The sequence below is a fragment of the Eubalaena glacialis genome, chromosome 3, assembly GCF_028564815.1.
Source record: "Eubalaena glacialis isolate mEubGla1 chromosome 3, mEubGla1.1.hap2.+ XY, whole genome shotgun sequence".
Lineage (NCBI taxonomy): Eukaryota > Metazoa > Chordata > Mammalia > Artiodactyla > Balaenidae > Eubalaena > Eubalaena glacialis.
Genome location: NC_083718.1, coordinates 408,432 through 533,447, shown reverse-complemented (window position 1 = coordinate 533,447; position 125,016 = coordinate 408,432). Strand labels below are relative to the sequence as shown.

Genomic DNA, 125,016 nt, shown 5'->3' with positions numbered 1-125,016 from the left:
ACTCCTTTTCCAGAGAGTAAAAGATGGAGAAACTGCTAGCAAGAAAGCCAGCACACTGTGGGAACTAGTTCAGGCTTCTGTTTTCTTCAAGGGTACAGCCCTAGCATGTTTTGAGTGCTTAAGTTGTGGGAACACGGTCCTCAAGTGAGAATATTTCTAGTCGTTTGGACATCTGACTCAGTACGCTACAGCCCAGACTGATTCTGAGTTTCTTAAGTCCATTGTTGGAGGGGTGTGTCTGGATGAGGTGAGTCAATCAGCCAGGTTCCACACATTGCCCTGCCTTTTTGTTTGGACTCCAGGGATGACTCTGGGTGTTTACAGCTACTGAAGGGTTTCAGTAAGGGAAAACGGGGATGCGCTGTGGAACTCTAGATCAAGTACGTAGAATATAGGTCAAATCTCTAAACCAGCTAGGCAGAGTGCATTGCATTTTTGTGCCACGAGAGTATGGCAGAAATGAGAATGCGCCTCTTAATTACTAATGTAATCACAGCAGGGCCCCAGCTGCTGCTTTGAAATTCATCGTGAATTTGCACCCAGGCCTACCTCATGCCTCCCAAGGGCTGGTTCCTGCCCCTGACCAGTGATAACACAGATACTAAGGAAGGCACTTTCTGGGGGAGATGGGAATCCTCTGTGAGCCGCTTTTACATCAAGGACTTCTCCCAAACATAGGGCTGTGCTGAACCTTTCTTAGATTGCAAGACAATAGATGTTCTATAGCTAGAGATTAGTCTCTTCCCTAATTGTTTACTTATTGACAGAAAGAGGGTAGAGTCAGACTCTTAGCTTTTATTCTTGGCCTTTCTTTAATCAAAACTTATCAGTGTTTCTATCATCACTTACTTTTCTCCTATATTGCCTAGAACACCGCAGGTCCTCAACAAGTATTTAGGAAGTGAATGAACCATAGCATGCAGTTAGAGAAGGTAATATTCACCTGCTGCTAGTTAGCAGTTTTGGTAAAGGTAAGGGATAGTGAAATCAGGATTTTTAAATGATCTGAGGCTTTAGAACCTGGGGTTTAAGTCAGAATGATCTGGATTCAGATACTGCAATCCTGTCTGTCATCTTGTGAAAAAGTCTTGGTCTTTTGGGGCCTTAATTTCTTCATCTGTGGAATGGGATAATACCACCTACTTAACAGGGTTAAAAATAAAGACATAAAAGAACATGAAAAGTACAAAGAAGATGCTCAAGACATCAAAGAAGATGTCTCGCTCAGACTGTTTCCCTGGTCCTGTCTACTGGAAGATGAGGAAGCACATACACATGGGGTCTCACCAATTGCTGTGGGTCTCATATTTCCTCAAGTACAACATGGATGGAGTTGGACCAGATGTGGTTCGTTTCCTTCCAGTTCTTTCTATACTAGTGGTTGCAAACTCAGATGCCTCCAGGGGCCAGGCAGGTGACCACACCGCTGGGTAGGGCCGAGGATGAACCTGAGAGTGCAGCCTTCTGTAAAGACACAGCCGCTATTGGGCCGAGGTTGATTGTTTCCGAACAGGTCACGTTTGTGAATGTTTGCGGCCTGCAGGTCAGCAGTTTGAGACTTCTGCTATCAGCTCCCTAACTACTTTTTTAAACTTAAAAATGTTTTGCAGTAAACAGATAGACTTATTATATATGCAAGAAAAAGTGATCACAGTATGAAGAACACCCAGGTATGCAACTCCAATTTAATAAATATCAGCTTTACTTTAGAAATACCCAGTATGTTACCCTGTCCTTTCCCCTTCAGAGGTAACCATTTTTCTGAATTAACATTTCCTTTTTTAAAGTATTTACCATGTTTATACCCTTAAGCTATCATTAACTTTGCACATTTCTGAACAGTACATCAGTGCAATCACACCAGACGTATTACTCCAAGTAGCCCCACTCCCTCCTCCGAATCTTGAGATTCAACCATGTTGCCATCACTGTAACTAGCTCTCACTGCTAAATAGTGTTTCATCATAAGAATAAACCAAGATTTATTTTTCCACTCAAAGTTCTGGACAGTTGGCTTGTCTGCAGTATGTTGCTACTATGCAAAGCTACAATGAATCTGTTAGTACAAGCTAAGTTTTTCAAGGGTAATGTTTTTCAAAATGTGAGTTGTGACCCATTGATGAGTTATGAAACAACTTAGTGGGTCAGAACCAGCATTTTTAAAAAAATTTATTTTTGGCTGCGTCGTTGTGCGTGGGCTTTCTCTAGTTGCGGCGAGCAGGGGCCACTCTTCGCTGCGGTGCACAGGCTTCTCACTGCGGTGGCCTCTCGTTGCAGAGCACGGGCTCTAGGTGCGTGGGCTTCAGTAGTTGTGGCTCTCAGGCCCAGTAGTTGTGGCTCGCGGGCTCTAGAGCGCAGGCTCAGTAATTGCGGCACACGGGCTTAGTTGCTCTGCGGCATGTGGGATCTTCCCGGACCAGGGCTCGAACCCGTGTCCCCTGCATTGGCAGGCGGATTCTCAACCACTGTGCCACCAGGGAAACCCCAGAACCAGCATTTTTTAAATGAAGTAACCTAGGATAGATATCAGATGCATCTCACATTGTATTGTTTCATGTAATGTTTGAATGTTGTAACATGTATACTCCACCATGTCCAAAGTGGTCCTACTATGTACGGTTCCACCAGCAGCATCTGGTCTGCTCCACATCCATATCAACACTCAGTCTTAGAACTTTTAATTTGTGCCAATCTGGTAGGAGTGAAATGGTTTATCAGTTTGGTTTTAATTTACATTTCCCTGATTACCACCGGAGGTAGAGACTTGTTGGCCTAGTTGGATTATTTTTTGAAAGGATCACTTATTCTCCTAGTTGTACAGACTTGACCCTTAAAGTGAACCCAACTCTGTAACTCAAGAAGATTCCCATCTGGGGACTTCCCTGGTGGTCCAGTGGGTAAGACTCCGCGCTCTAAATGCAAGGGGCCTGGGTTCAATCCCTGGTCAGGGAACTAGATCCCGCATACATGCCGCAACTAAGAGTCCACATGCTGCAACTAAGAAGTCTGCATGCTGCAACGAAGATCCCTCGTGCTGCAACTAAGACCTGGCGTAGCCAGAAATTAAATTAAAAAAAAAAAAAAGACTCCCATCCAATGCCTACACTAGCTCAGAAGTGACTACTGCAGGCCTTTTGCATCCAATGAACAGAACTCGTTGTCAGGCTGAGGACCATTTGCAAAGGCACAAAAAGGCATGGAATAACCTCTTGACGAGACCACCTTAATCAGGGCAGTTTTAAAAGAACTGAAGTCTAAAGTATTAATATTATGTAGTAGGCCTTTGATGTTCACAAGGCAGATATCTTCTAATTACTGAACACTACTACAGCATACTAACTTCTCCAGGAAATGTCTGGGCTAAGTAGAGACACGTAAAGCGGTCTGGAGGAGCAGATGCTAGGAATTCAGTTAGGCTCATTCGCTGGCCCGCACATACCAGCCTGTCAATACCTATGATTCAGATTTGTGCCTCAGCAGAATCTGAAATGATTTTACTGGTTTTAATCCTTTGGACTTATGTGCAAATAGCTGAGACCACACATGTTAAATCTTTGAATGCCAAGTGTCTTCTGTACTCTTTTATTATCATCATAGTCTTTGCATCAAGATACATAGCAATGATAGCAGGTTTCTTTTTAAAGCTTAGTATTAAATATTAAATATCTTTCCCCACTTTAATTTTACATTACTCTGCCAAGAAAACATTAAAACTCAAGTTATTTGAAGCCTGGACACACTTCCATGATTAGCCGGCTGTGTAAAAGTTGGTGGCTTTGCTCTTCCTGCTGTGTGAGCAGGTCCAGGCCCTAGAAAGATGGACGAGGTTATAACTGTTTTTCAAAAGTGTGCTACAAAAACGGATGGCCTGTTATAAGCCAGGTTACAAAGTCAAGACGGGGGTGAGGGAGGGACAGTTTCTTCCAGAAACAGAATTTCTGAAAAGTCCCAGTCCATCATTTTTCCCCAGAATGGTTGGAGGAGGGGTAAAATCTCAACATGAGCTTCAAAGCCCCGTCTCTGTGAGGGGACAGTAGTTGCCCTACCGAGGGGGGCGCGGCCACGTCTGCCCATCCCCACTGCTCTCAGCGAGGGAATGGAGAGTTTATTGCCCAGTGAGTGTGAAGTGGGCTGAAGCTCGGTTGGTACTGAATTCTCTAAGAGGTTTCTTCTAGAAACAAGACAACTCAGACTCTTCCTCTCACTTCAGCAAAGAAGTTATTTTAAAAGCACTTGGGAAGTTCCTGCTGTGCCCTTGTGGGGCGGCTCAGAGGAGGGAGTCGTCAGTACAGCCTCCTTCCAGGCCGTATCGGAACTCCTGAAGGTTGGAGACCCCGTAGAAGTGGACGAAGGCGGCTGCCACCACCAGGACGTGGAAGATCTGATGAGACTGGAACTGCAGGGACACAAGAGAGGGGCCTCAGGGTGACGGCAGGGAAGGCTGGAGGAAGTGGAGAAGGCACTCGCCTCTCCTCGTTCCTCCCTAAAATTTTTTACATCATAAAAGTGATAAATTTGTTGGAGAAAAAAAATTTTTAAGCCCTGTCAGGGATATACCAAAATGTTACTATTGGTCACTCCCCTCCCCGCCATTCTCCCACCTACACGCATGGACATGCATGTAGGAACTCGTGTGCACCCCCAGACACTACCTGACCCATGTCTCTCACAGCCTCTGACTCCGAGCTCTACCTGTGGGCCCGTCTCACCACCACAGGCCCCGCTGAAGCATCGTTTCTTACCCATATGTCGAATTTTCCAGGGAAGAAGCGCTCAGGAATCCGCGCGGCATAAAGGCCGGCTCCGGTGATGTACATCACAGCCATGAGGAAGAACCAGCCCATCTGGCCCACCGTGGTGGCCTTGACAAAGCCCTCCGCGATTGTAAAGTGCATGGTGGGCACGACGCCGCTCAAGCCAAGCCCCAGGAACACCCCTGAACAAAGCAGACCCAGAGCGTCAGGCATGGAAACAGTGCTGCTTGGAAGGCACTGCTGTCTCACTCTGATGAGCTCTTTCTGGTGAACAGTACATGTTCAGGAAACTTAGCGCAAGATGGAGAACACTCAGCAGATATTTCTTTAACATTCAGAATGGGAAGAAGGCTGTGTAGATGCTGATATAGCTATTCCCTCCTAAGGAGCGCCAAGAACGAACGTCTCACATTCTTTATTATCCGTGAAGCAGCCTAGGCGACCATGTAGGTCAGAACCTCCTGATGGCTGCCTTGGGTACAGAACCGACATGGTGAGGCCTCAGGTGGTTTGCCAGCCAGGGAGGAGCAAGACAGGTTTCCCATTAAGATCAGGACCCTGACCTCCTGAGGAGACAGACAGACCCAGATTAGAAGTCGTCAGTGGCCTCTGGACACAAAGTAAGTAAAGGGACGGACAGAACGGGTGGGTGCCGGCTCAACACCACCGCCCTACACGCAACCGCAGGGCAGGGACCGCCTCTCCATTTCTGCAGACGGCCTTGGTAAAGCATCAGTCTGGCACATGGTTGGCACTTGATGAGTACTTAATTCTTTTAAATGAAGGTTAAAACACAGCAGATGTTAAGTCTAAAGGGACCGAAGACTAGTGCTAATTGATGTGTTGCTGCGAGTAATAAAGCTCGAGTCTGGATGAGACAACAGGAAGATGTTTATGCTCACAGCTATCGCGTTACTTGGTAACAGTGTTTATGCCCAAGGTATTTTTATTTACCAAGCCAAGCCTTCCATTCCCTTAGTAAAATAACTTTGGGTGGTTTAATTTTAGCCCCTTGGTTTGAGCTCAGGACTGAGCTCAGTGACCCTGAGGTCACTAAAATGACTGCTTTGTACATTTTTTAACTTCCTCAAACCAAATATAAGAGCAGTCATTTCTACACTTGTAGCTCATTGACCAGGTTGGTAATTATCTGTCCCATTAACATTTTACTGAAATAGTATGAAACTTGGGGGAGAACTGAGCTTTGAAAATGCACGCTGTTTTGAAAGTTCTAAACACAGATCAGGGTCTGGATGGCGGCCCAGGGTTGACCACCTTGGCCTCAAGGTCCAAATACCTATGAGGTATTGTGCTCTGTCTTCTGACCCACCTGCTCTTGTCTGCCGGTGCTTAGGAGTGGCAAACCGGTCCCACTGTGCCACAATGATGGCAGAGATGCCCAGGACACAGACGATGGAGAGGTAGATGAGCCGCGGCTGTGGGGAGCAGTAGAAGGAGTAATAGAGCCAGGGGACAAAGCTCCCCATAATCAGCAGGGCAATCCCTGAGTAATCCAGTCTAAAAAGAGCCACAAAATGAACCGGGTCAATGGGAGAAGTGAAGACCTCGTAGGGCTTGTTAAACTGGTTCTTCCTGTTCTCCAGCTGCTCTCAGATGTGACCACCCCCCGCCCCTCACTTCCCACACGATCTATCCTAGATCCTGAATCAAAATCCCATGAGGTCAAGCACTTCTGTTTCGCAGTGGCAACGTCTGAACTGCATCCCTTTCCCCTGGTTGTGAGCAGCTACATCCCCCTCATGGATACTTAAATTCAGGAATTCCATCACAATCCAGCCAGCCCCAGCTTCCACGCAGGAAGGGCTCTGAGTATTCCCCAGTTCTGACAGGTTGAGTTCTAAAAACAAAACCCTTCAATTGGGAGTATTTAAGGTGTACTGTTCTGTTTCAGTCGACTTTTTAAAGATAAAAATGTATTTTTGTTACTGGTGTTACTGAGAAAAACAAAATAACTCACCATCACCTCCAAAACCAACAACAACAACAAAAACAAGCAAACAAACAGAACTCCAGGCTCAGAACTGGGGAATAAGGAGAGCCTTAGAGGATGGACATCTGGGGCTTCCAGCAATATGCGGGCAGCAAAGATAAGCTTTACTGAACTGGTGGGTCGGAGCACCAGCATGACGGAGCACAGAAACTTTGCCACGTCCTGAACGGCTGGGGCCACCAGGAAGGTAGGACAGGACTGGGTACTCAGTCCTAGAGAGCAGCCCACTGGTACCCCAAGTCTCACAAAGGGCAGCACTGCACAGGGAGAAATATACCCACAACTGGACTCCACCTGTCGAGGAGGCTGCAGTGAAACCTTTCATGAAGGATTTAAGAGAAAAGCTTCCTGATCTTTTTATACCCGCAAAACAGAAAGCCCTTCCTCTGGCACATCAGGGAATCTTTAGGAGTTGCTGGAGTTTCCAGGACCTGCCAGCACCTGGATCACAAGGTGTGACCACAGTGCATGGTCGTTCCCTACTGATGTTCTTCTCACTCACTTGGAAAAGGTCCGAGAGACCTTCTCTGAGTGACAATAGACGGTGTGGAAGAGCCAGGAGAAGCTGAGGCAGAGCACCGCGCCCAGGAAGAACATCCCGAACACCACCTTCTCCTGAAGGGGGGCCATGAAGTACATGTTTGGTCTGAGCATGGTCAGGATTCCCAGAAAGAGAAACAGCACAAAACCTACAGGACGGAGAGAAAAGAAGCCTGAGGAAAAAGGGAACGTGTGATGATTTAAACCAGCACTAAAGCCACAGGTTGAGCTGTGGGCACCGCGGTTGACAACTTCCGGAGAAAATGGCACCAGTCACACAAACCCAGACAGAAAGAGCATCCTCTGAAATGCTGGCGTTTTGTTTCTACCACGGGGATTATGAAGTGGGAGGAGCTGCCTGCACCGGGGACGGTTCTGACCACAGAGGACGTCGCCTCCTCCCGCTTCTAGGCTCCCCCGCCCCCGTCTTACAGACCAGCGATGAAGGGCCCAGCAAGCTCACTGGTAGTTTAAAGGCACGACGCCAGCTGTCAAACTGTCACAACACGTTGTTTTTCTTTCCCATGGACAAAGGCTATACAAGTCCTGGGCATTTAAGGAGACAAAAGTCTGATTTTCCACGCAGACCACTCACCAAGCAGGTGGGTCCAGATGTTGCCGGTCTCCGTGTGGATGCGGAAGATGCTCCTGAAGCAGGCCCGGAAGGAGGGCATGGGCGGCCTGTGGCCGTGCAGCAGGTAGTCGTTGTCCTTCAGCCAGTCGGGGAGCACGTCGTATGGGATGACCCTCCAGCGCCCCTCCCAGACCTGGAACCACACACTCTCTCAGCGGGGCCCGGAGGACGCGAGCCTCCCCAAGGACAAGGGGTGAAGGAGGGCATCAGCCCGGCTCCAGAGTGGCCCGGGGAACGGCGGGGCCAGCCTGGGGCCAGAGAGGCCAAGACACAGCACGAGCGAGGCTACCCCAGGACCAACGACTCGTTAATGGCTTTGTTCTTGCGTCATGATAGTTCACCTGGACATGCTTAGGTAAGCAGATAAGTGTTTCTCAGTCTTTAAAGAGAATACGGCAGGACCTCCTTTCAGCTACTTGAGTTTTAAAATTCAGTAGATGTAGTGAATGAAAACAAGGAAATAGAAATTATATATACGGTTTTAAAAATATACATTTACCCCTCTGCCCCTCTGCCCCCGGAGACTCTGGTGGCCGCCTGGCCATCCTTTCCCCCCTTTAGATGCTAAGTTCTCACTGGGTTGAGCCTATGACTTTTCAGAGCAGGGCTTCTTAACCTGGGACGTATGGACAATGGACAGTGTTGGAAATTTGGATGGAAAAAAAATTTTTATTTTCAATCACTTCTAACTAAATTTAACATTTCCCTCAGTTGTAAGTGTGAGCAAGTCTAGTATTAGAATTTGTGACTCTGTCACCAATAGAAATCACAGATATTTTCATACACTAGTTTTGCAGATATCAAAATATTGTTTCTACTCATTACCACTTAGAAATTATAAATTCTAATAAAATACATTATAGCTTGTCATGCATATTCAACGTATCAATAAAGGTGCCCGTGTTACTATATCACATTCTAATATTCTGATGACTGCCAAAGGGACTGATAGCAAAAATAGTTAAGAACTCCTGTTTTAGAATATATTTTGAGCAACGCCAACACAGTAGGCAGTAAAAATTTAGCCAGATTCCCCTTGATTTACTTCACCGTAAAGAAAACCAAGCCCACGCACAGGAGTGAAAGCTCTTCCCCCCAGTGCATGCCCGCCAGGTGGGGGGAGCCCAGGTGAGCCTGCCCGCCCCCTTCCAGGACAGGACCTTATACACAAACTCCTCCATCTTCTCCATGGCATGGTGGGCTTGCAGGGGCAGTGTCAGCACCCGCACCTCCTCCTCCTCTTCCTGAGGCACTGGGCATGCCTGCTCTTCTTCGGCCTGCAGGAACGAAGGAAACACACACCCACCCCAGGAGTTCCCTAGTCCAGAGTGAGCGATCCAGAGAAACCCCAACTCACTGCCCTCTGCCCAGCCTCTCTCCCACACACAGGCCTTGTGGCCTTTTCTCCTACAGCATGACAGTGCACGAGTTTACAACTCTGTAAATGCTGGAGCGAAAGCCCAACGCAGCACACGGGGGACAGACGGATGGACACTGGCACCCGAGGCACACGGGACTAGCGCACCAGGCCTACATGCTCTGTAAGTCCGAACAGCCCACCCTTATCGCTAAGACAGCGGTTCTTAACTTGCCCCAATTTCCCGAATATTTCTCTCTCCCAGATCACTGAATTCTCAAAAGAATGCAAAAGACAGAGTTTCAGAGATTCCCCTAACAATTGAAATCTGTTCAGTTCTCTGTTCACTGGCTCTGGGGATGCCACCGCGACTGAAACTCTGCATCCACAGCAGCTCCCAGGAGAAGCAGGGCCTCAGAAGTGTTCCGCGAAAGAAGCTGCAGGCCCTCCTGTGCTGTACGGAGGCCTGACACACAGTGTGCAGTCCGACAGCCCTCGCCTCCCAGGGACAGAAGCTCCGAGCCATGGAGGCGGACGGCAGCTCCTCCTCCCGGCTGTTCTTTCTCCTGTGATGCTTCCTCTTAGATTTCGTGACACACACTGATATAGACCCCCTCTCCCCCCATTCTCTCTCTCCCCCTCCGTAACGGAGTCCTTGGTTTCACTCAGGGTGGCAATGCTACTGCAATTTTGCTCAGGCAAAATGAAAAGACCACATCGATGTGCATGAAGTATTGCCAGGTGCTTTCAGGAAGGGTGGGCCCTTCTCCCCCACCTCCACCCCCGCCCCTCGGCGACACATTAAGAATGAGATGGAAGAGCAGGACAGGTGCTGCCCGAGTGCAGCGTCCACACCAGCCTGGAGCGGCTACTTCCAGAATTCTTCTGCGTGAGAGACTTCTACCTTGTCAAAGCTACAGGTTTGTTTTTTTTTTAACATCTTTATTGGAGTATAACTGCTTTACACTGTTGTGTTAGTTGCTGCTGTATAACAAAGTGAATCAGCTATACGTATACATATATCCCCATATCCCCTCCCTCTTGCGTCTCCCTCCCACGCTCCCTATCCCACCCCTCTAGGTGGTCACAAAGCACCGAGCTGATCTCCCTGTGCTATGCGGCTGCTTCCCACTAGCTATCTATTTTACATTTGGTAGTGTATATATGTCCATGCCACTCTCTCACTTTGTCCCAGCTTACCCTTCCCCCTCCCTGTGTCCTCAAGTCCATTCTCTACGTCTGCGTCTTTATTCCTGTCCTAACCCTAGGTTCTTCAGAACCATTTTTTTTAGGTTCCATATATATGTGTTAGCATATGGTATTTGTTTTTCTCTTTCTGGCTTACTTCACTCGCTACAGGGGTTTTTGTTTGTTCATTATATGAAGCCCAGCCTAATCTTGCCTGACTGCTTCCTTCCTTCAACCACAGACAGGCGCTGACCACTTGCAGGATTTCAGGTCTTGTGCTAAGCACTGGGGTATAAGCAACCGCTTACACTGGGGAAAACAGATAAAAAGAGTTACACTACAGGTGATGAGGACTGGGGTAGAGAGAGTCCCTTGGGGAGACAGTCGAGACCTTAAGAAACGGAGACCGATAGGCCTAAGGGGAGACAACTTACTTTGGTTGGGCTGGCGACGCCCCGCTTGCCCTGCTCCTCTAGCAGGGGGCCCAGCTCAGCCAGCTCCACTGTGTCAGCCTCCCTGTTCCCGGCAGGAGCCCCATTGCCCTGGGCCACCACAGGTCCTTTGTGAGAAGACATCTGGCTGGTACCTCAATGCTCTGCGGCTTCAGCTTGGGGAAAGGGTGGGGTCTCTCGGCCCCAGGGGGCAGAGAGTTCCCTGTGATGGAAGACACTGAAAGCAAACACAAACACGAAGGGTGTCGACAATTTATTCCTCTTACATCTCATTTCTACGAGTCAATACACAGGGACTAAGACACAGCCCCTCAACTAACAGCCTCTCCAGTCCTAGAGGCCAGTTAAGCGCTTTTGTTCTCCTCTTAACTATCAGCCTTTACTTGGAACCTCACTAATCTTAAAGATAAGGCTGAAAACCTAGTTGCTTGCCTTCAAAGGATTTGTCTTTTGCACCAAACCGTCACCACAGAAAAGCAGCTACCCACCCGCAAGTCCCTCCCACACTTACGGAGCCGAGTTTAGCCCCCCATTCCCAGAGCTAGTCTGCCCTGGAAAGTCCTGGCTCTGAGACTGAGGAGCCAAACGAGGAAGCCGACACCTGGCTGTAATTACTACGAGGCCACCCAGGCTTAGACGTGAACTAACTGCCGACTGAACTCAGTGGGCTTTACCTACAAATGCTCTGACACGTGTGCCTTGCACACAAAAGGAACTTGGCTGTGGGCTAGGTGCCCAGTGGTTAATTTCTCTGCCAGGTCTACTACTTCTATTATAGGATCACAGCCTGGGTTCAACACCTGGACAGCAAGCTTTCCTCGCAATAACTTGCCTGGACGTGGGAGGCTGAAGGCAGGAGGCAGCCCAGCCTTGCCCTCTGCCACCAAACAACCGGCTCAGCAAGCTGTCCCAGCAACCATGGCTCATGACCTACGCCCCACTCAAACGAGCTTTTCAGAGACCTGAGACAGGCACACAGATCCTGTAAGGAAGTAGTCTTTAATCAGGCCCCAGGGAGATGAAGGCAATATGGAAAGGAGGGGAAAAGTGCCCCAAGATTTCCACCCCCGCAACAAAGGCGTTTACTGCTTGCAGCAAGAGGAGCCAGAATATTCACATTTTCTTGCACTGGTCACCTGAGCCCCGATAACCACAGGGCAATGCAAAGAGGGCCAGGCGACACCTGCACACAGAGCGAGCTGCATGACGGGAGGAAACGGAAGCTCGGGGAACCCACACCTTGCCTATGGGCAGTCAACACAGCCCTGCTCCCGAGCAAGGCACCGTGTCCATCCCCCGTGGCTGTTCACCAGACATCCATCTTTGGCATCTTGTACCAGTTCTTTGTTTACCCAACGGTGATCTCAATTCTTTCTCAGGGATTATCATGGGATATATGCAGTCAGGTGAGGGCAATCCTCAAGTTTCAAAACAGTCATGCTACGCTCAACACACAAGCACAGCTGAAAGCTACTGGCAGAGCTGGTTCAAGAGAACAGACTCCCATAACTCAGTGCACGCAGACCTGTCCACGGTGTCAACACACAGGCAGTTCCTCTTCCTCCAAATGTGCAAGACTCTGACAAGAGAGATGCCAGCCCACAGTCATAGCCAACAACTGAGCCCAAGGAGAACAGGAAATTGGAGGCCTCTGAAACCTCAAGAGATAGGCAACCCACGTAGGCAGAAACATTGGGAAATCTTTCTCAATAAGCTGACCACAAAACATATTTCCTCAAAGTGAAGTACTACTGAATAAACAGCTTAAATAAGAAATAATTTATACTGGGGTGAAAACATAAATAGCTTTGGGCGTCTTGGAGAAGTCTGAAAAGGGGAACATACTCAGCTATTCTAGAATACTGCTGCCAGTATTTGAGGGGTGGCCACTAGGGCTTAAGACAGATATATAGATATAGATATTCTCAGGTTCTGGGATACAACACTACATAGATCACAAATTTATACATATCCCTGATTTTGGTCAGAACACGTATTTCAAAATGAATGAATGAATGAATGAATGAGGCAGCATTCCAGCAAGAAGCATATGACCTATTAGCTTCTGTTGCTAGCTAAGGGTTTATGGACTTGTGCTTGTAGGGCTTTCTCCTGTCCCTCTCCCCAGAGTAAGCTAACACATTCACTGAATACTTAACAAATGTATTTAGTGCCAGCACCCTAAGGCACTTTAAGGTACTGTGCAAAATACAAAGTTGAACAAGTTAAGTCATTGTCTTGAAAGAGCCTGTAATCAGACGGCATAAGGTAATCTGTGATATGTACAAAACCAGTGATACAATTGCACTGCTCCAGGAGGACAGTGGACGGAGAACCCCTAAACTAGGATGGCCACACACTTAGTTCAGTTACTTTGAGTGCTGTCATGTCACCATAGTGAGCAAAGTCCACTGTTCAGCTGGGTCTTCTAAACTGTAGCAACACAGGGACAGGAAAGGGAGAGAGAGGGGTCGGAGGTCTGGCAAGAAAGAAAAGCCAATAATGCTAGGACCTGAAAATATAATTTGACAGCGTGGACCACTCACAAACAGCTGGGAATTACTGCAAGCAAGCGTTTCAGTTTCTACTATATAACACCAGCCTCAGCCCCTAAAGTGTTAAGACTGACTCTGGGAGCCCTCAGGAGAGCCGAATGTACTTCAGCTTTCTACTAGCTTTCCTATCCTTACCTATTTTAGAGGAAACACATTTTCCCTCAAACTCGCCACACTCAATATAGCAATTATAATTGGGCCAGACTCCACTGAGTGCATTTTTGATGGGATTTCTTCAATTCAAGCTGATAAGTCTTTACCACTAAGCTTTCCAACTGGACAAACCTGTGACATTAGAGAATAAAGCTGTGGAGGCAGGGAGGTGTTTGTGCTTCTATAAATAAGATTATCTGGTGCCAAACCAGGGAAAGGACTGATTCTTAATTGCCAGCATTTGCTGGTGAGTTTATTTCCCTCACACTTTTGGAGACATTTATTTTGTGAACCAGTTCCCAAGTTTTCCAGGCTATAGCACACTCCTTCCCTGGAGTCAAAGGCACAAAACTTCTTCTAGGAGTTTTTAATCTGGGGTCCCTGGGCCCTCAGAGGTTCCATGGGTAAGCTGCATCTTACGCCTACATGACTCTCATTGTTCTAAAGCAAGACTAGCCTAGCAGTAAAGACAACACAGCCATCTTCTCCTCTACCTGCTCTCTTTCTTAGGGAAGGTGGTTTCACAGCACTGCTGGGGGGAAATGAGTCAAGGCAAAGGCTTATGTTTGAAAACTATCAAATTGCAGTAAGGGAGCCTCAGCTTTCCTATTTGATCACAGTGTCACTGACTTAGAGTCTGCAGTGAAAAATCACAATGTAACTTTCTTTGTAGCTCTTCTCCAGATAAAGCTATCCCAACAGAAGGGGTCTGTTTTTTTTGATCCCAGAGACAGGTAAGCTTTTCAAATGCCATGACAAAAAGAAAAAAAGTAAAGTATACAGGAATATGAAGGTGTTTCGTACCAGTCCTTGTTTTTAATACCTGGCTTTTAAAAAGTAAATTACACATATATGGCCACTATAGTTACACATTATAGTGATAACTTTATATTGTGAAAGCCCCGATGAAACAAAAGCAAACTAGCTGCATGTCTAAAAGCCAATCACTTGGAACCAGTTTGCCTAGTGGGCACTTTCAAGGATCTCTTCAATCCAAGATAGCTAAAACTTTATAAACATTAATCACGTCCCCAACATTTCTGAGCAGGTAAAGGGAATCAACTTTGAGTACAGTGAGAGGAACAAAGTCCAGTGGGTGCCATGAGGGACAAATGGGCATTAAGAACAAAATGTAACAACTCTGATGAGTACCAGCACCAGAAAATACCCCACCAGTATTAATAAAGCTTCTGGATTTAAAGATGACTGTTTAGTTCACCAGCATGATCACAAGTAGATGGGACAGGAGACTGTAGCAAGAGCGTTAAAGACTTTCCGTTTGGCTTTATAGTAAAGGAGTCAAGGAAATTTCTTAGGGAAATAGAGAACAAACTACTGGGCCGAGAACGAAGTGCAAATGTCTTTTATCCATCTGCGAATACCACTGATTATACACAACACGCGTGGCACTGTGGCTACAGAGAAGGCAAAGAGACCAGTGAGTGGCTTTGCATGGCTGCTGGCCTCTATTTTAAGAGGAGGCAATAACTTCTGTTTTCTACTAAAACCACTACAAGGCTAAATGCCATAAAGTGCTGGAGGAATTCAGAAGAAAAGCTCAATTTTAGTTGGAATAATCAGGAAAGGTACGGTGGAAGATTTTTAAAAAGGATCTTGATAGGTAAAGATGCGATCAAGGCATTCCAGAAGGGTAGTGCTATGAACCTAGGCAGGCTTGAAAGAACAAAGCCCCCAAGGCAGTGAATAATCCACCTTCCATAAGGAAGTCTTGGAAAGGTAAAACGAGGCCAGACTTAAGAAACTGGAGACAGCCTAAAAGCCTACCTATGGTGGTGCACTTTATCCATTAGCAATGGGGAGCCTACTGGGTTAAGGCTGCGCCCTTGTCTGAGTTTCCCTCCTACTTGCAGGCAAAGTGTTTGCTTAAAATTTCTGTTTACCCCCTGGGGATCATGTAATTTCTTGGCCACTGAGCATTGAATGCTTTCAGATTCTACTCAGAAATTAGGTATAGTTTTGTGGAGGTCTACCCTAAGACGGTTGCTCACAGGGAACACAGCAGTTTTTAAGACTGATCCCCCAAGTATCAACCACTATAAGGTAACACGGAAGTTACTCCTGGGATAAAGAAGTTTAGTGGCTGCAAGCTGGGAACTACCACCCTGACGCTGCAACCTGTTTGACACCAGCCCGCCTAAGTTCCTAGCACTAAGTTCCTGTATGGACGCTACAAAACCTAAGGAACAGCAGTTGCTCCATCACCGGTGACACAACCCCTATTAAGAGAGAAAAGCAGGAGACAGGTCCCACGATCACTTCATTTCAGAAAAGAACCAGCCATTATAGCGTTCGCTTGATTTAAGTCAGTGGCCTATATAGTCCCTGCTGTGTTTTCTAGCCTTTCTTCTACATACTGGGGGGAAAACTATGGTTAATCCAGCTAAGTACTTTGTAGGCCTCCTGTTGCTCCTCTGACACCTGAAACTATGTAAATGAAATTCGCCTTGTCAGTTTCCCTTTCGCCAATGTAGCACCAGAAACCGAGGAGAAACATACCTATTTTCTTAAAACTCGAAGGCTTGACCAAAAATCTCAAATATAGGATGGCATCAATGAGAGATTTCTGAGGGAATGAAATTTCGTTTTTCCCCAACGTACTTTAGATTTTACTCACATTGCAGCTTTTGGGACTACCTTAAACAAAGGCAAATTGTCCACCAACGTTCCCTTCTCCCCCATCAAGGTGGGCGCACTGTCACGGTCTAGGAACCTTGGAGCTCCTCAGGCCACCAAAGGCGGGTACTCCCCGCCGAAAGGCGGTTCCGCGACCCAGGCCTGCAGCCCCTCCGCGCTGGCCTCGCGCGGCGTTGGGAACAGGCTCAGCTCCGGCCTGGCGGGCCCGAGTCGGAGCCCGAATCCGGACGTCTCACCCCGACGACTGGGAGGCACGGCAGCCACCACGGCTGTTGACAGTGGGGGACGCGGCGCGCAAGGGAGGGGCCACGAACGTGGACACCCGACGCGGAGTGGCCGGAGGCGCGGCCGGCTTCGGGCTGGGGTCTCGGGGCCCTCGAAGCCCTCGGGACGCCCGGGCGGGCCGGTTCCACGGCTGCCGCCTCAGGCCCGCGCCGAGGCTCCCAGGGGGCCTCGCGCTCCGGCCTACCCCTGCCCTCCCACCCGCTCGCCGCGGAGCCCTGGGAAACTTACGGCGGGCGGCGGGCTCTGCTCGGGGCCGCTGACCCCGCGCTACATCCCGCGGCGTTAGAGACGGCCTGTGGCCGAGCGGCCGGAATCTTCTGCGCCCTCCCCGCGCCGGAAGGGGCGCGCACCCGCACGGCGTCACTTCCGCGGGAGCGTCACGTCCTCACGGGCGCTCCGCCCCCTTGGCCCCAGCAAGGCCCAATCACAGGCTGGCTTCTCAGCCCTGCCCCGAGCGCGCCCCTCCCCTCCATCTGGCCCCGCCCCCTCCAGCCCGACAATCTTTCCTCAGTCCCAATCACAGGCCCGCTCCCTCGGCCCCGCCTCCCCCTCGCGGGGCCCCGCCCCTCCTGACGGCCCCCGCCCCCTCCGCGGCTCGGCGGCGCCTCAAGTCCCAATCGCAGGTCCTCTCCCCTCGGCCCCGCCTCCTGCGCGCGGGCCCCGCCCCCTCGCTCTGCTCCAATCGTAAACTCCCCCCTCGCAAGGCCTCGCGGGGGCCACGCCCCCAAGCTGTAAACTAGGGCGAGTGACGGAGAAGGAATTTCAGGGAATTAGACCGAACCCTGCGAAGGAATGCCGAATTTCCTACCCTGCATCTTGTCCTCTAGGCTGGGCACTTCTTAATCCCTCTTTTTCAACCTCATGGCCCCTCCCTCCCTTCCGTAAATATTTACTGAGCGCCCGTCGCGTGCGAGGCACGAAGCAGGCAGGCTCCTGGTTAGAAACAGCGCGGCGGCGCTGACTCGTCTTCCTCGGGGACTCCCTGCTCCGCCCCGGGGTCCCGCTGCGGCCAGAGGGGGACCGCAGGGTGCTGCGGCCCTCGCTTGGGCGACTGACACTTCTCACTTCTCCAAAGGCTGGTACGTGACCAGTGTATTCTAGATGCAGAGAGAAGGTACTTTAGTATGATCCTGTATGGATGCTTCAGGGCAGTGGGATTAATTCTGGTGCTGGTTAAAAGCGTAGCAGGCTCTGGAGTCACATAGACCCAGGCTTCTGTCCCTGGCCAGGCTCTCACTTTGAGCGCGTTACCGAACGCTCCACATCATAAGTACCTCGTCTGAAAAACAGGAATAAAATAGTGCTGTTTCACGGGCTCTTTGTCAGGATTGAGATAATTTATGCAGGCTTTTAGTTTGATGCTTGGCTAATCGTAAATGCTTCACAAACTTTAGCTATTATGTGCTGCCCGCTGTATAAAACCCTCAGAAACGTGTGCTGTCTACAGGACTGAGTTTGTTTCTCAGCATGGCGTTACAAGGCTCTCACCTGCTCCCAGGCCTCATCTTCCTCCACTTTCCCTCTGGCATTTGGGCCTCAGTGAACTTGCCTGGTTCTCCAAATATGAACTTCTCTTCTGCTCCTCAGGCTTTTGCACACGCTGATCCTTCTGTTGGATTGCCCATGCCCCCATTCTCTGCCAAAGGATCCAAGCAACTTACAATTCTCAGTTCTAGGTTTGGCTTTGGATCGAGACAATCCTAGCTTCACATTCAGGCTCTGCCAGCCACTGACCAGCTGTATGACCTTCTGCATATCCTTAATCTCAGACTCACAGGATTATAATAAGGATTCAATTACACAATGATCATTTAGCACAGCACCTGCTACGAGGCTGTTAACTAAAAAACTTTTTTTCTTCTCTTCCTCCTTCTCAGAATCTTTTCCAAACCCTTCCCATCTGCACCTTGTATCTCTTCTATAGTATTAACCACACTGTGTTGTAATTATTTATCGCTGTCTTACTCTAGACGATGAGTTTTTTGGGGTCTAAGAACAGTCTTGATCATGGTTGAATCCTCAGGACCTAGCACAGTGCTTGGCACGTGGCAGGTCCTTAATGTTTGTATATTGAGTGGATAAGGCAGGAACCCGTGCGAGACAAGGAATGAGCTTCTGTGTGGGAAATTCTCTTTGCTGGGCTGCTTCACTGTGTGAGCCCAACAACCCTAGGCAAGATTTTCCTTTTTGGAGGTGAGGTGGCCGAGTGTGTCTCACAGAGCCCAGTACACACACATACCAGCTGATCAAGACATGTCTGATGGAATTCCAGTAACACAATTTAGTGATGGTCTTACCCTAGGGAGCGTCCACAAGCCTTTCTTCCAGGGGCCCCAGGGGAAGCAGTATACAGTTCCATGCAGAAAAACAATGCCGACCTTCCTCCTGACCTGATGCATTGTTCTGTTCCAGTGTGACTAACAGAAGATCTGAAGAGGTGGCCCTGGTGTGACGCTGGGAGGGAGTGGACTGGGCCAGGCTGTTGGGGCAGGAGAAGGGCGGTCAGGACAGATGTACCTGGGGGCCAACTCTGTCCAGGCACCAACCAGTCTGGCCAGGGCTGGTGATGTCAGGTTACTTTTTAAAGGACAAGGCTTCTCTTCCAAATAGAAAGACAATACTTTGACTTATTTGCCAGGTACCTTGAAGGATAAATGCAGTGAAGAAAGGGCCAAGGGAAGGAAGGAGGGAAGGAGTGGCCAAACCAAGGACCACTGTGAGGGGTACCTGGGCTCCAAAAGCTTCCCTCTCACTTGTATTCTCCTTCCTCCACCTTAAAAGTTCTCCAGGGAGAAGTTGAGCTTCTGGCTCTGCTGAGACAGTTGCTAAGATGAGTGTGGAGTTTGGTGGCAGCTCACATTTCAGCACAGGGTACAACCGCTCAAAGGTTCTTTGGAAGACCCGGGGGAAATTCTGTGCTGGGAAACCCTTCCTCCCAAGATTCTCAGGCATGAAAAGCCTTGGAAACAAGGACCCCAGACACAACCACCTCTTCGGTAGAACACAAGGGCCTTAGCCCCATTTATTTGCATAAGCCAAAGGTTTCTGCCACAGTAACAGTCTTAGATCATGGGGAGCCCTTTCCCTCCAGCCTCGGCAGGGGCAGAGGGAGACAGACACACGAACACGTATTTCAGATTCCCTTCTCTGAGGCCTGAAGAAACCATCTCCTCCTCTCCTGTTGCCTCTAAAAGATTAGCTTTCTAAGTCTGCACCCCCCACCGCACACACAGTCTGCTATGGGTTAAGCACCAAATATTAAATCAAACCCATTAAACAGGTTGTTCTTTAACCACAGACACAAAGAAGGGTGTGATGCCATCAAGGAACCGGCCAGTCTTGGAACAAGTGTATATGCTCCCTGCTTTCTGACCTGTGGAAGAGTCTGCTCCTTGAGCCTGATCTGGATGTTTCATCACAGGGAGACTGGGGAGCCTTCCAGGGAGTGACTCGGCTTTGGACCTCTTCCATGGCTATAAGGATGTTGTTCCCGCAGGGACCATCCAGATTCCAGCTCCGGAGAAAGACAAAAAGGCTGACACTGTTGGGAAGGGCATCTAGGGCTTATAGCATTTGAGGGCTGACTCGGGGCAAATGGCGGCAGCGGGACCAGGGAAGTGAGGGGATGCTCAGTAGGTAAATCGCATCTTTTGCGAGTAGCCCAGTTTGTCCAAGTTGGGGTGGCAGGCCAGCTGCACCATCGGGGGTGGCCCACAGAGCAGCAGCAGCATATCCTCCCCTGGGGCGGGCAGGTGCTCCTGGATCATGTCGGCAGACACAAAGCCCTTGCTGTAGGCCCAATCTGCACGGGGAGAGGAGAGAATGACACTCCAGATCCATGCTGGCAGTGGGGTGCAGTGCGGGGCCGGGGTGGGGTGGTCGTAGTCCAGAAAGGCTCCTGAGAGGGTACAGAGTTGTAGCGGCAGCTGGACGGGTCTCCTCAGCCTGCTTCAGCGGCACGGCCAGCCCTGCCACCCACCCGGTAAACAGGAACCGCGGGAAAGAGTCCAGGAGACCACTGTGTCCGTGAGCTCAGAGTTTGGCAGTGTCGGGCAGGGTCGGTTTCGCTGAAACCAGAACCCACCAACGGGCGAGGCCCTGATTTGGGGATGTCCAGAAATGGGGAGGGTACCTTCTGGGGGGTGATCCAGAGTGAACCAGAGCTTAAAGTGGTTGGGATGTCGGGCCTGCAGCTCCTCCAAGTCCTCCCGTAAGATTATGTCCTTTTCAGTCTGAAATGAAGAGGAGAAGCAAAGTCTTGAGGAACCTTCTCAGGTTCCTAAACATAACAACATAAAAAGTTCTCTGCTATAACAACTTTCCAACCAGGAAAGAAAAAGAAAACTGAAGTTCTAGGGAATAAGCAAGGGTTTTAGGGAGTTAGGATGAGGGGAGGGAGAGGGGAACAGCCTTTATTTACACAATATGAAGGAATAAAGACAGAATATTTAACAAAGGAGACTCAAGGAGCAAGTTTCTATACTCAGGACTAGATTCCTTAAATGTTTTCTTTTTTTCTTTCCTTGTGGGCCAGGGAGGGAATTTGGCTCAGTGCTCTGTCCTCCTTATTGTGGAAGAGGACCCTCTACCCGCAGGGAGGCCTTGGGCAGAGGCTGAGCCAGACACTGGGCTAGTTTTGCCCGTTGGTACCACACCTCTCCCCACACAGTAACTCTGAAGTCCCAGGACTGAGAAAAGCAACGCAACCTGGTTGGCAAAAAGCAGAAAGCACTGGGTTGGATCTTCTGGGTCTTTCAGGATAGCCTGGATCAGCTGCAGCATTGCGGTGATTCCTGCACACAGATGCCCCACGGTGAGATGCGGTGGCCACCCTCCCCATCCCTGCTCCTTAGCTGCCCAACCCTTTCATCTAATTCTACTTACTCACCCCTTCACTCTGTTTTCCTTTGTGTCCTAATTCTCTACGCTCCCCCTGTGTCTTCACAGCACCTACATTTCTGGACAGATAGGCCCTTTACCCCAAACTCACTAAAATTCATATCTGGTAGGTGAATTGTGGTCATGTGCTCAAAATTCACATAAGTTCATATTGCTGAAATCCTTCTAAGGAACCAATCCAAGACTCTCTGGAAGTCCCTTGGAGGCTAAGGCTCCAGTATCACAGATGACTGCAAGTACCTACTGATTCAATGCTGAGATGCCTGGAGCCCTGAACATGCAGGTTAAGTGCACGTGCTTTGGAACTGAGCAGAGCTGCACACTAACCCTGCCTCTAGCCATGTGGAAACGATTCAACCTCTCTGAACCTCCGTGTTCCCATCCGTAAAATGGGAAGGCTTGTACCTATGTCATAGACACGTATAAAGAGTCTAGCACAGTGTTTAGCATAGGGAAATGTCCAGTGTTAATTTTCTATCTTCTCAACTGTCCTATTCTTAGCTGCTTCTCTGTTCTCACCTAAAATTTATTAGATTCATTCCATGTGAGGTCTTGGGAGAGCCCACATGATTTGTCTCTCTCATTCTGTCAGTTAAAATAGATTTTTGGGGGTTTCTACCTGATTATGATTTTGTTTTGCAGCAACTGGGGAGCCCTAGGCATTGCTGGGAATCCCCTGATTAAGTTTGGCCATGATTACCAAACCTTCTGAGGGTCACCTGGAAGCTGCCACGGCAACAGTCACAATGGTGGGAGGGAGCAGGGGACAAGCACCTGTGCCGCCGGCAATCATTCCCAGTTTCCTGGCCACTCTCGGTTCTGGTGGAGACTTTTTGTTGGGCTGAATGCTAAACATCCCTGAGAAGTCCAGTGGAGAGAGGGGTGAAAGAACAGTCAATTCAGGGAACTAAGAAAACAAATGCAGAATCGGAAATATGCCCCAGGCCAGTTCTGCAGCTGCTGTGGAATCTGATCCTGGAGCTTGGGTGTTGAGCCAGCCCTGACAACAAGACACTTGAGGGACAATGGGGCCAGGACTGTCTGTCCCACATTATGAGCTACAAGTCAGTTTAGGAACACACAGTATGAGTCATAAGCTGACTCCCACAGAGGGTCACTCCCTGCTCAGGGCGACAGGCATGAGGCCAGGTGTGAATCTATTTTCCCAAGTGGCACAGAGCAGCTCCCAGGCTTGCTAATGCACCCAGCTGTTCCCACTGGAAGGGCTGAACGCATCTCTGGCTCTCTGCACAGCTCGGCCTGAGGGGCGACTCTTTGAGGGAGAGAAAGAGAGGCCCGCGTTTGCATTAGTCATCTCCAGGGCTGTCACGGTGGGTGAATTCATGTGGATGGAGAACTGATCCCTGTGTCAAGAGGGGCTGAGGAACACACCTTTCAATAACGTCAGGGCTGTGTTTACAGGAGGGGTAGCTGGCCCTTACCCGCGTGAGCGCACACACATGGACACACAGAACCACACTGTATGGAGAGGACACCGGGCACCGGAGACGTGGGAGCTAGGCCATTACCTTTCCCAGCGTAAGTGAGCAACCCACTTGGCCCCCGAAACTCCACCACGTCCCCAGTCTTCAGGCTATCCAGGTACTGAGACATCTTTCCCCCCTCAGGAAATCTGGGGTGCACACCCTTCAGGTAGACCTGGTAAGACAGAATGGAAAGTACTTTGTTTGGAATGTCCCTGGTTTCTGAGACCCCTGTTGGCTGAACCTGCCTGAAGCAGGGCAGGGGTGACACACATGCTCTCTTCCCATTCCACATACTTTCTTCCTGTCCACAAAGGACACGCATCTCCTCCTATCAAACACATCTTGGAAGTTTCTACAGATCCCAGAGGGAGGAGGATAAGGGGCTCCTGGGGCTCCTTCCTACCTTCTTACCTTGATGACAAGATCCACATAGCCTTGGTCCTCATCGCTGGTGATGGGAGTGTACGGCCTGATGACCAGGCTGCCATCGATCCGGGCAGAGAGGTAGACATGTTTGCCTGGGGACCACGTGCAGAGCTACATAAGGGCTCCTGTGGAGATGCTGCATTCCTGTTACCTTTCAAAATAATCTGGGAGGTTTGAGAGGACAGAAGCGTCTTGCTCCGTGCTGGGGCCCCAGTGAGCTACCAGGCAGGGAGGATTCACCCCTTTGAGCCCCCAGCTGGATCCCTCATAAACTCCCATCTGCTGAGATTCTTATCAATGACTGCCAGGACCTTAGTAGTGAGTTGAGGGTCTGGGCAATGGGGAAAAGGTTAGTGCTTGCTCAGTGGGCATATGAGCAAATCCTGCAGGAAGGAGGGAGGACTGCTGAGTGTCGAAGATGTCTAGGGGCACAGAAGCCACACCCTAGAGTGGCTGGGGAAAGGGAGGCACTAGACTGAAGCAGCGCGTTTCAGGAGACCCCAGAAGGGGGATCACCCTATTAGAGTACCAGGGAAAGGAGCCCACGCCACAGTTCTTACCCACAGGCAGCCCCAGAACGTGGTGGGGGGTGGGCAGGGCAAAGCGGAACCTCTTGGTGTTGTGGTTCACGGTCTGGAGGATGGATGACAAGCGTCTCACCAGGCAGGTCTGGTGTCGCCAACTCCCCGGGGCATCCCAACCACAGCCGAGCGGAACTCCGGTCCCCTCCGCTACTCCACAACTCACTGTCTTGTCTAGCAGTCGCAGCAGGTACTTCTCATTGGGGTCCAGGAGCGTGATCCGCGGCCGGCGGGACCTCCGCACCAGGTAGGAGCCCAGAGCCAGGCCGAGCAGAGTCAGCAGCCCCACCCCCAGGGAGGCCAGCAGGACTGGGCTCTGCGGGCAGAGGGGGCAGCGTGACCGTCGCGCTGGGGAAGAGCCCAGGGCGTGGGCGGTGGCGACCCCGAACTCCGGCGCAGGAGCAAGCCGAGCTCAGGGGGCAGCCTGGGTGGGGTCCCCAGCCCGAGCGTGCGGTACCGGGACCCCGGCATCCAGGGCGGGTGTAAAGCCCTGCGGGGCGGGGTCGGCGGTGAGAGCCGCTGGTCCGGACCTGAGTGCCGGGAACCAGAAGGGGCGGAGTCCCCTGGTGCGGGATACGGAGCGAGGGTCTCACCGGCTGCAACCCCATCATCAACAGCCGCGTCCTCCACCTCGCAGCCAGCGCCCAGATCCCACAATGCGCCGCGGAGCGGGCAGGAGGCGGGGCCTGACTGGGCGGGGCCAGGTACGGGCGGAGTCACTCCGCGCCCCGCCTCTTTCCTCCGGACTCGGCTCCCAGGTACTCCTACAAGGAGGGGCTGCAGCTCCAGACCCTCCTCCGCAGACTTCTGTCCCTGCTACTTAGACCGCTTAGCCTCGAACAGGGAGAGAGTCCTGTCAAACGTAGAACCACACCAAGCTGGAACTGGAAATCTCCAAGTCTGCAAATTGCTTAGCAGGGAGGAATCTGGCGTTCAGAGAGAGACAGGCTCAAAGTAGAGCAGGAGGGCCTGAAACTGATCATTGTGTAGTCACGTTAGTTCTTCAAAAGGCAGACTTTAAACCAGAGGATTCACAGCCTGGCCAAGTCTCCTCAGGAATGACAGTGGCATCTTCATTTCCTGCTTCCGTGACTGGTTTTGCTCACATGGCCAGGCCCTCATGCCATCAGGCTCATTCAGGAGCTCCTTTTGGGTCCAGATCAAGCTTCTCATCTGGATCTGGGTTCTCCAGCCCCCGGGGCCAAAGACCTGGCTTTGGGGGCAGACTGGACTGAATCAGAACCTGGACGACTTCCTCAACTTCTTTCTGACTCCTGTCTACGGATAGGTAAGTGCTATGAGACATGTAATGTGCTTAGCATGTGGCCTGTCATAGAACAAAACACTCAACAGATATCAGCTGCTACAATGACTCTCTGCAGACAGTGCTGATGCTCGGTTAGAGATTCGAGCTGAGCCCTGCTGGCAGCAGAGGCAGGGGACAGGAGGAGACAGTAACAGATGCTGAGGGCCAGGAGCCACACATCGGCCGAGATGCCCATTCCCTCTCATACCCAGTTCCCAGCCGGGTTGACGTTTGCTCTTGATTTCTCCTGAGGCCTCTCTCCCTAGCCTGTAGATGCCCATCTTCTCCTCACTGTGCGTTCACATGGTCTTCGCTGTGTGTGTCTGAGTTGGCAACCTTTTTCTGTTTGGGTCAGATGGTAAAGATTTTGGTGGCATACGGTCTGTGTAGCAATTATTCTGCTTTGCTGTTGTAGCATGAAAGCAGCCGTAGATAATACGTAAATGAATAAAAGTAACTACGTTCTAATAAAATTTTACTTACGAAAACAGGTAGTAGATCCTCATCCAGGATTGCCAAAATCCCTCAAATAAGCTGATACGCAGCCCCTTACAGACCCACAGAAAAGTACTCGGAGACTGTTCTGGGAGGCCGTCCAGACTCTCCAGTCTGGATTTGGACACAGAGAGACACCCCCAAGTGACCCAAAGGACACTGCTCAGGTGACAAGCACTGACCTCCAGCCTGCCCACCAGAGAAGTCACCTGATTCCTGCCCAGGCCTGCACGGGGCCCCATCCGCCACCATCCAGCCATGTTCCAGGCCAGCTCAGAATGGTCTTCACCAGACTGGACAATGCGTGGTGAAGCTCCAGGCTCAGAAGAGCCCCCTAATTCCAGCCTCCTGAGACAACCACCCTTCTCAGTCATGTATACATCTAAGAAAGATAAAAATTCCCATGTTCCATGCATTTTGTGTTGACCAGTAAAATGAAAGCAAAGTCTTAGGGTGAGGTTTGCATTTAAAAATTCCAATAAGGGCTTTTTCAGCTGACAAAAACCTGTTTTGCATTGGCCTGGTAATTTTTCTTTACCTTGTTATTTTGCTATTGCTCTCAATCAGACGCTATGTATATTTTGTTCAGCTGTTCTAGTTGTCTTCACTAAGAAGTTTCAAATTACCTAGATTGCTATTATAAAAAACTTTTATGTACGACTTGAAAAGATCTTCAAGACACAACCATTAAATGAAAATACTCAGGCTTCAATACAATAGATTCACTACAAAATTTTTAGTTAATGCAAAAAAAACTACACATTTCTATTCCATGTAATTACAAATAAAGAAACTACAGAAGATTCTGTTACTGATGGTTTGTCTGACTATGAACACTATAAAAACTCTCCTGATTAAAACAACTAAATATGTGACTCTGAAGGACATTGATTGTCTCTGTGTCCCATTGATTTTTCTCTTAGGTGACTTTCTGCTCGGCTTCTCCTTTGAGCAAAGTGACTGGAGGGAGAAACTTCCACAGTAGGTAAGACTTGGGTTTTGGCCTCAAATAATGTGGAGGTGACTGTTAGTTTTGCCTCTTTTAGGAATGTATAGAAATGGGATTGTACAGCATGTGGTCTTTCGTATCTAGCTTCTTTTTTGCGTTACGTTTGTGAGATTTATCCGTGTTGTTGTGATAGTAGTTTATTCATTTTCATTGCTGAGCAGTGTTCCGTCGTATGATTAGATCGAATTTATTTACCCGGTCTACTACTGACGTGCGTTTGGGTTGCCTCCAATTTGTGACCGTTACAAATAATGCTCCTGTATACATTGTCGTACATGTCTCCTGGGGCACAGGTACTTGGATGAGTGTTTACCTAGGAATGGGATTACCCCATCGTCAGGTGCACGATATTTGATTCAGTGGATTCTGCAAACAGTTTCCTAAAGTGATTGGGCCGATTTGCACTTCCACCAGTAGTGATGAGAAGTCTTGCTTTTCTACATCAGAAGTTGACAAATATTTTCTGTAAAGGGCCAGACAGTAAATAGTCTACATTTTGTCAACTATACAGCCTCTGTCGCTGCTATTCAACTCTGGCCTTGCAGCATGAAAGTGGTCCTAGACAATGTATAGACAGGTGATCATGGCTGTGCTCCGATACAGCTGTGTTTGCAAAGCAGTCGATGGGCTGTGTTTGGTCCATGGGCCATAGTTTACCAATCCTTGTTCTCTGATACATCCTTTCCAACATGCGGTACTTCAGTCTTTTTAATTTCAGCCATTTTAATTTTTATTTGCAGTTCCCTGAGGAGAAATGAGATGAGCTCCTTTTGAAACACTTCCTCTTTTGCAAAGTTCCTTGTTGAAGTTTTTGGCCCACTGGGTTGCCTGTCTTTTTCTCATTCATCTGTACTAGTTCTTTATACATTTCTGGGTGGACGTTCTTTGTTCCATGTACTACAATACTCCTCCCACTGCGTGGCTTGCCATTTCTTTCTCTTCATGATGTTTCTTCATATGACATTAAATTCGGCCTATATTGAAGATTTCTTTCCTTATATTTTCATTGTTTTTTGTTTCTTCTAGTTTACTAAATTCTTATGATGGATGCTTACCTTTTTAATTTTTAGTCTTGTTTATTTTATAATTTATAGTCTCACTTATTTTCACTTAAGGCTATAAATTTCCTTCAAGAACAGGATTAACTGCATGATCCAACTTTTCCTATTAGTAATTCCATTATGGTTCAGTTCTAAATATTTTCTAACTTCCATTGTGATTTTTCTTTAGCTTATGAATTATTTAGAAATATGTGTGTATGTCAAAAAATATGGGTTTAAAAATCTTTCTTTTTATCATTAATTTAGAAACCAGGTAGGTTAGAAGCTAATTGTATTGTTGTCAGTGAACTTGGGGTGTCACTTCAATTCTTCGGGACTTGTTGAGATGCTGCCCGGTCAATTTTCATGTATGTTCCATGTATGCCTTTAAAAAAATTATAAAGGATGCAATGTTCTATATGTGCCCATTGGGTCAAGCTGGTTGATTGTATTCTAACCTTACTAATTTTGTTTTTTGGCTGGGGAGAGTATTGTAGATCTATCAGTTACTGAGATATGTTAGAATCTCCCACTATGATGGTGAATTTAGCAATTTCTCCTTGGGTGTTTTGTTAATACTAATTTTGTCTCCTTGAGGTAAAGTCTACAGTTAAATACATTGTTTTAGCTCCCTAATCAGGTTCATCTTTCATCAAACAACCCCTAAGATATGTCTTGATCGTCTTTATCTCTGGTGATGCTTCTTTTTTTTTTCCCCTTAATGTCTGTCTTGTCGGATATCATTTATTTTAGTTGTATTAGCCAGGTATATCTTTTTTCCATGCTGTTTCTTCCAGCTTTTCTGTTATTAGGTTTCAGGTAAACCTCTTATAAATAGGAAAAGCTGTGTATTTTTTAAATTAAGACAATCTTTTTTAGCTAATGAGTTTGGTTCATTTTCATCTATCAGGTAATATTTATATTTATGAATTTATGCTATTACATCAAGTATCTTCTACTTTTCTTTTTTCTCCTTCTCTTATTGCCTTTTAGGAGACCTGGTTGAGTTTTTCTTTTCTTTCTCATTACTTTTTTTTTTTCTCTCCCTCTCTCTGGTTTTGGCAGTAAACACTATTTCTAGCTTTTGGAGTTATCCTAGAAATTTAACGTGACTATTTTTACCTAATATTTGAAGTTAATACAATAATGATTTTTTTTTCTTCTGGTTCTCACTATGGTGTCTTATTTCCTTGTGTGTTTTGCGATTTTTTTTTTTTTTTTTACTATGAGTTTCTACTCTTTAGAACTTTGTGAGGATTCTTTGAGTCCTAAATTCTTCAAAAGATTTGCATTTGCCTTTTCCAGGCATCTTGGGGGAAATTACCAACTTGAGTGGTGGCCAATTTAAAATATTATCTTGGCTGGAGATTTTTGAGATCACCTCGTAGTGTTGATTCAGGTGACTGCAAATCTACACAAGGGACAGCTTGTGTTTGGGAGTATCAGGGGAGATATTTTCCCCTCTAGTAGATTTTGTTTCTGTTCCGTTTAGTGGTGTGTATTTTTCCCTAGTTCTCTCTGTTGAGTGTGCAGCCCTTGCTGTTGCGGCTTTACGTGGTTGTCTCCCGTATCTTGAAATCCTAGGTTATCCTGACCTTTTCCCGTCCCTTGCACCCCGCTCAGCCCAGTGTCCCAGGCACTTGACTAATTCCCTCAGGGCAAAAGCCAGCTTCAGTCCTTATTTACCTATCTGGAGTCTTATTTTTGTTTAATTTTTTGGTCTCTGAGAATTTCTCATATTGTTTTCATTCCAGTGATACACATAACAATGGCTTTTAAGCATTATGTGTAGCATATTTAGTTGTTTTAATCAGGAGAGTTTTTATAGGGTTCATAGTCAGACAAACCACCAGTAACAGAATCTTCTGTAGTTTCTTTATTTGTAATTACATGGAATAGAAATGTGTAGATTTTTTTTGCATTAATTAATAATTTTGTAGTGAATCTACTGTATTGAAGCCTGAGTATTTTCATTTAATGGTTGTGTCTTGAAGATCTTTTCAAGTCGTACATAAAAGTTTTTTTATAATAGCAATCTAGGTAATTTGAAACTTCTTAGTGAAGACAACTAGAACAGCTGAACAAAATATACATAGCGTCTGATTGAGAGCAATAGCAAAATAACAAGGTAAAGAAGAATTACCAGGCCAATGCAAAACAGGTTTTTGTCAGCTGAAAAAGCCCTTATTGGAATTTTAAAATGGAAACGTCACCCTAAGACTTTGCTTTCATTTTACTGGTCAACACAAAATGCATGGAACATGGGAATTTTTATCTTTCTTAGATGTATACATGGTATCCCATGATGTTATTCTGTTTCTAATGAAATGGGAGAATAAATATCCTAGTGAGAGACAATTAGTTATATTCAAAGATTTTTTTCATAAGTTTAAATTTAGGAAATATTTCAAAACCAAAAAAAGCTACAAACCTCCTCATTTATGTTGTTGTTGTTTTTTAAAAATATTTATTTATTTATTTATTTGGTTGCACCAGGTCTTAGTTGTGGCAGGCAGGCTCCTTAGTTGCGGCATGCATGTGGGATCTAGTTCCCTGATCAGGGATCGAATCCGGGCCCCCTGCATTGGGAGTGCGGAGTCTTATCCACTATGCCACCAGGGAAGTCCCCTCATTTATGTTTTTATTGGGGTTCCTCAATTTCAATCATCAAATTAGAGAGAATCAGAACCGATATCACATTTAATTTTAATTACTGATTTTTGTGTTATGTCCTTTGTTGATGTCATCCATGTTTGGTTCATCTTATTATTCATATTACCTTTAACAGCACTTAACCTTAAGTTTGCGTCTGAATATTTGCTGAATAGATACACGAAGGAATATGTAATACCAACTCATTTTTTCAGTGGAAATAGAAGGATTTCTGTTCTAAGTTACATACAGTTTCTTCCCTCAAGAAGGTTATAGCTGCTGGTTTAGCTATTCTTAACTTTTTGAGGCAGATATGGAACATTTCAATGCTTTGATGGAAGCAAAGTATCCTCTCCTTAGAAAAATGCACATATGAATTCATACCAAATTTTGCACACAGTTCTAGGGGATTCACAACTACTTGAAATGTCTATTCCTGAATCCCAGCTAAGCAAACTTTCCTCCAGCAAGGTCTTAACCTTGACACATTGGAGGTTTGGGTCTTCCTGTGGTCTAAATGTGTCCCCACAGAATTCATACATTGAAACCCTAACCCCCTAGTTGATGGTATTAGAAGGTGGAGCCTTTGGGAGGTGATTAGGGCTTGAGGGAGGAGCCCTTGTGAGTGGGATTTCTGCCCTCATAAAAACGAGCGAGCCCTCTCACCCCCTTGTGAGGTACACACGTGAGGGCGCAGCAGAAAGACGGCCGTCTATGAACCAGGACGTGAGCTCTCCCCAGACACTGAATCTGCCAGCACCTTGATCTTGGACTCCCAGCCTCCAGAACGGTGTGAAATAAAGTTCTGTTGTTTACAAGCCACCCAGACTGTGGCATTCTGTTATAAGAGCCTGAACAGACTGAGACAGGTGTGTCAATGTGAGGCAAAGGCAGTCCCACCTCCACGATCATGGTGCTGTCAAGACTGTGGCAGTTCCAGATAGGGCGGCAGCTCCTTCCTGCAAAGACCCTAGGATGTTATACTTGTGTGTAGATAAAAATCAAGGCAGTTCACAGTGACTCCTTCCCTCTCACTGGCCCTTGGGAGGTGGAAGTATATTGTCTTGTTTGTGCCCCTCATCAGACTGTGTCCGCTCTCTTAAGCAGCCTACAAAAACCAGAATTAGGGTGACCGTACATCTCGGCTTGCCTGGGACCATCCTGGTTTATATCTGTTGTCTAGTGTCGTTTCGAATAGTGCCTCTTTTTGCTCTCACTCTCAAGAGTGTCCCAGTTAGAACAACAGATTACGTGGTCACCCAACTCAGAGTGATCAGGCCTCCATCAATTTCTAGCTTTATTTCTTGCCAACCACGTAGATTCCATTCCCCAGCCCCGTCCTTCCCGGATTGGCGGTGTGCTGGCTAACTCTCCTCTTCCTCATCCTCCGTGATCCAGACTTTGATCTGCCTGATGAGGAGCCAGGACTCTTGAGGTGCTGGCACCAGCAGCCGTATGCAACTCAGCTCCTCCACGGAACCTTCCTCATAAGACACCATCTGGTCCAAATGTCCTGCCACCATTGGACCTAGCAGCCTGTAGCGAGCACAGCCTTTGAAATCCTCCGAGGGGCCGTAGCCCAGTTCCACTTGCCCTTGCTCCAGCTTGTACTGCCTTTGTTTGCCAGACCCTGTCCGCACCTCTATCCGGACGACTTTCTGCGGCTTCTCCAGGACCGCTGTCAGGTGGTTGCCTTTGACAGGACCGAGGGTGGCGAAGCTCTCCTTGTTCAGAGTGTAGGCGTACTGGGGGACATCGTTCAGCACCGTCACCAGGTCCGTGCGGACACTGGCGGTGACGTCTGGTTCACCAAAGACCTTTCCCTTCTCTGCAGGAAAGCACGTGTTCTCGAGCACAGAATCATTGCCCATGTGGTAGAAGGCTGAGGAACCGAAAGGAACTGGAACGTTCTGGGCCAGGAGAAGACGGAATTCAGAGAGAAGCAAGTGAGTAGGAGTGTCCTTGTGGAAAAGGAGGAAGAAAGAGGTCAAGCGGGGGAGATCGCTGGAGTGGGAAACTTTCCCAGAGAAGCTCAGGCTGGAGAACTCCAGGGTCACCCAAGGCAGCTCTTTCCAGGCTGACAGTGCCCAGTAGACGGTAGAGATAAACCTGGGGACACAGTGAACCCAGTCTTCCAGCATCAGGAAGTTTTCGGAGAGGTTCGCAGCAAAGTGCATGAGGAGGGCGTAGTCCGCCTTCTGCCTGGAGTACGGGGCCTCGCAGGGGGAGGAGTGGCTGGCGATGTTCAGAGCGCCCGGGACAGGGGGGCCGCCGAGCCGGCCACGGACCGCGAGCAGCTGCTGGGCCTCAGTGTGCGCCCGGAAGAGGTCGGAGAGACTGGCGGCCGTCTGGCTGAGCCATTCAGGGTCAGAGTCGGACAGGGAGACCAGCACCACGGTGCACTCCGGCTCGGGTCCCGAGGACGCCTGGAACAGGGGCCGCAGTGTGTTCAGGAGGCGGCTCCCGTGGGGATGCTGCGCTGAGGAGACGCCCACCGCCAGCAGCTCTGGGAGGCGGAGGGGCCGTCCGCACTTCGAGAGCGTGGGGAGGCCCCGGGTCTCTCCCGACACGGCTGCCCCTTACGGTCAATACCCAATACCTGCGACAAGCTCACACGTCCTCTCCCCGGGGCAGTTGACCTCTGGACAGAAGCAGGGACGTGGTTTTATCTCATCACTGCCGTGAAAGGCTGTTGGGGGGTCCTTGTGAAGGACAAGCCTCCCTCTGAGGGGAGAGGCTGCCAGGTACCAAAGGAGAGTCTGCTGCCCTTGACCTCAGAGTTCTCTCAGTGGCCATGGATCAACCAGACCTGGGCTGGAAGCTCTCCAGGGACCCGGGTAGACCTGGAGCCCAGGGGTCCGCACCACCACCCTCCGCCCCCTCTGTCCAGGCTTCCCCGCGCTGCCCCTGTGGGGGTCCTCTCCCAGCCGGTCCCCCTTCCCTGAGGGGCCTGTCCCGCGGGGGCCCTGCCTCAGAGCGCCCTCCCCTTCCACCCACCTTCCTCTCCCTGCTTGGAATATGTACCTCGTCTACCTTCTGCCAGTCTGACCACTGCCTGCCACTTCTCACTCTTTTCCCGGGGAGGGGCTCCAGCCAGGAATTTGTACTTGGCATGTCGGAGCAAAGGGGAGGTTTTCTGAATGTCCTTGAGGGCCTCCAGACGGTTCTTGATTTCGGAGCCGATTTGCTCCTGGTTGAGCTGCCCCAGTATTTTCTTCTTTTCCTCCTGCTTAGAGGAAGATAAGCATCAGCCCTGAGCTTTTTCCTTAGATCCCTGGAGTCAACTGAGGGTCAGGTTCCCCTTTCAGGACAGGCCAGGCAAGCCCCTGGATGCGGTCAACCACTATCCCCCCCTCATCATGGGAACACGCAGGGCTTTCTTAAAGGGGTGCTGGGCCCTGGAGTCAGGGGAGGGGCCCCCAGTTCTGTGCGGAATGCCTGCGGGAAGGTCCCGGGCTTATGTTGAGTGAGGACTTGTCGGCCCGCACCGGGGCCCACATCTCCCTCTGCTCCACGCTCGGGCTGGCAGATGTCATCTGACTCGGTGCAGACTGTGCTGGGCTGTGGGACAGACGCTGAAGGCAGTGCCTGGCCCCGTGCTCAGCTCTAAAGGCCTTTCTTTCGCCCAGTTCTGACCACACACACATTTCTGAACCACCTTCCCACACCTGCCTTACGCTAAGCTCTGGCTGGTCTGAGAAGGCTCCTCTGGTCCCGAGCTTCCATGCCGACTTCATACACAAACACGTGAAGGGGTCACGGTTGCATCTGATGCCAGAAGGCAAGCACAACCTGCATTTACGTTTTGCAGATGAATTCAGCAAGTTAGCGGAAGACTTCCTACAGTGACAGTGTCCCCGAGGACATGTGACCTGTGAATCCTGAGCCTGGGGCTTGAGCCTGGTGCTGCCTTTGAAACCCGGGTCACCCCCCAGTTCACCTGCCTTCCCAGGCTCCCCGTGCCTCCCCACAAACTGCTCCTAATCCAACAGCAATAATGACATATTATAAGCATCCTCTAGCTTTCATAGCTACAAAAATTTCAGAAATTTCAGAGAAGCGTAGGCTCTAGGACCCGCGTGACCTGTGCTGGGCCGGTGTCCTCCACAGGCAGGTGGTGTATTATACATTGGGGAGGAGTTACTTCGCGACCCCGAGTGCCTGTCCCTGTGTGAGGACGGGAGGGATGACGACTCCGGCTCTGGAGAGGGACACCCCCGAGCCCCCCACCCGGCCCCCGCAGGTGTCCTGGCAGCTCTCTGCCCTCCCTTCCTCCTCGCCTTTACTCAAACCTTATACGTATTTCAAGGCTGGTCCAACATTTATCTTTTCTCTGACCCTCTCTTGATTTTTCAAGAGCTTTCTTCTTAGAACTTCCACAGTGATTTTAGAGTGTTTGCATAACTGGAGAAACCTCCCCCCCACTGAAGGATTGGCAAGTGGTCCAAGCTCAGCCTCAGGGACTCACCAACAATAAACTGTACTTAAGATGCTCTTCATTTTTCTCTTGGAGGAAGAAGCTCAGGAGGATCAAGGTCACGGCAGCTGTGATGTATTTCCACAGGCAGTGATGCGTGCTGCCGGGGCCCCGAGCAGCTCTGCAGAGACGTGGCAGGTGTGGTGCTGCATCCTCTGCTCCCACTTCCTTCCCCCCTCCTCCCCGACGCCACTGCCAAACGACTTCCCTAGCCTTTCCCACCGACGTCGACCTCCCGCCCTGCGTGTAGCCCCCTCAGGGAAGACAAAGGCCAGGGAGGTTGGTTCTGTTCGGCCTCCACCTTCCTCACCTCCCGTCTGGGCTTCCAGGTGAGACTGGAGCAGCTTCTGTCACTTACCCACTCTTGGAGCAGAGACCCAGCCAGAAGGATGTGTCACCAAGAAGAGGAAAGCAAGGGTTCGGTATTAATCAACCTCAGACCTTAAACTCAAGCCAGTCTCCACTTGGGTGTTACTGGCCACTAAATTGGGTCTTGTCTGTTGGTTCCCACTTACTTTTGTGTCTGATCCTTCCCGGGATTATGGTTGGCAGATTTTGAGGTTATGAATCAAGTCAGAGAGACAAAGGGAAACTAGTTAGTATGTGTCTCTCTCCCACCCTGGACTGGTCAGAAGGACGGAAACCTAAAAATGGCTGGAAATTCCTAATCATGTGTCTTGACAGGGTTTAGAGTGTTACCTCCGTTGGAGTTTTTTGTCTAAAATGTGGCTTGAGGGTTTATCAGAGAGCAGGGATTTCTATGAAATCAAGGAGAAAAAACTTTAACGCTGCAGGATGGGGGCCCAGAGGGCTCTTCTGAGGTGGCTGAACCTGGGCATCCTCCCAGGAGATCCTGCTTGACAACCATTGTTCACCTTGAATGGGGGCTGCTCAGCACCCCAGCTTCACAGCGAGCACCTGCTTCTGGGTAGAGGGGGATCACGTTTGAAAGCCAGCTTTCCAGGCTTTCATCTCAAACCCAGAAGTTTGGAAATTAACTGTGAGTTTGAATCAAATGGACGAGGTGGGTATTGAACGACCCCTCCCGTTCCTGGAGGGCTCCCAGCCGGCCCCTCCCTCCTGGGCTGAGGTCACGCTTGGCTGCCTGCGGGGTCTCTAAGTCACCACAAATAGGACCTCAAATCTCCAGTTCTCCCTGGGGCCCAGAACTGCCCAGGTGGCCTCTGAAGTTTCCTTGTCTTCTCCTTCTCTGTCCTTTTTCGTTACTGAGAATATATTTTAGCTCTTTCTTCTCTCCCCTCCCCACCCTAACATGCTTGGCTAGGCACTAGGCAAAATGTAGATTTGGGGAGGGAGACGCAAGAGGGAGGAGATATGGGGATATATGTATACGTATAACTGATTCACTTTGTTATACAGCAGAAACTAACACACCACTGTGAAGCAATTATACTCCAATAAAGATGTTAAAAAAAAATGTAGATTTGGCCTTTTACTGAGAAAAGAAGATAATGAGATGACATCGTCTCTTGATGTATCAATATTTAGTTTTGTTTAAGGTGTTCAGAATAATAACTTTACTTACATATATTGCAAAATGATTACCACCATAAGTTAACATTGATCTCCTCATATAGATACCAAAAAAAAAAGGAAAAAAAATTTTCCTTGTGATGAGAAGTTTTTAAAAAAATTTATTTATTTATTTTTATTTATTTGGCTGCGCCGGGTCTTAGTTGTGGCACGCGGGATCTTTCAGTTGCAGCGTGCGGGCTCTGAGTTGCGGCATGCGTGATCTAGGGATCGAACCCAGGCCCCCTGCATTGGGAGCGTGGAGTCTTAGCCACTGGACCACCAGGGAAGTCCCGTGATGAGAATTTTTAAGATTTACTCTCTCAGTAACTTTCAAATATACTGTACAGAGAGTTTACTACAGTCCCCACGCTGTACATCACATCCCCAGGACTTACTTATCTTATAGCTGGAAGTTTGTACCTTTTGATCACCTTCCTCCAATCCGTTCTCCCTCCCCCACCGCCTCTGGTAACCACAAGTCTGATCGCTTCTGTGACTGTTATTTATTTATTTCTAGATTTCACACACGTGTGAGATTGTACAGAATTTGTTTTTCTCTGTCTGACTTATTTCATTTAATATAGTGCCCTCAAGGTCTGTTCTTGTCACAAATGGCAGGATTTCCTTCTTTTTATGGCCAAATAGTATTCCATTGTACGTATGTATGTATGTATGTATGTATGTATCTATCTATTTCTTTATCACATTTTCTTTATCCATAATAGTGTTGTTTTGACAAGGCCATCTACCTAAAAACTGTAGCCTTCTAACAGGGCATAACTTTTTTCTTTTTAAAATTTATTTTATTTATTTATGGCTGTGTTGGGTCTTCGCCTCTGTGCGAGGGCTTTCTCTAGTTGAGGCAAGCGGGGGCCACTCTTCATCGCGGTGCACAGGCCTCTCACTATCGCGGCCTCTCTTGTTGCGGAGCACAGGCTCCAGACGCGCAGGCTCAGCAATTGTGGCTCATGGGTCCAGTTGCTCCGCGGCATGTGGGATCTTCCCAGACCAGGGCTCGAACCCGCGTCCCCTGCATCGGCAGGCAGACTCCCAACCACTGCGCCACCAGGGAAGCCCAGGGCATAACTTTTTGAACTAAAAACTTTTCTCCTCCCCCTCTCTTCCCCACTTTGAATCGTCTTCCAATTTTTGCTCTTTTTTCCCCTCCCTCTTTCTCCTCTGGGAACCAAAAAACAAAAAAGCAAACAAACAAAAACTATTAAAAGTTTTGTATTGAAGTTAGGATGGTTAGAGAAGATCTAAAACATTTTTTTTGAATTAACAGTTATGTGTAACCTTGATGTACAATTTATTATTTTTTCTTTTTATGGTCAGTGATTTTTAAAATCCTGTTTAAGAAATATTGTATACTACAGGGTTGCAAAGATATTCTCTTATGTTTCTTTCTAGAAGCTTTACAATTTTGGTTTCTCCCCCCAGCTTTATTGAGGTACAGCTGACAAATAAAAATTATATATATTTTAAGTGTACAACTTGATATTTTGATGCACATTTACATCGTGAAATAATCACCACCATCTACATAGCATACCCATCGCCTCTCATGGTTACCATTTCCTTCTTTCCTTCCTTCTCTCTCTCTTCTTTTCTCTTCTCTTCTTTTGTTTTCTTTCTTTTGTTATTAATCTTAAGACCCTTAAGATCTACCCTCTTAGCAAATTTCATGTATAAAATACAGCATTGTTAACTATAGTCACATTGCTGCACATTAGATCTCCAAAGCTTATGAATCTTCACATCCTCTGATAAGATCTCCGCACTTCTCCCGTCCCCCGGCCCCTGGCAACCAACATTCTACTCTTTGCCTCTCTGAGGTTCATTATTTTAGATTTTACGTATAAATGAGATCATGCAATGTTTGTCTTTCTGTGTCTGGCTTATTTCACTTAGCATAATGTCCTCCCAGTTCATCCATGTTGTCACAAATGGCAGGATTTCCACCTTTTTAAAGGCTGCACAATACTTCACTGTATATCTTTATACACCACATCATCTTTATCCATTCCTCTGTCAATGGACATTTAGGTTGTTTCCTGCCTTGGCATTGTGAAGAGTGCTGCTATGAACATGGGAGTGCAGATGTATTTTGGATAACCTGATTCCAATTCCTTTGGATATATAAGTACCAAGAAGTGGGATTGCTGGATCAGAAGTTAGTTCTATTTTTAATTTTTTGAGGAACTCCCATAATAGCTGTACTAATTTATGTTCCCACCAACCGTGTACAAGCGTTCACTCTTCCCCACATCCTCACCAACACTTATCTTTAAAAAAAAAAAATTTAGTGAAAGCAATTCTAACAGAAGTGAGGTGATATCTCATTGTGGTTTTGGTTTGAATTTCCCTGATGATTGGTGACGTTGAGTATCTTTTCATGTACCTGTTGGTCACTTGTATGTCTTCTTTTGAGAAATGTCTATAAAGGTCCTTTGTTCATTTTTAATTGGGTTATTTTTTTCTGCTATGGGTTTCAATGAGTCCCTTATATATTTTGGATATTAACCCCTTATCAGATAAATATCTTGCAAATAAACATTTTCTCCTATTCAGTAGGCTGCCTTTTCATTTTGTTGACGGTTTCCTTCACTGTGCAGAATATAGTGTTAGTTTTTACCTTTAGGTCTGCGTTCATCTCAAATTCATATTTGCGTATGGAATGAGGTTGGGGTTGAGGTTCATTTTTTTTGCACTGATATCCAGTTGTTTCAGCACCATTTTTGGAAAACAGCTTCCCTTGCCTTCTGAATTACCTTGGCATCTTGTCAAAATCCAGTAATGTGTAAGCCTGAGGCTATTTTTACTCTATGTAGTTCCACCGATCTATCTATGTGTACTACGCTGTGAATAGTATCACATCGTCTCCCCTCCCCCCAGCTCTGAGGTCATAATGATGGTCTCCTGTGTGTTCTTCTTGAAGTTATGCAGGATGGAGTTTTCAGTATGAACGTGTGTTGCGGTTTCAGTCATGCTAGCTTTCTCATGTGGATGACCACACATCCTGGTGCTGTTTACTCTCCCCAGGCATTTGCAGCACCATCTCTATGATAAATCAGGTTTCTCTACATCCCTATTTCTTGGGGATGGTTTTCTAACCTTGTGCCTAAACCATGCCATTTTGATTAGAATAATTTATTATTTTCTTTTAGTTTTAAAGTCAGCTTTATTGACATATAGCTTACAAACTATTTTTAGCATACAGTTCATTGAATTTTAACAAATGTGTACAGTTATGGAACCACCGTTACCATCCTCAAGATATAGAACAGTCCTGTCCCCCTGGAAAGCTGCTTTGTGGTCCTTTATTGTCAATCTCTGTCCTCCCCTGGCCCCCCCAACCCCCAGTCCCAGAAAACCACTGATAAGGTTTCTATCAGTATAGTTTGCCTTTTCTACAGTTTATTTATGTTTACCTCTTTATGACTTCTGATGAACATTTGAGTTGTTTCAGCTTTTAGCTACAATGAATAAAGCTGCTCTAAAAATTCATGGGCAAGTTTTTGGGTAAGTAAGAGTGGGACGGCTGGTTTGTGTGGTAGGTACAGATTTAATTTTGTAAGAAACGGCCAGGCTGTTTTGCAGACTGGCTGCACCACTTTGCATTCCCACCAGCAAGGCTCATCCACATATTTGGCAACACTTGGTATTTCAGTCCTTCAGTTTTAACCATTCTAGCAGGTGTGTGCTGGTATCTCACTGTGGATTTTTCCCATTTGTAAATTAAGATATAATTTACACATGGTAAAATCACCTTTAGAGTTCTGTAACTTTTTTTTTAATTTTAAAATTTAATTTAATTTATTTTTTTATACAGCAGGTTCTTATTAGTCATCAATTTTATACACATCAGTGTATACATGTCAATCCCAATCTCCCAATTCATCCCACCACCACACCCACCGTCCTGCGGCTTTCCCCCCTTGGTGTCCATACGTTTGTTCTCTACATCTGTGTCTCAATTTCTGCCCTGCAAACCAGTTCATCTGTACCGTTTTTCTAGGTTCCACATATATGCATTAATATACGATATTTGTTTTTCTCTTTCTGACTTACTTCACTCTGTATGACAGTCTCTAGATCTATCCACGTCTCAACAAATGACCCAAATTCGTTCCTTTTTATGGCTGAGTAATATTCCATTGTATGTATGTACCACAACTTCTTCATCCATTCATCTGTCGATGGGCATTTACATTGCTTCCAGGACCTGGCTGTTGTAAATAGTGCTGCAAGGAACATAGGGGTGCATGTGTCTTTTTGAATTATGGTTTTCTCTGGGTATATGCCCAGTAGTGGGATTGCTGGATCATATGGTAATTTTATTTTTAGTTTTTTAAGGAACCTCCATACTGTTCTCCATAGTGGCTGTATCAATTTACATTCCCACCAACAGTGCAACAGGGTTCCCTTTTCTCCACACCCTCTCCAGCATTTGTTGTTTGTAGATTTTCTGATGACGCCCATTCTAACTGGTGTGAGGTGGTACCTCATTGTAGTTTTGATTTGCATTTCTCTAATAATTTGTGATGTTGAGCAGCTTTTCATGTGCTTCTTGGCCATCTGTATGTCTTCTTTGGAGAAATGTCTATTTAGGTCTTCTGCCCATTTTTGGATTGGGTTGTTTGTTTTTTTAATATTGAGCTGCATGAGCTGTTTATATATTTTGGAGATTAATCCTTTGTCCATTGATTCATTTGCAAATATTTTCTCCCATTCTGAGGGTTGTCTTTTCGTCTTGTTTATGGTTTCCTGTGCTGTGCAAAAGCTTTTAAGTTTCATTAGGTCCCATTTGTTTATTTTTGTTTTTATTTCCATTTCTCTAGGAGGTGGGTCAAAAAAGATCTTGCTGTGATTTATGTCAAAGAGTGTTCTTCCTATGTTTTCCTCCAAGAGTTCTATAGTGTCCGGTCTTACATTTAGGTCTCTAATCCATTTTGAGTTTATTTTTATGTATGGTGTTAGGGAGTGTTCTAATTTCATTCTTTTACATGTAGCTGTCCAGTTTTCCCAGCACCACTTTTTGAAGAGACTGTCTTTTCTCCATTGTATGTCCTTGCCTCCTTTGTCATAGATTAGTTGACCATAGGTGCGTGGGTTTATCTCTGGTCTTTGCATCTTGTTCCATTGATCTATGTTTCTGTTTTTGTGCCAGTACCATATTGTCTTGATTAATGTAGCTTTGTAGTATAGTCTGAAGTCAGGGAGTCTGATTCCTCCAGCTCCGTTTTTTTTCCCCATGAGACTGCTTTGGCTATTTGGGGTCTTTTTTGTCTCCATACAAATTTTAAGATTTTTTGTTCTAGTTCTGTAAAAAATGCCATTGGTAATTTGATAGGGATTGCATTGAATCTGTAGATTGCTTTGGGTAGTATAGTCATTTTCACAATATTGATTCTTCCAATCCAAGAACATGGCATATCTCTCCATCTGTTGGTATCATCTTTAATTTCTTTCATGAGTGTCTTATAGTTTTCTGCATACATGTCTTTTGTCTCCCTAGGTAGGTTTATCCCTAGGTATTTTATTCTTTTTGTTGCAATGGTAAATGGGAGTGTTTCCTTAATTTCCCTTTCAGATTTTTCATCATTAGTATATAGGCATGCAAGAGATTTCTGTGCATTAATTTTGTATTCTGCAGCTTTACCAAATTCATTGATTAGCTCTAGTAGTTTTCTGGTGGCATCTTTAGGATTCTCTATGTATAGTATCATGTCATCTGCAAACAGTGACAGTTTTACTTCTTCTTTTCCAATTTGTATTCCTTTTATTTCTTTTTCTCCTCTGATTGCCGAGGCTAGGAGTTCCAAAACTATGTTGAATAATAACAGTGAGAGTGGACATCCTTGTCTTGTTCCTGATCTTAGAGGAAATGCTTTCAGTTTTTCACCCTTGAGAATGATGTTTGCTGTAGGTTTATCATATATGGCCTTTATTATGTTAAGGTAGGTTCCCTCTATGCCCACTTTCTGGAGAGTTTTTATCATAAATCGGTGTTGAATTTTGTCAAAAGCTTTTTCTGCATCTATTGAGATGATCATATGGTTTTTCTTCTTCAGTTTGTTAATATGCTGTATCACGTTGATTGATTTGCATATATTGAAGAATCCTTGCATCCCTGGGATAAATCCCACTCGATCATGGTGTATGATCCTTTTAATGTGTTGTTGGATTCTGTTTGCTAGTATTTTGTTGAGGATTTTTGCATCTATATTCATCAGTGATATTGGTCTGTAATTTTCTTCTTTTGTAGTATCTTTGTCTGGTTTTGGTATCAGGGTGATGGTGGCCTCACAGAATGAGTTTGGGAGTGTTCCTTCCTCTGCAATTTTTTGGAAGAGTTTGAGAAGGATGGGTGTTAGCTCTTCTCTAAATGTTTGACAGAATTCACTTGTGAAGCCATCTGGTCCTGGACTTTTGTTTGTTGGAAGATTTTTAATCACAGTTTCAATTTCATTACTTGTGATTGGTCTGTTCATATTTTCTATTTCTTCCTGGTTCAGTCTTGGAAGGTTATACCTTTCTAAGGATTTGTCCATTTCTTCCAGGTTGTCCATTTTATTGGCATAGAGTTGCTTGTAGTAGTCTCTTAGGATGCTTTGTATTTCAGTGCTGTCTGTTGTAACTTCTTTTTCATTTCTGATTTTATTGATTTGAGTCCTCTCCCTCTTTTTCTTGATGAGTCTGGCTAATGGTTTATCAATTTTGTTTATCTTCTCAAAGAACCAGCTTTTAGCTTTATTGATCTTTGCTATTGTTTTCTTTGTTTCTATTTCATTTATTTCTGCTCTGATCTTTATGATTTCTTTCCTTCTGCTAACTTTGGGTTTTGTTTGTTCTTCTTTCTCTAGTTCCTTTAGGTGTAAAGTTAGATTGTTTATTTGAGATTTTTCTTGTTTCTTGAGGTAGGCTTGTATTGCTGTAAACTCCCCTCTTAGAACTGCTTTTGCTGCATCCCATAGGTTTTGGATCATCGTGTTTTCATTGTCATTTGTCTCTAAGTATTTTTTGATTTCCTCTTTGATTTCTTCAGTGATCTCTTGGTTGTTTAGTAACGTATTGTTTAGCCTCCATGTGTTTGTGTTTTTTAAGTTTTTTTCCCTGTAATTCATTTCTAATCTCATAGCATTGTGGTCAGAAAAGATGCTTGATATGATTTCAATTTTTTAAAATTTACTGAGGCTTGATTTGTGACCCAAGATGTGATCTATCCTGGAGAATATTCCGTGCGCACTTGAGAAGAAAGTGTAATCTGCTGCTTTTGAATGGAATGTCCTATAAATAGCAATTAAGTCCATCTTGTTTAATGTATCATTTAAAGCTTGTGTTTCCTTATTTATTTTCATTTTGGATGACCTGTCCATTGGTGAAAGTGGGGTGTTAAAGTCCCCTACTATGATTGTGTTACTGTTGATTTCCCCTTTTATGGCTGTTAGTATTTGCCTTATGTATTGAGGTGCTCCTATATTGGGTGCATAAATATTTACAATTGTTATATCTTCTTCTTGGATTGATCCCTTGATCATTATGTAGTGTCCTTCCTTGTCTCTTGTAACATTCTTTATTTTAAAGTCTATTTTATCTGATATGAGTATTGCTATTCCAGCTTTCTTTTGATATCCCTTTGCATGGAATATCTTTTTCCATCCCCACACTTTCAATCCATGTGTCCCTAGGTCTGAAGTGGGTCTCTTGTAGACAGCATATATACGGGTCTTGTTTTTGTATCCATTCAGCCTGTCTGTGTCTTTTGGTTGGAGCATTTAATCCATTTACATTCAAGGTGATTATCAATATGTATGTTCCTATTACCATTTTCTTAATTGATTTGGGTTTGTTTTCGTGGGTCTTTTTCTTCTCTTGTGTTTCTTGCCTAGAAAGGTTCCTTTAGCATTTGTTGTAAAGCTGGTTTGGTGGTGCTGAATTCTCTTAGCTTTTGCTTGTCTGTAAAGCTTTTGATATCTCCATCGAATCTGAATGAGATCCTTGCTGGGTAGAGTAATCTTGGTTGTAGGTTCTTCCCTTTCATCACTTTAAATATATTATGCCACTCCCTTCTGGCTTGTAGAGTTTCTGCTGAGACATCAGCTGTTAACTTTATGGGAGTTCCCTTGTATGTTATTTGTCTTTTTTCCCTCTCTGCTTTCAATAATTTTTCTTTGTCTTTAATTTTTGTCAGTTTGATTACTATGTGTCTTGGCATGTTTCTCCTTGGATTTATCCTACCTGGGACTCTCTGCACTCCCTGGACTTGGGTGGCTATTTCCTTTCCCATGTTAGGGAAGTTTTCGACTCTAATCTCTTCAAATATTTTCTTGGGTCCTTTCTCTCTCTCTTCTCCTTCTGGGACCCCTATAATGCGAATGTTGTTGCATTTAATGTTGTCCCAGAGGTCTCTTAGGCTGTCTTCATTTCTTTTCATTCTTTTTTCTTTATTCTGTTCTGCAGCAGTGAATCCCACCATTCTGTCTTCCAGGTCACTTATCTGTTCTTCTGCCTCAGTTATTCTGCTATTGATTCCTTCTAGAGTATTTTTCATTTCAGTTATTGTATTGTTCATCTCTGTTTGTTTGTTCTTTAATTCTTCTAGGTCTTTGTTAAACATTTCTTGCATCTTCTAAATCTTTGCCTCCATTGTTTTTCCGAGGTCTTGCATCATCTTCACTATCATTATTCTGAATTCTTTTTCTGGAAGTTTGCCTATCTCCACTTCATTCAGTTGTTTTTCTGGGGTTTTATCTTGTTCCTTCATCTGGTACATAACCCTCTGCCTTTTCATCTTGTCTATCTTTCTGTGAATGTGGTTTTTGTTCCACAGGCTGCAGGATTGTAGTTCTTCTTGTTTCTGCTGTCTGCCCTCTGGTGGATGAGGCTATCTAAGAGGCTTGTGCAGGTTTCCTGATGGGAGGGACTGGTGGTGGGTAGAGTTGGGTGTTGCTCTGGTGGGCAGGGCTCAGTAAAACTTTAATCCGCTTGACTGCTGATGGGTGGAGCTGGGTTCCCTCCCTGTTGGTTGTTTGGCCTGAGGCAACCCAACAGTGGAGCCTACCTGGGCTCTTTGGTAGGGCTAATGGCAGACTCTGGGAGGGCTCACACGAAGGAGTACTTCCCAGAACTTCTGCTGCCAGTGTTCGTGTCCCCACGGTGAGCCACAGCCACCCCCCGCCTCTGCAGGAGACCCTCCAACACTAGCAGGTAGGTCTGGTTCAGTCTCCCATGGGGTCACTGCTCCTTCCCCTGGGTCCCGATGCGCACACTACTTTGTGTGTGCCCTCCAAGAGTGGAGTCTCTGTTTTCCCCAGTCCTGTCAAAGTCCTGCAGTCAAATCCCACTAGCCTTCAAAGTCTGATTCTCTATGAATTCCTCCTCCCGTTGCCGGACCCCCAGGTTGGGAAGCCTGACGTGGGGCTCAGAACCTTCACTCCAGTGGGTGAACTTCTGTGGTGTAAGTGTTCTCCAGTCTGTGAGTCACCCAACCAGCAGTTATGGGATTTGATTTTACTGTGATTGCGCCCCTCCTACCATCTCACTGTGGCTTCTCCTTTGTCTTTAGATGTGGGGTATCTTTTTTGGTGAGTTCCAGTGTCTTCCTGTCGATGATTGTCCAGCAGCTAGTTGTGATTCTGGTGTTCTCACAAGAGGGAGTGAGAGCACCTCCTTCTACTCCGTCATCTTGTTTCAGGCTCCTCTTTGTCCAGCTGATGGATTTAAAGTCGGGTCATGTGATTTAAAAACCAGTGACAGGGGACTTCCCTGGTGGCACAGTGGTTAAGAATCCGTCTGCCAATGCAGGGGACACGGGTTCAAGCCCTGGTCGGGGAAGATCCCACATGCTGCGGAGCAACTAAGCCTGTGCACCACAAATACTGAAGCCTGCTCTCTAGAGCCCGCGTGCCACAGCTACTGAGCCCGCATGCTTAGAGCCCGTGCTCCTCAACAAGAGAAGCCACCGCAATGAGAAGCCCGTGCACCACAACGAAGAGTAGCCCCCGCTCACCACAACTAGAGAAAGCCCGTGAGCAGCAACAAAGACCCAAGGCAGCCAGGAAAAAAAAAAAAAAGTGGCAGCTGATTGATTTAAATCCCGGTTATATGACATGAGGCGAGGTGCTAAAAACTTCTTTTTCATCTCTGGCTCGGAATATCATATTTATAACTTGGCTTTTCTTATGACTTAGAAAATGAGCTGTCTCTCCTTGGAATCATCAGGAGAAAAATACAGTATTTCAGGTTCATTCTTTTTTTTTTTTTTTTTTAATTTATTTATTTTTGGCTGTGTTGGGTCTTCGTTTCTGTGCGAGGGCTTTCTCTAGTTGCGGCGAGCGGGGGCCACTCTTCATCGCGGTGCGCAGGCCTCTCACTATCGCGGCCTCTCTTGTTGCGGAGCACAGGCTCCAGAGGCGCAGGCTCAGTAGTTGTGGCTCACGGGCCAGTTGCTCCGCGGCATGTGGGATCTTCTCAGACCAGGGCTCGAACCCGTGTCCCCTGCATTGGCAGGCAGACTCTCAACCACTGCGCCACCAGGGAAGCCCTCAGGTTCATTCTTGAAACTAACTTCTCACGGTTAAGGTGTATTGACTAAAAGATCTTCCTTCTCCAAGAGATTCTAAACCTCTGTAGGACAGTTCATTGTAATTGGAGAAAAAAGAAGAATGAATTCAGGCCAGCAGCTGCAGGAGGCCACGGCAGCCCCCAGGACTAGGGAAGGAGGAGGAGGAAGGGCGGAGAGTTGCCATTAGAGCAGACAACCTCCAGAGGGCGCTGAAGCACCGGCAGAGCCCACCTGCCACTCCCAGTTTGGCACTCCAGGGTCAGATTTGGGTTTGGAGATGGGGTTGCTGTAACCCCAAGGAGGTGAGCAGAGAGGAGGAGTTGATTACCGGTCTCCTCTGACTCTCTGGCCCAAATTGCCTGGCTTCACAGAGGGGACAGAGTTTTGCTTTCAGCATCCGATGGGGCACTTCCAGGCTGGTCGGGTTGCCCAGTGGCCCGCCAGCCTGACAGGCTGTCTGCGGTGTGACCGCCCTTTGTTTCCCCAGAAGCTGTACATCAGGGGGTGCGCAGGTGCCGGCGCCTATCCACCCCCCCCAAGGGGGACGGCACCCTCCCTGGCTGTACCCTATGATCATCAGGTACTTGAAATGACTGCAAGTTTTTTGACTTCGAGGAAAAGCCCACATAACCGCTTCTGCCTCATAATGTGTGGGATTCACTATAATGGAAGAACATTATAAAGAACAGGTAGAAAACTCACCTGTCGGTCTCCATGTAGGAGTTTATTTTGCATGAATCCCTCCTACACAAGTAGATAGCAGAGGATTATTTTTGTTCCTGTGTGTGTAGTTGTGGCAGAGGATGTAGGTATGGTGATTTGAAGCCCTTAGAGAAATATTCTCAGAACTCTCAAGACTTCTCTTGATTGGAACCGAAAGAGACCTGGAAAAGGAGGAAAAGAAAAGGAAGAGGGGGAAAGAACGACTGTTTCTCAGTAAATTCACCGTCTTGGTTGATCTGTCTTCTCATTTCTTCAGTGTTCCTTTCTTCCCCTTTTATTCCCTTCATCTGTCATGTGAGGACTATCTTTAATATATATATATATATTTAAAAATTTTTTTAAATTAATTAATTTATTTATTACTTTTGGCTGTGTTGGGTCTTTGTTTCTGTGCGAGGGCTTTCTCTAGTTGCGGCGAGTGGGGGCCACTCTTCATCGCGGTGCGCGGGCCTCTCACTGTCGCGGCCTCTCTTGTTGCGGAGCACAGGCTCCAGATGCTCAGTAGTTGTGGCTCACAGGCCCAGTTGCTCCGCGGCATGTGGGATCTTCCCAGACAAGGGCTCGAACCCGTGTCGCCTGCATTGGCAGGCAGATTCTCAACCACTGCGCCACCAGGGAAGCCCCAATATATATATTTTTAAATTAATTAATTAATTTATTTATTTTTGGTCGTGTTGGGTCTTCGTTGCTGCGCACGGACTTTCTCTAGTGGCGGCGAGCGGGGGCTACTCTTTGTTGCAGTGTGTAGGCTTCTCATTGTGGTGGCTTCTCTTTATTGTGGAGCACGGGCTCTAGGCACACAGGCTTCAGTAGTTGTGGCATGTGGGCTCAGTAGTTGTGGCTCATGAGCTCTAGAGTGCAGGCTCAGTAGTTGTGGCGCACGGGCTTAGTTGCTTCGCGGCATGTGGGATCTTCCCAGACCAGGGCTTGAACCCTTGTCCCTTGCATTGGCAGGCAGATTCTTAACCACTGCACCACCAGGGAAGTCCTATGTTTAATATTATGTTTGGATTTCTTTCAGTTTTGTGTGTGTGTGTGTGTATGATTATTTTAAGTTGCTGATCTCTTAATTTCAAATGGACATTAACAACGCTGCATTTTTACTCTTCTCCACCACAATTACTGAATTTGACATATTTTACATCTACTTGCTTTGTGTGTCCCTTAACTTCTTATTGTGGATATAGATGATTTTATTACATTTTTCTTTCATCCTTCCTACTAGCTGTGTACATGGTTGATTTACTACCTTTACTGAATATATTTGCCTTTACCAATGAGGTTTTTCCTTTAGTAATTTTCCTTTCATTATTTTTATGTTTCAGTTGTGGCCTTGTCTTTTTCACCTCGTGAAGCCCCTTTAAGATTTCTCATAAAGCTGGTTTGGCGATGCTGATTTCTTTTAGTTTTGCTTCTCTGTAAAACCTTAGATCTCTCCATCAAATCCGAAGGAGAGCCTTGCTGGGTAGAGTATTTTTGGTTATAGGATTTTCCCTTTCATGACTTTAAATATACCATGCCACGCCCTCTGGCATGCAGAGTTTATCCTGAAAAGTCAGCTGATAACTTTAAGCAAGTTCCCATGTTTGTAACTTGTTGTTTTTCCTTTGCTCCTTTTAATAGTCTCTTTTTTATCTTTATTTTTTTGCCATTTTAATTACAATGTGTCTTGATGTGGTTCTCTTTGGGTTGATCCTGTTTTGGCCTTACTGTGTTCACTGGGCTTGGATGTCTGTTTTCTTTCCCAGGTTAGGGAAGTTTTCAGCTTGTATGCCTTCAAGTATGTTCTCCATCCCTTTCTCTTTCCTTTTTCCTTCTGGGACCAGTATAATGCAAATGTTAGTACACTTGATGTTGTTTCAGTGGTCTGTTAAACTGTCCCCATTTCATTTTATTTTATTGTTTTACTGTTCATCTTCACCGATTTCCAGTACTCTGTCCTTAAGTTTTCTGATTCATTCCTCTGTATCATTTAGTCTACAGTAGTTTCCTTTTAGTGTATTTTTCATTTCAGTTACTGTATGCCTCATCTCTGTTTGGCTGTTCTTTAATAGTCTAACTCTTTTTTAAAAACTTCTAACTTCTTGCTCTGGTCGTCCATTCTTCTCTTGAGTTCTTTTTTTTTTTTTTAAATAAATTTATTTATTTATTTTTGGCTGTGTTGGGTCTTCGTTTCTGTGCAAGGGCTTTCTCCAGTTGCGGCGAGCGGGGGCCACTCTTCATCGTGGTGTGCGGACCTCTCACTGTCGCGGCCTCTCCCATTGCGGAGCACAGGCTCCAGACGCGCAGGCTCAGTAGTTGTGGCTCACGGGCCTAGTTGCTCCGTGGCATGTGGGATCCTACCGGACCGGGGCACGAACCCGTGTCCCCTGCATTGGCAGGCGGTTTCTCAACCGCTGCGCCACGAGGGAAGCCCATTCTCTTGAGTTCTTTGATCATCTTTACAATCATTACCTTGAACCCTTTCTTGAGGAGATTGGCTATCTCCACTTCACTTAGATCTTCTTCTAGGTTCTTATCTCGTTCCTTCATTTGGATCATGTTTCTGTGTCACCTCATTTTTCTTAACTTGCTGTTTTTATTGCTATGTATGTGATAGGTTCGTTACATTTCCTGACCTTGGAGAAGTGGCCTTTTGTAGAAGAGGTCCTATGTGTCCCAGCAGCCCACTGTCCCCTGGTCACTAGAACTATATGTTCTAGGTGTACCCCCTATGTGGGCTGCTTGGGCTCTTCTGCTGTGGTGGGCTGACTACTGTGGGTGGTCTGGTAGGCTTGGCTGCCCCCAGACTGCTTGTTTGCCAGGCTCTGCCTTGTATGGAGGCTGTCTGTGCTGCTTGGTGAGACTAAATCATAAGGCAGCTGGCTGCACAACTCTGGGGGACACCAAATCTAGTGCTGGTTCACTTATGGGTAGAACTGCAGTCCAGGTGATATCAGGGCTAGTGCCCAGTCACTGGTCCTGGGGCTATGCTGGCTACTGGGAGGAAGAGACAGGTCCTGCGTTCTGGCTGCAGGGCCCAGGAGTTGCAGAGTTGGTGTTGGATCACTGTTCCTGACACAGCTATCTGCAGGGTCTGGGGTATCCCTAATCTTGTGTTGGCACTCTGATGGGCAGGGTCAGGTCCCAGCTGAGTCCATGGCTGCTTCTGGCCTGCAAGTGAGTGTTCTGGTCACACAGGCTGCTGGGCTGTGGTATTCCTGGAGCCGGTGTGTGCCTGTTGGTGTATGAGGTTGATCCCAATGCTAGAGCAGGTTTGCTGTTGGGTAGGTCCAAGCTCCATCCAGTCCCTGTGCAGTTATCACCTGCCGATGGTGAGGCTGACTCCAAGGCCAGAGTAGGCTCACTTGTCAGAGGGGCCAGGGACTCTAGGGCTGGTGCCTGTCCACTGAGGTGTGGAGGCTGGTCCTGGGGCTTTTGGGGGCTGGGCCCATGTCCAGGGGCAGCTGTGCATTGAGAGGGTCTGAAGGCAGCCTGTTTGCTGGTGGGTGGGGCTATGCCCCTGCTCAGTTAGTTGCTTGGCCTGCAGCATCCTAGTACTTGTGTCTATAGTATGGTGGAGATGGGTAGGGCTCGGTCCTGAGGCTGATAAGCTAGAAGGAGGATTCTGAAGTTATGCTTGCTGGTATCAGTGTCCACGAGGTAGAAGGAGCTCCCCAAAATGGCTGCTGCCAGTGTCTGTGTCCTGAGGCTGTGCTGTAGTTGCCTCCTGCCTCTCCGGGAGACTCCAAGATCAGGAGGTAGGTGTGACCCGGGATACTTTCAAATGACTGCTTCTGTTCTGATTCTCAGATCATGTGGGATTTTGTGGGCATCCTTTAAGAGTGGAATCTCCATTTCCCACAGTCCTCTGGCTCTCTGGAAAATAAGCCCGACTGGTCTGCAAAGCCCAACTTTCTAGGGACTCTTCTTCCCAGCACAGGATCCCTGCGCTTGGGAGCCCAATGTTGGGTTCATACCCCTTGTTACCTGGGAGCACTTCTGAAATTGTAATTATTCTCCCATTTGTGGACCACCCACCTGGTGGTATGGGTCTTAACTATACTACATTTTGCCTTTCCTACCTGTCTTGTTGTGGTGTCTTTTTATGTCTTTAGCTGTAAAAGATCTTTTATGGTAGGTCCCATCGTTTTTCATCAATTGGTGTTCTGTAAATAGTTGTGACTTTGGTGTGCCCATGAGAGGCATCAAGCTCTGGGTCTTTCTATGCCACCATCTTGGACAATCTCTCCACTTCATTCTTAAATCATATTATTTAATTTTTCATAGTATCCTATTTGATTTGTGACAGTTTGAAATTTACTATAACTCATGTTTACTTGTCTGTTTTAAAAAACTGAATAGTGCGTTCATTCATTTTGAAATGAAGGTAGTGACCTGTGAATTTCCATACCTCAAGGATAATCAAGGATATGACAAAAGCCTTTTCTATCTGTGTTACCCTCAAACTCTGCACCCCACCCCAGCCTGGAGATTAACCTCTTGCACCCATGCTCACCCTCTCTTTTTGGACTGTTAACCATCATTGCATCTGTATGTGTGTTGACAAAGTGAATTATAGTCTTTCCAGGTTTTTTTTTTTTTTTTTTTTTGCTTTAGGGAATAGTCCTACTATGAATGTACATTTACTGGTCTGCTGAAGTTCAGATATAAACCTGTCAAGCACATTACCAGAATTGGAATTGCTTGTATATACACTTTGATAAATTTTAGAGACAGTGGTAGAACAGAATTAAATTGTATTTCAAATCCCACAATATTCTCACACCATGAAAACCCTTCCCTTTTTAATATATTTGTGTGTGGTTTATCTTTATGCCCGTACTATATTTCCCAGAGGTGAGTAAATGTTATGTTTCTTGCTAAAACATTTACTCTGTTGTTCAAAGTCAGGCTTTTAGCATGATCATATTTCCATGAACTTGCAAGTACAAGATCTTCTCTCACACTGTCTTTTACTCCCTGCTGTTTTACATTGCCCTTCTAATTCTCAGTCCTGGTCTTTCTTTATGCTCTTCATCAACCTGGATAGATTATACTATTTTCTCCCTTATTCAAGACCAATAGAACAGAATAGAACACCCAGAAATAAACCCTGATATATGGCCAAATGATTTTTGACAAGTTGCCAAAACTTTTCAAAGTAGAAAGGATAGTCTTTTCAACAAATGGTGCTGAGAAGTGTTGTTGTCAACATGCAAAAGAAGGAAGATGGACCCTTAGCTAACATTATATACAAAAATTACTGAAAATGTGTCAAGAAACTAAATATAAGACCTAATAAGATAAAAAGTCTTAGAAGAAGACACAGGACAAGAGCTTCATGACATTGGATTTGGCAGTGTTTCCCTCAATATGAAACAAAGGAACAACAAAGCCACAGCTAAGAAAAAATAAACAATTTGCAGTACATAATTTTTTTTAACAAATGTGTATCAAAGAAACGTAAACAGAATAAAATGGCAACCCACAAGATGGGAGAAAATATTTGAAAGTCATCTATCTGACAAGAGATTTCTATTCAGAATATACAGAGAACTCCTACAACTCAACAAAAAGCAAACACCCTGATTCAAAAATGGATAAAAGGCTTGAATAGATGGTTCTTCAAAAAAAGATGTACAAATGACTAAGCACTTGAAAAGATGCTCCATATCACTAAATACATGTTTGTATACTTGTGTGCATGCATACACACACAAACACACACACACACACACACACACAAGCAGAAAACAAGTATTGGTGAGGATGTGAAGGAAATGGAACCATTGTTCTATGTCAGTGGGAATGTAGAATGATACAGCTGCTTTGCAAAACAGTATGGCAATTTTTCAGATATTGAAAAATAGAATTACTACATGATCCAGTAATTTTACTATGAGGTATACCCAAAGGAATTGAAATCGGGGTCTTAAAGAGATATTTGTACTCTGATGTTTATAGCAGTAATAATCACAGTAGCTAAAATATGAAAGGAACCTAAGTGTTCATCCACCAGTTCCTGGATAAGCAAAATGTGGTATACCCATATAATAGAATATTATTCAGTCGTAAGAATGAAAAGACCTAGGAATAAGCTTCAACATGGATGAATCTTGAGAAAATCTAGCTACCAAAAATGCCATTTTTGTGACTTTTAGCGAGTCATTACAATACAAGTACTTATTTCAGTTATATGGGGCACTTAGTGTAGTCAAAATCACAGAAATTGAGAGGGTAATGATGCTTTTCAGGTGGTTATGGAACAAAAAGGAAAGTTATGTTTAAAAGATATAGAGTTACAGTTTTAAAAGATAGAAAAGAGTTAGAAAGCTAAATGGTGATGCTGATCGCCCAATAATGTGAATGTATTTAATCTCACTGAACAGTGCACTTTATAATAAACATGTTATATTTTATGTTATTTGATTTTACCAACATAAAAAATTGGGAAAGAATGTACTATCAGGAAAAGGAGTGGACCTGGGATACAGCAGAGAGTAATCAGAAGGGTGAGACATTGCCTATGTTGAAGAAGAAGAGCTGAGAGTTTCATTGGCCAGAAGAGACTTTATAAAAAAGAAAAAAAAATTACTCTGAGGGTGTATTAGATAGATATCTGTGGGTGTACTGCTATCTCCCATGGGTTATCTTAAAGAGTCTTTAATAAAGTCCATAAGGCTTGCTGAGGCTTTTTTAAAAACTGGATTGCCTAGGAGATAATTAGAGGGTGGTACTTAAGTCTTTGTCTAGGTTGACAGATTTTGCAGCGAAGACTAATTTAAGAACAGTGGAGACCCTGAGAGTGTAAGTACATGGAAATTAGGAAAAAAAAAAATAAAGTGAATTAGGAAAACTTTAGACTTCTAAGGTCATGGATTACTGAGTCAGACCTGAGATTTCTAAGCAGTTATACATGCAGTTGATATTTGGATTACTTGTTGATAAAGATAAGTGGAAAAACTAGAGTTGTTCCCAAGTGTAGGTAAGATGTAATGAGAGGATGGAGGTGGAAAGTAGGGAGGCCCAGAGAGAAGTGGGAAGGTCATATTGGGCCAAGATGGTGGTAATATCCAGCAGAACAGATGGTAGGGCAGACTATGGATGCATCTTTTTTATTTTGGCTCCCCCCCTCATCCTTAATAATTCTTTGGGAATATTTCATGGCTCTGTGATGCAGGTACAGAATTCGAGTGAGGAGACTACACCCTCAGTGTCCAGCTGTCTGAGTCCTCAGTGTGCTTCAAATGATGGAGAACTATTGCTTCTTTATGAGAAGAGTTAGTACCTCGTAGCTAAGCTTAAGCTGGAGCTTATGCAGTATTGATTCCATTTTATGTATACTGTTGGAATGGAGGTTCCTGCTTCTCTTTTTTTGACCATCATGAAATGAATCTATATTTATCAATATTTGGGTATATCAGATAAATACATTAGGTAAAGGAATCCTATATATTGCTCCCTGTATAGTTTGCTTCTTTCTTGTTTCACTTTTACCTTTACTAAATTAGCACAGGGAGAGACCTTGAAATGTTCTAATCAGGAGAGATTAATTTCTTAAAGAAGAAAAAATAGAAAACATTTTTATCGACTTTCACATTGAGGATCAAGGGGAATGACATCAGTGAAAATGTCACAAACTCTGGCTTGGGTCCATCCCCAGAAACACTGACATAGGTGGTAAAACCTGTCAGAAATGATCTTATCAACACATGTAAGTTTTCTTTTCTTTTTGCCATGTAGATTTATCTTTCATTGAAACTTTACTTACTACAGGATGTGGAGAATAAACAAGGAAGTAGAAACTGTGTTTCCTGATGAGAGAATCACTAAGTCACATTAGCAGTGCTGGGCTATGTCTTACAACGACCGTAATTAAAACAAACAAACAAACAAACAAACACCTTTTTTTTTGTAAGTTCTGACATTTCATAGTTAAAGACAAAGTAACAGATACAGACTTAGATTTACTAGAATTGAGTATAATTTTGATCGTACCTGTGTTGAATGTATGAGCATGACCTGCTACAATATTTCATTATACTTATTTCCACAACTGACAAATTCCCTTTTCCACTACTGATATGTTGCATGTAAGGAATGCATAGGTCACTAACCCCAGCTGGTCACAGGTAAACTCTGCTGAATGGATTATTGCATGTTTTCCTGCTGTAACACCCTCCATTCTCAAGTATCATGCCTGCAGAGTATCTGGGCTCTTCTTTCTTCTGGATAAAGGATAGATAATCACCTAATTTTATGAGAAATATATAAATAGTATTTACATATTCTTCAGTTTATTTATCCATTCTCTTTCAAATCCTAAGTGCAAATATTAAAGTGATTTCCAAGAGGGTGGTAAATAAGACAGCTATGTTTATGCTCCAAAATTAGCAATAAATCATAATACAATTGTAAATGTATTATTGTGTGATTAATATATAGATACTTACGTCGATGCAATTTTAGTAATACTTTGTGGAGAGCCTCAGAATCTAGGTATTAAAAAAAAAAAGGAGTTCTTGAAACAATCAGGGAATTATAGAGAAGTCTTTATGTGTATAATTATCAATTTGAAATAATGCATTTTCCCAGAAATAAACTAGGCATAAAATTGTAGCAAAAAGATACAGGAAATGAAACAGCATGTGAGATGGCCATACAAGAAAAAGACTATTCTCAGAGAATAATGAACAGTGTGGAGTTCAGCAGAAGGATAATACAGATTCAGAGAGTAAATCTTTGGAGAGCCCAACTATGAGTTCCTCATATTTCATCTTTGGAGAGAAGGTAGTCATTTGAAATAGGATGTTATAAGGTGACATTAACATACTTAAATACTTTCATTTAGAAATGGCAACTTAGAACCAGAATAAATGAAAGAGAGCACAAAATTATGTTTTTGTTGATTTTTAAAGACCTCAGGTGAGTGTTGATAATTTAAAAATACATGGTGTCTTGAGTAAAGTTGCATGGAATTTGAGATCTGTAAAAAAGCGTTTCTTTTCTGTAATGCTTGGATGTGAATTGGGCATTTTTGCAAGAAAGAGATTTCAGGATGCAAATCTCATGTCTCTAAGGTGGGAAGTCAGTTCCTAGTGGGACATTCTATTAAACTTGGGAGAGTGGAGAAATATTTCTTTGGAGGGAAGAGGTCACGAATCCGTTTTTAATAAAGTTAGTGGTTTATAGTATACCGAATGAGCAAAATGGCTATTTCTGAACTTTAAGAAAAAAATAATATAGTTTTTCTGCATTTATATTATGAAGCTGATGTAAAATATCAAAAATACTTTACTTTGAAAAACAATGTAATCAATTTGACATAATTTATATATTGAACCTGTGGTACCTACACACAAAAAACTTACATTTAAAAAATTTTTCTGCATTTAAAAAATATTTTCAAGTATAGATGATTTACAATGTTGTATTTTTTTTTATACATCTTTTTTGGAGTACAATTGCTTTATAACGTTGTGTTAGTTTCTGCTGTACAAAAAAGTGAATCAGCTATATGTATACATATATTCCCCATATCCCCTCCCTCTTGACCCTCTTCCCACCCTTACTATCCCACCCCTCTACATCATCACAAAGCACTGAGCTGATCTCCCTGTGCTATGCAGCAGCTTCCCACTAGTTATTTGACATTTGGTAGTGTATATATGTCAATGCTATTCTCTCACTACGTCCCAGCCTCCCCTTCTGCCCCCTGTGTCCTCAAGTCTGTTCTCTACATCTGTGTCTTTATTCCTGCCCTGTCACTAGGTTCGTCAGTACCACTTTTCAGATTACATATATATGCATTATCGTACGGTATTTGTTTTTCTCTTTCTGACTTACCTCACTCTGTATGACAGACTCTAGATCCATCCACCTCACTAGAAATAACTCACTTTCGTTCCTTTTTATCGCTGAGTAATATTCCATTGTACATATGTGCCACATCATCTTTATCCATTCAATTGTCGATGGACATTTAGGTTGCTTCCATGTCATGGCTATTGTAAATAGTGCTGCAGTGAACATTGTGGTACGTGTATCTTTTTGAATTATGGTTTTCTCAGGGTATATGCCCGATAGTGGAATTGCTGGGTCAAATGGTAGTTCTAGTTTTAGTTTTTAAGGAATCTCTATACTGTTTTCCATAGTGGCTGTATCAATTTACATTCCCACCAACAGCTCAGGAGGATTCCCTATTTTCCACACCCTTTCCAGCATATATACAATGTTATGTTAATTTCTGCTGTGCACCAAAGTGATTCAGTTATATATATATATTTATTCTTTTCCATTAGAGCTTATCACAGGGTATTGAATACAGTTCCCTCTGCTGTACAGTAAGAACTTGGGTTTATCCATCCTATGTACAATAGTGTGCATCTGCTATTCCAAAATTCACAATGTTTCCCTCACCCCCTTCTTGACAACCGCAAGTCTGTTTTCTGTATCTGTGTGTTTGTTTCTGGTACATTCTTTTCCGAGGATTACAGTGTACTGAGTCGAGATCTCTGTGCTATACAAGTAGGTCCTTATCAATGATCTATTTTCACTATGGAAGGATATGCATGCTAATTTCAACCTCCTTGTTTATGCCTAGCCCCATTCCACCTTTCCACTTTGGTAGTCATAAGTTTGTTTTCTAAATCTGTGACTCTGTTTCTGTTTTGTGAGTTCATTGGTATCCATTTTTAGATTCCACCTATAAGTAATATCATATGATAAGACTCTTTCTCTGTCTGACTTATGTCACTTAGTATGATCCTATCTAGTTCCATGCGAGTTGCTACAACTGGCCTTATTTCATTCATTTCATGGCTGAGAATTATTCCATTGTACATAAGTACCACATCTTCTTTATCCATTGTTACCTTCCAAGGACATTAAGGTTGCTTCCAAGTTGAGACTCTTGTAAACAGGGCTCCACTAAAAGTTGGGGTGCCTGTGTCCTGGCGATTTATGGTTTTCACACGATATACGCCCAGGAGTGGAATGCCGCATGCTCTGTAGCTCTGTTTTGTGGATTTTTTTAGGAAACAATGTACACTTCTCCAGAGTGGCCGTTGGCAATTTACATTCCCACCATCAGCGTAGCAGGGCTCCCTTTTCTCCACGCCATCTCCTGCATTTCTTGTTTTTAAGTTTGTGAGGGTGACCATTCTGACTGGTGCAAAGTGATACCTCTTTGTACTGTTGATTTGCATTTCCCCAGGTTTGGGTGGCCAAAAGGCGTTCGGCGTTTTTGGCCACCCGAATCGTAGGCGATGTTGAACAGCTTTTCATCTGCGTTCACGGCGAGTCCAATCTACCTCTTGAAATCCGGTTCCTGCAATTCTGCCTTGTTTTCAAGTCTCTTTCAAACACTTACCCCATTTTTCAACGCTAGGTGTCATTTACAGTCCTGCAGGCTTTGTGCATTGCAGTGCCCCTTAGCACAGGTTTTCAACTTGTTTCTGGAACCGGCCACAGAGCGGCAGGATTGCCTCAGGCCCCATTCTGGTTACTGGGGCAACCTGAGCCTTCGGGCAATTCCTCTTCCAGATTGGAGATTAGAGTGGCATGTGCCTTCCAAACACCTAGGGCTTGTGTCTCATTCCTTCCCCCCCTCCCTTTCATGCCCTGGACAAATTCGAAGCAGCGCAAACCTGCTGTTGAAGGTGCTGCCTTCCCCCGGTGGGGAGACTCCAAGGAAGGAGGCTGCGGGGGGACCCCACCAGCAGGAGATGTGGAGATAGGGTGACTTTTCCAATCTCCTCCTGCCCAGACGGTCCACCACCCTCTGTGTGTCCCCGGCATGCTTCAGCTGTAGGTAGGCTCCCTGCACCTGGAGATTAGGGACCCATGCGGCGGGGAATGGCAGTTCCACTCCAGGGGGGCTGCATTTGCTGACCCATCCTCACCAGGTCACTCAGCCCCACGAGTGTCCAGCCTTACGACCCTAGCCAGCTCTGGGTCTACATGACGTGACACCAGGTTGGGTGGCGGCCCCTGAAAGAATTTACTTAGAATTCCTCTCTGTCTCTCTTTATTTTTAATGTGGAGTATAGCTGAGTTACAATGCTGTGTTTCTTTCTGGTGTACATCCACTTGATTCACTTACAGAGAGACATCTGTGTATTCTTTTCCAGATTCTTACCTGTCTTATATATCCTTTCCCGGTGATTACAGTGTGTTGAGTCGAGTTCTGTGTGCTATACTGTATCTCCGTGTTGATTACCTATTTTGTCTGTGGAAGGGTGTGTGTGCTAATTTCAACCTCCTGGTTTAGGCTTTCCTGACCCCACCTTTCCCGGTTAGTAGTCAGAAGTGTGTTTTCTAAATCTAGGTCTCTGTGTTTTGCGAATTAGTTCATTTGCATCCATTTTTAGATTCCATCTATAAGTGATATCGTATGAAAAGTCTCTTTCTCTGACTTATGTCTCTTACTATGATCCTATCTAGGTCCATGCGAGTTGCTGCAACTGCCCTTACTTCATTAATTTCATGGCTAAGTAATATTCCATTGTACAGAAGTACCACATCTTCTTTATCCATTTTTGCCTTCGAAGGACATTGAGGTTGCTGCCAAGTCGAGGCTCCTGCAAACAGGGCTGCCCTAAAGGTTGGGTGCCTGTGTCCTGGCGATTTATGGTCTTCACACGATATACACCCAGGAGTGGAATGCCATGTGCTCTGTAGCTCTATTTTGTGGATTTTTTGGGAAGCTCTATACTTTTCTCCAGAGTGGCTGTTAGCAATTTACATTCCCACCATCGGCGTAGCAGGGGTCCCTTTTCTCCACTCCCTCTCTTGCATTTCTTGTTTTTACACTTTGTGAGGATGGCCATTTTGAGTGGTGCGAAGTGACAGCTCTTTGTAGTGTTGATTTGCTTTTCCCTCTTGTCTGGTTGCCCAAAAAGTGCACACGGCTTTAAGGAAAACTCCTTAAGCCCTTTTTGGCAACTGAATCCTTGGCGATGTTGAGCAGCATTTCATGTGCTGTAATGGCGAGTCCAATCTACCTCTTGAAATCATGTTCCAGCAATTCGGCCTTGTTTTCAAGTCCTTTTCTTATGTACCCCGAGACATTTTTCGACATTAGGTGTCATTTACATCGCTGCAGGCTTTGTGAATTGCAGTGACCCTGAGCACCGATTTTCACACTGTTGTTACCGACCACAAAACAGCAGGATTGCTTCACGCCCAATTCTGGTGTCAGGGGCATCCTAAACTATCGGGAAACACCTCTTCCTGATTGGAAATTAGAGTGGAATGTGCCTGTCCAATCACCTGGAGCTTGTGTCTCATTCCTTCCCTGCCCCCTGCTTTCCCTTTATCACCCGGAATTATTACAAGATGTGCAAACCGGCTGTTGAGGGGGCCTCCTTCCCAAGGTGTGGAGACTCTATGGAAAGAGGATGGAGGGGGAAACCCCACCCCCAGGAGATGTGGAGATGAGGTGACTTTTCCAGACTCTTCCAACCCAGATGGTCCACCACCCTCTGGGTGTCCCAGGCATGTTTTAGCTGTAGGTTGGCTCCCTGCGCCTGGAGACTTAGGGCTCATGGAGTGATGACGGGGCAGTACAGCTGCAGTGAGGCTGCATTTGCTGGCACATCCTCACCGGGTCACTCAGCCCCACGAGTGTCCACTGTTAGGGGCCTAGACAGCTATGCGTCTGCAAGATGTGACACTAGGTTCGGTCACTGCCCTTGAAGAATTTACTAAGAATTTCTCTCCTCTCTCACACTCCCTCTCTGTCTTTTTTAATTATCTTTTTTTTTAATAGTGGAGTATAGCTGATTTGCAATGCTGTGTCTCCTTCCTGTGTATATCCCCTTGATTCACTTACAGAGTGACATCTATATATTCTTTTCCAGATTCTTACCAGTCTTACAGATTCTATTCTGGTGATTACAGTGTGTTGAGTCGACTTCTATGTCCTATACAGTAGGTCCCTGTCGATGACCTATTTTGCCTGTGGAAGGGTATCTATGCTAATTTCAACCTCCTGGTTTATGCCTCTCCCCACCCCACCTTTCCCCTTTAGTAGCCATAAGTGTGTTTTCTAAATCTGTGACTCTGTTTGTTTTGTGTGTTAGTTCATTTGTATCCATGTTTAGAATCCACTTATAAGTGACATAATATGATAAGTCTTTTTCTCTGTCTGACTTATGTCACTCAGTATGATCCTATATTGTTCCATGCGAGTTGCTGCAACTGGCCTTATTTCATTCATTTCATGGCTGAGAATTATTTCATTGTACATAAGTACCACATCTTCTTTATCATTTTTTTCCTTCCAAGGACATTTAGGTTGCCCCCAAGTCGAGGCTCTTGCAAACTGGGCTGCACTAAACGTTGGGGTGCACATGTCCTTTCCATTTATGGTTTTCCCAACGTATACGCCCACGAGTGGAAGTGCCGTATGTGCTGTAGCTCTATTTTTTAGATTTTTTTAGGAAACACCATACACTTCTCCAGGGTGGCTGTTAGCAATTTACACTCCCACCATCAGCTTAGCAGGGTTCCCTTTTCTCCACGCCCTCTTCTGCATTTCTTGTGTTTACACTTTGTGAGGATGGCTATTTTGACTGGTGGGAAGTGATACCTCTTTGTAGTGTTGATTTGCGTTTCCCTCATGTCTGGTTGGCCCAAAAGGTGTAAGGGTTTTTCCTTAATATTGCTTCAATCCCCATTCTGGTCACTGGGGCAACCTGAGCCTTAGGGAAATTCCTCTTCCTGATTGAAATTTAGAGTGGCATGTGCCTGTCCAAACATGTAGGGATTTTGTCTCATTCCTTCCCCACCTTCCCCTCCATCCCCTGGACAAATTCCAAGCCATGCATCCGGCTGTTGAAGGTGCTGACTTCCCCAGGTGGGGAGACTCTAAGGAAAGAGGCTGGAGGGGGAACCCGAGCACCAGGAGATGTGGAGATGGGGTGACTTTTCCAATCTCTTCCCGCCCATACGGTCCTCCATCCTCTGGGTGTCTGGTCGGGCACCGGGTCGTTTCCAGCGGTGTGGGCTCGGGCGCCACCCTGCAGGGAGCAGCCCTGATCCCGCGCCTACAGCGCCGCCTGCTGGTCTCTCCGTCCTCCCGTCAGGCACGGTCTCCATCTTCCCCCCTGCCTCAGATGGTCCGTCCCTTCACTGTCTGGCGATCAGCCTCTCATCCCCACCGCCCCCAACCCTAGCTCCACACCCCTGGTCCTGCCTCATGGATGACCCAGGACCCTCCCTGGGCTCCCCTGCCTGCCCACCTTTGTTCAGTGTCCTCCGTCCTCCCATTGGGACAGGTGAATGTTCCCTCTGGAAGCTCCAAACATTTCACCCCAACATCTTCCCCAGGGTCGGCCCCATGTCCCGTCAGGATGTTCCACCCTCACCAAGCCCCCGACTACATGGCAAGGGCGGGCATCAGGCCTGCTGCATGCACTGCTGTGCGTCCTGCTGTATACACAGGCATGACCCTGCCCCAGGAGGCAGGAAAACCAGCCCTCCTGCGGGATGTGGGGAGACAGACTGACCACAGGGTGGACATCAGCTCTCGGCTCACCAGGCAAGGGCAGCCGAGTGCTTGCTCCTTTGACCATTTCTCACCCAGCCTGACCGTGACCTGGCTTTGTTCCCACCCTCGTTGTCCCTCCATTGGCCTCACTCTTGTGAGCAGAGCGGGACAGTGTGGTCAGTGGTCACAGGCTGAGACACACAGACACTGGCTGACCTGTGCGCACCCATGCTGACCACACGGAACGGGCACTGCACCAGGGCCTGGGAGGTGTGGGTTCCCCTGCCCGCAGAGAGGCCGGGCCTCTGCTCCTGGCTCCAGAGGTCACCTTGAGTCTTTCGGGAGTGTCCGTGCTCTGTGGGCCTCGCTCCAGGCTGGTCTGTGCTGATGGCATGAGGCCTGGTGGGGCTTCCTGAGTCCCCCCGGGGGCTGGAGGCCAAGGTCAGGCACATGGTGTCCCCCACGTCGACGTGACAGACCCAATAAGCCCTGCACTTCAGGACTCAGGTGGGCTTCCCTGGGCTGCCACAGCTGAGGATGCTGGACCCTGCTCGTCCCCTCTGTCCTCGCTGATTTTAACTTGCATCCTTCACCATAATATACCCTGGGTATAACAGCTTCAGGGAATTCTGGGAGCCTCCAAGAAAAAAGAAGCCAGGGAGGGGGTCTCTGTGTCCCCGACTCTGCAGTTGGAGTCAGAAGTCGGTGGGGAGGATCTTGAGGCCCTGGAATCTGAAGGACCCCCCTACCAGGGGAGGGGTAGGAGACCCCGGGTGGAAGTTAAGCTGAGTCCAAGGCCCTCCTGGGTAGGAGGCATCCTAGCCCCCGTGGATCCCAAAGAGGCCGGCTCCCTCCTCCCCTCAGCCCCCAGGCCTGGTCCTTGGCTTTTGAGAAATTCCTTAGGGTGGGGTCCCAGTGCTGGAGATGCCCCAGTGCTGTGGCCTCCTGAGCCTCCAGTGAGGATAACGGGAGTGGGGGAAGACTTGTTCACAGAAAGGGAGCTTCTGCCAGAATGAAGCCTGGGTCTGCTGCCCCCGACCCCAGGTGCACTGGGGCAGGAACGTGAGAGCGAGGCTCCTTCCCCTCCCAAGACACATGGGGCACTGGTCACTGGACTCACACATGATATTAAAATCTCCCACGCAGATCTGTTGGGTGACAGACACCATTTAAATTCTCTTAATGGGGCGGGGGGAGGTGTCCAGGGAGGGAAGCTGGGGGTGGGGAGAGGTGGAAAATCACCCACGGACACGCTCTCCCTGCAGCAACCCCCCAGGTGAGCCCAGGTAGAGGTGGACCCCTCAAGTCAGAGCCCTCATGGCTCACCCACATTCTGGGTCTTTGGGGGACAAATAGCCAAGCACCCCCAGTACTTGCCTACACCTGCTGCAGTTAGGGCCTGCCCTGTCTTCTTCATGGCCAAGTTCTTACCCGACCAGAAGGCCTCTTGGAGGCTAATGGGATGGGGGTGTCCATGGCAGGACTGGAGGGTCTGTCGTGGGCTGGAGGCCACGTGGCAGGCAGGAGGGCTCCCACCGGCCCTGCCGGTCCACACCTCATGGTCATAGGCCCGCACAGAGCCCACCAGGCTGTGGATGTGGTAGAAGGTGCTGGGGACCGGTCCAGCCCATGCATGTGTCTGACCACCGAGCAGTGTGGAGTATTCCCAGGGAGCCCTGGCCGTGCTCGCACCCTCCCGGGAAGGACACATCAGCGTGGTCCCTGGAATGACCGGGAGGTCAGCCGGAAGCGCTCCCCACCCAACCTCACTGTTACGACAAGAAACAAGAGGCAACTCCGTGCAGAAAGACAGAACATCACCAGCCTGATGCTGTCCTGAAGAAGGTCGGCTGGCATCTGGGAACTGGGTGCTATAGTGGGTTGAATGGGGGGGCCCCCCAGAAGTTATGTCCACATCATGACCCCCACGATCTGAGAATGGAACGTTATTTGGAAGTAGGGTTTTTGCAGGTATAATTAATTACGGATCTGGAGATGAGGTCATCCTGGATCAGGGTGGCCCTAAATCAGTGACAGTGTCCTTCTAAGAGACAAGCGGAGAGACACTGACACACAGGAGACACCATGTGAAGACGGAGGTAGAGACGGGAGGAATGCGGCCACAAGCCCAGGGATGCCTGGAGCCCCCAGAAGCTGGAAGAGGCAGGCAGGACCCTCCCCTGGAGCCTCCGGAGGGAGAGCGGCCCTGGGACACCTTGACCTCAGACGTCTGGTCTCCAGGACTGAGAGAGGACAGGTTTCTGTTGCTCTGAGCCTCCGTTTGTGGTCGTTTATTACAGCTGCCCCAGGAAGCTAATGCAGCTGGTGAGCAGCTCCCTTCCCTGATCTAAACCCTCCCTCCTCCCTTTAGGGGCAGCTCCCTGCGCCTGTGCTGTTTGCACAAACCATGTGGTTCATGCTGAGCCCCGGCTCCCCTTCTGGGCACTGGCATTTTGGAGGGTGAGGGCAGACAACACCACGTGACCAGCCCCCAGCCGGGTGCCAAGTCTCTAATGAGCCTCCCTGGGGGGACGGGGGTGGGGGTAACTGTCATGGTTCTGCCCTTCGTCGCTGGGGGAAGAGACACCCTAGAGACCCTCGAGGGAAGGAGTGGGCATGAAGGGTCATGAGGTGACCGGAGCAGGGGCCCTCCCTCCCGTGCATCCCTACTGCGTGCTGTGACCCATCTCAGCTGTGAGCACACAAGCCACAAGCATGTGCTGGGTCCTGTGAGCCTCCCAGCCAGTCCCTGAAGGTGAGGGCGGCCCTGCAGACCCCAGCCCTTTCCTCCACGTCTAGTAGGTGGAAGACCCACTTCTCCTTGCCATTCCAGAAGCGGTTCTGGGGCTGTCCTGGGAGGGCTTCTGGGGTTTTGTGGGCTGAGCCCCTGTTACTATGCACCCACTTCCCCACAAGAACGTCCAGAGCAAGCTGTTTGCCCTGTTGCCTGAATGCCCCCCACCAGTTTTCTCAGGAAAGAATCAGGGGGTTCTGAAGCAGCGTCCGCAGGCAGCTCTGCATCTGGGCCCACGTTCACATCTTCTGTGTAAACACCGAGAACCTTCCCTGACACGTGCCCCAGCTGACCACCTCCGCATGCCGACCACAGGCCCCAGTGCGGGCGTCAGACTGACCGCCCGTCTCAGCCTCCTCCTCTTGTTGTCAGAGCTGTTCCAGGCCCTGCTCAGAACCTGTGGACCCACCTTTCACAGGGCTGTCCTCCACCCCCAACTTCGGCAGGAGTTCACCTAAGTATTGAAGTGAAAGGGTCCAGAGATAAGAAAGGAAGCTACAAACAAAAAAACAGATGGGACCAGCTGGACCAAGATGGCAACGAATCTGACCTCCAACAGACCCTGAGTCTCATCACATGTTGAATTTACTATATCAGCATATTAAGTGACACATTTACCGGTGGGCATGACTGGACATGAACGACCAAAGACGGGTAAAAGGAGGTGGTACCCCACCCCCTTGGAAAAAGCCCTGCCCCTTCCCCGGAAGGCCTCTTCATCCCCATCATTAGCCTCACTCCTCCTCCCTTTGTCTTTACTCTTTCAAATTAAACCAATCTTGCCTGGTGGGTGAGAAGTTGATCTGTGAACTTAGTTCCCGCTTCCCCATTCTTTGGCCACTGAACAGAGCCGGTGCTGTGGTGGTCTCAGCTTTGGTTTTGTTATTTGCCTACTTGAACCCACATGGAAAAAGGAAACCTTCCCCGCTGAGGCAGAGCGCCTCGCCAGGCTCGGGCCCGAGCAGGGTCCATGTGACTTCACTTGGTAACAGTCTGTAAGGGGACGCTGGTCTCTGCCCGTGGGGTGGGGGCAGGGAACACGTACAGGCACAGTACCGGCTCCGTGGACGGCACGGCCCCTCGTGGGCCTGGACCGTGTGCTCTCGTCCCCCCACGCCTGACACCCCCTGACAGTCATGACGCGGTGACACTGGCTGCTGGGCGTCCAGTCAGGAGGGACCAGAGGCTGCACCTGGTGCCAGATCAGACGTGCCTTTTCACAGGCAGGGGACATAGGAGATATTAGGACTTTGTGTCTGGAAAACAAACCAAGCGGCTAGAAGGTGATCTGAGCTGTGGACGTGAAACCCACATGCAAGGTGAGGGCTCCCACTGGACACTGGCTCGGGAGCTTCCGCACAGGGGATGACCACACCAGTGCTTCCCGCCCGACCCCTCCAGGCCTTCCTGGCAGGCACGGCTGGACCTGCGCTCCTCAGGCTCCCCGACCCCGAGCCTGAAGGGCTGATGCCGGCAGGGCCTGGGGACGCGTGTGGTCACCCCACCAACGCTGCTCGGCTCCTCCTCCCCAGTGACCAGGGGAGGGAAGCCCCGTGGAGTCTGAGGCCCGGCACAGGCAAAGCTCGCACACCCCCTCCCCAGGACCCCCGGCCCCGCCCTGCTTCCTCAGGCCCACCGTCTGCCCCTCCCGGTGCCCGGGTCCCACCGCCCCACATTCCTGGTGTGGACGTCCACGTACACAAGCTGCTCCGTGTCCTCTTCCCACATGGGACACCCCCATCCCTGCCTCTCCCTAATGACGGCCTGGACCTCGAATGTTCTGGGCAGGAAGAGGGCAAGGAGGACGCCGGCCTGTCGCTTCGTCCTCCTGGGGGCCCAGACACAGGGCTCGAGGGCTGCTGGGCCTTGAGGTCTGGATGCTTCCAGGTGTGGGATGAACCTGCCACTGTCCACTGGAGCTGCCCCTTCCGAGATTCAGGAAACTGGGGGACCCACCAAACGGAGCCCATCCCCAGGCTCTGCTGCAAGTCTGCTCGGATTTGCTCTCCTGATCCTGAAGACAGACCTGCGGGAAACAGGGCCTGCGATTCCCATACTGACGGTGTTCTGTGGAATGTCCATTTTCCATTTCCCTTTCTACCCTATTCTGAGGAAATTACTAGTCAATCCATGCTACCATCACCCAATAGTGACTGGGAAGCTGAGGCTCTGAGAAGCCAAGTAATCCAGCCGGAAGCACAGGTGTGGGACCACAGAGTGGGGTCTGCACCCACCGCCCGCCCAGGGGGACTGCCCACTCCCCGCAGCTTCCACACCTGTTCCCTTCGCCCCCCCTCCCGGGACCAGCTCACAGAGCCTCCTCTTGGGGGGATTCACTTACCTGCTTCTAACAGGATCCGTCTCACTATCGTGTTCTGGGATCATCCGGAAGGCTTGTCACTCTGACGCAGGTTCAGCCTCACGTCACCAGGGCAGCTTTCTTGGATCACACTCACCACCTGCACGTCCACTCCCAGCTCAGACCCAGAAGAACCCCCTCGGCCCCGAGCCCCATGGCTCTGCCTGGGCTCCCACCTCCTCCTGCCTGGTCCGTCCCTCTCATGTCCCCTGCAGTGTCACCAGGAGCTCCCACCTGCCCCAGGCAGGCTGTCTGCTCTGTCCTGGGGAGACCTCCCTGGTGTCAGGAGGAAGACACAAGAGGTACCCGTGGGGCCTCCCTCACACAGCACAGTGGCCAGCACCCACCTACTGACCTCATCACTCTGGATGGACAGGGGTTCATGGGGCCCGCAGCATCTCCTGGTTCTCATTTCATCCCAGCACCGCCCACAGGGAGGTTGCTAAGCAACTCTGTGCCGGCTGCACAGAGAGGACGCTCATACACACGCCCCCCTCCCAGCACCCGGGGCTCTCGTGGTCAGGCCCCTCCCAGGATATGGAGTTCACCTGAGCAGGTACCCAGCAGCCCACAGGGTTCTCGTGGGCAGGCCCCTCCCTGGATATGGAGCTCCCCTGGGCAGGTACCCCGGCAGGGCTGGGCACACAGGAACCGTGCACATAGCCCTCATTGCAGAGCACCCCCAGCTCACCTGTTGCTCAGAGCTGACACAGAGCACCTCAGAGCAGGGCTTGAACTAACAAACAGCAGCTCCAACAGGTCTGTGACCCTGGGCTTCACTCTGTGTGGCCTCCCTCCGCCTGGTCTTCCAGGGGTTTCCACTGCAGCCGGGGAACCAGGCTTCTGTCTCCACCCACCACCCCTCCTCTCCCTGACTCCTGGGTTCCTCTCATTAGGAGAGGGTCTTCTTGAAGTTGTCTCCCACTCATGGACCAGATAAAATGATTAGAAAACAAGCCAGGGCTGCCGCCTCTTGTCTATCCTGACTCTCAGGACCCTACACCTGTTCCTTGGACCTGGCCGGTGCAGCAAGGCCCATTTTCTGCAACTCTGAGCCCCTGAGGGGCGAGGATTGGCTGACCTGGGCAGCCTGACCCGGCCGGCCAGCCCTCCACAGGTGTGCCTGGGTTGAGGTCAATATAAACACCCCTCCAGGCAGCAAGAGCCCCTGCAGCTGTTCCTGACGCCATATTCTCTGCCCCGTCAGCAGTCTCGGGGCTGGGCTGGTGGGAGGGAGTAGGGCCCACGGCTCTGTGGGTGGCCCGGTGTGAGTGGGGCTCTGCTGGACTTTCTGCAGGAGTTGCCGGGCTGCCACCTGCTAAAGAAGAGGATGTGTCACCCATACCTGCTGCTGGAATTTCTCCCCGGGCAGAGGTGAGGAAGGAAAAAAGCAGTGGGGGCTGGGACAGGAGGGGTACCTCAGGCAGGGAAATGGAAAGTTTCCAGAAGAGTGCCCGGGGTCAGGACGATCCTGGCTGGCCTGCAGGCACCAAGTTGGCCTGCGTGTTGTCGCTGGTGTGACTCCAAGCCCCTTCCTCTAGGCTTTCAAGTCCTTGCACACATTCAGGTGTTTTACCTGGGAAGGGTGGGAAAAGTTCAGCAGCAGCTGGCCTGGGGATCAGCTCACGTTTAGTCAGAGACGCCTCCTCACGGTCCCCCAGCTTTGCAATGAGGACGCTCCTTGTGTGGGGGCTGCTGGCTGCATGGGAGACGATTCCCCACCTGTGACCAACTTCAGAATTGTTTACCACTGGAGCAAGTGTCCTGATAGGGTTTTCATCTGTGTAACCAGTGAGTTCTTAATTAGCAACGTGAACGGTGATATCAGAGGTCCTGAATCAGGATGGAAATACTTACTTTACGCATGTACAGGCGTAAAAACCTGGGGAGGCCGTGTGCAGCCGGCACCCTTAGGGTTGGGCTTCTGACTGACCCCTCAACGTTCTGGTGTCCAGCCACTGCTTTAGGATTTCGGGGGCCCAATGCTGACTCTAAGGGCTCTGCAATCCAGCCTCTGTCGGCCTTTAATGAGACCCGCACTTCCAGGATCCTGCAGAGCAGGGTCTGTGTGACTGTTCTGTGGTTTCTGTAACAAATGACCACAAGCTGGATGGTTTAAAACAACAGGAATTCATCCTCCCCCAGTCCTGGAGACCAGACATCTGAGATCAAGGTGTTGGAGGACGGAAGTCTCTCCAAAGGCTCCAGGATAGGGTTCTTCCTGCCTTTTCCAGCTTCTGGGAGCTCCAGGCGTCCCCAGGCCTGTGGCTGCATCCCTCCCGTCTCTGCCTCTGTCTTCACGTGGCTTCTTCTCTGTGTCTGAGTCTCTCCTGTTTTGTCTCTCATAAGGACTCTCTCAATTGGATTGAGGGTCACCCTAACCCAAGATGACCTCACCTCGAGATCCTTAACTACATATACAAAGCCCCTTTTCCCAGATATGGTCCTGTTGACGTGTTCTGGGGGGGCACATCTTTTGGGGTCAGCATTCAACCCATTACCTGTGTATAAAATAACCCTCATTTTAGGAGATTACCAAGGTCCCGTATAGACTGGCACAGACAGCAGCCATGTGGGTGGGGGTCTGGGGAGAATGAGGACCCTGGAATCACCTGGAAGTGATGAAGTCCTGGCTGCATTAGGTGAGCTCTGCCACCACGGGGTCCGTGGAAACAGCCACTCCACTCTGTCCTTGGAAAGGGACCCAGTGCTTAGTCCAGAAGTGGTTACCTTGCAAAGCTGGCTCTTCTGGGATTTCATCATCAATAGCATCATGTAACCAGGAACTACGGGCTTGGAGGAGTCACTCTCTGGCACATGATGACAGCACTGTCACTTCAGGCTCATCAAGCCTAGAATAGGGATGTTTGAAGGAGAAGAGTTTGGGAGATTGCGAAGCTTGGTTGTCAAGGAAACTGAGCAGGTTTGTCAAGGTTGTCAAGGAAACTTCTCGCTTAAACTGAAGGCAGGGTTGGGAGAGCTGAACTCCAGGGATCTTGTAAAGGGGCTGCTCTGAAGCACCATCACCTGAGAGGTGGTCTCAGCGTGAGCTGGGGTTTGAGAAAAGTGTGATGAGATTAAGCCCGACTTTCTGTGACAGCTGGGGAGGGGTTTGTAAAGCACCTTGGCTTTTAAGGCAGAAGTTTGTTGCTGGAACAAAGTGTCTCCCAAAACTGGGCTGAAGCTCAAGCTGTCTCTGTCCCCTTCTTGTGAGAGTCCAGGGCAGGTGGGTGTCAGGTCCCAGGCTCTGTCCCCCTTGTTTCTCCTCCCTGCTTCCAGGTGAGGGCTCCAACCAGCAGGGTGGGGTGACCAGGTGGGCATCATGCCCTCCGTCCTAGGATGCAGGCTGTTCAAGGCCCTCACCACCTCCACCCCTTCCCCTTGGTAACACGAGACACTGTGCCCCAACTGTAAGGGATGGGAAGGCTGGGAGGTGCAGGGTAGCTGTGAACAGGAAAAAGGGAAATAGCTGTGACCCTGCTGTGAGGGTCGCCTGGACGCTAGCGCACAGACTCTGGGTCCTGTGAAGCTTCGCTGCTTTGTGGTTCTGGAAATCCTATAGGAGACGGTCCACAGCAGGTGAAGCTAATGCTCTCAGTGGAGGTGGTGAAGCTAAAGATCTGCAGTTCAGACCGAAGGTGCCGATGTACATACAGGACAAAAGCATCTCGTGTGAATGGACTTCAGGCACGTTTAACATGAATGCAGTCGTGTTAATGCCTAGCATCTTCTATCTTGTGCCTCTCCTCAGGGACCCCCTCCTCAGTTCCTGAGGATCCTGTAACTCACGTACAGGGGGATGGAGAGTGGGCTCTGTCCAGTCTGAGCCCTGAGTTACCCTGCATGTGAGTCTGCTCAGGACCTCCATAACAAATACCACAGACTGGGCAGCTTGAATAACAGGCCTATCTCCCAGTCCTGGATGCTGTCTGAGATCAAGGTGTGTGCAGGCTGGCTTCTCCTGAGGCTTCTCTACTTGGTGCTTAGCCAGCCATCTTCTCCCCAGGTCCTCACGTGGTCTCCCCCTGTGCCTATCTGTGTCCTAATCTCTTCTGGTAGGACATCAATCCTATTGGATTAGGATCCACCCCAGTGACCTCATTTTTACCTTGATCACCTCTTTAAAAACCCCATCTCCAAATACAGCCACATCCTGGCGTCCTGGGGGTTAGGGATTCAGCATGTGAATTTGGGGGGACACAGCTGAGCCTATCCCATCCTCCTTAGGAGCCAAGTGTGCCTCGGTCCTTCCTTCCCTCAAGTCACACGAGGTGATGTAGTGGCTCAGGGAGAGGCCACTCGTGCAGAGTCTGTGTCCCAGCTGGGGAGCCCTTGTCTGCTCTCTCTGATCAGGCAGTGGCCGTGCCAGCCCCCTCCTGAGGTGAGCGGTTCTGGGGTTTCCTGCCGTGTCGCCTGGCCTGCTGAGGTGCTCATTGTCAGGGAACCCAGGAGCCAGCAGCCTAGTGGGGGTGCCGGGGACTCTCAGGGCCTTGGCAGATGTCTCTCCCAGCAGATACCCTAGCGGAAGTGGGGAAACATTTGGGGGATTACAGGTGGGGGAGAGTCACAGTCTCGTTTATGCTTCAGAAAGACCACGTTGGGGTGGGAGAGGGTCACAGTCTCGTTTATGCTTCAGAAAGACCACGTTGGGGTGGGATGTGAGGTGCACCGTGCGGGCAGGGAGTTTTGCCAGGGCCTGATGGAGGAACCAGGCACAGGATCGGGCTTGGGCCAGGGCTGTGGGTGTAGAGGGGAATTAGTGTGGGAACTGGCCACAGACTGTTGTCAAAATCTCGGCTTCCCTGTGCACTGAGGCCAAACAGAAATACGGAGACAGGGATTTTGGAGGAAGAGAGAGATGGCTTTATTCTTCTGCCAGGCAGAAGGGAAGACACAGCCAGCTAATGCCTCAAGAACTGGGCACCCCTCCTTGAGAATCAGGGAAGGTTTTATACGTGGGGTTCTCACAGTCCGGGGTATAGCATGAGGATCGAAGTAGTGAAGGTCTTGTGTTCCTCCTTTCCTTTGCATTATTTCAAAACAGTCATAGCTGGCATCAGGCCGCCTGGTAATTGGGGTCCGGCAGTCTGGTAATTGCGTCCGTTTGCCTCTGGTTTATCGACCAGTGACCTTGTTTCTGAAATGCAAAAACTATAGGGGGTGACTTGTTATGAGGGGTGTATAGAATGTAAGTGCTGGACATAATAAGGTTAGGGAGTGAGAGGCAGGGGATGTAACTCACACAGAGTTAGGGGTGATGGGTGCCGACTGTAAATTACATAGCGTCAGGGAGTGAGGTTAGCTTTGTAAAGTACACATCTAGTTACTACAAATTAGTGACAAACAAGGAGTGATTAACTGTTTCAGGCCAGGTTATGTTTCTTCTCTAGCCTGTTCGCTGTTCCCTTTGTTTTCCCTGTTCTCAGGGGAGGGAAAACTTCATTTCTATTTTTGCTGCAACAAGACTCTGGAGGAGCAGATGACAGTCAGTGGGGCACAAGGAGAGTGGGAGCCTGGGAGACCCCAGTGTTACCGAACGAAACTTGGGTCTGCTTGCCCGAGTGCAGTAAAGCCAGTCTACTGACAGCGGGTGTGGTGAAGGGAAGTGCAGCTTTAATTGTAAAAGTGCCAACACAAGGAGGCCAGGTGGCCTGTGCTCTAAATCCCCGAACTCCCTGAAAGATTTCAGCAAAGGAATTTTAAAGGCCAAGTGAAGGAGGGGGGGTTGCAGGGTATGTGATCAGCTGGTGCACAATTCTCTGGTTGATGGTGAGGTAACAGGCGTTTAACATTATAAATTCTTAGGCACCAGCAGCTCTGGGGCTACCTGTTCATGATCATCAAGTAGTTAATTTCTTCCACTTGGTGGTGGAGGACGCGTGCATCAGATACTGTTATCCAGGTACTTCAGAGAGGAGCTACAGCAGAGGATGTGGGGGAGGGGTCTGTCCTGGGAAGGCCCCGTAGGGTCCTGCTCGGTTACACCCGGTGCCTGGGCTCAGCAACCTGGGAAGGTGGGGCTGCTCCTGGGTGTGGGGAGCTGCAGGATCCCAGTCCTCTGAGGGGCCTGTTAGCCCCCAAGGTGAGATGGGGGTGCAGTGACTGGACAGAGGCGTTTGGCCTGGGAGAGGGGTCCAGGCTGGAAATGTCACTGGAATCATCGCAGGGAGGGAGAGGAAAGGCCAATGGGGGCAGGTAGGTCACAGCAGACTACGTGCAGGTGACGGTGGTCCTGATGGAAACATGTCAGAGCCAGAAAGCAGTGGCCATCAGGGACTCAGCTTCATTCTCTTGTTCCTTTGCAAAAGCACTGTGTCAGAGTTTGAGTCACTGCCAGGAGACTTCTGAGCCCAGTGCTGCCATGGCTTCATCAAAGGGTCCAGGTGGAACACAGAACCACTGCAGGCCCCGCCTCATGTCCCCACAGGGAATGAATCCCATCAGGGCACCAGGGCTCACAGACTTCAGAGAACCTCTGTCCTCAGGACTGGTCTTCCTCCTTCCTCTCACCTGCTGGTCAGAAGCCCAGGAACCCCCAATCTGGCTCCACCCCCAGGGCCTGGATTCTGGGACAGCTTAGGGGTAAGCAAGACCCTTATGCTCCGTTATCTGCCTAGGGGTGAGGATGTCTTAAACGCTGCAATTGACTGATTATGAAGGACTAAGTGTTTCCAGCAGGTATGGGTGGAAAGGTGGGGTGTGAAGTTCCTATGTCTGCAGGGTCTTCCCAGCGTGAAGATCTGTGCGTTTCCCCCGGCCAGTCAGCATCCTCCCAGGAAGCCCAGATCCAGGATTACGAGGGCAGAGGCTCTCCCCTTGCTTACTTGTAACTTCCCACTCCCACACCAAGGAACCTGGCTCCCACCATCTGCCATTTATCTATGCATTGCTCCTTTCCAGGTTACATGTGCAGAGGTTTCAGAATTGTTAGCTGCTACACCCTGGAAAGAACTTCATAAAATAAAGCCCACTGTTTATGTATGGTCAACTTTACCTTTAGTCTACAGATTCTGTTCATTTCTAAAGGTTACTTAGGTCAGCACCTTTTGCCCTATCCCCTACCCCTACTGTGAGTTTTTTCCATACTTTTCTTTCTTTTGGGGGCGGGTTGCATTGGGTCTTCGTTGCTGTGCACGGGCTTTCTCTAGTTGCGGCGAGCGGGGGCTACTCTTCATTGTGGTGCGTGGGCTTCTCGTTGTGGTGGCTTCTCTTGTTGCAGAGCATGGGCTCTAGGCTCGCGGGCTTCAGTAGTTGTGGTGCGCAGGCTCAGTAGTTATGGCGCACAGGCTTAGTTGCTCTGGAGCATGTGGGATCTTCCTGGACCAGGGCTCGAACCATGTCCCCTGCATTGGCAGGTGGATTCTTAACCACTGAGCCACCAGAGAAGCTCCTTCCATGTATTTCTAATGCAGTTACATTCTGGCACATTATGTATTCCATCCTGCGACACTCCTACATTCTAAATAACTAAATTTGAATAGATTATGACTGACCCCTTGGGCTATACAAATCTATGGGCTTAGTCAAATGCATAGTGACAGGTATCCATCCTAGAGTATCACGTGGAATACTTCAACCCCCCCACCCCAGGATCTGCTTATCATCTATGTAGCTTTGCCTTTCCCAGAATGTCACCAATGGGGTCATACTGTGTGCAGCCTCCTCAGCCTGGATGCTGTCACTTAGCAGTGTACACTGAGGATTTATCCACGTCCTTCCATAGGCTGCTGGTGCATTCCTTTCTGCTGAGTAGCATTCCACTGCACGTGTATGGGCGGAAAAACCATTTTCCCTCTACTTTTCTAGGTTCTTGGTTGAGACCACCCCCCACCCCCCAATAATAAAAGACAGATTACCAGGAGAAAACAGAGGTTTAATAACATGTATACACCCTGTATACAGGGGAGATACCAAGGAAAACTGACTCACTCCCTGAAATGACCAAAGCCATCACCTTAAATACCATCTTCAGCTAAAAACAGAAGAAAGGTGTTGGGGAAGGGGGAAGCCATTTATGGCAGGTTATCATGCAAAGCACAGTAAACAAATGTATGATTGTTTGCACATTTAAGTCAGGACTTCTTCACTGATAACAGTTACTTGAGATTTCATTATCCTTCTTTCTGGTGCAAAGAGGGACATATCCCTATAAATGGAAACTTCTCTATTGTAAATGTCTTTCACAAAAGGGAAATCTACTCAGTTTTCTGAGATTACTTTTTTTTTTTTTTAAAGCAAACTGAAATAATCCTTATGCCAGAGAGACATATTTTGGGGTGGCATATTCTACTTACCTTAACATGGATGTACCCCAGTTTGCTTATGCATTCATCTGTTGAAGGACATTCTGATTTCCTCAGGTTTTTAGCCATTTATGAGTAGAGCTGCTGTGCATAATTGCATCTTTGTTTGCATTTGGACATAGATTTTCAAAGCAGTTGCCTAAATACTGAAAGCACGATTGTTGGATCCCAAAGTGAGACTTGTTTAGCTTTGGAAAGAAGTGACAAACTGTCTTACAAAGTGGCTGCACCTGCATCCCACCAGTAAGCAGGGAGAGTTCCTGTTGTTCCTCACCCTCTAGCAGTTGGTATTGTCATTATTTTGAGTTTACCAGTCCTGATCTTGGAGAGGCAGCAGTGAGTGGTGGTGTGAAGTGAGATCTTAATTCCCTGCCCAGGAATTGAACCTGGGTAGCCTGGATGAAAACTAGGAATGCTAGCCACCGCACCCCCTGGCTCTTGCCCCCAGTGAAAAATGCATTTCTTACAGAGGCAAAACTGTAAAAACAGGTACACAGTTTATTATTAGAGACATAGCACAACAAGTGGGAGAGCACACAGAGAAACAGTTTGTTTAGTTAAGACAGAAGTAAGGCAGAGATGCACCCCCGGAGAGAAAGGGTGTGGGCATCCCCCCAGTGAGAAGGAGCGCAGTAAAGAGGCAGTTAAGTTACTTATATAGGGCAGTTCTTCCGTGTCTCTGGCCAATTACCTGGTTTCTTTTTCCGCACCTGCCCTGCCCTAGGACCCTCCCCAACATGAGTGTGCAACTTTTTTCCAAGATGGATTACAGCCCAGAGACCTATGGGACGGCCTTAGCATCACCTATTTTGGGGTGGTGCCCCTTCCTTTTTGACCCCCAAGGAGGCTTTCTGCACATGTGTAATGTCTCCCTTGCCCCAAGGATGGGAAATGTATGACCTCTTGATCTTTTAACAGGGTTTAGTCCCACTCTGTCCTTGCCATAAAAATGTCCAATGGCCAGTTACCCTGTTTCTGTTGCTGGTTTTTGTACCGAGGTGCAGATCTCAAAATATAGACAGGAGTCCAGTCATAAACATGTAGTCCTGGAGCCCATTTGTCTCTTGCTTCAGGAAATGTAAACAGGGGGCTGGTAATGAATGTCCGGCCTGGAGCCCATCTTCTTCTCACCCCAGGAAGTGTGAACAGGAGGCCAGTTGTAAATGTCTAGCCTGGAGCCCATCTATCTCCTGCCTCAGTCCTAATAGGTGTGCTGTGGTAGCTCATGATTTTAATTTGTAATTCCCTAACGGTGTATGATGTTGACCATGTTTTTGTATAACTTTTACTATCTGTATATCTTTTTTGGCTGGGTGTCTGTTCAGATCCTAACCCATTTTTTATGGGGTTGTTTTAGAGGTCTTTGTCTATCTTGAGTCCAAATCCTTTATCAGATACAAGTTTTGCAAATATTTTTCTCCCAGTTTGTGGCTTGTCTCTTGATTTTCTGAATAAGGTCTTTGAGAGTAGAAATTTTTAATTTCGTAAAGTCCATAAGATTACTTTTTTCTTTTGTGCATTGACATTTGTGTTGTGTGTTAAAACTCAAAGCTCATGATCTCCAGACCAAACCCAAGGTCACATAGATTTTCTATGTTTATTTCTGTAATTTTTATAGTTTCACATTTTAAATGTCTGTTAATAAATTTGAGTGAGTTTGGCGTAAGTTGTAAAGTTTGTGTCTACAGTCATTTCATTTCATACAGTTTCCAGTTAATTGGTCCTTAACTATTTTGGAGAAGTCATGGGATACTTGACTGTATTTCAGTTTGAATGTTCACAGTTTATTGGATGCAGCCCAAATGCCATTAAACAGCGGGGCCTCCACTGAACTGGGAGGTGGCTTGGTCTGCACGTTCCCATTGGCTGGCAGGGAACGTGAGCCCGCCTCCCTGACCCTCGGCGGGAACGCGCATTCTGCCTGCGGACTTGGCTCCCCGCGCAGCCGACGGGAGCCCTGTCTCCTCAGGACCCGCTGGGGCTTTGGCTTCTGGGACACGCTGGGCTGAGATCACGCTGACAGCCGGGCTTCGGGACAAGCTGGGGTCGAGTCCACACTAACGGAAGCCGGGTCTCCTCAGGACCCCCTGGGGCTTCAGCTTTGGGACACTGTGGGGTCCAGTTCATGCTGAGAGGAGCCTGGTCTCCTCAGGACCTGCCGGGAGGTGACGCCGCTGAGGGAAAAGGTGAGGAAATGTGGGGAGAAGGTTGCCGTGCGTGGCTGACCGCTGCGGGTGTCTGTCTTCACAGGACCCAGGAGAGGAAGGGCTTGGTGTGGAAAACTGGGTTTTTGATCCCTTTTGTGTGTGGTGTAGACAGAGTGCAGTGTTGTTCTTTGGCGTGTGGCGTCCGGTTTTCCCAGCACCATTTATTGAGGGGACTGTCCTTTCCCTGGTGTATGTTCTTGGCTCCTTTCTTGTGAATTAACTGATCACATACCTGTAGGTTGATTCCTGGGCTCTCTGCTCTGTTCCTCTGGTCTGTGCGCCTGTTTTTGTGCCAATTCCACACTTTTTTGGGACTGTAGCTTCGTAATGAAGTGTGAAGTCAGGGAGCGAGATGCCTCCAGCCCGTTCTCCTTCCTCAGGGTCGCTTTGGCTCTTCTGGGTCCCTTGTGGCTCCACACAAATGTTAAGATTGTTTGTTTTGTTTCTATGAAATGTCATGGACATGTTGGTAGTGGTTGCGTGTATGTGTACATTGCTTTGGGTAGCATGGACATTTTCACAATATTTTCACCCGTGCGCACGGGATACCTTTCCATTGATTTGTGTCTGTTCAGTTTCTTTCATCAATGTCGTAGTTTTCGGTGTGCAGGTCTTCCAAGTCCTTGGTTAAATTTATTCCGAGTTTCTTGGGGGATGAAATTATAAATGGAATTGTTTTCTTAATTCCTCTTTCTGATAGTCCATTATTAGTGTATAGAATCACAAGTGATCCTGCAGTTTTACTGAATTCATTTTTTTAGTTCTGACCATTTTTTTAGTGGTTTTATGTGAAAACCTAGAATTCAGAAATCCCACTGTTTTCCACTACACCCAGGTCATCCACAGCGCCCAAGACCTAGTGAATCCTAATATTATCTTCCCACGGTGCCTCTTAATACCATGTGGACAAAGTGATTAGCATCACCACTTTGGTTGAATTTGGTCTGGGTAAGTCTTGGCCTCTCTAGCAATGTTTGATGTCATTGCTGATTTTCTGGCATGTTACTGACATGGTTGTATTGAAAAGTATTTTCTAGTAAATGTCAAATGTTTAAACTTTAAATAGCAGTACAAAGTTGTCTACATTCACACGAAATACTGCAGTATGTTTTGGCCAAAACAGGGCCAGTCTCCCAGGGAACAAGGACATAACCCCAAAATGAGGGACAATTATGGTTTCCACGTTATAATCCTATCCACAGGACCACTTCAGCTTTCACCAGCTGCCCCAACTTTGTGGAAATGTCTTTTTCCATTCTAATCCAGTTTTCTTTTTCTGGAACCATCACTGGGGCTTTCCCTCATTTTAAAAACCTTCATGGATTTTAAGCGTACAAGATGAGTATGATCTGGGTGGCTTTTTCTGTATGGCTTCTTTCACTTAGGATGTTTTCAGTGTTTATCCATGTTGTAACATGTATCATTTTTTTTCATTGTGATTGAAAACACATAACATTTATCATTTAAGTCATTTTAAGTATACACTTCTATAGCATTAAATACAATCACATTGTTGTAAAAACGTCCTCACCATCCATCTCCAGAACTCTTTCCTTTTCCCTTAGTGAAACTGTAACCTTTAAACACTTATTCCCCTCAAGCTCTGGCAAACTTATTCTACTTTTTGTCTTTGAATTTGACTTATCTGGATACCTCATACTAGTGGAATCATAGAATGTTTGTCCTTTTGTGTCTGGCTTGTTTCACTTAGCATAATGACTTCAAGGTTCATCCACATTTAAACCTGTGTGAGAATTACCTTAGTTTTAAAGGTTGAATCATACTCCATTGTGTATATACTACACTGTATTTATGCATCCATCTGTTGAAGGACACTTGTGTTGCTTCCACCTTTTGGCTATTGTGAATAATGTTGCTATGAATATGGGGTACAGATATCTGTTCCAGTCCTTGCTTTCTAATATTTTGGGTGTATACCCTGGAGCGGAATTGAGGGATCATAGGTTAATTCCATGTTTAAGTTTTTGAGGAGCCGCCATACTGTTTTCCACAGCAGCAGTACAATTTTACTTTATTCCTTTCTATGACAGAATAATGCAGCTTATGGATCTACCTTATTTTGCTTATCCATTCACCCGTTGGTAGACATTTTAACTGTTTCTACCTTGGGCTGTTGTGAACATTGCTGCTATGAATATTGATGTATAAGTTTTTATTTGAACACCTGTTATCAGTTCTTTGGGTGTATATCTAGGAGTAGAGTTGCTGGAACATATGATAATTATATTTTTATATTTTTGAGAAAATGCCAAAGTTTTGTACACATACATTGCACCATTTTACATTTCCATAAGTAAAGTATAAGGGTTCCAATTTCCCTACGTTGTTGCCAACATTTGTTATTTTTATTTATTTTTAATATAACCATTCTAGTGTGTGTGAAGGGGTTTCACACTGTGGTCTTAATTTGCATTTTCATCATGACTACTGATGTTTGACATCTTTTCATGTGCTTGTTGACCATTTGTATGCCTTGTCTGGAGAACAGTCTATGCAAGTCCTTTGTGCATTTCAAAAATTGGGTTGCTCTTTTATTGAGTGGTGAAAATTCTTGATATATTCTGGATAAAGACTCTTATCAGATATATAATGTGCCTATATTTTCTTCCATTCTGTGGGCTGTCTTTTTACTTTCTGGATAGCCTCTTTTGATGTACAAAAGTTTGTAATTTTGAGGAACTCCAGATTATCTGTTTTTTTTTTCTTTCATTGCTTGTGTTTTAGTGTCAGATCTAAGAAACTATTGCTAAATGCAGGGTCATGAATCCCTTGGTTTATTCCAGAGTACCGTCATCCCTCGGTATCCACTGGGCTAGGGTTTAGGTCTGGGGTTTGAGTCAGGTCAGGGGTCAGGGTTATGGGTCAGGGTTTGAGAGTCAGGGTAGAGGGTCTAGGGTTCTGGGGTTAGGGTGTTAGGGTTAGAGGTTAGGGTTCTCTAGGGTTAGGGTTAGGTTTAAGCATAACTGGCCCCCATTGCCCTTCCTTTCTCCTCTCTGAGGTTTCCAGGATGGATAGCATTTGCCCAGGGTCACACATGAGTCAGGGAGTTGAGCTGGACCATTGTATTTCTACCCCCTAGTCCTGGGCTCTGAGAGAAGAATGAAATGTCTGTACTGTCTCTGAGTGTTTCAAATTGAACTCGATGTCAGTCATGGGTTGTGGAGGGTGTCAGGAGTCATGCATGGTTGCTTCCTGCCCTCCCATCTGGGAAAGGTGGTGCTGGCCCTACTCTGCTTGGGCAGCCCCAGTTCCAGCAGAGTGCCCAGAGAGGAGGGCACTCAGTGGACATGTGTGGATTAATGCAGGACTGGGTGTAGCAACGTGCCAGCCCCCTGCCTACTTGAGGGCTGGTGGGGCCCTCCTGGGACTGCAGGCATCCTTTGTCCCATCGGAGTGGGTATCAATAGACAAGTCTCAGACAGGACAGTCCTTGACCTCTGACCATTCAGGGAGGCATCTGTGGTCCTCTAGCTCAGTTCAGCCTGGGCCCTGTCAAGACCCCGTGGACAATTAGTGAGCTGACCATGGTGGTGAGCAATGGAACATCTACCTGGGCAATGTAGCCTTTCCTTTGAGATGTTTCAACTACCAACATCCATGTGGTTGAGAAAAGGGCCTCCCCTTCACAGCCTTCACAGCCTCCACAGCCTCGTAGCCTGCCAAGAGAGGTAATAACCCTCTAAATATTTGAGTGTGTCCCTGACACAGCAAGCATACAGCAGACCATGGCCCTGCAATCCTTTGTCCTTTTAGTTGTTAGAAATTTTGACATTCATATTCGTTAAGAGCAAAGTTATGGGAGTAACTGGGCCTCCCAATGGGAGGTTCACACTGAGACTGCATTGTCTTGGAGAGCCATATGCATCCATGTGGCCTCTGGAAAGCCTGCCAATTATGGGTTCCATGGCATGGAATAATTCTTGAGCCTCCCATTACTTCATTGCACAAGAGTTTCCTTACCACCCTAGCATTTGGTTTCTACCCTTAGTAAAGGAGACAGAAGAAACTGGAAAAGGAGCAGTATTGTTTTTCAGGGATGGGTAATTAATATGGCACGGGAGATGGCATAACTCAAGGGCTTCCACCTCTCAGGGGCAGGAATGAGGTCTGTGTGTCTTCTGAGGGCACATGGGCTGTTTTGGGCCAGCCTCTGAGATGTGAGGACCTGATACCCAAGGCAGGAGACTTGAGTTTACCAACAACAATGATCCTGCCTTTTCAGCAAGTCAAAGAGCTTCTTGCAGTCTTGGGAAGGCAGTAAAAGCACTGGATGAGTAGCTGCAGCCCCTGACCCTAAGTGAACCCCTTTCTTCCTTTTGTGTCAGATTCTGTGCTATGCTGTGAGCTGTCATTGACATAGAATCTGCTGCTTTCTCGCAGCCAGCACCTGTTCTCATGCCCAAGTCTAGTGCCTCAGTTTTCCTTTGGGAATTACATCTCACCTGCTTCCAGTCCAAATAGTTCCAGAAGGATGAGCCCATGTTCCACCCAGCTCGAAGATGGGTTTACAACCCACATCTAGCCAGTCCCATTTTCCATCTTCTGGTGATGTGTCAAGGATGAGAATGAAACCCAAGCCAGGCCAAAGGTATTCAAAACCATGACTTTTCTTAGAACCCAAGAAAAGGAGAAACTTTTTCTCGGAAAAAGGATGGTGAGTGGTTGTCAGCCTAGAGTTGCTGTTGGCCCAAGGGCAGAGAGAGAGACTGTGCCTGTGAATGAGGTCCCCCAAAGGCACTGAGCAGGACAAAGGTTTGGAGAGAAACAAGGTCACACAGAGCGTGTGAGACATTGGACCTGCCAGGTCCAAACCCATTCTTAAACTTGCCACTTGTAAGTATTAATTTATTTCTACCCTTATAATAAATACTAATTTATTTTACTTCAGTAAGTGTGTGCAGTTGCTGGGAATAAAAGAAGTCCTAGTTGACACATCCGAATCAATAATCCCTGATACATCCTCAGGTGTCCTCACTGGGTAGGTGTGGCTGGGGGAGATGAAGACACTGGGTGGGGTCATATACTAGGGGAGCTGCCAAACAGCTCTGTCCCTGTTCCTTCCGTGTCCTGGGAGAGGGAAACCCTGGAACAGTGATAGGATAACCAATAAGGGAAGAGGTTCCTCAGTGGTTAATTAGTCTTTTTGTATTTTCCTTAATTTAGGGTCCATTTTGGTCATGTGTTTTTACAAAGAAATCACCCGTTTCCTCTAGATTTCCAGTTTGTTACAATAGATTTCTCTTATTTGACTTTTAATTTTTCCAGTCTAATTTTCTACAGAATCATCACAAATAATGAACAAATATTGATACTTTATTATTAACTTAAGTTTCTATTCATGTTCCCTTTGTTATACCTTTCCTTGTTCCAGGGTCTCAAAGGACATGGGGTCATCATGTCTGTTTTGTCTCTTCTGGGCTTTGACAGTTGCTCAGACTCGCCTTGTTTCCATGACCTTGACAGTGTGGAGGAGGATTGGTCAGGTATTGTGTAAACTGCCCTGCACTGGGATTTGCCTGGTGTTTTTGTTGTAATTAGACTTGGCTTTGAAAAAGCAGATCACAGAGGTAAAGTGCCTCCTCTTCACTATATATCGAGAGAACAGGCTCTTAAGGGAACTTCTCACTTATATTCTTAACTTTGGTCACCAGGCTGAGGTAGTGTTTGTGAAGTTTTCACACAGTGAGGTTAATTTTTTCCCATGTTCATCCTGTGTGTCTTATTTAGGAGGGAGTCATAATGCAGAAGCCACACTTGAGGACAGAGTGGTTAGCTTCACATCCTTGATGGACAGCTGAGTATCTATATGAATCGTTTAGAAACTTTCTGCGTAGGAGATTTCTATTTAACATCATTCATCAAAAACTATGTAACTTATTTTTACCAGTTTGGACACGTGAATAATTATTGTAAACTTTTGGGTATAATCCAGCACTACGTTATTAGACTGCTTAGTTCATTCTTGCTTTGGTGGTTGAGCGCTTTTTCCATTTGCTCCTGTTTTCATTTTACATAATTTTTCTTCTGTGGGTTTTTAAAATTTTTGGTACTTCTTTACTTTCTGATATTTTAAGATTATCCTGCTTCATATATTTACTGTCTCAGTCCTAGCATCAGCCCTTTCTTCAAAGAGCCCTTGTTCCGTTTATTAGAGAATGGTATTAAAAACTTACACGTGGGAGCTAAATATGCTCAGCTGACAGTGCATGGAAATATATGCATGTATCCCAGCCTCTGCGTATACACATAATTATAAAGATTTCCATGTGGAACTATGTGTATCTCTATTAGGCTAAAGATAGTTTATACTGATGTCTCCTAGCTGGTCTGTTATGACATGGATATTGTAACCGTCTCCCTTTGTTTGTCTGTGACTTCCCACTCCAGTGGTAAGAAACCTGGCTTCCACCATTTGTCATTAAATTCAGTGCTTGTTCCATTCGATCACTGATATAGTAGTTTCAGTACTATTAGTTACCACTCTCCATGGGGAAGAACTTACAGAGTCCACTGTGTATGTACGGCATATTTTGCCTTTGGCCTACAGAGTCCGCTCATTTCCAAAGTTAACTTAGGTCAGCCCATTTTGTCCCACCACCAACAGTGAGTTTTTTTTTTTATTCTTTTTATTTTTATTTTTTTAAATTTTTATTTATTTATTTATTTATTTTTTTCAACAGTGAGTTTTTTTTCATACCTTTCTAAATCAGTTAGATTGTTTGTTACATTCTGTATGCCAGTCTTTGACACTTCCATATCCTAAGTAACTAAATTTGAATAGATTATAATTTACTTGTTGGGTTGTAAAAATCTGTGGGTGTAGACAAATGCATGCATAGTGACAGGTATTCACCACTAAAGCAGCATATGGACCTCTTCAACTACATATTCCATAAACTGTTTACCATGTCAGTTTTGCCTTTTCTAGAATGTCATATAAATGAGGTCATACAGTGTGTAGCGCTTCAGACTGGATTCTTTCACTTAGCAATGTAAGTGTTAGATTCATCTATTTTTTTTTGGCACAGGTTGATGATTCATTCCTTTATATCTCTGAATGCTATCGCATTGCATGTATGTGAGAGGAAAAATAATTTTCCCTCTACCCTTCTATGTTCTTCATTGATATCCCCCTTGTAATGAAAGGGAGATGAACTGGAGAAAAACAATCAGAAGTTTAATATATACCATGCATACCTCCTGTATTCTTGAAAGATACCTAGGAAAACTTAGTGTGGCCCAAGCCATTACCTTAAAGGCTACCTTCAGCTAAGAACAGAAGAAAGATGTTAGGGAATGAAGGAAGCCATTTAAGGGAGGTTATTAGGCAAAGCACAGTAAACAAGGGTATGGTTGTTACGCAGATTTACATCCAGACCTATTTCATTGATAAACTTTTTTTTTTTTAATATTTATTTATTTGGCTGTGCCAGGTGTTAGTTGCGTTATGTGGGACCTAGTTCCCTGACCAGGGATCGAACCCAGGCCCCCTGTATTGGGAGTGTGGAGTCTTAACCACTGGATGACCAGGGAAGTCCTGACAAGTTTTTCTTGATATTTAGTCATCATTCAATTCCTGGTCCAGAGAGGGACATACCCTAATAAATGGAGATATCCTTAATAAATATAAATTTACCTCATAAAAGGGCATTTTCTACTTGGTTTTCAAAGATTCTCCTGGGTCTGCTGTTTTTTAAATTAATCAGTCCAAAATAATCCTTTTGTCTAATGGGCATATTTTGGGGTGGTGTATTCTGCTCCCCTTGACATGTATGTGCCCTAATTTGCTTATGAATTCATCTACAGAAGGACATCCTGATATCTTTAAGTTTTTAACCATTATGAATAGAGCTGATCTGCATTACTTGATGCTAGTTTTTGTTTAAACACAGGTTTTCAAAGCAGTTGTCTAAATACAAGAGGTACACTTCTTGGATCCTAAGGTGAGACTATTTAGACTTGGAAAAAACTGCCAAACCATCTTCCAAAGTTGGTTGTACGTGCATTCCACCAGCATCTTGAGTATATTCCCGTATGCTTATTTAGTATCCGTTTATCTTCTTTGGCCAGGTGTGTGTGTTTCAATCTTTACCAAATTTTAATGGCATTGTTTGGTATAATTTGGGTACAAACCCTTTATCAGATATGTGTTTTGGAAATAGTTTCTTCCAGTTTGTGGTTTGTCTTTTGGTTTTCTGAATAAGTTCTTTCATAGAGTAAAAATTTTTAATTTTATAAAGTCCACATTATCAACTATTTTTCTTTTGTTGATAGACTTTTGGCGTTGTGTGTTTAAAACGCATCACCAGACCCAAGGTCATGTAGATTTTCTTTCTTTTTTTAAAAATAAATTTATTTATTTATTTATTTATGGCTGTGTTGGGTCTTCGTTGCTGCACGCGGGCTTTCTCTAGTTGCGGCTAGCGGGGGCTACTCTTTGTTGCCATGTGTGGGCTTATCATTGCAGTGGCTTCTCTAGTTGTGGAGCATGGGCTCTAGGTGCGCGGGCTTCAATAGTTGTGGCATGTGGGTTCAGTAGTTGTGGTGTGTGGGCTCTAGAGTGCAGGCTCTGTAGTTGTGGCACATGGGCTTAGTTGCTCTGTGGCATGTGGGGTCTTCCCGGACCAGGGCTCGAACCTGTGTCCCCTGCATTGGCAGGCGGATTCTTAACCACTGCACCACCAGGGAAGTCCTAGATTTTCTTTTTTTTTCTAGAATTTTTATAGTTTGGTGATTTAAACTTGTCTATGGGCACTTTTGAGTGAATTTTGGTTTACATTGTAAAGTTTGTGTCTACATTCATTTCATTACATATGGTTTCTAATTAATTGTTCCTTAACCATGTTTTGAGAAGATACAGAGAGATACTTGGCTCCATTTCAGTTTGGATTTCCAAACTTAGTATATACAGCAGAATAGCATTCTGGATGAGGCCTCTGGGTTTGTGAGTGTGGCGCTCCCGGAACTTTTCTGACATCCCACAGGGGGCGCCGAACCCACCTGTTTGACCCTGGGGGCACAGGTGCATCCGGCCCACAGACTTTGCTCTGTGACAAGCAGACAGGAGCTTTGTCTCCTGTCAGGGCTTAGGTTTCTGGACCAGGGGGCAGTGTCTACACTGACTGGAGCTGGCTTTTCTCAGGACCCACTGGTGAGGAGATGCCATGAGAGGAAAAAATGAGAAAGTGTAGAGAATCTTCCTGTGCAGCTGACTGCTGGGTGGGTGGGGTGCATCCTCAGGGGACTCAGGAGAGAAAGACTTTAATGTGGAATACTGTGCACTTTTAGTTAGTTTTATGTGCAGTGTAGATGGTGACCAGTGTTGTTCTTTGGAGCCTGGTGTCTAGTTTTCCTGGCACTGTTTGTTGATGGCTTTGGGTAGAATAAACATTTTAATAATAGTCATTTTTCTGATGCGTGAGCATGGAATATTGTTTTCTATTGTGTCTTCAATTTCTTTATCAATACTTTATAGTTTTCTGAGTATAGGTCTTTCATGTCCTTGGTTAAATTTATTCCTAAATAGTTTGTTCTTTTTGATGGAGTTGTAAATGGGGTTGTTTTCTTAATTTTTCTTTCTGATGGTTCGTTTTAAGTGTATAGAAACAAAACTGATTTGTGCATAATGATTCCATATTTTGCAACTTTACTGAATTTATTTTTTTAACATTTTTTTGAAGTAATGTGAAAAATTGTAATGTTAAAATCTCACTGTTTCTACTGCATCCCAGGTAATCCGCAGGACCCAAGACATGGTAGCTACTAATATACTCCTCTCACGGTGCCTTTTTTTTTTTTTTTTAATTTATTTTTGGCTGTGTTGGGTCTTCGTTGCTGTGCACAGGCTTTCTCTAGTTGTGGCAGCGGGAGCTACTCTTTGCTGCAGTACGTGGGCTTCTCATTGCAGTGGCTTCTCTTGTTGGGGAGCACGGGCTCTAGGCGCGCGGGCTCAGTAGTTGTGATGCATGGGCTTAGTTTCTCCGCGGCATGTGGGATCTTCCCAGACCAGGGGTTGAACCTGTGTTCCCTGCACTGGCAGACGGATTCTTAACCACTGTCCCACCAGGGAAGTCCCTCCCACTGTACCTCTTAATGCCATGTGGACCCCTACAAAGGAAATAACAATCACAACTTTGGTTGAACTTTGTCTGGGTAAGTCTTGGCCTCTATAACAAAATTTGATGGCTGTCTTCTCTGATTTTCTGGCATGGTACTGACATGGTTGTTTTGAAAAGTAATTTACTTTCCAGTAATTTAAAAGGTACAGAAAAGTTTCAATAATGGCAAAAGTGCTCACATTTGCCACTTCACACAAAATGTTCAGTGTGTTTTACCCATAACAGGGACACTCTCCTTAGGAATCAGCACATAACCCCTAAATGAGGAAATCATGATGTCTACATTATAATTTAATACACAGGCCCACTTCAACTTTTGCCTGTTGTCCCAACTGTATGAAAATGTATTTTTCCATCCTGATCCAGTTTTCTTTTTCTGGAACCATTACTGAGTTTTTCCCTCATTTGGACAACCTTGATGGATTTAAAGCAGACAAGATGAGTATGGGATCTGGGTGGCCTTTTCTGTATGGCTTTTTTCACTAAGGATGTTTTTAATGTACATTTATGTTGTAAGAAATATCAGCACTACACTTTTTTTTCATTGTCATTAAAAATACAAAACATGACATTTACTATTTAATTCATATTACATATACACTTTTGTGGTATTGACTGCCTTCATATAGTTGCACAAACAAGTTAACTAACATGTGTACCACCTGTGTGCATGGGAGATACCCAGGAAATTGAGTAACACCCTGAAATGGCCCAAGACATCACCTTAAATACCGTCTTCATCTCAAAGGAAAAAAAAGGAAGGGTATGGTTGTTTCTGTCTACATTCATCTGATTGCGTATGGTTTCCAATTGATTGTTGTATAACTAGTTTTGGAGAAGTCATGGGATTGTTGGCTTCATTTCAGTTTGAATTTCCAAATTTAGTGGATTCTGCAGGCTTGATACAAGGTTTACAAACTTGATATTGGATCAGGACCTCCTATGGTGTAATCGGTATTAATGGTTTGTTCAACAATTAAAGTTCTGTGTGATATGAGTTCAGACTGGAGTAATCTTGGTTAGTTTCTATCTGTTATACATTTGTCCCAGGATGAAAGGACAAGAAAAACAAGGCCTACTTTATAAAAGTGCCTTCAAACTAATCGATGGTATAATCTCCACCTAATTTTTAAAAAATTTATTTCATTGAAGTATAGTTGACTTACAATGTTGTGTTAATTTCTGCTGTATAACAAAGTGATTCAGATATATATATATACACACACACACACATACTGTTTGTTACATATATACATATGGTTTACTACAGGGTATTGAATATAGTTTCCTCTGCTGTACAGTAAGACCTTGTTGTTTATCCATCCTATATATAATAGTTTGCATCTGCTAATCCCAAACTCCCAATCCATCCCTCCCCCGTCTTCCCCTTGGCAACCACAAGTCTGTTTCCTATATCTGTGAGTTGGTTTCTGTTTTGTAGATTCATTTGTGTCTCATTTTAGATTTCACATATAAGTCATATCATATGGTATTTGTCGTTCTCTGTCTGACTTCACTTAGTATGAAAATTGCTAGGTCCATCCATGTAGATGCACATGACATTATTTCACTCTGTTTTATGGTTGAGTAATATCCCATTGTATATATTTATCACATTTTCTTTATCCATTCATCTGTTGATGGACATTCAGGTTGCTTTCATGTCTTGGCTATTGTGAATAGTGATGCTATGAATATAGTGGTGCATGTATCTTTTCGAATTATAGTTTTGTATGGATATATGCCCAGGAGTGGGATGGCTGGTTCATATGGCAATTCTATTTTTATTTTATTTATATTTTTATAAATTTATTTATTTTATTATTTATTTTTATTTTTGGCTGTGTTGGGTCTTCGTTGCTGTGTGCGAGCTTTCTCTGGTTATGGCGAGTGGGGGCTACTCTTCGTTGCGGTGTGCGGGCTTCTCATTGCGGTGGCTTCTCTTGTTGGGCGCACGGGCTCTGGGCATGTGGGCTTCAGTAGTTGTGGCATGCGGGCTCAGTAGTTGTGGCTCGCGGGCTCTAGAACGCAGGCTCAGTAGTTGTCACGCATGGGCTTAGTTACTCCACGGCATGTGAGAGCTTCCTGGGCCAGGGCTCGAACCCGTGTCCCTTGCATTGGCAGGCGGATTCTTTTTTTTTAATTAAAAAAATTTTTTTTATTTTTTAAACATCTTTATTGAAGTATAATTGCTTTACAATGGTGTGTTAGCTTCTGCTTTATAACAAAGTGAATCAGTTATACATATACATATGTTCCCATATCTCTTCCCTCTTGCATCTCCCTCCCTCCCACCCTCCCTATCCCACCCCTCTAGGTGGTCACAAAGCACCGAGCTGATCTCCCTGTGCTATGCGGCTGCTTCCCACTAGCTATCTATTTTACATTTGGTAGTGTATATATGTCCATGACACTCTCTCACCCTGTCACATCTCACCCCTCCCCCTCCCCATATCCTCAAGGCCATTCTCTAGTAGGTCTGTGTCTTTATTCCCATCTTGCCACTAGGTTCTTCATGACCTTTTTTTTTTCCCTTAGATTCCATATATATGTGTTAGCATACTGTATTTCTTTTTCTCTTTCTGACTTACTTCACTCTGTATGACAGACTCTAACTCCATCCACCTCATTACAAACACCTCCATTTCATTTCTTTTTATGGCTGAGTAATATTCCATTGTATATATGTGCCACATCTTCTTTATCCATTCATCCGATGATGGACACCTAGGTTGCTTCCATGTCCTGGCTATTGTAAACAGAGCTGCAATGAATATTTTGGTACATGACTCTTTCTGAATTATGGTTTTCTCAGGGTATATGCCCAGTAGTGGGATTGCTGGGTCGTATGGTAGTTCTATTTTTAGTTTTTTAAGGAACCTCCATACTGTTCTCCATAGTGGCTGTATCAATTTACATTCCCACCAACAGTGCAAGAGTGTTCCCTTTTCTCCACACCCTCTCCAGCATTTATTGTTTCTAGATTTTTTGATGATGGCCATTCTGACCGGTGTGAGATGATACCTCATTGTAGTTTTGATTTGCATTTCTCTAATGATTAATGATGTTGAGCATTCTTTCATGTGTCTGTTGGCAATCTGTATATCTTCTTTGGAGAAATGTCTATTTAGGTCTTCTGGCAGGCGGATTCTTAACCACTGCGCCACCAGGGAAGCCCCGGCAACTCTAGTTTTAGTTTTTTGAGGAACCTCCATACTGTTTTTCATAGTGGCTGCACCAATCTACATTCTGACCAACAGCGTAGGAGGGTTTCCTTTTCTCCACACACCCTCCAGCGTTTATTTGTAGACTTTTTATTGATGGCTATTCTGACCACTATGAGGGGATACCTCACTGTAGTTTTGATTTGCATTGTTCTAATAATTAGCGACGTGGAGCATCTTTTCATGTGCCTATTGGCCATCTGTATGTCTTCTTTGGAGAAATGTCTATTTAGACCTTCTGCCCACTTTTTGATTTTTTTTTTTGAGTTGTATGAGCTGTTTGTATATTTTAGAAATTAGGCCCTTGTTGGTCACATCATCTGCAAATATTTTCTCCCAAACAATTAGCACAGGTGCTGGGACAGCTGGATACCCACACGCAGAAGAATAAAGTTGGACCCTTACCTGCCCCCCCGTCCCATAAACAAAATCAACACAAAATGGATCAAAGGCCTAGAGGTAAGAACCAAAATTATAAAACTCATAGAAGAAAACATGAGAGTAAATCTTCATGACCTTGGATTTGACTATGATTTCTTAGATCTGCTACCAAAAGCACAAGCAACAAAAGATAAAATAGATGAATTGGACGTCCTCAAAATGAAAAAAACATTGTTTATAAAAGGAGCAAGGAATAAGATAATCCACCATCCAAAATGGCACAAGATGTTTGCAAACCATGTATCTGATAAAGGACTGTAGCCCACCAGCCAAGCCCCCGGTGGTCCAGTGGAGTGTCTGTGTGGCCCATCCCATCCTAGGTGATCAGGAGATTTCAGGCCCCACAGCACCCAAGGGGTGGACACTGGTCATCCTCAGCACCCTCAAGGAGTGAGTGCCAGATTGTTTTGAGCCCATATTCCCTCCCATTACTGCCCTCAAAAGCTGAAGGCTTCAGCATGCCTCCAGAAGGACACAGAGTATTTGCAAGTATTTGAGAACCAAGGGAAAAGTCTTCACTTTTCTGAAAAAGGCATCTTATTATTTCACAACATGAACATTTTCAATCTGGCTCCCAGGGGTGCCCTCCCACCTTCTTTATTTCTCTGAAAGTGGGCATGGTGGTTTGGCTGTCCCCAATCCCCACACCAGTTGACAAGGCCAGTGGGGCCAGCTCCTGGTTGTCCTTAGCTTCGTTGGAGATTAACCCAGACTCTCAGCCTGAGATTGAACATGGACGCCCTTGCTTCTCCCCATCACCAATTCTCATCTCCTGCCCTGTCTCTTTTCCTCTTGCTTTTCAGAATCAGATTTACCTGATGGTTACCACTCACCTGAATATAGCATATTCAGGGCCTTAGGTGTATTCTCATGTCAGTTCCCTCAGAATCCAGAGATTTCTCCTCGAAGGAAAGGTTCTATAAAAATCAGAGGGATAAATAAATAATGCAGCTGATTCCGGCCTTGTGCTGATGCCCAAGAGGGTGATGAGAATGAGTGTTTTCATTAGAATTTTAAATCCTCCAAGTAATAGATCATTGGGGGGGGCATCCTGTGTCTTCCTGCTCATTCTAATAATGTCATTCCTGAATTTTAATGTGGCAAATAATTTATATTATAAATATGCCGAGGGGGAGATCCATTTAAAAAATGTTAAAGGTAACTCCAAGGGTTTTACAACAAACAAGGACACAGAACCATGTCCAGACACCGGCTGAGTGATTCCTACCCTGAGCCGCAGTCCCCTGGAGGGCGGAGTGGCCATGACCCTCCTCCCGCAGGTCAGCCTACTCAGGCACATCCCACGTGGGACCACTGTATCGCAGAATCTTAGAGTGGCCAATGGCAGGCAGCTGGCTAGAGATGCGGACAAGAAAAAACTGCCCATCAGCCTGGGACAACCCCAGGGTGAGGCCTTAGTAAGGGCCAGTGTCATGTCATTAGTTAGGGCCAGCATCAGGGCCGAAGTTAAGACCATTGTCAGGGCATTAGTGAGGGATATAATTAGGGTGTTAGTTAGGTAAAGAGTCAGGTCATTAGTTACAGACAGTGGCAGGGCCTCAGGTAGAGTCTTCGTCAAGGCCTTAGTTAAGAAGAGCATCGGAGCTTCACTGATGTTAGGGACAGCGTCAGGACGTTAGTTAGGGCCAGCCACCAGGCCTTAGTTAGGGGTAGTGTCAGGACCTCAGAGAAAACTTGAGGGCCTTAATATAAGTTCAGGCCATTAGTTAGGGACACATCAGAGACTTTCTTAGGGACATATTCAGGGCCTTAGTAATGGTCAGGATCGGGGCGTTATTTAGTGACAGTAAATGCTATGAGGGACAGCTTCAGGGCCATAGTTAGGGACAGCGTCAGGGCCTCAGTTGGAGATAACTTAGGGCCTTAGTAAGAGAGAGTTCAGGCCGTTAGTTAGGGACATCGTAAGAGACTTTCTTAGGGACATATTCAGGGCCTTAGTTATGGACAGGATCAGGGCGATAGTGTCAGATATCTCAGTCTATTAGGGTCACCGTCAGGGACTTAGTTAGAAATAGTTCAGGCTGTTCCTTAGGTGTATTCTCATGGACTTAAATAATGCCAGAATCAGAACTGTAGGTAGGGCGAGTGTCAGGGTGTTACTGTGGGATGTCTGCAGCTATTAGGGACATCGTCAGGGTATTAGTTAGGGAAAGAGGCAGGCCATTATTGTAGACAGTGTCAGGGCCTTAGGTAGAGACAGCGTCAAGGCCTTAGTTAGGAAGAGCATCAGGGCCTTAGGGACAGTGTCAGGACCTCAGAGAAAACTTGAGGGCCTTAGTAAGAGATAGTTAGGGACACCTCACTGACTTTTTAAGGGACATATTTAGGACCTTAGTAATGGACAGGATCAGGGCATTATTTAGTGACCACTTAGGCTCTGAGGGACAGTGTCAGGGCCTAAGTTAGGGAGAGTGTCAGGGTCCTAGGGACAGGGTTAGGGACTTTGTAAGTTCTAGTTCAGACCATTAGCTTGGGACAGCATCAGGGACTTCGTTAGGGAGAATGTCAAGGCTTCAGTTAGAGATAATTTGCGGACCTTAATTGGACACAGTTCAGGCTGTTACTTAGGGACATCTTCAGAGCCTCAGTTAGGGACAGCATCAGGGTGTTAGTTAGGGAAAGAGTCGGGCCATTATTATAGACAGTGTCAGTGCCTCAGGTAGAGAGCGCATCAGGGCCTTAGGGACAGCGTCAGAGACTTACTTAGGGACATATTCAGGGCCTTAGTTATAGACAGAATCAGGGCATTATTGAGAGGTATATGAGGCTATTAGGGACAGCATCACGGTGTTAGGGAAGGTGTTGGGGCATTATTATAGACAGTGTTAGTGCCTTAGGTAGAGGCATCATCACAACCTTAGTTAGGAAGAGGGTCAGGGCCTTGGTTAGGGACAGGGTCAGGCCAACAGTGAGGGCATCTAAGGCTATGAGGGACATCGTCAAGGCCTTAGACTGGGTCAGCATCAGGGCTGTTGTGTTGACCAGTGTCAGGGCATTAATGAAGGACAAAATTAGGGTGTTAGTTAGGGAAAGAGTCAGGTCATTAGTTACAGGCAGTTTTAGGGCCTCAGGTAGAATCAGCATCAAGGCCTCAGTTAGGAAGAGCATCAGGGCCCCAATTAGGTTCAGCATCAGGACGTTAGTTAGGGCCAGCAACAGGGCCTTAGTTAGGGACAGTGTTGTCAGGACCTCAGAAATAACTTGAGGGCTTTAGTGTAACAGACAGTTCAGGCCGTTAGTTAGGGACACTTCAGAGACTTTCTTAGGAACATATTCAGGGCTTTAGTAATGGACAGGATCAGGGTGTTATTTAGTGACAGCCTGGTCTATGACGGAAAGCATCAGGGCCCAAGTTAGGGAGAGTGTCAATGTCTTAGGGACAGGGTTTGGGTCTTCACAAGTTATAGCTCAGGCCATTAGCTTGGGATGGCATCAGGGGCTTGGTTACGGAGAATGTCAAGGCTTCAGTTAGAGATAACTTGAGGGACTTAATTAGACACAGTTCAGGCTGTTACTTAGGGACATTGTCAGGGCCTTAGTTAGGACTAGTGTCAGGGTGTTAGGGATAAAGTTAGGGTGTTACTTAGGGAAAGAGTCAGGTAATTAGTTACAGATAATGTTAATGCCTTAGGTAGACATAGCATCAAGTCGTTAGGAAGAGCGTCAGGGCCTCAGTTAGGGACACTGTCAGGACATTAATAGGGCCAGCCTCAGAGTGTTAGGTAGGGCCATTGTCAGGACATTAGTTAGGGGCAGATTCAGGGCCTTAGTTAGGGACAGCATCAGGGCCTCTGTTAGAGAAAACTTGAGACCCCTAGTAAGAGACAGTACAGTGGTTAGTTAGGGATATTGTCAGGGCCTTAATTAGGGACAGTGTCAGGGACTTAGGGATAGCGTCAGGACCTTAGTTATTGACAGTATCAGGGCCTACGTTAGGGACAGTGTCAGCGTCTATTTAGGGACATGTCAGGGCCATAGGGACAGTGTCAGGGCCTTTGTTAGTGCCAGTGTCATAGCATAATTAGGGAAAAAGTTAGGCCATTATTTAAAGACAGACTTAGGGAATTAGAGACAGCGTCATGGCCTTAGTTAGGACTAGCGTCAGGACATTAGCTAGGGATAGTGTCAGAACCTTAGTTATTGACAGCATCAGGGCCTACGTTAGGGACAGCATCAGCGTCTAGTTAGGACCAGTGTCAGGGCCTTAGTTAGGGGAAGCACCTCAGGCATTATGAGAGTAAAATATTATGTTGTTTATAAACAAAGAAGTCTCTGGTATTTCATTTTAGCAGCCAAAGAGCTGGCCGAGGATAAATATCTCTGAGCTTGAATACCTATCAAGAGAAACCTTCAAGTCTCAAAAGAAAAGAAAATGGGCTGGAAAGAAACCAACAGAACGAAATAATCAATAATTGTGGGACAACGAAAAATGCTATGACATATATATAATGGGTATAGCAAGAGAAGAATAAAGATAGAAAACAGAAAATATTTTTCTCTTTGTGTCCTTTTCCAGGTAGGTTATTACAGAGTGTTGAGTAGACCACTCTTGGTATTCCATATGTCGTTGGGGATGATATATTTTATATGTATTAGTACATGTTTGTTAACCCCAATATCCTAATTTATCCATTCCTCACACCTTTTCTTTGGCTTCACCATAAGTTTGTCTTCTCAATCTGAGATTGTCTTTCTCTATGGAAATATGTTCATTTTCATGAATTTTCAGATAACATAAGTGATATCATAGGACATTTGTCTTTCGCATTCTGACTTACTTCACGTTGTGCGATTATCTCTAGGTGCATCTGTGGTGCTGCATATGCCATTCTTTTATTTTTTTTCGTGGCTAATATTCCATTCTGTACAAATACCACTTCTTCTTTGTCCATTCATCTGTTTATGGACCTTTTTTTTCTTCCATGTCTTGGCTATTTCAGTATTGCTGCAGTGCACATTTGCCGGCCTCTGTCTTTCCGATTCTGGTGGTCTTAGGTTATAGGCAAAGAAGGTGCCCTGCCGCATCATATGGTAGCTCAATTTGTACCTTTTAAAGCAGCTCCATTCAGTTTTCATTAGTGCTGTTACCACTTTACATCCCACCAGCAGCTAGAAGGTACACAGTTCCCTAAAACCTCTTCAGCATTTATAGTTTGTAGACTTTTTGCTGATGGTCATTTGACTGGTGTGAGCTGAAACCTTTGTGGACGTTGGATTTGCATGCAGCTATTAATTCCTTATACTGAGCTTTAGGCATGTCCTTTTTTTTTCTTTACCTTTTTCTTTTAAAGAGTGAGTACAACTTCCCTCTTCATATTGACTTCTTGAAAACTTTGTCATGTGTTGAATTTCTTTGCCTATTCCCTACCCCAGGACATTTTTTGAGGGCAGGTGTCATTTACAGCCCTGCTGTCCTTGTGACTATTAAGCGACCATTAGCACTGGGTTTAAAGCTGCTGTTGTGGCAAACAGCCACAAGGCAGCAGCATTATTACGTTCTCAACTCTTGTTACTAGGGCAACAGAGTCTTCATGGACGTCGTGTTCCTCGGTTGTAAATTGGAGTGGAATGTGCTGGGACAAGCCCCCAGAAGTTTATGTCTCCTTACTTATGTTCGTTTTTTAAATTTAATTTATATTTCTTATCGGAGGAAATTTGATTAGAGTGTTGTGATTGTCTGGCTGTACAGAATCTGGTCAATGATTCATACATATGTCTGTTCATCTTCGGATCCTGTTACCATGTATGTTATTAAAGAATGTTGAGTAGACCTCCGTTGGTATTTGGTAGGTGTTTTGTCATGATATATTTTATAAGTATTGGTGATTATATAACTCATACAGTTTATATGTTATATGTTTCTATACATTTAACATACATTAGTATATGTATGCTACCCCCATAATCCTAATTTATCCATCCTCCCACCTTTCATTTTGGTTAACCCTTAGTTTGTTTTATAAGTCTGTGAGTGGGTTTTTCTGTGGAAATATGTTCATTGGTAGCAATCTTAGGATAACATGTATAAATGATATCATAGGATATTTGTCATTCCCTTTTGACTTACTTAACATAATATGATTATTTCTAGGCTCATGTGTAGTCCTGAAAACGGCATTGTTCATTTTTTTTCCGAGGCTACTATTCCATTCGGTACGTATACCACTTCTTCTTTGTCCATTTATCTGTTGATGGACATTTTGTTTGCTTGCATGGCTTGGCTATTGTAAATATTGCTGCAGTGCATGTTTGCCTGTCTGTGCCTTTCCGATTCTGGTCCTCTTAGGGTATAGGCCCATTAGGGGATCGGCCGCATGATATGGTAGCTCAATTTTTACCTTTTAAACGCAGCTCCATTCTGTTCTCATGATTAGCTGTTACCAGTTTACATCCAACCAACAGCATAGTGGGTATGCATTTCTCCACCAACACGTTAGCATTCATTGTTTGTAGACTTTTTACGGATGGCATTTTGAATATTGGGTGGCGAAATCTTTTTGTAGTTTGCATTTGCATCCAACCAATAATTCCTGATATTGAGCTTTTATCCATGTTCTTCTTTTTTTAAAACAACAGAGTGAGTAACACTTACCTCTTCAAACTGTTTTGTTGAAAAATTTTCCGTGTTGTGAACTTTTTTGGCCATTACCTACCCCAGGACATTTTTTGAGGACACGTGTCATTTACAGCCCTACAATTACTGTGAATCTCAAGTGACCCTTAGCCCTGTGTTTAAAGCTGCTGTTGTGGGAAACGGCCACAAGGCGGCAGCATTTCTCCATTCCCAAATCTGGTTACTAGGGCAGCAGAGCCTTCCTGAAAGTTGTGTTCCTAGGTTGTAAATTAGAAGGGAATGTGCCAGGGAAAACCCCAATAACTTTATGTCTCATTAATTGTTGTTCGTGGTTTTAATTTTTTAAATTGGGGTAATGAGTAGAATAGTGTTTGTTCTGGGTGTACACATTCAGGTTCAATTGAACATTATATATGTCTGTTCATGTACAGAATCTCTTCCCATGTAAATTACTATTTTTTTTAAATAAATTTATTTTATTTATTTATTTATTTTTGGCTGAGTTGGATCTTCGTTGCTGCATGTGGGCTTTCTCCAGTTGCGGTGAGCGGGCTCTACTCTCCGTTGCGGTGCACCGGCTTCTCACTGCAGTGGCTTCTCTTGTTGCGGAGCACGGGCTCTAGGCGTGCGGGCTTGAGTAGTTGTGGTGCATGGGCTCAGTAGTTATGGCTCATGGGCTCCAGAGCGTAGGCTCATTAGTTGTGGTGCACGGGCTTAGTTGCTCTGCTGCCTGTGGGGTCTTCCCGAACCAGGGATCGAACCTGTGTCCCCTGCATTGGCAGGCGGATTCTTAACCACGGTGCCACCAGGCAAGCCGCCATGTAAATTATTACAGAGCGTTCAGTAGACCTCCCCTGGTATATGGTCGGTCTTTTTGATACATGTGTTTAATATGTATTTGTATACGTACGGTAACCCTAATCTTAATGTATCCATTCCTCCCACCTTTCCTTTTAGATAACCATAGTTTGTTTTCTAAGTCTGTGAGAGTCTTTCTCTGTGGAAATATGTTCATACGTGTCAGTTGTTAGGTAACAGCTAGGAGTGATATCACAGGTTATTTGTCGTCTGCTTTCCGACTTACCTCATGTTCTGTGATTATCTCTAGGCTCATCTATGGTGCTGCAAAGAGCAGTGTTTCATCCTTTTCCATGGCGAATATTCCATTGTGTACATGGACCACTTCTTTGTGCATTCATCTGTGGCTGGACATTTTGGTTACTTCCAAGTCTTGGCAATGCTAAATATTGATGCAGTGCAGGATTGCCAGCCTGTGTCTTTTGGATTCTGGTCTTCTCAGGGGTTAGGCCCAGCAGTGGGCCTACTAGATCATATGGTAGTTCAATTTTTGCCTTTCAGCGCACCTCCATTCTGTTCTCACTACTGGCTTTTACCAGTTTACATCCCACCAGGAACTAGAGGGTACACAGATCTCTAAAACCCCTTCAGCATTTATTGTTTGTAGACTTTTTACTGATGGCATTTTGAGTGTTGGGTGGTGATACCTTTTTGTAGTTTTGATTTGCATGCGTCTAATAATTCCCGATATTGAGCTTTTATCTACGTCCGTTTTTTTTTTTTTAAGTAAAACAGAGAAACTTACCTCTTCAAATTGTTTCCTTGAAAAATGTGCCATGTTCTGAATTCCTGTGGCCATTACCTGCACCAGGACATTTTTTGAGGGCAGGTGTCGTTTACAGCCCTGTAGTAATTGTGAATATCACATGACCATTAGTTCTGCGTTTAAAGCTGCTGTTGCAGGAAACGGCCACAAGGGGGTAGCATTTCTATATTCCCAACTCTGGTTACTAGGGCAACAGAGCCTTCCTGGAAGTCCTGTTTGTAGGCTGTAAAGTAGAGTGGAATGTGCCAGGACAAACCCCCCAAAACGATGTCTACTTATTTGTTGTTGATATTCTCAGTTTAATTTTCATTTTTCTCAGAGCAAATTTGATTGCAATGTTGTGTTTGTTCTAGGTGTACAGAATGTCTTTCATTGATTCTTATATCTTTTCATGTTTGGATCCTGTTCCATATAGGTTATTACAGAATGTTGTGTAGACCTCTCTTGGTATTCGGTATGTCTGATGATTATATAGTTTATAAGTATTAGCATATGTCTGTTAAACCCAATATCCTCCGTTATACATTCCTCACACCTTTCCATTTGGTTAACCACAAGCTTGTTTTCTGAACCCGTGAGTGTCCTTCTCTGTGGAAATAGGTTCATTCCTATCAATTTGTAGATAAGACCTATACGTGATATCATAGGATATGTGTCTCTCGCTTTCTGACTTACTTCAAGTTGTGTGATTGTCTGTAGCCTCATCTATGGTGCCGCAAACGGCATTGTTTCATTCTTTTCTGTGTCTAATATTGCATTGTGTCCATGGACCACTTTTTCGTCCATTCATCTGATGATGGACATTTTTGTGGCTTCCATGTCTTGGCTATTGTAAATACTGCTGCAATACACGATTTTCCATCGTGTGTCTTTTTGATTCTGGCTTTCACAGGTGACAGGCCCAATAGTGGGCCTTCCGGATCATATGGTGACTCAATTTTTACCTTTAAACGCACTGCCATTCTGTTCCTATTATTGGCTGTTACCAGTTTACATCCCACTTAGACCGAGAGGTTACGCTATTCTCCACAACTTCTTCAACATCTATCGTTTGTTGACGTTTTGCTGATGGTCATTCTGACTGGTGTGAGGTGATACGTTTGTGTAGATTGGATTTGCATGCGTCTAATAATTCCTGATTTTTGCGTTTATCAATGTCCTTTTCATTTTTTTTTAAGATTCAGCTAAACTTACAACTTCAAATTGCCTTCTTGAAAAATTTGCCGCGTTTGGATTTTTTTGGCCATTCCCTACCCCAGGACAGTTTTTGAGGGCAGGAGTCATTTACAGCCCTGCAGTCCTTGTGAATATTAGTGACCAGTAGCAGTGGATTTAAAGCTGCTGTTTGAGGAAACGGCCTTAGGGTGGCAGCATTTCTACGTTGCCAACTCTGCTTGCTAGGGAAACAGAACCTTGCTGCAAGTTGTGCTTTTAGCTTGCAGATTAGAGTGGAATGTGCCAGGACAAACCCCCATAAGTTTTAGCCTCCTTAATTCTTGTTTGTGTCTTTAAGTTTTAATTTTTATCAGAGCAAATTTGATTTTAGAATGTCTTTTGTTCTAGGTGTACAGAATCTTGTTCATGTACACATATACATATATCTATTGATCTTTGTGTCCTTTTCCATGTAGGTTATTACAGAGTGTTGAGTAGACCACTCTTGGTATTCCGTAGGTCTTTGGGGATGATATATTTTATATGTATTAGTACATGTTTGTTAACCCCAATATCCTAATTTATCCATTCCTCACACCTTTTCTTTGGCTTCACCATAAGTTTGTCTTCTCAATCTGAGATTGTCTTTCTCTATGGAAATATGTTCATTTTCATGAATTTTCAGATAACATAAGTGATATCATAGGACATTTGTCTTTCGCATTCTGACTTACTTCACGTTGTGTGATTATCTCTAGGCTCATCTGTGGTGCTGCATATGCCATTCTTTTATTTTTTTTCGTGGCTAATATTCCATTCTGTACATATACCACTTCTTCTTTGTCCATTCATCTGTTTATGGACCTTTTTTTTGCTTCCATGTCTTGGCTATTTCAATATAGCTGCAGTGCACATTTGCCTGCCTCTGTCTTTCCGATTCTGGTGGTCTTAGGTTATAGGCCCAGAAGGTGCCCTGCCGCATCATATGGTAGCTCAATTTGTACCTTTTAAAGCAGCTCCATTCAGTTTTCATTAGTGCTGTTACCACTTTACATCCCACCAGTAGCTAGAAGGTACACAGTTCCCTAAAACCTCTTCAGCATTTATAGTTTGTAGACTTTTTGCTGATGGTCATTTGACTGGTGTGAGCTGAAACCTTTGTGGACGTTGGATTTGCATGCAGCTAATAATTCCTTATACTGAGCTTTAGGCATGTCCTTTTTTTTTTCTTTACGTTTTTTTTTTTTAAAGAGTGAGTACAACTTCCCTCTTCATATTGACTTCTTGAAAACTTTGTCATGTGTTGAATTTCTTTGCCTATTCCCTACCCCAGGACATTTTTTGAGGGCAGGTGTCATTTACTGCCCTGCAGTCCTTGTGACTATTAAGCGACCATTAGCACTGGGTTTAAAGCTGCTGTTGTGGCAAACAGCCACAAGGCGGCAGCATTATTACGTTCTCAACTCTTGTTACTAGGGCAACAGAGTCTTCATGGACGCTGTGTTCCTCGGTTGTAAATTAGAGTGGAATGTGCTGGGACAGGCCCCCAGAAGTTTATGTCTCCTTACTTATGTTCGTTTTTAAAATTTCATTTATATTTCTTATTGGAGGAAATTTGATTAGAGTGTTGTGATTGGCTGGCTGTACAGAATCTGGTCAACGCTTCATACATATGTCTGTTCATCTTCGGATCCTGTTACCATGTATGTTATTAAAGAATGTTGAGTAGCCCTCCCTTGGTATTTGGTAGGTGTTTTGTCATAATATATTTTATAAGTATTGGTGATTATATAATTCATACAGTTTATATGTTATATGTTTATATACATTTAACATACATTAGCATATGTATGCTACCCCCATAATCCTAATTTATCCATCCTCCCACCTTTCATTTTGGTTAACCCTTAGTTTGTTTTATAAGTCTGTGAGTGTGTTTTTCTGTGGAAATATGTTCATTGGTAGCAATCTTAGGATAACATGTATAAATGATATCATAGGATATTTGTCATTCCCTTTTGACTTACTTAACATAATATGATTATTTCTAGGCTCATGTGTAGTCCTGAAAACGGCATTGTTCATTTTTTTCCCGAGGCTTCTATTCCATTCGGTACGTATACCACTTCTTCTTTGTCCATTTATCTGTTGATGGACATTTTGTTGGCTTGCATGGCATGGCTATTGTAAATATTGCTGCAGTGCATGTTTGCCTGTCTGTGCCTTTCCGATTCTGGTCTTCTTAGGGTATAGGCCCATTAGGGGATCGGCCGCATCATATGGTAGCTCAATTTTTACCTTTTAAACGCAGCTCCATTCTGTTCTCATGATTAGCTGTTACCAGTTTACATCCAACCAACAGCATAGTGGGTATGCATTTCTCCACCAACCCGTCAGCATTCATTGTTTGTAGACATTTTACAGATGGCATTTTGAATATTGGGTGGCGAAATCTTTTTGTAGTTTGGATTTGCATCCAACCAGTAATTCCTGATATTGAGCTTTTATCCATGTTCTTCTTTTCTTAAAACAACAGAGTGAGTAACACTTACCTCTTCAAATTGTTTTCTTGAAAAATTTTCCGTGTTGTGAACTTTGTTGGCCATTACCTATCCCAGGACATTTTTTGAGGACACGTGTCATTTACGGCCCTACAATTACTGTGAATCTCAAGTGACCCTTAGCCCTGTGTTTAAAGCTGCTGTTGTGGGAAACGGCCACAAGGCAGCAGCATTTCTCCATTCCCAAATCTGGTTGCTAGGGCAGCAGAGCCTTCCTGAAAGTTGTGTTCCTAGGTTGTAAATTAGAATGGGATGTGCCAGGGAAAACCGCAATAACTTTATGTCTCATTAATTGTTGTTCGTGGTTTTAATTTTTTAAATTGGGGTAATGAGTAGAATAGTGTTTGTTCTGGGTGTACACATTCAGGTTCAATTGAACATTATATATATCTGTTCATGTACAGATCCTCTTCCCATGTAAATTACTATTATTTTTTAAAATACATTTTATTCATTTATTTATTTATTTTTGGCTGAGTTGGATCTTCGTTGCTGCATGTGGGCTTTCTCCAGTTGCGGTGAGCGGGGGCTACTCTCCATTGCGGTGCACCGGCTTCTCACTGCAGTGGCTTCTCTTGTTGCGGAGCACGGGCTCTAGGCGTGCGGGCTTGAGTAGTTGTGGTGCATGGGCTCAGTAGTTATGGCTCATGGGCTCCAGAGCGTAGGCTCATTAGTTTTGGTGCATGGGCTTAGTTGCTCTGCTGCATGTGGGATCTTCCCGAACCAGGGATCGAACCTGTGTCCCCTGCATTGGCAGGCGGATTCTTAACCACGGTGCCACCAGGCAAGCCGCCATGTAAATTATTACAGAGCGTTCAGTAGACCTCCCCTGGTATATGGTCGGTCTTTTTGATACATGTGTTTAATATGTATTTGTATACGTACGGTAACCCTAATCTTAATGTATCCATTCCTCCCACCTTTCCTTTTAGATAACCATAGTTTGTTTTCTAAGTCTGTGAGAGTCTTTCTCTGTGGAAATATGTTCATACGTGTCAGTTGTTAGGTAACAGCTAGGAGTGATATCACAGGTTATTTGTCGTCTGCTTTCCGACTTACCTCATGTTCTGTGATTATCTCTAGGCTCATCTATGGTGCTGCAAAGAGCAGTGTTTCATCCTTTTCCATGGCGAATATTCCATTGTGTACATGGACCACTTCTTTGTGCATTCATCTGTGGCTGGACATTTTGGTTACTTCCAAGTCTTGGCAATGCTAAATATTGATGCAGTGCAGGATTGCCAGCCTGTGTCTTTTGGATTCTGGTCTTCTCAGGGGTTAGGCCCAGCAGTGGGCCTACTAGATCATATGGTAGTTCAATTTTTACCTCTCAGCGCACCTCCATTCTGTTCTCACTACTGGCTTTTACCAGTTTACATCCCACCAGGAACTAGAGGGTACACAGATCTCTAAAACCCCTTCAGCATTTATTGTTTGTTGACCTTTTACTGATGGCATTTTGAGTGTTGGGTGGTGATACCTTTTTGTAGTTTTGATTTGCATGCGTCTAATAATTCCCGATATTGAGCTTTTATCTACGTCCGTTTTCTTTTTTTTTTTTTAAGTAAAACAGAGAAACTTACCTCTTCAAATTGTTTCCTTGAAAAATGTGCCACGTTCTGAATTCCTGTGGCCATTACCTGCACCAGGACATTTTTTGAGGGCAGGTGTCGTTTACAGCCCTGTAGTAATTGTGAATATCACATGACCATTAGTTCTGCGTTTAAAGCTGCTGTTGCAGGAAACGGCCACAAGGGGGTAGCATTTCTATATTCCCAACTCTGGTTACTAGGGCAACAGAGCCTTCCTGGAAGTCCTGTTTGTAGGCTGTAAAGTAGAGTGGAATGTGCCAGGACAAACCCCCCAAAACGATGTCTACTTATTTGTTGTTGATATTCTCAGTTTAATTTTCATTTTTCTCAGAGCAAATTTGATTGCAATGTTGTGTTTGTTCTAGGTGTACAGAATGTCTTTCATTGATTCTTATATCTTTTCATGTTTGGATCCTGTTCCATATAGGTTATTACAGAATGTTGTGTAGACCTCTCTTGGTATTCGGTATGTCTGATGATTATATAGTTTATAAGTATTAGCATATGTCTGTTAAACCCAATATCCTCCGTTATACATTCCTCACACCTTTCCATTTGGTTAACCACAAGCTTGTTTTCTGAACCCGTGAGTGTCCTTCTCTGTGGAAATAGGTTCATTCCTATCAATTTGTAGATAAGACCTATACGTGATATCATAGGATATGTGTCTCTCGCTTTCTGACTTACTTCAAGTTGTGTGATTGTCTGTAGCCTCATCTATGGTGCTGCAAACGGCATTGTTTCATTCTTTTCTGTGTCTAATATTGCATTGTGTCCATGGACCACTTTTTCGTCCATTCATCTGATGATGGACATTTTTGTGGCTTCCATGTCTTGGCTATTGTAAATACTGCTGCAATACACGATTTTCCATCGTGTGTCTTTTTGATTCTGGCTTTCACAGGTGACAGGCCCAATAGTGGGCCTTCCGGATCATATGGTGACTCAATTTTTACCTTTAAACGCACTGCCATTCTGTTCCTATTATTGGCTGTTACCAGTTTACATCCCACTTAGACCGAGAGGTTACGCTATTCTCCACAACTTCTTCAACATCTATCGTTTGTTGACGTTTTGCTGATGGTCATTCTGACTGGTGTGAGGTGATACGTTTGTGTAGATTGGATTTGCATGCGTCTAATAATTCCTGATTTTTGCGTTTATCAATGTCCTTTTCATTTTTTTTTAAGATTCAGCTAAACTTACAACTTCAAATTGCCTTCTTGAAAAATTTGCCGCGTTTGGATTTTTTTGGCCATTCCCTACCCCAGGACAGTTTTTGAGGGCAGGAGTCATTTACAGCCCTGCAGTCCTTGTGAATATTAGTGACCAGTAGCAGTGGATTTAAAGCTGCTGTTTGAGGAAACGGCCTTAGGGTGGCAGCATTTCTACGTTGCCAACTCTGCTTGCTAGGGAAACAGAACCTTGCTGCAAGTTGTGCTTTTAGCTTGCAGATTAGAGTGGAATGTGCCAGGACAAACCCCCATAAGTTTTAGCCTCCTTAATTCTTGTTTGTGTCTTTAAGTTTTAATTTTTATCAGAGCAAATTTGATTTTAGAATGTCTTTTGTTCTAGGTGTACAGAATCTTGTTCATGTACACATATACATATATCTATTGATCTTTGTGTCCTTTTCCATGTAGGTTATTACAGAGTGTTGAGTAGACCACTCTTGGTATTCCGTAGGTCTTTGGGGATGATATATTTTATATGTATTAGTACATGTTTGTTAACCCCAATATCCTAATTTATCCATTCCTCACACCTTTTCTTTGGCTTCACCATAAGTTTGTCTTCTCAATCTGAGATTGTCTTTCTCTATGGAAATATGTTCATTTTCATGAATTTTCAGATAACATAAGTGATATCATAGGACATTTGTCTTTCGCATTCTGACTTACTTCACGTTGTGTGATTATCTCTAGGCTCATCTGTGGTGCTGCATATGCCATTCTTTTATTTTTTTTCGTGGCTAATATTCCATTCTGTACATATACCACTTCTTCTTTGTCCATTCATCTGTTTATGGACCTTTTTTTTGCTTCCATGTCTTGGCTATTTCAATATAGCTGCAGTGCACATTTGCCTGCCTCTGTCTTTCCGATTCTGGTGGTCTTAGGTTATAGGCCCAGAAGGTGCCCTGCCGCATCATATGGTAGCTCAATTTGTACCTTTTAAAGCAGCTCCATTCAGTTTTCATTAGTGCTGTTACCACTTTACATCCCACCAGTAGCTAGAAGGTACACAGTTCCCTAAAACCTCTTCAGCATTTATAGTTTGTAGACTTTTTGCTGATGGTCATTTGACTGGTGTGAGCTGAAACCTTTGTGGACGTTGGATTTGCATGCAGCTAATAATTCCTTATACTGAGCTTTAGGCATGTCCTTTTTTTTTTCTTTACGTTTTTTTTTTTTAAAGAGTGAGTACAACTTCCCTCTTCATATTGACTTCTTGAAAACTTTGTCATGTGTTGAATTTCTTTGCCTATTCCCTACCCCAGGACATTTTTTGAGGGCAGGTGTCATTTACTGCCCTGCAGTCCTTGTGACTATTAAGCGACCATTAGCACTGGGTTTAAAGCTGCTGTTGTGGCAAACAGCCACAAGGCGGCAGCATTATTACGTTCTCAACTCTTGTTACTAGGGCAACAGAGTCTTCATGGACGCTGTGTTCCTCGGTTGTAAATTAGAGTGGAATGTGCTGGGACAGGCCCCCAGAAGTTTATGTCTCCTTACTTATGTTCGTTTTTAAAATTTCATTTATATTTCTTATTGGAGGAAATTTGATTAGAGTGTTGTGATTGGCTGGCTGTACAGAATCTGGTCAACGCTTCATACATATGTCTGTTCATCTTCGGATCCTGTTACCATGTATGTTATTAAAGAATGTTGAGTAGCCCTCCCTTGGTATTTGGTAGGTGTTTTGTCATTATATATTTTATAAGTATTGGTGATTATATAATTCATACAGTTTATATGTTATATGTTTATATACATTTAACATACATTAGCATATGTATGCTACCCCCATAATCCTAATTTATCCATCCTCCCACCTTTCATTTTGGTTAACCCTTAGTTTGTTTTATAAGTCTGTGAGTGTGTTTTTCTGTGGAAATATGTTCATTGGTAGCAATCTTAGGATAACATGTATAAATGATATCATAGGATATTTGTCATTCCCTTTTGACTTACTTAACATAATATGATTATTTCTAGGCTCATGTGTAGTCCTGAAAACGGCATTGTTCATTTTTTTCCCGAGGCTTCTATTCCATTCGGTACGTATACCACTTCTTCTTTGTCCATTTATCTGTTGATGGACATTTTGTTGGCTTGCATGGCATGGCTATTGTAAATATTGCTGCAGTGCATGTTTGCCTGTCTGTGCCTTTCCGATTCTGGTCTTCTTAGGGTATAGGCCCATTAGGGGATCGGCCGCATCATATGGTAGCTCAATTTTTACCTTTTAAACGCAGCTCCATTCTGTTCTCATGATTAGCTGTTACCAGTTTACATCCAACCAACAGCATAGTGGGTATGCATTTCTCCACCAACCCGTCAGCATTCATTGTTTGTAGACATTTTACAGATGGCATTTTGAATATTGGGTGGCGAAATCTTTTTGTAGTTTGGATTTGCATCCAACCAATAATTCCTGATATTGAGCTTTTATCCATGTTCTTCTTTTCTTAAAACAACAGAGTGAGTAACACTTACCTCTTCAAATTGTTTTCTTGAAAAATTTTCCGTGTTGTGAACTTTGTTGGCCATTACCTATCCCAGGACATTTTTTGAGGACACGTGTCATTTACGGCCCTACAATTACTGTGAATCTCAAGTGACCCTTAGCCCTGTGTTTAAAGCTGCTGTTGTGGGAAACGGCCACAAGGCGGCAGCATTTCTCCATTCCCAAATCTGGTTGCTAGGGCAGCAGAGCCTTCCTGAAAGTTGTGTTCCTAGGTTGTAAATTAGAATGGGATGTGCCAGGGAAAACCGCAATAACTTTATGTCTCATTAATTGTTGTTCGTGGTTTTAATTTTTTAAATTGGGGTAATGAGTAGAATAGTGTTTGTTCTGGGTGTACACATTCAGGTTCAATTGAACATTATATATATCTGTTCATGTACAGATCCTCTTCCCATGTAAATTACTATTATTTTTTAAAATACATTTTATTCATTTATTTATTTATTTTTGGCTGAGTTGGATCTTCGTTGCTGCATGTGGGCTTTCTCCAGTTGCGGTGAGCGGGGGCTACTCTCCGTTGCGGTGCACCGGCTTCTCACTGCAGTGGCTTCTCTTGTTGCGGAGCACGGGCTCTAGGCGTGCGGGCTTGAGTAGTTGTGGTGCATGGGCTCAGTAGTTATGGCTCATGGGCTCCAGAGCGTAGGCTCATTAGTTTTGGTGCATGGGCTTAGTTGCTCTGCTGCATGTGGGATCTTCCCGAACCAGGGATCGAACCTGTGTCCCCTGCATTGGCAGGCGGATTCTTAACCATGGTGCCACCAGGCAAGCCGCCATGTAAATTATTACAGAGCGTTCAGTAGACCTCCCCTGGTATATGGTCGGTCTTTTTGATACATGTGTTTAATATGTATTTGTATACGTACGGTAACCCTAATCTTAATGTATCCATTCCTCCCACCTTTCCTTTTAGATAACCATAGTTTGTTTTCTAAGTCTGTGAGAGTCTTTCTCTGTGGAAATATGTTCATACGTGTCAGTTGTTAGGTAACAGCTAGGAGTGATATCACAGGTTATTTGTCGTCTGCTTTCCGACTTACCTCATGTTCTGTGATTATCTCTAGGCTCATCTATGGTGCTGCAAAGAGCAGTGTTTCATCCTTTTCCATGGCGAATATTCCATTGTGTACATGGACCACTTCTTTGTGCATTCATCTGTGGCTGGACATTTTGGTTACTTCCAAGTCTTGGCAATGCTAAATATTGATGCAGTGCAGGATTGCCAGCCTGTGTCTTTTGGATTCTGGTCTTCTCAGGGGTTAGGCCCAGCAGTGGGCCTACTAGATCATATGGTAGTTCAATTTTTACCTCTCAGCGCACCTCCATTCTGTTCTCACTACTGGCTTTTACCAGTTTACATCCCACCAGGAACTAGAGGGTACACAGATCTCTAAAACCCCTTCAGCATTTATTGTTTGTTGACCTTTTACTGATGGCATTTTGAGTGTTGGGTGGTGATACCTTTTTGTAGTTTTGATTTGCATGCGTCTAATAATTCCCGATATTGAGCTTTTATCTACGTCCGTTTTCTTTTTTTTTTTTTAAGTAAAACAGAGAAACTTACCTCTTCAAATTGTTTCCTTGAAAAATGTGCCACGTTCTGAATTCCTGTGGCCATTACCTGCACCAGGACATTTTTTGAGGGCAGGTGTCGTTTACAGCCCTGTAGTAATTGTGAATATCACATGACCATTAGTTCTGCGTTTAAAGCTGCTGTTGCAGGAAACGGCCACAAGGGGGTAGCATTTCTATATTCCCAACTCTGGTTACTAGGGCAACAGAGCCTTCCTGGAAGTCCTGTTTGTAGGCTGTAAAGTAGAGTGGAATGTGCCAGGACAAACCCCCCAAAACGATGTCTACTTATTTGTTGTTGATATTCTCAGTTTAATTTTCATTTTTCTCAGAGCAAATTTGATTGCAATGTTGTGTTTGTTCTAGGTGTACAGAATGTCTTTCATTGATTCTTATATCTTTTCATGTTTGGATCCTGTTCCATATAGGTTATTACAGAATGTTGTGTAGACCTCTCTTGGTATTCGGTATGTCTGATGATTATATAGTTTATAAGTATTAGCATATGTCTGTTAAACCCAATATCCTCCGTTATACATTCCTCACACCTTTCCATTTGGTTAACCACAAGCTTGTTTTCTGAACCCGTGAGTGTCCTTCTCTGTGGAAATAGGTTCATTCCTATCAATTTGTAGATAAGACCTATACGTGATATCATAGGATATGTGTCTCTCGCTTTCTGACTTACTTCAAGTTGTGTGATTGTCTGTAGCCTCATCTATGGTGCCGCAAACGGCATTGTTTCATTCTTTTCTGTGTCTAATATTGCATTGTGTCCATGGACCACTTTTTCGTCCATTCATCTGATGATGGACATTTTTGTGGCTTCCATGTCTTGGCTATTGTAAATACTGCTGCAATACACGATTTTCCATCGTGTGTCTTTTTGATTCTGGCTTTCACAGGTGACAGGCCCAATAGTGGGCCTTCCGGATCATATGGTGACTCAATTTTTACCTTTAAACGCACTGCCATTCTGTTCCTATTATTGGCTGTTACCAGTTTACATCCCACTTAGACCGAGAGGTTACGCTATTCTCCACAACTTCTTCAACATCTATCGTTTGTTGACGTTTTGCTGATGGTCATTCTGACTGGTGTGAGGTGATACGTTTGTGTAGATTGGATTTGCATGCGTCTAATAATTCCTGATTTTTGCGTTTATCAATGTCCTTTTCATTTTTTTTTAAGATTCAGCTAAACTTACAACTTCAAATTGCCTTCTTGAAAAATTTGCCGCGTTTGGATTTTTTTGGCCATTCCCTACCCCAGGACAGTTTTTGAGGGCAGGAGTCATTTACAGCCCTGCAGTCCTTGTGAATATTAGTGACCAGTAGCAGTGGATTTAAAGCTGCTGTTTGAGGAAACGGCCTTAGGGTGGCAGCATTTCTACGTTGCCAACTCTGCTTGCTAGGGAAACAGAACCTTGCTGCAAGTTGTGCTTTTAGCTTGCAGATTAGAGTGGAATGTGCCAGGACAAACCCCCATAAGTTTTAGCCTCCTTAATTCTTGTTTGTGTCTTTAAGTTTTAATTTTTATCAGAGCAAATTTGATTTTAGAATGTCTTTTGTTCTAGGTGTACAGAATCTTGTTCATGTACACATATACATATATCTATTGATCTTTGTGTCCTTTTCCATGTAGGTTATTACAGAGTGTTGAGTAGACCACTCTTGGTATTCCGTAGGTCTTTGGGGATGATATATTTTATATGTATTAGTACATGTTTGTTAACCCCAATATCCTAATTTATCCATTCCTCACACCTTTTCTTTGGCTTCACCATAAGTTTGTCTTCTCAATCTGAGATTGTCTTTCTCTATGGAAATATGTTCATTTTCATGAATTTTCAGATAACATAAGTGATATCATAGGACATTTGTCTTTCGCATTCTGACTTACTTCACGTTGTGTGATTATCTCTAGGCTCATCTGTGGTGCTGCATATGCCATTCTTTTATTTTTTTCGTGGCTAATATTCCATTCTGTACATATACGACTTCTTCTTTGTCCATTCATCTGTTTATGGAGCTTTTTTTTGCTTCCATGTCTTGGCTATTTCAGTATTGCTGCAGTGCACATTTGCCTGCCTCTGTCTTTCGATTCTGGTGGTCTTAGGTTATAGGCCCAGAACGTGCCCTGCCGCATCATACGGTAGCTCAATTTGTACCTTTTAAAGCAGCTCCACTCAGTTTTCATTAGTGCTGTTACCACTTCACATCCCACCAGCAGCTAGAAGGTACACAGTTCCCTAAAACCTCTTCAGCATTTATAGTTTGTAGACTTTTTGCTGATGGTCATTTGACTGGTGTGAGCTGAAACCTTTGTGGACGTTGGATTTGCATGCAGCTAATAATTCCTTATACTGAGCTTTAGGCATGTCCTTTTTGTTTTCTTTACGTTTTTTTTTTTTAAAGAGTGAGTACAACTTCCCTCTTCATATTGACTTCTTGAAAACTTTGTCATGTGTTGAATTTCTTTGCCTATTCCCTACCCCAGGACATTTTTTGAGGGCAGGTGTCATTTACTGCCCTGCAGTCCTTGTGACTATTAAGCGACCATTGGCACTGGGTGTAAAGCTGCTGTTGTGGCAAACAGCCACAAGGCGGCAGCATTATTACGTTCTCAACTCTTGTTACTAGGGCAACAGAGTCTTCATGGACGCTGTGTTCCTCGGTTGTAAATTAGAGTGGAATGTGCTGGGACAGGCCCCCAGAAGTTTATGTCTCCTTACTTATGTTCGTTTTTTAAATTTCATTTATATTTCTTATCGGAGGTAATTTGATTAGAGTGTTGTGATTGGCTGGCTGTACAGAATCTGGTCAATGCTTCATACATATGTCTGTTCATCTTCGGATCCTGTTACCATGTATGTTATTAAAGAATGTTGAGTAGCCCTCCCTTGGTATTTGGTAGGTGTTTTGTCATAATATATTTTATAAGTATTGGTGATTATATAATTCATACAGTTTATATGTTATATGTTTATATACATTTAACATACATTAGCATATGTATGCTACCCCCATAATCCTAATTTATCCATCCTCCCACCTTTCATTTTGGTTAACCCTTAGTTTGTTTTATAAGTCTGTGAGTGGGTTTTTCTGTGGAAATATGTTCATTGGTAGCAATCTTAGGATAACATGTATAAATGATATCATAGGATATTTGTCATTCCCTTTTGACTTACTTAACATAATATGATTATTTCTAGGCTCATGTGTAGTCCTGAAAACGGCATTGTTCATTTTTTTTCTGAGGCTTCTATTCCATTCGGTACGTATACCACTTCTTCTTTGTCCATTTATCTGTTGATGGACATTTTGTTGGCTTGCATGGCATGGCTATTGTAAATATTGCTGCAGTGCATGTTTGCCTGTCTGTGCCTTTCCGATTCTGGTCTTCTTAGGGTATAGGCCCATTAGGGGATCGGCCGCATCATATGGTAGCTCAATTTTTACCTTTTAAACGCAGCTCCATTCTGTTCTCATGATTAGCTGTTACCAGTTTACATCCAACCAACAGCATAGTGGGTATGCATTTCTCCACCAACCCGTCAGCATTCATTGTTTGTAGACATTTTACGGATGGCATTTTGAATATTGGGTGGCGAAATCTTTTTGTAGTTTGGATTTGCATCCAACCAATAATTCCTGATATTGAGCTTTTATCCATGTTCTTCTTTTCTTAAAACAACAGAGTGAGTAACACTTACCTCTTCAAATTGTTTTCTTGAAAAATTTTCCGTGTTGTGAACTTTGTTGGCCATTACCTACCCCAGGACATTTTTTGAGGACACGTGTCATTTACGGCCCTACAATTACTGTGAATCTCAAGTGACCCTTAGCCCTGTGTTTAAAGCTGCTGTTGTGGGAAACGGCCACAAGGCGGCAGCATTTCTCCATTCCCAAATCTGGTTGCTAGGGCAGCAGAGCCTTCCTGAAAGTTGTGTTCCTAGGTTGTAAATTAGAATGGGATGTGCCAGGGAAAACCGCAATAACTTTATGTCTCATTAATTGTTGTTCGTGGTTTTAATTTTTTAAATTGGGGTAATGAGTAGAATAGTGTTTGTTCTGGGTGTACACATTCAGGTTCAATTGAACATTATATATATCTGTTCATGTACAGATCCTCTTCCCATGTAAATTACTATTATTTTTTAAAATACATTTTATTCATTTATTTATTTATTTTTGGCTGAGTTGGATCTTCGTTGCTGCATGTGGGCTTTCTCCAGTTGCGGTGAGCGGGGGCTACTCTCCGTTGCGGTGCACCGGCTTCTCACTGCAGTGGCTTCTCTTGTTGCGGAGCACGGGCTCTAGGCGTGCGGGCTTGAGTAGTTGTGGTGCATGGGCTCAGTAGTTATGGCTCATGGGCTCCAGAGCGTAGGCTCATTAGTTTTGGTGCACGGGCTTAGTTGCTCTGCTGCATGTGGGATCTTCCCGAACCAGGGATCGAACCTGTGTCCCCTGCATTGGCAGGCGGATTCTTAACCACGGTGCCACCAGGCAAGCCGCCATGTAAATTATTACAGAGCGTTCAGTAGACCTCCCCTGGTATATGGTCGGTCTTTTTGATACATGTGTTTAATATGTATTTGTATACGTACGGTAACCCTAATCTTAATGTATCCATTCCTCCCACCTTTCCTTTTAGATAACCATAGTTTGTTTTCTAAGTCTGTGAGAGTCTTTCTCTGTGGAAATATGTTCATACGTGTCAGTTGTTAGGTAACAGCTAGGAGTGATATCACAGGTTATTTGTCGTCTGCTTTCCGACTTACCTCATGTTCTGTGATTATCTCTAGGCTCATCTATGGTGCTGCAAAGAGCAGTGTTTCATCCTTTTCCATGGCGAATATTCCATTGTGTACATGGACCACTTCTTTGTGCATTCATCTGTGGCTGGACATTTTGGTTACTTCCAAGTCTTGGCAATGCTAAATATTGATGCAGTGCAGGATTGCCAGCCTGTGTCTTTTGGATTCTGGTCTTCTCAGGGGTTAGGCCCAGCAGTGGGCCTACTAGATCATATGGTAGTTCAATTTTTGCCTTTCAGCGCACCTCCATTCTGTTCTCACTACTGGCTGTTACCAGTTTACATCCCACCAGCAACTAGAGGGTACACAGATCTCTAAAACCCCTTCAGCATTTATTGTTTGTTGACCTTTTACTGATGGCATTTTGAGTGTTGGGTGGTGATACCTTTTTGTAGTTTTGATTTGCATGCGTCTAATAATTCCCGATATTGAGCTTTTATCTACGTCCGTTTTCTTTTTTTTTTTTTTAAGTAAAACAGAGAAACTTACCTCTTCAAATTGTTTCCTTGAAAAATGTGCCATGTTCTGAATTCCTGTGGCCATTACCTGCACCAGGACATTTTTTGAGGGCAGGTGTCGTTTACAGCCCTGTAGTAATTGTGAATATCACATGACCATTAGTTCTGCGTTTAAAGCTGCTGTTGCAGGAAACGGCCACAAGGGGGTAGCATTTCTATATTCCCAACTCTGGTTACTAGGGCAACAGAGCCTTCCTGGAAGTCCTGTTTGTAGGCTGTAAAGTAGAGTGGAATGTGCCAGGACAAACCCCCCAAAACGATGTCTACTTATTTGTTGTTGATATTCTCAGTTTAATTTTCATTTTTCTCAGAGCAAATTTGATTGCAATGTTGTGTTTGTTCTAGGTGTACAGAATGTCTTTCATTGATTCTTATATCTTTTCATGTTTGGATCCTGTTCCATATAGGTTATTACAGAATGTTGTGTAGACCTCTCTTGGTATTCGGTATGTCTGATGATTATATAGTTTATAAGTATTAGCATATGTCTGTTAAACCCAATATCCTCCGTTATACATTCCTCACACCTTTCCATTTGGTTAACCACAAGCTTGTTTTCTGAACCCGTGAGTGTCCTTCTCTGTGGAAATAGGTTCATTCCTATCAATTTGTAGATAAGACCTATACGTGATATCATAGGATATGTGTCTCTCGCTTTCTGACTTACTTCAAGTTGTGTGATTGTCTGTAGCCTCATCTATGGTGCTGCAAACGGCATTGTTTCATTCTTTTCTGTGTCTAATATTGCATTGTGTCCATGGACCACTTTTTCGTCCATTCATCTGATGATGGACATTTTTGTGGCTTCCATGTCTTGGCTATTGTAAATACTGCTGCAATACACGATTTTCCATCGTGTGTCTTTTTGATTCTGGCTTTCACAGGTGACAGGCCCAATAGTGGGCCTTCCGGATCATATGGTGACTCAATTTTTACCTTTAAACGCACTGCCATTCTGTTCCTATTATTGGCTGTTACCAGTTTACATCCCACTTAGACCGAGAGGTTACGCTATTCTCCACAACTTCTTCAACATCTATCGTTTGTTGACGTTTTGCTGATGGTCATTCTGACTGGTGTGAGGTGATACGTTTGTGTAGATTGGATTTGCATGCGTCTAATAATTCCTGATTTTTGCGTTTATCAATGTCCTTTTCATTTTTTTTTAAGATTCAGCTAAACTTACAACTTCAAATTGCCTTCTTGAAAAATTTGCCGCGTTTGGATTTTTTTGGCCATTCCCTACCCCAGGACAGTTTTTGAGGGCAGGAGTCATTTACAGCCCTGCAGTCCTTGTGAATATTAGTGACCAGTAGCAGTGGATTTAAAGCTGCTGTTTGAGGAAACGGCCTTAGGGTGGCAGCATTTCTACGTTGCCAACTCTGCTTGCTAGGGAAACAGAACCTTGCTGCAAGTTGTGCTTTTAGCTTGCAGATTAGAGTGGAATGTGCCAGGACAAACCCCCATAAGTTTTAGCCTCCTTAATTCTTGTTTGTGTCTTTAAGTTTTAATTTTTATCAGAGCAAATTTGATTTTAGAATGTCTTTTGTTCTAGGTGTACAGAATCTTGTTCATGTACACATATACATATATCTATTGATCTTTGTGTCCTTTTCCATGTAGGTTATTACAGAGTGTTGAGTAGACCACTCTTGGTATTCCGTAGGTCTTTGGGGATGATATATTTTATATGTATTAGTACATGTTTGTTAACCCCAATATCCTAATTTATCCATTCCTCACACCTTTTCTTTGGCTTCACCATAAGTTTGTCTTCTCAATCTGAGATTGTCTTTCTCTATGGAAATATGTTCATTTTCATGAATTTTCAGATAACATAAGTGATATCATAGGACATTTGTCTTTCGCATTCTGACTTACTTCACGTTGTGTGATTATCTCTAGGCTCATCTGTGGTGCTGCATATGCCATTCTTTTATTTTTTTCGTGGCTAATATTCCATTCTGTACATATACAACTTCTTCTTTGTCCATTCATCTGTTTATGGAGCTTTTTTTTGCTTCCATGTCTTGGCTATTTCAGTATTGCTGCAGTGCACATTTGCCTGCCTCTGTCTTTCGATTCTGGTGGTCTTAGGTTATAGGCCCAGAACGTGCCCTGCCGCATCATACGGTAGCTCAATTTTTACCTTTTAAAGCAGCTCCACTCAGTTTTCATTAGTGCTGTTACCACTTTACATCCCACCAGCAGCTAGAAGGTACACAGTTCCCTAAAACCTCTTCAGCATTTATAGTTTGTACACTTTTTGCTGATGGTCATTTGACTGGTGTGAGCTCTAACCTTTGTGGACGTTGGATTTGTATGCAGCTAATAATTCCTTATACTGAGCTTTAGGCATGTCCTTTTTTTTCTTTTCCTTTTTTTTTAAAGAGTAAGTACAACTTCCCTCTTCATATTGACTTCTTGAAAACTTTGTCATGTGTTGAATTTCTTTGCCTATTCCCTACCCCAGGACATTTTTTGAGGGCAGGTGTCATTTACAGCCCTGCAGTCCTTGTGACTATTAAGCGACCATTAGCACTGGGTTTAAAGCTGCTGTTGTGGCAAACAGCCACAAGGCGGCAGCATTATTACGTTCTCAACTCTTGTTACTAGGGCAACAGAGTCTTCATGGACGTCGTGTTCCTCGGTTGTAAATTAGAGTGGAATGTGCTGGGACAGGCCCCCAGAAGTTTATGTCTCCTTACTTATGTTCGTTTTTTAAATTTCATTTATATTTCTTATCAGAGGAAATTTGATTAGAGTGTTGTGATTGTCTGGCTGTAGAGAATCTGGTCAATGATTCATACATATGTCTGTTCATCTTCGGATCCTGTTACCATGTATGTTATTACAGAATGTTGAGTGGACCTCCCTTGGTATTTGGTAGGTGTTTTGTCATTATATATTTTATAAGTATTGGTGATTATATAACTCATATAGTTTATATGTTATATGTTTATATACATTTAACATACATTAGTATATGTATGCTACCCCTATAATCCTCATTTATCCATCCTCCCATCTTTCATTTTGGTTAACCATTAGTTTGTTTTATAAGTCTGTGAGTGTGTTTTTCTGTGGAAATATGTTCATTGGTAGCAATCTTAGGATAACATGTATAAATGACATCATAGGATATTTTTCATTCCCTTTTGACTTACTTAACGTAATATGATTATTTCTAGGCTCATGTGTAGTCCTGAAAACGGCATTGTTCATTTGTTTTCCGAGGCTACTATTCCATTCGGTACGTATACCACTTCTTCTGTGTCCATTTATCTGTTGATGGACACTTTGTTTGCTTGCATGTCTTGGCTATTGTAAATATTGATGCAGTGCATGTTTGCCTGTCTGTGCCTTTCCGATTCTGGTGTTCTCAGAGTATAGCCCCATTAGGGGATCGGCCGCATCATAGCTGCAACCAGCAAGACAGGAATACAAACCCACCCATTAGCAGAGAGGCTGCCTAAAATCATAATAAGTTTACAGACATCACAAGACACACCACCGGACATGGTCCTGCCCAGAAGAAAGACAAGATCCAGCCGCATCCATCAGAACAGAGGCACCAGTCCCTTCCACCAGGAAGCCTACACAACCCACTGCACCAACTCTGTGGGCAGACACCAAGTACAACGGGAACTACAAACCTGCAGCCTGAGAAAAGGAGACCCCAAACACAGTAAATCAAGCAAAATGAGAAGACAGAGAAATATGCGGCAGATGAACGAGCAAGGTAAAAACCCACCAGGCCACACTAATGAAGAGGAAATAGACAATCTACCTGAAAAAGAATTCAGAGTAATGATAGTAAAGATGATCCAAAATCTTGGAAATAGAATGGAGAACATACAAGAAACGTTTAACAAGGACCTAGAAGAACTAAAGAGCAAACAAACAATGATGAACAACACAATAATTGAAATTTAAAATTCTCTAGAAGGAATCAATAGCAGAATAACTGAGGCAGAAGAGCGGATAAGTGACCTGGAAGAAAGAATATTGGAAATAACTAAGACAGAGCAGCATAAAGAAAAAAGAATGATAAGAATTGTGGACAGTCTCAGAGACTTCTGGGACAACATTAAACACACCAACATTCGAACTATAGTGGTCCCAGAAGAAGAAGTGAAAAAGAAAGAGACTGAGAAAACATTTGAAGAGATTATAGTTGGAAACTTCCCTAATATGGGAAATGAAATAGTCAATAAATTCCAGGAAGCACAGAGAGTCCCATAAAGGATAAATCCAAGGAGAATCACGCCAAGACCCATATTATTCAAACTATCAAAAACTAAATACAAAGAAAAAATATTAAAAGCAGCAAGGGAAAAGCAACAAATACCATACAAAGGAATCCCCATAAGGTTAACAGCTGATCTTTCAGCAGAAACTCTGCAATCCAGAAGGGAGTGGCAGGACATATTTAAAGTGATGAAAGGGAAAAAACCTACAACCAAGATTATTACTCTACCCAGCAAGGATCTCATTCAGATTTGATGGAGAAATTAAAACCTTTACAGACAAGCAAAAGCTAAGAGAATGCAGCACCACATAATCAGCTTTACAACAGACGCTAAAGGAACTTCTCTAGGCAGGAACCACAAGAGAAGGAAAAGACCTACAATAACAAACCCAAAACAATGAAGAAAATGGTAATAGGAAAATACATATCGATAATTACCTTAAATGAAATGGATTAAATGTTCCAATCAAAAGACATAGACTGGCTGACTGGACACAAAAACAAGACCCATGTATATGCTGTCTACAAGAGACCCACTTCAGACCTAGGGACACATACAGACTGAAAGTGTGTTGATGGAAAAACATATTCCATGCAAATGGAAATCAAAAGAAAGTTGGAGTAGCAATTCTCATATCAGACAAAATAGACTTTAAAATAAAGACTATTACAAGAAACAAAGAAGGACACTACATAATGATGAAGGGATCAATCCACAAAGAAGATATAACAATTGTAAATATTTATGCACCCAACAAAGGAGCACCTCAATACATAAGGCAAATGCTAACAGCCACAAAAGGGGAAATTGACAGTAACACAATCATAGTGGGGGAGTTTAACACCCCACTTTCACCAACGGACAATTCATCCAAAAGGAAAATAAATAAGGAAACACAAGCTTTAAATGATACATTAAACAAGATGGACTTAATTGATATTTATAGGACATTCCATCCAAAAACAACAGAATACACTTTGTTCTCAAGTGTGCATGGAACATCCTCCAGGATAGATCTTATCTTGGGTCACAAATCAAGCCTTGGTAAACTTAAGAAAATTTAAATCGTATCATGTATCTTTTCCGGCCACAATGCTATCAGACTAGATATGAATTACAGGAAAAAATCTGTAAAAAAATACAAACACATGGACGCTGAACAATACACTACTTAATAACCAGAGATCACTGAAGAAATCAAAAAGGAAATAAAAAAATACCTAGAAACAACTGACAATGAAAACACAATGACCCAAAATCTAAGGGATGCAGCAAAAGCAGTTCTAAGAGGGAAGTTTATAGCAATACAATCCTACCTCAAGAAAAAAGAAAAATCTCAAATAAACGACCTAAACTTACACCTAAAGCAATTAAAGAAAGAATAATAAAAAAAACCCCAAAGTTAGCAGAAGGAAAGAAATCATAAAGATGAAATCAGAAATAAATGAAAAAGAAATGAAGGAGGGCTTCCCTGGTGGCGCAGTGGTTGAGAATCTGCCTGCCAATGCAGGGGACACGGGTTCGAGCCCTGGTCTGGAAAGATCCACATGCCGTGGAGCAGCTAGGCCCGTGAGCCACAACTACTGAGCCTGCGCGTCTGGAGCCTGTGCTCCACAACAAGAGAGGCCGTGATAGTGAAGAGGCCCATGCACCGCGATGAAGAGTGGCCCCCACTTGCCGCATCTAGAGAAAGCCCTCGCACAGAAACAAAGACCCAAAACAGCCAAAAATAAATATAAAAATTTTTTAAAAAAGTTAAAAAAAAGACATTAATAAAACAATGCATAAAAGCTGGATAGGGTGTGGAGAAAAGGGAACCCTCCTGCACTGTTGGTGGGAATGTAAACGGATACAGCCATTATGGAGAACAGTATGGAGGTTCCTTAAAAGCTAAAAATAGAACTACCATATGACCCAGCAATTCCGCTACTGGGCATATACCTGGAGAAAACCATAATTCAAAAAGATACATGTACCACAATGTTCACTGTAGCACTATTTACAATAGCCAGGACATAGATGCAACCTAAATGTCCTTCGACAGATGAATATATAAAGAAGACGTGGCACATATACACAATGGAGTATTACTCAGCCATAAAAAGGAACAAAATTGAGTTATTTGCAGTGAGGTGGTTGGACCTAGAGTCTGTCATACAGAGTGAAGTAAGTCAGAAAGAGAAAAACATACCGTACGCTAACACATATATATGGAATCTAGAAAAATGGTACTGACGAACCTAGTGACAGGGCAGGAATAAAGACACAGATGTAGTGAATGGACTTAAGGACACAGGGGGGAAGGGGAGACAGGGACGTAGTGAGAGAGTAGCACTGACATATATACACTACCAAATGTAAAATAGCTAGTGGTAAGCTGCCGCATAACACAGGGAGATCAACTCGGTGCTTTATGTCCCCCAGAGGGGTGGGATATGGAGTGTGGGAGGGAGGCTCAAGAGGGGGGGATATGGGGAATATATGTATACATATAGCTGATTCACTTTGTTGTAAAGCAGAAACTAATACAATGTTATAAAGCAATTATAGTCCAATAAACATGTATTTTAAAAACCCACAGCATTGGAAATCAACTACACTTGAAGATATTTCTTTAGTGCAAAAAATTTTCTGAATGTAAGTTTTATTGTGTATGTGTACCACAGGTTCAATATATATGAATTATGTCAAATTGATTACATTGCTTTTCAAAATAAAGAATTTTTGATATTTTACATCAGCTTCATAATATAAATGCAGAAAAACTATATTATTTTTTTCTAAAGTTCAGAAATAGCCATTTTGCTCATTCAGTATACTATAAACCACTAACTTTATTAAAAAGGGATTTGTGACCGACCTCTTCCTTCCAAAGAAATATTTCTCCACTCACACAAGTTTAATAGAATGTTCCACCATGAACTGACTTCCCACCTTAGAGACACGAGATTTGCATCCTGAAATCTCTTTCTTGCAAAAATGTCCAATTAGCATCCTAGCATTACAGAAAAGAAATGCTTTTTTTCCAGATCTCAAATTCCATACAACTTTAGTCAAGACATCATGTATTTTTTTCACACACACACACTGTATTTTATTTTTGCAAGAGATAAATCAACTGACACCAAGCACTGTAAATGGATGACCACAACAAAAGCAACAATGATTGCAATTACCAAACACGAAACACACTCATACTATGTCATAATATTGACATTCAGTCCAGTAATCCTCCACTGTAACAGCTCCTTTACTTTGCAGTGAAAGACATCATGTATTTTTAAATTATCAGTACTCACCCGAGGTCTTTAAAAATCAACAAAAACATAATTTTGTGTTCGCTTTCATTTATTCTGGTTCTAAGTGGTCATTTCTAAACGAAAGTATTTAAGTATGTTAACGTCATCTTATAACATCATATTTCCAATGACTACCGTGTCTACAAAGATGAAATATGAGGAACTCACAATTAGGCTCTCCAAAGTTTTCCTCTCTGAATCTGTATGACCCTTCTGCTGAACTCCACACTGTTCATTATTCTCTGAGAATATTCTTTTTCTTGTATGACCATCTCACATGCACTTTCATTTCATGAAGTTTTTTTCCTACAATTTTATGCCTAGTTTATTTCTGAGAAAATGCATTATTTCAGAGTGATATTTATAGACACAAAGACTTCTCTATAATTCCCTGAGAGTTTCAAGAACTCCTTCTTTTTTTTTTAATACCTAGATTCTGAAGCTCTCCACAAAGCATTACTAAAATTACATTTACATAAGTATCTACATATTAATCACACATTAATACATTTATAATTGTATTATGATTTATTGTTAATTTTGGAGCATAAACG

General features: G+C 44.9%; 3 protein-coding genes across 5 annotated transcripts; all 3 read right to left on the bottom strand.

Annotated features, from left to right (window-relative positions):
• Positions 1-3,553: 3,553 nt before the first annotated feature.
• On the bottom strand, positions 3,554-16,924 carry ADIPOR1 (adiponectin receptor 1). 2 transcript variants are annotated; one of them, XM_061185228.1, is made up of 8 exons: positions 16,813-16,924; positions 10,919-11,153; positions 9,100-9,216; positions 7,901-8,072; positions 7,268-7,454; positions 6,085-6,272; positions 4,743-4,936; positions 3,554-4,396 (listed from the first exon to the last, which is right to left on the bottom strand). In XM_061185228.1, exons 2-8 carry the CDS (start codon positions 11,057-11,059, stop codon positions 4,268-4,270), a joined length of 1,128 nt encoding a protein of 375 aa, XP_061041211.1. In that variant the 5' UTR covers positions 11,060-11,153; positions 16,813-16,924; the 3' UTR covers positions 3,554-4,267. The 2 variants fall into 2 exon arrangements, with proteins under 2 accessions (XP_061041211.1, XP_061041212.1); XM_061185229.1 differs by lacking the exon at positions 9,100-9,216.
• Positions 16,925-19,576: 2,652 nt separating this feature from the next.
• Positions 19,577-24,654, bottom strand: LOC133089075 (NADH-cytochrome b5 reductase 1). 2 transcript variants are annotated; one of them, XM_061187234.1, is made up of 9 exons: positions 24,571-24,654; positions 24,144-24,293; positions 23,957-24,029; positions 23,382-23,488; positions 23,013-23,142; positions 22,258-22,341; positions 21,292-21,377; positions 20,717-20,816; positions 19,577-20,386 (listed from the first exon to the last, which is right to left on the bottom strand). In XM_061187234.1, the coding sequence occupies exons 1-9, from the start codon at positions 24,586-24,588 to the stop codon at positions 20,214-20,216; spliced, it is 921 nt and encodes a 306-aa protein (XP_061043217.1). In that variant the 5' UTR covers positions 24,589-24,654; the 3' UTR covers positions 19,577-20,213. The 2 variants fall into 2 exon arrangements, with proteins under 2 accessions (XP_061043217.1, XP_061043215.1); XM_061187232.1 differs by having other exon boundaries at positions 24,508-24,612.
• A 7,189-nt stretch (positions 24,655-31,843) lies between these two features.
• Positions 31,844-62,866, bottom strand: LOC133089069 (alpha-1,3-mannosyl-glycoprotein 4-beta-N-acetylglucosaminyltransferase-like protein MGAT4E). Its single transcript, XM_061187227.1, has 4 exons — positions 62,719-62,866; positions 34,948-35,210; positions 33,549-33,705; positions 31,844-32,985 (listed from the first exon to the last, which is right to left on the bottom strand). Exons 1-4 carry the CDS (start codon positions 62,864-62,866, stop codon positions 31,844-31,846), a joined length of 1,710 nt encoding a protein of 569 aa, XP_061043210.1.
• Positions 62,867-125,016: the final 62,150 nt, after the last annotated feature.

Coding starts and splice junctions, on each gene's coding strand:
- ADIPOR1 (XM_061185228.1), bottom strand. CDS start 11,059: ATGTCTTCTCACAAAGGACCTGTGGTGGCCCAGGGCAATGGGGCTCCT. Junction 8,073..9,099: donor TGGAGGAGTTTGTGTATAAG/GTCCTGTCCTGG, acceptor GTGTGGTTCCAG/GTCTGGGAGGGGCGCTGGAG. Junction 7,455..7,900: donor CATCTGGACCCACCTGCTTG/GTGAGTGGTCTG, acceptor TCCGTCCTGTAG/GTTTTGTGCTGTTTCTCTTT.
- LOC133089075 (XM_061187232.1), bottom strand. CDS start 24,588: ATGATGGGGTTGCAGCCGGTGAGACCCTCGCTCCGTATCCCGCACCAG. Junction 23,489..23,956: donor CGTTCTGGGGCTGCCTGTGG/GTAAGAACTGTG, acceptor CGTGGTCCCCAG/GCAAACATGTCTACCTCTCT. Junction 21,378..22,257: donor AATGATTGCCGGCGGCACAG/GTGCTTGTCCCC, acceptor ATCTGTGTGCAG/GAATCACCGCAATGCTGCAG.
- LOC133089069 (XM_061187227.1), bottom strand. CDS start 62,866: ATGGAGACCGTGCCTGACGGGAGGACGGAGAGACCAGCAGGCGGCGCT. Junction 35,211..62,718: donor CACCCAGAGGATGGAGGACC/GTATGGGCGGGA, acceptor GTCTTCCCTGAG/GGGGCTACACGCAGGGCGGG. Junction 32,986..33,548: donor AGCCCCTCCCCGGGAAAAGA/GTGAGAAGTGGC, acceptor TCCGCCTCCCAG/AGCTGCTGGCGGTGGGCGTC.